At 45.1% G+C, this 103,847-nt stretch overlaps 7 protein-coding genes and 1 pseudogene across 28 annotated transcripts in view; 5 read left to right on the top strand and 3 right to left on the bottom strand.

Annotated features, from left to right (window-relative positions):
• Nucleotides 1-733: 733 nt before the first annotated feature.
• LOC129859824 (lipoyltransferase 1, mitochondrial-like) lies at nt 734-2,054 on the bottom strand. The gene has a single exon (XM_055929972.1). The coding sequence runs from the start codon at nt 1,892-1,894 to the stop codon at nt 755-757; it is 1,140 nt and encodes a 379-aa protein (XP_055785947.1). The 5' UTR covers nt 1,895-2,054; the 3' UTR covers nt 734-754.
• Nucleotides 2,055-2,089: 35 nt separating this feature from the next.
• LOC129859822 (testis-specific gene 10 protein-like) lies at nt 2,090-12,468 on the top strand. 3 transcript variants are annotated; one of them, XM_055929969.1, is made up of 19 exons: nt 2,090-2,887; nt 3,368-3,569; nt 3,682-4,025; nt 4,116-4,324; nt 5,392-5,547; nt 5,670-5,855; nt 5,988-6,065; nt 6,195-6,346; nt 6,509-6,624; nt 6,743-6,897; nt 7,041-7,096; nt 7,254-7,422; nt 7,821-7,931; nt 8,399-8,584; nt 8,806-8,973; nt 10,600-10,781; nt 10,996-11,100; nt 11,243-11,395; nt 11,592-12,468. In XM_055929969.1, the coding sequence occupies exons 3-19, from the start codon at nt 3,860-3,862 to the stop codon at nt 11,620-11,622; spliced, it is 2,379 nt and encodes a 792-aa protein (XP_055785944.1). In that variant the 5' UTR covers nt 2,090-2,887; nt 3,368-3,569; nt 3,682-3,859; the 3' UTR covers nt 11,623-12,468. The 3 variants fall into 3 exon arrangements, with proteins under 3 accessions (XP_055785944.1, XP_055785946.1, XP_055785945.1); XM_055929970.1 differs by lacking the exon at nt 2,090-2,887 and having other exon boundaries at nt 3,435-3,569; nt 3,682-3,747; nt 3,869-4,025; XM_055929971.1 differs by lacking the exons at nt 10,600-10,781; nt 10,996-11,100; nt 11,243-11,395; nt 11,592-12,468 and adding an exon at nt 10,091-10,308 and having other exon boundaries at nt 3,368-4,025.
• A 2,986-nt stretch (nt 12,469-15,454) lies between these two features.
• LOC129859817 (capping protein-inhibiting regulator of actin dynamics-like) lies at nt 15,455-32,023 on the top strand. Of its 3 annotated transcripts, XM_055929944.1 has the most exons (11): nt 15,455-15,722; nt 23,534-23,611; nt 23,824-23,980; nt 24,118-24,253; nt 24,351-24,512; nt 24,771-24,839; nt 24,970-25,164; nt 25,306-26,749; nt 27,036-27,080; nt 28,890-29,509; nt 29,673-32,023. In XM_055929944.1, the coding sequence occupies exons 2-11, from the start codon at nt 23,563-23,565 to the stop codon at nt 29,832-29,834; spliced, it is 3,039 nt and encodes a 1,012-aa protein (XP_055785919.1). In that variant the 5' UTR covers nt 15,455-15,722; nt 23,534-23,562; the 3' UTR covers nt 29,835-32,023. The 3 variants fall into 3 exon arrangements, with proteins under 3 accessions (XP_055785919.1, XP_055785920.1, XP_055785921.1); XM_055929945.1 differs by lacking the exon at nt 27,036-27,080; XM_055929946.1 differs by lacking the exon at nt 24,771-24,839 and having other exon boundaries at nt 29,673-32,022.
• A 1,241-nt stretch (nt 32,024-33,264) lies between these two features.
• Nucleotides 33,265-38,152, top strand: LOC129859821 (protein unc-50 homolog). The gene is made up of 6 exons (XM_055929968.1): nt 33,265-33,398; nt 34,403-34,671; nt 36,403-36,523; nt 36,731-36,870; nt 36,956-37,063; nt 37,691-38,152. The coding sequence occupies exons 1-6, from the start codon at nt 33,280-33,282 to the stop codon at nt 37,825-37,827; spliced, it is 894 nt and encodes a 297-aa protein (XP_055785943.1). The 5' UTR covers nt 33,265-33,279; the 3' UTR covers nt 37,828-38,152.
• Nucleotides 38,153-38,240: 88 nt separating this feature from the next.
• On the bottom strand, nt 38,241-43,372 carry LOC129859820 (inosine-uridine preferring nucleoside hydrolase-like). Of its 6 annotated transcripts, XM_055929962.1 has the most exons (8): nt 42,878-43,260; nt 42,500-42,608; nt 42,054-42,342; nt 41,144-41,343; nt 40,830-41,009; nt 39,578-39,689; nt 39,097-39,233; nt 38,241-38,796 (listed from the first exon to the last, which is right to left on the bottom strand). In XM_055929962.1, exons 1-8 carry the CDS (start codon nt 43,123-43,125, stop codon nt 38,446-38,448), a joined length of 1,626 nt encoding a protein of 541 aa, XP_055785937.1. In that variant the 5' UTR covers nt 43,126-43,260; the 3' UTR covers nt 38,241-38,445. The 6 variants fall into 6 exon arrangements, with proteins under 6 accessions (XP_055785937.1, XP_055785938.1, XP_055785941.1 ...); XM_055929963.1 differs by having other exon boundaries at nt 42,500-43,262; XM_055929966.1 differs by lacking the exons at nt 42,500-42,608; nt 42,878-43,260 and adding an exon at nt 41,438-41,529 and having other exon boundaries at nt 42,054-42,136.
• A 670-nt stretch (nt 43,373-44,042) lies between these two features.
• LOC129859819 (inositol polyphosphate-4-phosphatase type I A-like) lies at nt 44,043-83,838 on the bottom strand. 13 transcript variants are annotated; one of them, XM_055929954.1, is made up of 24 exons: nt 83,686-83,837; nt 64,801-65,013; nt 64,517-64,561; nt 64,311-64,429; nt 63,699-63,815; nt 63,373-63,452; nt 60,530-60,644; nt 60,304-60,394; nt 59,583-59,730; nt 57,626-57,756; nt 57,365-57,469; nt 57,185-57,293; nt 56,475-56,492; nt 55,481-55,667; nt 54,754-54,972; nt 54,185-54,485; nt 53,774-53,806; nt 53,308-53,480; nt 52,470-52,593; nt 52,127-52,394; nt 51,949-52,046; nt 51,714-51,826; nt 51,385-51,539; nt 44,043-46,245 (listed from the first exon to the last, which is right to left on the bottom strand). In XM_055929954.1, the coding sequence occupies exons 2-24, from the start codon at nt 64,904-64,906 to the stop codon at nt 46,113-46,115; spliced, it is 2,988 nt and encodes a 995-aa protein (XP_055785929.1). In that variant the 5' UTR covers nt 64,907-65,013; nt 83,686-83,837; the 3' UTR covers nt 44,043-46,112. The 13 variants fall into 13 exon arrangements, with proteins under 13 accessions (XP_055785929.1, XP_055785936.1, XP_055785934.1 ...); XM_055929961.1 differs by having other exon boundaries at nt 55,481-55,664; XM_055929947.1 differs by lacking the exon at nt 44,043-46,245 and adding an exon at nt 46,678-50,252 and having other exon boundaries at nt 83,686-83,838.
• Nucleotides 71,202-87,330, top strand: LOC129860099 (sodium/hydrogen exchanger 2-like; annotated as a pseudogene).
• A 14,843-nt stretch (nt 87,331-102,173) lies between these two features.
• The window catches only part of LOC129858859 (transmembrane protein 182-like), a 3,002-nt gene continuing 1,328 nt past the window's right edge, over nt 102,174-103,847 (top strand). Inside the window, exons 1-2 of the mRNA XM_055928094.1 lie at nt 102,174-102,989; nt 103,128-103,361. Coding sequence (XP_055784069.1) covers nt 102,704-102,989; nt 103,128-103,361 — 520 coding nt within the window. The 5' untranslated portion in view covers nt 102,174-102,703. The remainder of the gene's footprint in view (nt 102,990-103,127; nt 103,362-103,847) is intronic.

Below are 103,847 nucleotides of genomic sequence, written 5' to 3'. Positions count from 1 at the left end.
TGTGCGTGTGAAATAAGTCAATTTGCATTTCGCCCTTACACTCCTTCTAAACAAAGCTATTTTTTAACATATTTGACAAAGGGTAAAGTCTATAAAACTTAATCCACTCAGTTCGTAACAGATTTTAATTTTGGGAACAGAAAACTGTATTGGGGTCAAATGTTTCATCGATGACAAAATTTGCAGAATGTCAGCCAAAATCCATATCGCTCCATCTTCCCCCACTGCCCGCCACTGGGCTTCTTCTCATCACTTGTTTTTCAAAGCAGAAGATCACTGGTTGAAGGATGTGGGGGAAGCTAAGTTGTTAGCAGCACACTGACCCCCATTACAGAGGCAGCATTTATTGCACTCCGGAAAAGGATGTAACCTATTTTCGAAAGGGTATATTTAAGAAATAAGGCCAGAGGGGGTATGGTATATGGCCAATATACCACAGCTAAGGGCTGTTCTTAAGCACAACGCAATGCTGAGTGCCTAGATACAGTCCTTAGTCGTGGTATATTGGCCATATATCCCAAACCCCCGAGGTGTATTATTGCTATTATAAACTGGTTACCAGTGTAATTAGATGTTTATGCAGAAGTTGTGCTATGGAAATACTTTGTGTGCATATAAAGTCAGGGTCTACAGATAACTTTCTAGAACGGCTATACAGAGAGCACCCCTTCCTTTGGTCCAGAGAAATTGGTGATTAAACTATCCCAATAACAAAACACTGGACAACTCAGTATATCATGCAGCAGTGCTTTATTCACATCATGAAGACAACTCTTTGGCACAGATTATACATCTTTCTTTCAAGTTCTTTATTTTGTGGGATTGTCCTCAGAAATTCTGCTGCGATTACTGATGTCTTGTAGGGACATAATTTCCCACCTATCAGGTGTAAGGAGAACTCTCGAGACAATTCCACAGGTAGCCAGTCCGAGGGAACCTCAATGTCACAAGTTTCTATAATGCCATTTTTGATGTCCATGTTTAGAGTTGCATTGCAGATAGACGTGTCATTTTTCAACTCAAAAGTCGTACAGATACTGAACTTAGGAGTCCTTCCAAATGTCCACTCCCATGCCAACAGTTCGCGGGCCATTCTTTGGATACCAGGCAAGGACAGCTCATCACTTGGGTCCACAAGTGTTACAGGGCTGCTGAAACCAAACTCTGTGTTGTACTGGGATGCCACTGAATCCATGATAGTGTCACAGTCCAACGTCGGGTCCTCATCCAGCAGGTTTTTCACAGGGGATGGCACGCTTTGCGTTGCATTGCTCTTGATACCCTGGCAGGTCGGTTTCAGCACCTCGGACAGAAGTGCCCTGTCAGCCGAACACAGCAGAGTGCAGTGATGGTAAGCTGCTGTCCTTCCCAATTTAGCAGCGGTTCCTGAAATCTTGTGGTGGCCATTTAGCAAGATGTCAAACCTCTCTGTTGCACGTACATCCATGTCTGGCCTGAGTCCTTTCAGAGCACTTGTCACGACTTGGAGATTCCTGTGACGGTCATAGTTTTTCTTGGACGTGAAGAAAGTCAAATTGACATTTCCTAAATCGTGGAATACAGTCCCGCCCCCACTGCGTCGCCTGGCGAGCGGTATCCCTTTCTGTCTCATGGCCTGAAGGTTGCACTCTTGCCACGGGTTCTGATGTCTCCCTATCACCACCGCTGGGGCATTACTCCATAAGAAGAGCATACTCCGGTTTTGGAGGTCAACATGATCGTGTATCCAGTCCTCCAATGCTAAGTTTTCAAATATGTCTGTTGACAAAGATTTGAGGATAAGTCCTGATTTACCAGTCTCGTCAATGACAGCTGACAATGTGCTCTTGGCTCGAGCCGATCGAAAACAGGCTTCGGATTGTGCGAACAAATTCGAGAATGTTCTTAAAATCATCGCGCCTCTATCTGTCGTTTCTTCTGTGCATCTGAAAATAGTTTATCACTTTTGTTGAATGAAACTTTTCCAAATACATGAATGGAAACGTTCAGAGTGAATACGTTTTCAGATCCAATTCGTTTTTACACACATACTTCCGTTGTTCTTCTTCTCATTTTCTTAAAGGCACGGTTTATTTACCCTTGTTGTAACACTGCCATCTGCTGTGCTGGAGCAATATCGACTCCGTGTTGCTCAAGTGATTTTCGATGCTGGTTTTACAACGCCACCCAGCGGTATAAATCGTAAATTGAGTCAAAAAGGATTTACTAGTTCGTGATGGGCTGGGTTGGATTTAAAATATTATTTTTGGCTTATTTTTCTAAATCAACAAACTAACAGGTTAACACTTGCCCCTCTGCAAAAGCAGCCACAAAAGGCTCACTATATGGACGTATCATGTACCGCAGAGGGACAACAACTAGGCTCCCACAAAACAGATTGACAGTGCAATTTATTATAGTAGCCTACTTTTTAATCCTGACGAAGGCAAAATAACTTTGATTTATTTGAAGCCTGGGTTGCATTCATTTTGTTTTAAAATGGTAGCAGAAATTGCATAGAACACTGCAAAGCATTTAGCAATGCAGTCAAATCAGTCATTCTGATGCATAATACTTTTGCATTTAGACTTGGAATTACACTAAACTAACATTATCTTCTGCTAACATTATCAGCACGTTTTGTCAGTGTGTGGTGGAGGACCGGGTCACTACGTTGTCAAGGTAATGGACGCACACTGTGAAGAAAGGGCCTTTGCTGATTGGCTTGCAAGCTTGCGACATCTCGAATTTCGATCGAATCCTGACATCTGATTGGTCAGATCGTTTATCCCGTATGAAAAGCGGTTTAGGAGCCATTCAAGGTTTACAACAGCAAACCCCAGTGATTTATCCAGATAACCTCACGTAACTATTTGCTAGCTACAGCTATAACTATTTCATCCATAAAGTAAGTTGAAGATCTCTCTCTCAACCATGATTTGTTTTTGTTTACATCTAATGTTTTACTTAGACAAGCAGTAGCTTTAGCCTAATTCTAATTAAGTGTTTAGCGAGCAATCTTGCCATAATAAAATCAGTATCGCTTTCGACAATTCAAGGCTAGCGTCGTTAGCAAGATTGCTGTGATTTGGAAGACTACTTTGCAAACTAGCAAGCTTTTGAAATCCAATACAGTGCTGTTTATAATACATTCATAATCAGTAGCTCGATTAAAAACACCTGTTCGCCAAATAAGGAACTTTAATGTAATGTTTTGGATAGCAAGGTCAAGTTTGAATATGCTTGGTTACCATGACAACGTAAATTGTTTAGAACAGTGTGTCATAAATCAGGCACTCTTGTTAGTTTTTTATCTATCAGCTTGATACAGATACATTTTCTTATTTTATTTATTTTCACCTAATCCCCATTGCCCTTCCTGTGTCAGGCTGCAGAGGTTAGTGTGGCTGGTGTGCAGGCTGAGGAGGTGTAGCTTCAGCAGGGGGTGAGGGGAGGAGGAGGTGGAGGAGCTGTCTTTGGGGAACCAGCAGGAGCCAGGCCATATCAGTACACCAGCTCAGCTGCAGGAAGAGCAGTACCAGCAGGGCCCCACACTGGAGACAACAGAGGACCACACACAGCATGCAGAGGTAGACTTACTGTGTGCCTAAGAGGGGATGCGATGATGTGAATACTGAACACAATGGATGAGGGAATGTCTGATTGAATCAATGCAAGATTTCTTGGGGTCTGGTTTTGTAGAGCATCATCGAAAACCTGCAGAGGAAGATCACGTCACTAGAGGGCGCTATCACCAAAGTGACACCTGTAAGACCACGACTGGTACCACTATATTGCATTCTAATTGAACAGGCATAAAGAAAATAGTATAATCAATAGCCTACATTTACCATCCACCCTGGCTTCTGGGTTCTGGGCTATGTCTCAGGATAGCGAGTCGGCAGACACTGAACCAATAGAACTTGAGACCCAGCTGAACCCCACAGTAGAGCAGAATCAGGAGCAGGACCTGCAGGCCTTACTGGACCAGTTGCACCAGGAGAGAGACAGTCTGAACAGACTGGTGCAGAAGCTCAGCCTCACAGGTGAGTTACTCTGGGGCTGGACTGAGAGGAGAGAGGGTAGTGGAGAACGAGATGCCAGAATGTGATGTAACATTGTTGGCTATCCTACAGAGAGAGAGCAGGTCCTGTTCACAGAGCCAGGCGGCAGGGGCAAACGTGGCTCTCGTCTGGACAGCTTCTTGCGGAGCGTGGAGGAGGAGAGGGACTACTACAGACAGGAAGCAGACAGCCTGAGGAGGATGCTGAGGGGCAGGTGCTCCTGTAGCCCCTGTCGGGGGCACCTCCAGAGCCGCAGCCCGACCCGCCAGTCCCCTGTCAAGGTAAAGGAATGGCAGTCTAATATTAACTAGAAATGTAAATAGGGATTTGTTACACCATCTTCAGTGTTATAAATGTATAAATGACGCTATATATACATTTTCAGAAATGTTGGTAAATTAGCTTTTATTGCTTAAAGAAATGATGAAAAAGATTGGTGTGTTATTTCACTATCTAATCATGGCATGGGGTTGTTCACTGACAGATGTGTATTTGTTTAAAATATATTACTTGATGGTTTCATTTCAGAGAGACAAATAATCATATTTCTTAGCAAAATGTTATATATCCGGCTCACTCTCAGAGAAATAAGTAGTACTGCTAGGTTTTACACAGTCAAATGTAATACATGGTAACATTTTTAATAAAGAACTGTAGAAGTTATACATTTTTGACATCAATATAATAAAACAATTAAATACAATTCATTCAGTAATATAAGACCTGTGAAACATTTACATTTGACATTTTAGTTGTTTAGCAGATGCTCTCATCCATAGCGACTTTAAGTAAGTGCATTTATCGTAAGGTAGCTAGGTGAGACAACCACATATCACAGTCAAATATACAGGATACCAACATTGCATTCCAGCGAAACAATATAGCGTTAAGCAAAATAAATACATTTTCATACACACTAAAATCTATTAATTAAACATCTGAGAACAGTAATATTTTACACACGCATGAAGGAACCCGTAAGCAATCATTTCTGATGGAGTAGAAATGTGAAAAATTGGTGGACATAGCATTTTGTAAATAAACTCTTCAAATATTACTTTTTCCATTTTAATCAGAAAAAATAGAATTTCTGACCAATGTCTCCTGGACTACGAGCACTTTGTCATAATACTAATGTAACAGCTGATGTACTCTTTTGAAATGTGACATCATGTCTCGTTCCCCTGTTTTGGGCAGGGGGGCAGCTATGATTCTGACATCATGTCTCGTTCCCCTGTTTTGGGCAGGGGGGCAGCTTTGATTCTGACATCATGTCTCGTTCCCCTGTTTTGGCCAGGGGGGGCAGCTATGATTCTGACATCATGTCTCGTTCCCCTGTTTTGGGCAGGGGGGCAGCTATGATTCTGAGCTGATCAGGGTCTTGAGAGAGCGGGACGAGATGCAGAACATGCTGGATAAGTATGAGCGCCACCTGTCAGAGATCCAGGCCAACGTGAAAGTTCTGACTGCCGACAGAGACAAGACCAGCATGCACTACCAGCAGGCCAGTACCATTCTTAAAGGAATAGTTAACTCCAACAAAACACGTTTTGTCCAACTTTTTCTTCGCTCAGTTCCAAATGAATGGGAAATCATTTTGCTGGTAACAATCCCATTCTTCATCAGGCCCAGCAGGAGATAGCGTCGCTGCGTCGCGAGGTACTGAAATCCAAGTCGTCGCGCGCAGATAAGAGCAGTGTTACTGTGTCAGCTCAGAGCATCCTGAAGCGCGTGGAGGCGGAGAGAGACGAGGCCAAGGTCGACCTCCACCGTATGAGCACAGAGAGGGACAGTCTGAGGGAGAGACTCAAGGTCAATATATTAACCAGATTGGACAATAATCTACTTCTGAGTGTTCCAGCATGGCCATCTATTGACTACCAATGAAAGTGTGTGTGTATCCTGCTGAGAGAAAGTGTCTATGTGTGTGTTGCGTGTTGTCAGACCTCTCAGGAGACAGCCATCAGTGAGAGGGCTCATCTGGAGCAGAGGGTGGAGGACCTGCAGACAGCCATTCTCACTGTGAGTGAGGAGGAGAAAACCTCCATAGAAACACAATGACTAGAACAGACACACTCTTTAAATGTCCTTAGTTTGGAATGGAATGTTCGTTCTGCTAATTGCATTTCATGGTGATTCTCCTTGCTGTAGCTGGAGCATGAGCGGGGGGACCAGAAGAGCCGTCTTGCCCTGATGAGGGAGTCCATGATGGGGCTAGAGGAGGAGGTCCACACCCTGGGCAGGAAGCTGGCCGCTGCTGAGGACGAACACAGCAGGACCAGGAACGAGTGTGTCATGCTGAGGTAAGCAAGGAACCAGCACTGATGTATGAAGTCATGTGGTTGGGGATTCACTTCCTGCATCAGCCACATACTGGACATGTGTGGGAACTGTTACTTCTATAGCGTCCATCTAATCCCTTTTATAGCATCCTATTAAGTGTGTGCTCGCACGTGTGTGTTCAGACTGTCCAACAGTGAGACACAGAACGCCCTGAGTGACAGCCAGCGCAGACTGACCTCCCGCATCGGAGAACTACAGACCTCCCAGGAGAGGAACAAACTGCTGGACGAGAAGAACGGTGAGGAGACAAGGTCTGTGTGTGTGTGTGTGTGTGTGTGTGTGTGTGTGTGTGTGTGTGTGTGTAATAACGCTATTTCAGATAACCTTACCAAACTGAGCCTTCTCTGTTGTGTCAGACTCTCTACTGAGGCAGATGTCTGGTCTAAGAGAGGAGGTGAGCAGTTTACAGTCCACCATCACTGACCTGGACCAGAGGAGAGACTCCCTGCAGGAGCAGCTGGAGAACAAGACTGACCTCCTTAACTCAGCCCACAACCAGCTGGACGACAACGTAATCAACTGAACACTAACTACACACACAGCCAATTGTACCTGCCAGCCACTATGTTTAGGACGTTGACACGTCTACTTGGATATCACCTCATGAGATGTGAAAAGAGATGGTCTCTTTGGTTTCTATGTGTTTTTCTTCAGGAGAAAACCATCAGGAATCTCAGGTTGTCCATTGAGGAGCTGGAGACATCAGCAGAGTGAGTCTGAGTTGTCCAGTACCACAAAGCTTCACACAGCAGCATCAGATGCCAAGTCACCATACTAAGGTTCACTCAGAGACGCATACGGATTGCACCACCTGTATAAGTTAACCTCGAAACTCTGACCCCTGGCTGTGACCTTTCTGTTCCCCAGGAGCGTTCGTGAGGATCTGGCAGGGCGGGAGAGGGAGCTGGAGGCTTTGAGGAGGAGGGTGGGGGATGCGGAGGAGGAGCTGGGGGCTTTGGCCAAGGTGAAGGATTCCACCCTGAGGGAGAATGCTCAACTCCGAGAGGAACTGGACAGGAGCCGCCTCAACAACCAGGTCAGATACAGCACTTTCTGACCAAACCAGGAGCACAAATATTATTTTTTTACTTTGAAACGATCAACCTTTTAGGGTTCATATTATTTAGGGAGGATGGTATGTAGCCTGGTATCTGTCTCTGTTCAGCTATTACATTCCACTCCTTGTACTCTGTGTCATTTGCCAAGTGACAGGAGTGGAAAGGATTGGAATGTTAGCTAAAAAGACTGGAACCCAGACTAGATGCCATGGGCTCATGGTCCAGAATAGTTTTTCATCCCAGGTGATTGGTTAGGGCAAACAGTAGTAGAAAACACTAGGACACCATATTATACATGATATACCAAACCTCATGGCCATTATCTCTTTAGAATCTCACAAACACTTTGTAAGGTCTAGTTTGTTTTGCTGTCCAGGCCCTGGAGCTGAATTCTGAGGACTCTGCCCAGGAGGTGCATGAGCTGCAGAGGAAGGTACAGGACTATGTGGCTGACATCTCCCGCATCGAGAACCTGCTGTCCACCAAGGTACCCTCTGCTGTAACTGTGAATGGATGATATTTCAATTTGTGATCTGTTAATTATGTCTTGTCGAACTAATTATCACTCATCCAGAGTAGCTATGGCTGCGTTTACACAGGCAGCCCAATTCTGATATTTAGCCCAAACATTGTCAAAAGAGCTGATCTGATTGGTCAAAATACCTATTAGTGGAAAAATAATCAGAATTGGGGTTCTGTGTAGCCTTTTGAGTTCCAGATCAATTCCTTTTTGAAAATGTGTTTTTTTCCTTTCCTCCTGGTGCTTACTGTAAGCGGCAATCAACGTTTTCAGACTGGAGTTGGGTAGGGACTGATAGCCAAGACCTTTTCACTTGCACTGATTCCTTGTGGAGCTAAACAAATAATCCAAATGTGTGTGTGTGTGTGTGTGTGTGTGTGTGTGTGTGTGTGTGTGTGTGTGTGTGTGTGTGTGTGTGTGTGTGTGTCCACCAGGAGCGGGAGTGCAGGGAGCACCAGGAGGCTCGGCGGCGTGCGTCGGCCCAGGCCGAGAGCTGGGAGGGACAGGCGCGGCAGGCGGAGGGGAGCATCAGCGAGCTGAGGCTGGAGCTGATGTCCTCAGACATGGAGAGACGCAGACTCAAGGAGAAGGTGGAGGCTCTGGAGGCCAGTCTGCAGGAGGTCTGTCTAACCCTACTGTCTCTATCATTAGGGATTATCACTGGTTACACACTGGGTCATATTCATTAGACACCAAACGGACTGAAACAGGGTGGGACTACCTGAAGTTGTCCAATAACAAAAGCTCAGTTTAGTTTTCTGTTGTTAAAGGTTTTGCGACGTTTTACCATGTTGTGCGTAATGAAGATGACCCTGGACTCCTATAGTTGTGTGTATCCTAGGCGTTGTCTGCAGAGCGGAGCTGCAGCAGCCAGGTGTCTCAGCTCAACAGGAGTCTGCTGCACACTGAGGAGCAGTTGAGACAGGCCCAGGGGGAACACACCGCCACTCAGACTGACCTGGAGAAGACCAGGGAGCTCTGTGTCAAACTGGACGCCAGCAAGGAGGCTGTGAGTCATGGAGTGGATGGTGTGTGTGTGTGTGTGTGTGTGTGTGTGTGTGTGTGTGTGTGTGTGTGTGTGTGTGTGTGTGTGTGTGTGTGTGTGTGTGTGTGTGTGTGTGTGTGTGTGTGTGTGTGTGTGTGTGTGTGTGTGTGTGTGTGTGTGTGTGTGTGTGTGTGTGTGTGTGTGTGTGCGCATACAGTACCGGTCAAATTTTTTGAACACCTACTCATTCAAGGGTTTTTCTTTATTTTCTACATTGTAGAATAATAGTGCAGACATCAAAACTATGAAATAACACATATGCGATTATGTAGTAACCAAAACAGTGTTAAACAAATCTAAATATATTTTATATTTGAGATTCTTCAAATAGCCACCCAGTGCCTTGATGACAGCTTTGCACACTCTTGGCATTCTCTCAACCAGCTTCATGAGGTAGTCACCTGGAATGCATTTCAATTAACAGGTGTGCCTTGTTAAAGGTTAATTTGTGGAATTTATTTCCTCCTTAATGCGTTTTAGCCAATCAGTTGTGTTGTGACAAGGTAGGGGTGGTATACAGAAGATAGCCCTATTTGGTAAAATATAAAGTCCATATTATGGCAAGAACGGTTCAAATAAACAAAGAGAAACGACAGTCCATCATTACTTTAAGACATGAAGGTGAGTCAATACGGAAAATGTCAAGAACTTTGAAAGTTACTTCAAGTGCAGTTGCAAAAACCATAAAGTGCTTTGATGAAACTGGCTCTCATGAGGACCGCCACAGGAATGGAAGACCCTGAGTTACCTCCGCTGCAGAGGATAAGTTCATTAGAGTTACCAGCCTCAGAAATTGCAGCCCAAGTAAATGCTTCACAGAGTTCAAGTAACAGACACATCTCAACATCAACTGTTAAGAAGAGACTGTGTGAATCAGGCCTTCATGGTGTAATGTGTATTTCCCACCATAAAGCATGGAGTAGAAGGTGTTATGGTGTGGGGGTGCTTTTCTGGTGACACTGTCTGTGATTTATTTAGAATTCAAGGCACACTTAACCAGCATGGCTACCACAGCATTCTACAGCGATTCGCCATCCCATCTGGTTTGAGCTTAGTGGGACTATCATTTGTTTTTCAACAGGACAATGACCCAACACACCTCCAGGCTGTGTAAGAGCTATTTTACCAAGAAGGAGAGTGATGGAGTGCTGCATCAGATGACCTGACCTCCACAATCCCCCGACCTCAACCAAATTGAGATGGTTTGGAATGAGTCAGACTGCAGAGTGAAGGAAAAGCAGCCAACAAGTGCTCAGCATATGTGGGAACTCCTTCAAGACTGTTGGAAAAGCATTCCAGGTGAAGCTGGTTGAGAGAATGCCAAGAGTGTGCAAAGCTGTCATCAAGGCAATGGGTGGCTATTTGAAGAATCTAAAATATATTTGGATTTGTTTAACACTGTTTTGGTCACTACATTATTCCATATGTGTTATTTCATAGTTTTGATGTCTTCACTATTCTACAATGTAGAACATAGTAAAAATAAAGAAAAACCCTTGAATGAGTAGGTGTTCTAAAACTTTTCTTCAGTAGTGTATGTCAACATGTTTGTGTGTGTGTGTTAACAGTACACTGTGTGTGTGCTTGTAGGTGCAGTGTGAGCTGGAGCTGCTCATGAAGCAGCTTTCCAGTGAGCGTCTGAGCATGAAGAGCCTGGAATCCATGCTGGTGTCCACCAGGGAGAAGGAGCTACACCGACAGCTCAGCTCCCAGGAGAGACACACGGAGATCCAGCTGCTCAGGGACAAACTCACCGCGGCCGACAGCAAGGCGTGAGCAGACACTTGGTCGCTGTTGGAAGGGTTTCTGATTTGTTCGGTTGCCTGTTTTGACAGCTTCCCTCTTTGTTTCTCTCCCTCTTTCTCTTTTCATCTATCCACCTCCAACTCAATTCTCTCTCTCTACATTTCGTTCTGTCTATCTCTCTCTCTCTCTCTCTCTCTCTCTCTCTCTCTCTCTCTCTCTCTCTCTCTCTCTCTCTCTCAGGAGCTCTCAGCGTAGAGAGGTGACTACATTGAGTACTCGTTCGGCACAGCTAGAGGCTGACCTGGACATGACCAAAAGACAGCTATCTACTGAGCGGTTTGAGAGGTCTGTCTGTCTGTCTCTCCTTGCTTGTCGTAAAGGCTTTGCTTGTGCTTTGCTTTACTCTCTCTCTCTCTCTCTCTCTCTTTCTCTCTCTCTTTCTCTCTCTCTCTTTGTCTCTCTCTCTTTCTCTCTCTCTCTCTCGTAGGGAGAGGGCAGTGCAGGAGCTGCGTCGTCAGGGTCTGTCGTCATCGTCCTCTGGCCTGCATCCCTCCTCCCCTCACCTGCGTCGCTCCCTCAGCCCCAGCAGGCCCCTGTGGTCCACCCCAGACCACCTGGCCAGAGAGAGATCCCCAGAGAGGTGGGCCCCCTCCCTGAACACCTCACATTGAATACAGCACACATATATTTCTACATCTCAGTGTGTGTTTGTGTGTGTGTGTGTGTGTGTGTGTGTGTGTGTGTGTGTGTGTGTGTGTGTGTGTGTGTGTGTGTGTGTGTGTGTGTGTGTGTGTGTGTGTGTGTGTGTGTGTGTGTGTGTGTGTGTGTGGTGACAGGAGCCTGGGGTTCAAGGACCTCTACGACTGAACAGATCTCTCTCTGGAGGAAAGACAACCCAACCTTCTCTCTAGTCCTACTGTGCTATGATGTCGTTCTTCAACTCAAACCCTGTGATGTCATGATCAGGACCTCAGGTTCAGAACAACCCTCCTAGACCGGAAATAGTTTCAACAAGTGTCATCTCAAATGTATTTTTTATAAAATTTTACAAATGAACTGGCATCACTGTGTTTGGTTGTGTGCATTGATCTGTAAAATGAGTGACCATTCAGTATATTTTTGATGAAGATTTGATTTATTGTTGCTGTTGCCTCAACTTACTGTTGAGAGTTAGAATAGTAGACGGTGCAATTGTGCATCAGTAGTTTTTCTCTTGTAATGTCAGTCACTGATGGTCACTTAATTAGACCGTCAGCAAATTTGAGTTATGATTGGTAAGTTAGTCGAGCCATCTAAACTTATAGTAATCATGGTCAGATTACCGACTGGCGGCCACCATTGATATTGTAATTCACTCTCACTCAGATATATTAAAAACTGCAATTATTTCTCTCCAACCTATGGCAAAATTCATAGAATTGCAGGAAATTAGCTGTAACACTGCTAATTTTTCTCTGCCCCATTGCATAATGAGCAGAATTGCATGAAATTAGCCTAGTGGTTAGAGCGTTGGGCCAGTAACCGAAAGGTTGCTGGATCGAATCCCTGAGCTGACGAGGTAAAAATCTGTCGTTCTGCCCGTGAACACGGCAGTTAACACACTGTTCCCCGGTAGGACTTCATTGTAAATAAGAATTTGTTCTTAACTGACTTGCCTAGTTAACTAAAGGTTAAATACATTTTTTTAAATAAAATATACAATTTCTAAGTCTTCTCTCAGCCCAATGGCAAAATGTTTATAATTGCCTCAATCTTGCTTTAAAACTGCAACATTTTCTCTTCGCCCCATGGCAAAATGTGGAAAACTGCAGGAAATTAACTAAAACATAAATGTTTTCTCTCTGCTGCCACTAAAATGTTTTGCTCGCAAGGGCCCCCAAAGTGCTATGACTGCATGTGTTCGGTATGCAGACCTGCTAGCTACATGATGAGTTCAGTTTTTTCCCGGCCCCCACCCCAATCAAAGTTGCCCATCCCTACTCTAACTCAACAGAAGGCAGGTACAGTAGGTTATATCCAAGTGCAATGACCGAGTGCTATCACCCCTAAAAAAAAAAAAAGGTGCTATGACCGATCACCAAGTTGATTGTATGACTTGACAGAAACATGATAATCCTGCAATAAACAAAACAGATAGCACAGGCACAGTACACCCAACATGAGAAACAGCATTTACAATCATTAGCAAAGATAATATCACAGGGGTTTGTGAAACACAAGCGGCAATCTATTTGAATATACAGTATCTATGGCATAAACCGATACTCTCACATCACACATCAATCAACTTGCACTGTTTCTATCCAGCATTATTTTATGGCATTGTGTAATATTATGGTTGATTGGGCGTGGAAAGATGTGCTCTGAGAGATGAAATAAGACCAATAATAAGCCCTGAAGAGGGAAGGAGAACGGAACGAGAGAGAGACAGAGAGGAAGAGAGAGAGCAGTGAAGACATAGTGGGGGGTACCAGCTAGTTATACTTGTGGAGGGTGTTCTGTAGAAATTAGTATTTGTGTGTGTGTGTGTGTGTGTGTGTGTGTGTGTGTGTGTGTGTGTGTGTGTGTGTGTGTGTGGTTTCATGGTGTGACTAGCAGTGTGCCAGGTGTGTCATAATACCCTTGTTCTGTCTCAGAAGTAGATTGGGTAGGCTGAATGTCTGCGTCCTGCCCAAGGTAATGACTATCCAAAGGTTGCTGCCAGGCTGCTGCCAGGTTGCTGCCAGGCTCCTGCCAGGTTGCTGCCAGGTTGCTGCCAGGCTGCTGCCTGACTACAGGATGCAGGAGAGCAGAGTTTCTAGTCCCCCCAAGTTTTCTGAGCAATTTTTTAAATGTATTTCATTTTATTGTTAATTTGGAAATCTGTTACAAAAAAATCCTATGCATGATAGAGATACGTGATAGAGATACACAGTGTATGTGATCCTACAGACACGTAAACAAGGGTTGAAATGATGATGTTTTAGTGAAATATTAGATCTGTTTCGGCTTCTTGCGGTCAATCTGCAGTCTACAAATTATTTGTAATTATGTTCTGGCCCCCTGACCATCCGCTCAAGAAACAATCGTCCCGAGGCCGAATCTGGTTGATGATGTCTGTTCTAGCGGGTCTCTAGAGTGGCAGAAATCATCTACATAGAAATAGAAAGAGTAGAATGGATATCAATGGGATTTTTTCCCACTACAAGACCATGGAACTGGCCTACCGAGCAGTAAGAGGAAATGCCCCTCCCTACCGTCAGGATATGCTCAAACCCTGCACCCCAACCGGAGCACTCCGTTCTGCCATTTCTGGTCTCATGGCCCTCCCACCCCTACAGGAGGGCAGCTCCCACTCAGTCCAGTCCAAGCTCTTCTCTGTCCTGGCACAGCAATGGTGGAACCAGCTTCCCCCTGAAGCCAAGGCAGCAGAGTCCCTTACCATCTTCCAAAAACATCTAAAACTACACCTCTTCAAGGAGTATCTTACATAATCACACCCCATCGTGAACTTTACTTTTTCCCTCTTACTAGCTCTGACTCTGCTGATAGCTACTTTATAGAGGAGAAATGTACTTACTATGTCTGATATGTGGTTGTCCCACCTAGCTGTCTTAAGATGAATGCACTAACTGTAAGTCACTCTGGATAAGAGCATCTGCTAAATTATTCAAATGTAAATGTAAAAATGACAGTGGTGTTCCCATTATAGTGGATCAACAGAAGTTGCCATCCATTGTTCCATGTATGTGAAGAACACTGAGAAATGCACTGAACTCTGAGAGATGAATGTGAAAAGCTTTGAAATGGAAGATACTGTACCTTGCAATACCTGAATTTGGAATTCACCCCATATTCTTCATAACTATGAAAGAAGTGGGTCTCAGTAAGGATAGTTAATAATCGAACAGATGCTAGCTAGTCTCTCCCTTGCCACACCATTCATCTGGAAACCATGACAGCGAGGTTAATGTTTACACACGCCTTCTTTGTTGGGGAGCAACACTCAAGACATTGGACATTTCTAACTCTGGTAGTCAATGTTTTCTGGGCTGAGGTGTGCAGGTTCCTCCTTTGCCTGTACAGGCAACATAAGGCCACACTCTTAGAGGTGGTATTATTACATGTTTGTATTTCACAATGATTTTCAGAAGGCCAGTCCTGAAAGCACACTTTGTCCGGGGAGGGAGGGAGTGGAGGGAGTGGTGTCAGAAAGGTGAGCTGTCTGACTCCTGACCATTGATTGGGTGGGTGGGAGTGCCTGAGCTGCTTTTGTAAGGACCGGGGCTAATGTTTCACTCAGGTAACAGTGTACTTGAATTGGAGTAGTCAGAATAATGTTAGATAACACACAGGACACCGGATTAAACAGTAAAGTACACAGAGGGGGGAAAACATCAATGTTTGTAGGGTCTCGTCTTTCAAGCCTGTAGAAACCTGGTAAGCCCAGGAGGCTATAAGGTAGACCCAATGCCTACAACGGGTCACTAATTACCACTTATGAGAAAAGTGACTCATTCACTCTAATTATTAACTCTTTATGAACACATACTGAGATACGTAACTGCATTCAGACATTTAAATACTTTTGAATGGGAGTACTTAGGAAATGTCTTTAAATGTAGACATTTGCCAAAGACCCTAAAAGGTATAGAGGGGATAAATGATGCAGGACAACACAACACATTTGTTCTCTGTACACAGTTCATTTAAGACAGCTTTCCACTCCTGTCACTGATCCTATGAACACTACCCTTGTAGTGCCACTCTCTCTCACTCTACACTCCCTCTCTCCCTTTCTGTCCTGTCACCTCTCTCCTATCACCTCTCCTTCTCTTGTTCCCTTCATTTGCCGATGGCGGTGGAGTGAGGTGGCTGAGGACTAGTATGTGTGTGAGTGAGTGGAAGGACACATCCTCCCCTCGGAGAGAAAGAGAAAACAGAGAAAGAGAGAGACGAAGAAGAAGCAGCTGCTCTCCAGTAACAGGGTAAGACAATTCCACCCGACTGAACTTGACTCTTACTGTAAATGAACTAGAAACCACCCACAAACAGTTGTATCTGTTGATAAAAATGATAATTGATAAGATAATTTGCAGCATATGATCTTCCATGCTGTTGTACAGTATTTCAACTGTTTCTTGTTCCATAACCTTTGAACTTTTAACTACAGTGTGTTGAGCACGAGTTCTGCATTCCTAAATGGGATTAACTGATAAGAATCAAATCGTGTCCGACGACCTAAACAATAACAACTGTTCTGATCTCGAGTTTTTTTTTCCAGGTATAAAAAATGACGTGCTAGGGTTTTGAAAAGTCCAGATTCTGTGTGATTATTCCACTGCCTACAGAGAGGCTTCAACCTGTTTCTGTCAAAACAACACTATGCCCTCATCCAGCAAGAAGGATGATTGCCATTACAGTGTTTGTCTTTCCTAAGTTATCCTTCATTGTCATCTAATAAAACTGCCTTTGGTAAACAACACTGCTCTGTATATAAAGCATCATGCTGGTTGTGAACAGGACCAGAGTAATCGCTGATCATTCACTGGACAATCAGATTTCATAACGGCTGTTTGGTTAAAATACCTTTATTAAAGGGAGAGCACAAAACCATTGAGTTCCGGTTCATATTGCTTTAGTCTAGTACCCAGAGATCGATTATAGGTGGTAGCTCTCTACCTTAGTCCCTCCATTATCAACAGGTAATACTCCATGTGTTCACTGCACTGCCGTGGTGTGTGGAGACTTGCTGAAAGTGTCAGGTCCCCTGGGCTTGTGTTGTTTGGCTCACTGAGGAGTCCCTTGGCTCTCATTGTGCAGTGCTGTTACGTAGGACTTATCAGTCACACTTCCTTTTTAGAGGCTTTTTCCAGGGAGGGACCATGTTGGTACCTGGTTTCTATTTACTTACATGGTAAGTAAGCAGCAGTGGGGGCTGCTGAGGGGAGGACGGCTCATAATAATGGCTGGAACGGAGCGAATGGAATGGTTTCAAACACATAGAAACCATGTGTTTGGTGTATTTGATACCATTCCACCCATTCCACTCCAGCCATTACTACAATCTCGTCCTCCCCAGGTAAGGTGCCACCAGTCTCCTGTGGTAAGCAGGTCATACGATGTTAAGATCTTCTATACTTTGAACATTTTAAATAATTTACATCAATTTATTTCTTTGTTTATTGTTCTTTAGACATTCAGGTGTATTTTCACAGCCATTTCCAGTTAATAATTCACTCATTGTCTACAGCTGAAATCTATTTCCATTCAAATGGCCCGTTTCATTTACATTCCGGAAGCATTTAATCTGATTATTTTATTGTATGCGTGGCGCTGTAAAAAGTAGATGGTTTCCTCTTATCTATACAGTAGCTCAGCTGTGGGGTTCCATTATAGCCTTGGGGGAACAGCTGGCCATGCTGACGTCACTACAGGCACTCGAGGACCTGAGGTGTCCCAGCCGCAGGTGTGTGTGTGTGTGAGTTCTAAAAGGTTACACAAGTTCATCATCTCATTAAACAGTAATACACAGGCTTATCCTCGCCAGATCCACAGATAGACAGAGCCATGGATAGCCAGCCATCATATACAGTCTCTTGGCTTGATTTAGAATCTCAATAGACACCGTGTTGACACTTAAAGTTACACCTGAGACATTGACACTTCTAGTTACAACGCCAATTAGAATGTTTTAATCATGGAACGTTTGGTGCCAACAAGGAGGATAGTTATCTGAACTCTATAGCTCTTAAAGGCTCTTCTACCACAGAGTGCATACGTAGTATACAGATGCCGTATCTTCATTTGAGCCAGTTAAAACAGCATGAATATAATCCTGCAGCAACAGGAAATGTGAATTGTTATGTGGATTATAATTAATTAACATGTTTTGTAGGGGTTGATACATTTATCATTAAGGCAAATCGAGTCTGACATTTTAAAGTGGAAATTACAATTCCTTCAACAATAGGATGATCTGTGCTGTACTGTGCTGTTTGTAGCCAGCTGGATCAGGACTGGCTAGCCAGCTTCAGTAATATCCTGTAGCTGCAGGATAGGATTTCACCAGAGACAGTACCCCTGCTGTTCCCTATTGTTGGGCTTGTTCTATGCAGGTATCCATTCTGCTGGGCACCAGGGTTCAAGGCCTGGTTGCTGTGTGTGGTAGTTGGGTTGCTCAGTGAGCTGCACCGACCTTTAGTGTTCTACTCTGCTGGGAGATTATGTTCCAGTTGACAGCTAGATGCAGAGCAGGGTTGCTGTATTAGACTGGGTTGCTGTATTAGACAGGGTTGCTGTATTAGACTGGGTTGCTGTATTAGACAGGGTTGCTGTATTAGACAGGGTTGCTGTATTAGACATGGTTGTTGTATTAGACAGGGTTGTTGTATTATACTGTATTAGACTGGGTTGTTGTATTAGACAGGGTTGTTGTATTAGACAGGGTTGTTGTATTAGACAGGGTTGTTGTATTAGACAGGGTTGTTGTATTAGACAGGGTTGCTGTAATAGACAGGGTTGCTGTATTAGACAGGGTTGTTGTATTAGACAGGGTTGTTGTATTAGACAGGGTTGCTGCATTAGACAGGGTTGTTGTATTAGACAGGGTTGTTGTATTAGACAGGGTTGTTGTATTAGACAGGGTTGTTGTATTAGACAGGGTTGCTGTATTAGACAGGGTTGTTGTATTAGACAGGGTTGCTGTATTAGACAGGGTTGCTGTATTAGACAGGGTTGTTGTATTAGACAGGGTTGTTGTATTAGACAGGGTTGTTGTATTAGACAGGGTTGCTGTAATAGACAGGGTTGCTGTATTAGACAGGGTTGTTGTATTAGACAGGGTTGTTGTATTAGACAGGGTTGTTGTATTAGACAGGGTTGCTGTATTAGACAGGGTTGTTGTATTAGACAGGGTTGTTGTATTAGACAGGGTTGCTGTATTAGACAGGGTTGTTGTATTAGACAGGGTTGCTGTATTAGACAGGGTTGTTGTATTAGACAGGGTTGCTGTATTAGACAGGGTTGCTGTATTAGACAGGGTTTCTGTATTAGACAGGGTTGCTGTATTAGACAGGGTTTCTGTATTAGACAGGGTTGCTGTATTAGACAGGGTTGTTGTATTAGACAGGGTTGTTGTATTAGACTGTATTAGACAGGGTTGCTGTAATAGACAGGGTTGTTGTATTAGACAGGGTTGTTGTATTAGACAGGGTTGTTGTATTAGACTGTATTAGACAGGGTTGCTGTAATAGACAGGGTTGCTGTATTAGACAGGGTTGTTGTATTATACTGTATTAGACAGGGTTGTTGTATTAGACAGGGTTGCTGTATTAGACAGGGTTGTTGTATTAGACAGGGTTGCTGTATTAGACAGGGTTGCTGTATTAGACAGGGTTGTTGTATTAGACAGGGTTGTTGTATTAGACAGGGTTGTTGTATTAGCCAGGGTTGCTGTATTAGACAGGGTTGCTGTAATAGACAGGGTTGCTGTATTAGACAGGGTTGTTGTATTAGACTGTATTAGACAGGGTTGCTGTAATAGACAGGGTTGCTGTATTAGACAGGGTTGTTGTATTAGACAGGGTTGTTGTATTAGACAGGGTTGCTGTATTAGACAGGGTTGCTGTATTAGACAGGGTTGTTGTATTAGACAGGGTTGTTGTATTAGACAGGGTTGTTGTATTAGACAGGGTTGCTGTATTAGCCAGGGTTGCTGTATTAGACAGGGTTGTTGTATTAGACAGGGTTGTTGTATTAGACAGGGTTGTTGTATTAGACAGGGTTGCTGTATTAGACAGGGTTGCTGTATTAGACAGGGTTGCTGTATTAGACAGGGTTGTTGTATTAGACTGGTTTGTTGTATTAGACAGGGTTGCTGTATTAGACAGGGTTGTTGTATTAGACAGGGTTGCTGTATTAGACAGGGTTGCTGCATTAGACAGGGTTGTTGTATTAGACTGGGTTGCTGTATTAGACAGGGTTGCTGTATTAGACAGGGTTGTTGTATTAGACAGGGTTGCTGCATTAGACAGGGTTGTTGTATTAGACTGTATTAGACAGGGTTGTTGTATTAGACAGGGTTGCTGTATTAGACAGGGTTGTTGTATTAGACAGGGTTGCTGTATTAGACAGGGTTGCTGTATTAGACAGGGTTTCTGTATTAGACAGGGTTGCTGTATTAGACAGGGTTGTTGTATTAGACTGGGTTGCTGTATTAGACAGGGTTGCTGTATTAGACAGGGTTGCTGTATTAGACAGGGTTGCTGTATTAGACAGGGTTGCTGCATTAGACAGGGTTGTTGTATTAGACTGTATTAGACTGGGTTGTTGTATTAGACAGGGTTGTTGTATTAGACTGTATTAGACTGGGTTGTTGTATTAGACAGGGTTGCTGCATTAGACTGTATTAGACAGGGTTGTTGTATTAGACAGGGTTGCTGCATTAGACAGGGTTGTTGTATTAGACTGTATTAGACTGGGTTGTTGTATTAGACAGGGTTGCTGTATTAGACAGGGTTGCTGTATTAGACAGGGTTGCTGTATTAGACAGGGTTGTTGTATTAGACTGGGTTGTTGTATTAGACAGGGTTGCTGTATTAGACAGGGTTGTTGTATTAGACAGGGTTGTTGTATTAGACAGGGTTGTTGTATTAGACAGGGTTGCTGCATTAGACAGGGTTGTTGTATTAGACAGGGTTGCTGTATTAGACAGGGTTGCTGTATTAGACAGGGTTGTTGTATTAGACAGGGTTGCTGTATTAGACAGGGTTGCTGTATTAGACAGGGTTGTTGTATTAGACAGGGTTGCTGTATTAGACTGTATTAGACAGGGTTGTTGTATTAGACAGGGTTGTTGTATTAGACAGGGTTGCTGCATTAGACAGGGTTGTTGTATTAGACAGGGTTGCTGTATTAGACAGGGTTGCTGTATTAGACTGTATTAGACAGGGTTGTTGTATTAGACAGGGTTGTTGTATTAGACTGTATTAGACAGGGTTGCTGTAATAGACAGGGTTGTTGTATTAGACAGGGTTGTTGTATTAGACTGGGTTGTTGTATTAGACTGTATTAGACAGGGTTGTTGTATTAGACAGGGTTGCTGTATTAGACTGGGTTGTTGTATTAGACTGTATTAGACAGGGTTGTTGTATTAGACAGGGTTGTTGTATTAGACAGGGTTGTTGTATTAGACAGGGTTGCTGTATTAGACTGGGTTGTTGTGTTAGACTGTATTAGACTGGGTTGCTTTATTAGACAGGGTTGTTGTATTAGACAGGGTTGTTGTATTAGACAGGGTTGTTGTATTAGACAGGGTTGCTGTATTAGACTGGGTTGCTGTATTAGACAGGGTTGTTGTATTAGACAGGGTTGCTGTATTAGACTGGGTTGCTGTATTAGACAGGGTTGTTGTATTAGACAGTGTTGTTGTATTAGACAGGGTTGCTGTATTAGACTGGGTTGCTGTATTAGACAGGGTTGTTGTATTAGACAGGGTTGCTGTATTAGACAGGGTTGCTGTATTAGACAGGGTTGCTGTATTAGACAGGGTTGTTGTATTAGACTGGGTTGTTGTATTAGACAGGGTTGCTTTATTAGCCAGGGTTGTTGTATTAGCCAGGGTTGCTGTATTAGACTGGGTTGCTGTATTAGACAGGGTTGTTGTATTAGCCAGGGTTGCTGTATTAGACTGGGTTGCTGTATTAGACAGGGTTGTTGTATTAGCCAGGGTTGCTGTATTAGACTGGGTTGCTGTATTAGACTGGGTTGTTGTATTAGCCAGGGTTGCTGTATTAGACTGGGTTGCTGTATTAGACAGGGTTGTTGTATTAGCCAGGGTTGCTGTATTAGACTGGGTTGCTGTATTAGACAGGGTTGTTGTATTAGCCAGGGTTGCTGTATTAGACTGGGTTGCTGTATTAGACAGGGTTGTTGTATTAGCCAGGGTTGCTGTATTAGACTGGGTTGCTGTATTAGACTGGGTTGCTGTATTAGACTGGGTTGTTGTATTAGCCAGGGTTGCTGTATTAGACTGGGTTGCTGTATTAGACTGGGTTGTTGTATTAGCCAGGGTTGCTGTATTAGACTGGGTTGCTGTATTAGACAGGGTTGTTGTATTAGCCAGGGTTGCTGTATTAGACTGGGTTGCTGTATTAGACAGGGTTGTTGTATTAGCCAGGGTTGCTGTATTAGACTGGGTTGCTGTATTAGACTGGGTTGCTGTATTAGACAGGGTTGTTGTATTAGCCAGGGTTGCTGTATTAGACTGGGTTGCTGCATGTGGTTTGGTGGCTGGGTTCAGTACACTAACCCAGTCTTCTCCCTGAGTTCTCCCTGCTTGTAGACGTGTTGGAGAAAGATGGATTGGGGGAGTTTGGGCGTGCTTAGAACTCTGGTGAACCTCTGGTTTTTGTTGTCTTCCTTCAGACATTGTGTGAAAGAGCTGTGCGTGTGTGTCTGTGCATGTGTGTCTGTTTATGTGTGTCTGTTTATGTGTGTCTGTTTATGTGTGTCTGTTTATGTGTGTCTGTTTATGTGTGTCTGTGCATGTGTGTGCGTGTGTGCGTGTGTCCGTGTGTGCGTGTGTGTAAGCATGATGAGTCTGGGAAAGGTTGAACTCAGGCCGTGTTTAAATTGTCTCCTTGTTATTTAATGTCACGTCACGTCATCAGTGGACTGCTAGGCAACTCCTATTCAGGTCCAGGAACAAAGTCAACACAGGAGCTGAAAGCCTCTTGTCTGGTCCGCTTGTTCTAATCAAACGCTCCATGATATCTGCTGAAAGAGAAATACTGCTGAAACTAATTGGAACTGCTGACACAATAATCACTCAACTGGCAAACTTGACTTGAGAAGATGTTACTTCAAATGAAAACGCTTATTTATTAACTATAAATAGCTAGAACAATGACAATAGCAAAGCTAATATCTAACGCCTGACAAAAAGCAGACAATTCTTCAGGTTTGTTAGGTTTCTTAAATGTTGTTATCAGCTTGTTCAAGGAAAAGAGTGTGTGAAACTATTTATCATCAATGAAGGGTCTTTGTCTCTGGAAAGACAAAGTCATTTACTGGTATGTTGGCTGGATAATCAAATGTACTATAATTAAATAATAAATAAATACATGTTATTAAAATACGACAACTCCAAAAGCTGTTGAATACATATATATATATATATATATTTTTGGATGTTTTTTTTGTATTTTTGACAGTAGTGCAGGAAATGTAGAGGGAGACAGCTAATAAGAGCATAGACAGGGAGTGGCTGAGACAGGGCTCCAACCCACATCGCCAGGGGGGCATAGACAGAGATTGGCTGAGACAGGGCTCCAACCCACATCGCCAGGGGGGCATAGACAGAGATTGGCTGAGACAGGGCTCTAACCCACATCGCCAGGGGGGCATAGACAGAGATTGGCTGAGACAGGGCTCCAACCCACATCGCCAGGGGGGCATAGACAGAGATTAGCTGAGACAGGGCTCCAACCCACATCCCCAGGGGGGCATAGACAGAGATTGGCTGAGACAGGGCTCCAACCCACATCGCCAAGGGGGTATAGAGAGGTATGTTTGGCAGTGTGTGTACAGTACCGATACTCAGGCAGTAAGTCTGAGGCCAGTCTTGAAAGCACACTTTGTCCAGGGAGGGAGTGGTGTGATAGAGGTGAGCTGCAACCTGCAGTCTACTGGCTCCTGAATGGCTCACAGGAATAGCCATTGTTGAAACACAACCCTCTGGCGTTGCTAAATACGATGTCGTTGAATGGTTTTTGTCTTGCCCTGTCTCTCTTCCTAGGTAAGAGCAGCTAACTCCAGTCTCCTGTCATGGATACTAACACTGGGGAAGTGGAGGACTCAGGAGAAGAGCTTACAGGTAGAACACCTGTCTTCTTTCTAATTAAATGATTGACATGCCTAAACCAATGTAAACAGACATACGTAGCTGGCAAATCATTCATTCCCAATACATCATTCATATACAGTGTATTATGCAATGCAAACAGGAATGAACTACACAGCAAAAGTCTCATGTCTGACTCTGCAAACAAAACCAAATGTAGGACAGTAACTTCCTGGTGGTTTCAGGGAGGAAGAAGTCTCGGTTCAAGCTGCTGAAGAGTCGTCTGTTTGGCCGTCTGAAGAGGAAGGAGACTGAAGGACTGATGAAGCAGAGCCAGTCCGCCAGTGATGTCACTGCTGATGTCATAGCTCTGGGGGACAACGACTCAGAGGATGACTGTTTGTAAGCATCTGACCTCTTTCACTCACTGGAAATAGTAGCATATCAAGTTGATCAAATTATCAAGTTTAAGTAGCATGTCCACTGGGAAATACTGTATGTATGTAGTAAACATATTTTTTGACATGTGTCACTTACAGGGGCGGCCCAAATACACTGGGGTCCAGAGCTCTGTCACATGACAGCATTTTCCTGGCTGACCAATCACAGAGCTCCTCTGAGCCGACGAGGGTTCTGTCTCAGGAGAACGTACACAGCAGGATAAGAGAACTGCAGGTGAATCTGTAGGTGGGAGGGTCCTTATAGTCTAATCTACTGTTGTGATTGGTCCCGGAGTGTGCTCATCACACATGCACTGTTTCTGATTGGGCAGCTGAAACTGCAGCGGCAGAACATGTGTCTGGGCCCTCCCCCCTTGCTGATCCCTGGAAAGAGAATGGAAGATTCCGGAGCCACCTCTGAGGATGATGGTTTACCCCAGAGCCCTCCAGAGATCTTGTTCCATGACCGAACAGCACAGGGGCCTTCCTACAAGGTGAATGGGGCTGATCACATATACTGCACACACATAGATACAATTGATCTAACTTGTATTTATCCAGGATAGTCTCATTGAGATAATATCTATTTTTAGAGAACAAACCTTGCTGTAGTCAGTAGAATCTGTTGGTACACTTGCAAACAAAACACAATGTAATCATCACCATTATCATTATCATCATCATGCTGCATTACTCTTCCACCACCTTGTGTGACTGACTGATTGACACCTCTCCCTCCATTCCATCCCTAGTTCCCTAACACTCACAGGCACCATAGCTCTCTGAGTTTAGCAGGGACAGGAAGTGAGGAGGAGGAGCAGGTGATGCAACTTCCTGTCTGCATTACACCACATCCCACATTCACATACTGATCATCCTAACAACATTCACCGAAAACCTGTTTGTTGGGTCCATTTCAGTTGTTAATCTGCTTTTCTACTTTCTCCTCAGTGCCTGTCCCAGCCCTCCTCCCGTCCTCTCTCCCCGAATCCTGCTTCCCCCTGTGATCCAGAGCCCTCCCCTGCAGTGGACTTCACCAGCCCAGCCCAGTACACTCCTAGCCTGGACAGCTCTGCCGCCCGTCACCGCATGTCTGTTAAACCCAGGAACCAGAGGGCCAGCGCCAAGGGACGGAAAGGTCCCCTGGTAAGATCTCACTGTATAGTGTAACATCAAAACACCACATAGTGGGTACTGGGCAGCATTTCAATCTCTAATACCTTGATTACAGTGTAAATATAAGATCATGGTTTAACGGGCTGTTTATCTTGTCTGTGTCATTACTAGAGAGCAAGCAGACTTGGCTCAGAGAGCCTGAGTGACCTGGACCCTGACCAGCCCCTGTCTGAGAGGGAGGAAGAGCAGGATGGAACAGAGGATGAGGACAGAGAGGAAGAGGAGGAGAGGGAGCGACCGTTCTCTTCATCTCCAAAAGACTCTGAGGAGAAGCCCTGGGAGTCAGTACCCCCTGGTGGTCAGAAAGAGGTATTACAGAGACAAGAGTCCTCCGAGACAGAGGGACGCATCACCACCAACCCTCTCTACCTCCAGGCTATGACCTCTCCTCTACCAGAACCCATGACCAAAACCTCCATCCTGGAGACCCCGAGCCTGCCCACTCCCCCTTCAGCAGCAGTGGAGGAGCCACAGAAGCCCCCGGAACCTATCCGGGTCAAACGCCCAAGAACTCTCATCCAGGATAATTCAGACCAGGGAAGTCGGCCTGGGTCTACATCTGAAAAGACCCTCTCCAGGCCTCTCAGTCCTGTCTATGGATCAAATAATGTCACTTCCACCACAAATCAACTGCCATCAAAAGAGAAGCCAGAAGAGAATATGACCCCAGCCACCTCTAACAAGGGAGACAGGTTGAGCAGAAACACACAGGGTGTGAGCCTAGCAGACACCAGCAGCTCTACACACCACTCTGCTCTACCTACCCCTGCCCCTCGCGTTATAAGACAAACACAGAGACCTGCTTCTGAGAGAGAGTCTGTCAGAGAGACTACAGCAGTCCCACTGTCGGGCGTTAATGAAGAAACCTCCAAATTGGACATGGTACAGAGGACGACAGGGCAACCTACTGGCCACGAAGACACACTGCCTAGAGCAAACAGTTTCTCCACTTCCTCCTCAAGACAGCGTTCCAAGAGCGCCACTGGCAGTGCCCACACAGGGACGAGAAACGAGGAGATGAATGCAGAAGGGAAAGGAGGGGAGGGTTTGGTGGCCAAAAACCCTCATCAGGAGTCTGTCAGAAGGCAAGAGGTAAAACCAGAGCAGGCCACTTTTAAAGGCCTGAAGGAAAACCAACCACAACCCTCGCCTCAGGAGAGAAAAGTACAAACAGAAGTAGAAGTAGTGGAGGAGACAGGACTGAAGGGAGGAGAGAAAAGGGATGGGCAGAGTGAGGGAAATGAGGAGCAGGAGCAGGAGCAGGAGCAGGAGCAGGAGAAGGAGCAGGAGCAGGAGCAGGAGAGGAGGAGTGCTTTCGGAGTGAAGCTGCGCACCACTTCTCAGTCTCTGAAGTATCGCTTGCAAAGGGACCAAGAATTCAGGGTTAAGTGTCATATTGTCTCAACAACTGCAGAACCAGTCAAAGGCGAAATTGGCACAAGTTCAAAGGTCAGGGGTGACTTGGCAAATAAGGCTTCGAGGAAGGGCCCGTCACAAGTGTCTGACTGCCCCCCCTCATACACCCCTGATAGAAACAGACTCAACGAGAACCAAGGTACGTATGTTCTCTAAAACGTTGTCGATGGTTTAGCGGAGAAGTTGAGCCTCGCGTTCAACGCTCAGAGTTGTTGCGGAAATTGACCCACTACGCTGTTTACTTTCTGAATCTACGTCATATCGCTGAGTCTATATTGAACAACAATTAACTTGGACTATGCACTAACTAACTTTGCACTAACAAGGTGTTCTAGCTCACACGGTTGCAGCTATGTCAGTCTACTGAGGGCCCTGTTTCAATAGCATGTACTCACCTCTAGGCACTGTCTTGGTTCTATCCTTAGACGATGATGATACTGACCTGGTAGTAGATGCCTTTTTAGACCCAGGTAACATATATCTACTGAACCACTGAACACTTCTCTAATAATCATACAATAGTAGTTACAGTATAATGAGCACTTCTGAATCAGAGTGGGCAATTTCCCCTCCAATCAAAACTGGATCCAGATCTGTATAATAATATGTGCCCTCTGTAATTATTGGGACAGTGAAGCATTTTTTCGCCCTTTGGTTCTATACTCCAAAAGTTTGGATTTGAAATGATACAATGACTATGAGGTTAAAGTGCAGACTTTCAGCTTTAATTTCGGGGTATTTTCACCCATTACAGGTGAACCATTTAGAAATTACAACACTTTTTGTACATAGTCCTCCCATTTTAGGTGAGCAAAAGTATTGGGACAAATTCACGTATACAGTGGGGCAAAAAAGTATTTAGTCAGCCACCAATTGTGCAAGTTCTCCCACTTAAAAAGATGAGAGAGGCCTGTAATTTTCATCATAGGTACACTTCAACTATGACAGACAAAATGAGAAAAAAAATCCTGAAAATCACATTGTAGGATTTTTAATTAATTTATTTGCAAATTATGGTGGAAAATAAGTATTTGATCACCTACAAACAAGCAGGATTTCTGGCTCTCACAGACCTGTAAGAGGCTCCTCTGTCCTCCACTCGTTACCTGTATTAATTGCACCTGTTTGAACTTGTTATCAGTATAAAAGTTTTAAGTGGGAGAACTTGCACAATTGGTGCCCCACTGTATGTTTATTAAAGTAGTAAAATGTTTTGTATTGGGTCCCATATTCCTAGCATTCAACGACTACATAAATCTTGTGACTCTACAAATTTGCTGGATGCATACATTTGCTGCTTATTTTGGTTGTGTTTCAGATTATTTTGTGCCCAATAGAAATGAATGGTAAAAAATGAATTGTGTCATTCTTGAGTCACTTTTATTGTAAATAAGAATAGAATATGTTTCTAAACACTTCTACATTAATGTGGATGATACCATGATTACGGATAATCCTGAATGAATCGTGAATAAGTAAGAAAGTTACAGATGCACTAATATCATACCCCCAAGACATGCTAACCTCTCACCATTACATTTTTGGGGGGTATGATATTTGAGCATCTGTAACTTTCTCACTCATCATTATTGATGAATCATTCAGCATTATCCATATATCATGGTAGCATCCACATTCATGTAGAAGTGTTTAGAAACATATTCTATTCTTATTTTCAATAATAGTGAATCAATACATTTTTTACCATTCATTTCTATTGGGCACAAAATAATCTGAAACACAACCAAAACAAACAAAAAATGTACAAATGTGCAGTCACACGCTTGATGTAGTCATTGCGTGCTATGAATATGGGACCAAATACTTAACTTTTTACTACTTTAATACACATAAGTCAATTTGTCCCAATACTTTCGCTCACCTTAAATGGGGGGACTATGTACAAAAACTGCTGTAATATCTAAACGGTTCACCCGATATGGATGAACATACCCTCAAATTAAAGCTCACAGTCTGTACTTAAACCTCATAGTCATTGTTTCATTTCAAATCCAAAATTTGGACTATAGAGCCAAAAGAAGAAAACATGCTTCACTGTCCAAATAATTACAGGGGCACTGTTTGTAATATGATCTCTGTTTGACCTCAATCATAATATTGCCAACATCGAACCAAACCAAATTAACCACAGAATAAATTAAGATGATCTGATTAAATAATGGATTCACAACTCCAGTCCTCAAACACCACAGTATCTTTTAAATACACTTTAAATAAAGTTTGATTTGATTTCAATAATGTCACCCATTGTTCCTCAGACAAAGGCCCATCCTCCAGACCTGCTCTGGGGCTCCCAAGAGGGGCTGAGACCCCTGGGTCTAATGGGTCAGCTGGATCGGAGCCTGTCTGGATGTCCATGGCCCGGGAAAAGACCAGGAGTCTCCAACAGCATCTCAGTCCAGAGACAGAGCCTGGGACAGGGGGGACAGGGGGGACAACAACGCCCCAGTACACCCCATCACCACGGCCAGCTCCAACCCCAGCCCCACAGCCTAGATTACAACCAACAGCTCAGCCATCAACACAACCTCCATCACAATCACAGCCAAGCACAAAAACAGCCTCGCAAAAACAAACATCAGCCCCAGTGGTACAACCACCATCTCAACCAATACCAAGCGGTAGACCAATCCTATGGGGAATGCAATTGACAGCTACACTCAAAGCATTGCCTTCAGATCAGCCTAACACACAAACAGCATCACAACCGACACCACAAGGAACTGCTCAACAGCTGACACAACCGTCCTCCCAACCTCACATGCCAACCAGACCAACTCTACGAGGAGCGTCTGAGAGATCCTACAGGTCTCTGAAGAGAGCTGAGAAGATGCCTGTGGAGAAATGGACAGAAAGAGCGCTCCCGACTGGGACTATGGTAAATATTTGACTGTGCCCCCACTAGGCTCAGACGTTTTTCCCGGTCAGTTCACGTGGTGAGGAAAAACAACTGACTCAATCAGATTAAGTCTTCATTTTGTAACTAAGATGTAATGTGGTCAGTTTAGTTAGTAATGTGTCATCTCTGTATTTTATCTTAGGAGGAATCTAGCAATGGTCAAATTGAGATTCACATCGCAAAGCCTGAGATACCTTCTTCTTCATCATCATCATCATCATCATTGTCACACCGGGGTCAGCCAACCTGGATGGAACTTGCCAAGAGGAAATCTCTGGCCTGGAGTGACAAGACTATGGACTGAGAAGTGCACGTGGGTGTCTGTCTGTCTGTCTGTCTGTCTGTCTGTCTGTCTCTGTGTGTGTGTGTGTGTGTGTGTGTGTGTGTGTGTGTGTGTGCGTGTGTGTGTGCGTGTGCGTGTGCGTGTGCGTGTGCGTGTGCGTGTGCGTGTGCACGTGTGTGCGTGGTAAAGGGGTTCCTAAAGAGAGTAAGAAGAAGACTGAAATAAAATCATGATTTGTTGCTGACTGTGTTACTTGAACCTACTGGATACAGAGTATGAGTTTAAAACCCATTTCCCATTACTGTGCCTTACTCTTCTAACCATTAAATTTTAAAAAATACTTATATTTCACATCAGCCAGACTGATGCTAAACTTCTGCGTATAACAACACTAAACCAAGAGGTCTGGACTTTTATGGCACAAGAGGGCCATAAAAGTTGCTGGTTCAAACTCCGCTTCAATTTTTTCACTGCTTTTGACATATCACTCCATGCTAGATCCATTTACATTTACATTTAAGTCATTTAGCAGACGCTCTTATCCAGAGCGACTTACAAATTGCTGATGTCTGGAATAAATATACTGTCAATTGTATTCTGACTAGTTTGAATTGTGTGGGCTCAATCAACCATCAATAAGCTATTATCAACCACAATGGGGCTGCCTCATCAATGGGGCCACCGTGGAAATGGTCAATAACTGCAAATTCCTTGGCGTACATATCTCAGAGAATCTGAAATGGTCTAACCACACGAACACCATAGTGAAGAAGGCACGACAGAGATTCTTCAACTTCAGAATGCTGAAGAAATTTGGCCTGTCCCCGAGGGCCCTCACAGTGTTCTACAGGAGCACCATTGAGAGCATTCTGTCGGGCTGCATCACAGCCTGGTACGGCAACTCCACCGCCGCGGACCGCAAGACTCTTCATAGGTTGATATGTGCAGCCGAACTCACCATTGCGTGCACACTGCATGCTCTACAGAGCACCTAAACTCAGCAAAAAAAGAAACGTCCTCTCACTGTCAACTGTGTTTATTTTCAGCAAACTTAACATGTGTAAATATTTGTATGAACATAAGATTCAACAACTGAGACATAAACTGAACAGGTTCCACAGACATGTGACTAACAGAAATGGAATAATGTGTCCCTGAACAAAGGGGGGGTCAAAATCAAAAGTAACAGTCAGTATCTGGTGTGGCCACCAGCTGCATTAAGTACTGCAATGTATCTCCTCCTCATGGACTGCACCAGACTTGCCAGTTCTTGCTGTGAGATGTTACCCCACTCTTCCGCCAATGCACCTGCAATTGACTGACATTTCTGGGGGGAATGACCCTAGCCCTCACCCTCCGATCCAACAGGTCCCAGACGTGCTCAATGGGACTGAGATCCACGCTCTTCGCTGGCCATGTCAGAACACTGACATTCCTGTCTTGCAGGAAATCACGCTCAGAACGAGCAGTATGGCTGGTGGCATTGTCATGCTGGAGGGTCATGTCAGGATGAGCCTGCAGGAAGGGTACCACATGAGGGAGGAGGATGTCTTCCCTGTAACGCACAGCGTTGAGATTGCCTGCAATGACAACAAGCTCAGACCGATGATGCTGTGACACACCGCCCCAGACCATGACGGACCCTCCACCGCCAAATCGATCCCGCTCCAGAGTACAGGCCTCGGTGTAATGCTCATTCCTTCGACGATAAACGCAAATCCGACCATCACCCCTGGTGAGCCAAAACCGCGACTCGTCAGTGAAGAGCACTTTTTGCCAGTCCTGTCTCGTCCAGCGACGGTGGGTTTGTGCCCATAGGCGATGTTGTTGCCGGTGATGTCTGGTGAGGACCTGGCTTACAACAGACCTACAAGCCCTCAGTCCAGCCTCTCTCAGCCTATTGCGGACAGTTTGGGCACTGATGGAGGGATTGTGCGTTCCTGGTGTAACTCGGGCAGTGGTTGTTGCCATCCTGTACCTGTCCCGCAGGTGTGATGTTCGGATGTACCGATCCTGTGCAGGTGTTGTTACACGTGGTCTGCCACTGCGAGGACGATCTGCTGTCCGCCCTATCTCCCTGTAGTGCTGTCTTAGGCGTCTCACAGTACGGACATTGCAATTTATTGCCCTGGCCACATTTGCAGTCCTCATGCCTCCTTGCAGCATGTCTAAGGCACGTTCACGCAGATGAGCAGGGACCCTGGACATCTTTCTTTTGGTGTTTTTCAGAGTCAGTAGAAAGGCCTCTTTAGTGTCCTAAACTTTCAAACTGTGACCTTAATTGCCTACTGTCTGTAAGCTGTTAGTGTCTTAACAACCGTTCCACAGGTGCATGTTCATTAATTGTTTATGGTTCATTGAACAAGCATGGGAAACAGTGTTTAAACCCTTTACAATGAAGATCTGTGAAGTTATTTGGATTTTAACGAATTATCTTTGAAAGACAGGGTCCTGTTTCTTTTTTTGCTGAGTTTACAAGACCAGGTGTCGCAGGAATTTTTTATTTTATTTTTCCGTTATTTTACCAGGTAAGTTGACTGAGAACACATTCTCATTTACAGCAACGACCTGGGGAATAGTTACAGGGGAGAGGAGGGGGATGAATGAGCCAATTGTAAACTGGGGATTATTATTTATTTATTTAGCCAGGACACCGGGGTTAACACCCCTACTCTTACGATAAGTGCCATGGGATCTTTAATGACCTCAGAGAGTCAGGACACCCGTTTAACGTCCCATCCGAAAGACGGCACCCTACACAGGGCAGTGTCCCCAATCACTGCCCTGGGGCATTGGGATATTTTTTAGACCAGAGGAAAGAGTGCCTCCTACTGGCCCTCCAACACCACTTCCAGCAGCATCTGGTCTCCCATCCAAGAACTGACCAGGACCAACCCTGCTTAGCTTCAGAAGCAAGCCAGCAGTGGTATGCAGGGTGGTATGCTGCTGGCAATGCCAAGAAGATCATCAGGGACCCCAGCCACCCAAGCCATGCCCTGTTCTACCTGCTTCAATCACTCAGAAGTGGGCAGTACAGGAGCATCATGGCAAAAACTAAAAGACTGACCAATAGTTTCTACCCTCAGACCATCAGACTGCTGAATAGCCACCACTAGTCAGGTACCTGCAACCCGCTCCCCCCTCCCCCCTGCTACTCCACCTATGGACATTCGCACCGCCCCCCAGTACTCCACCCATCGACATTTCCTGCATGTTGGAGCTCAAAGCCTAAGATTTTCACTCACACCTGCAACCCTGTACATGTGACTAATAAACATTCTGAATCACCTATGCTATACTGCTTTCACACGCATATTCATTATACTGTCTGTTTAATTTTAAAACACATGCAAAAATCCATATTCATACTTTTATTTTGGCTACGTCAGAGGGGAGTGGTGATATGTTATGATAGATTGTACTACAACAAAGCTTGTTTAATTTCTTTCTGACTACAATTCCCAAGATGCAATGTCGAAGCACCTCTTGGTCCCTTACCGGAAGTTTCTACGTGTTCAGTTGTCCGGAAGAGATATTTTTTACTGAGGAAAAGGAACTTTCTTCTAAAAATAGGAGGTTCAGTAGGTACGTTTATTCCAACATTCTTATCTCAGTTTGCAACTAAACCATACATTCAGTTGTAGTCTTGTCTAACGTGCTACTAAGGCCAGCCAATTACATGTACATCAAAGGGTCTATGCCACCGACCTAACGTCAGCTAGCTACTTTGTTTAGTGTAACGTTTGTCTTTTGATACTCGCTGGCACAAATTACTTTAGTTTAAACAATATTGTTGGCACGGAAAACCACAATTTGCCAGCTGACGTTAGCTTTCAAGAGCCATCTAGTTAGCTACTACTAGTCTGTTAGCCTGGCATGTCAACAAAGATCTGAGCACAGTATATCGGGTGGGTATAATTTGTGGAACTTTCCAACAGGAATCTGTTCCAAAAACGTCGTAAATAACAAGGTTTCCAATAAACAACGCATACAAAGTTGTATACCGGCCGAATAAGATACCGGGTAGGGAGTGGGCTATTTCATTGTTTTTCACTCACCACGTTTATTCCGAAAAATGTCCTATGGACAAACATTAAGAATAAGCTACGTGGTGAGTTGACACCTATTCGTCAGCTAGTTAGCAAGGTTAGTTGATCGTGCTACATTGTATGCGTTATTTGTTGGCAACCTTGTACTTTACGAAGTTTTTGGAACAGATTCCTGTTGGAACGTTCCACAAATTATACCCGCCCCAGTATATCACACTATCTGTCGTGACTGCTGGAGAGTCTGTTACAGACATATCAGATAGCTAGTAAGATGTCCACACTAAACTACCGCAGACAGACTGACAGGATGGACACGGTCATTTAGGAGCTAATCAATGTGTCTGTTGCAATGACTTAATGTAATTGCATGGTAAAAGTCAATATTGTACAGGTTCTTGGATGTTGACATAAGCTGACAGTATTGTGTCACCAGGTGAGGCCTATGCAGGGAGAAAGGGAAGACTGCACCTCCACTGTAAATCAAATTCTGTATATCTATGGCTCTGATTTGGTCATCGTGATGCTTTCTGTGTTTCCAAGCACTATGTTGCCGACCACCTCGCCGCAGAACGGAAGCCTGAGTGCTCGCGATGCGGCACGCCACACAGCGGGCGCCAAGCGCTACAAATACCTGAGGAGGCTGCTGCACTTCAAAGCCATGGACTTTGAGTTTGCTGTGTGGCAGATGCTCTACCTGTTCACCTCCCCACAGAGAGTGTATCGTAACTTCCACTACAGGAAGCAGACCAAGGACCAGTGGGCCAGAGACGACCCTGCCTTCCTGGTGTTACTCAGCATCTGGCTCTGTGGTCAGTATCTTGGGTGTTTTTCACAGCAGTCCATCTATAACAATCACTGCCCTTTCTGAACAAGTGTGCTTTATAAAAACAAGAAGTGGGAACTGTGTAGCAATAGTTTGACCACTAAAATAACTTTGCAATTTAGAGAAAGTATAAAAATGCACAACCCAACAAAAAGCAAAGCACCTTTAAAGCATCATATTAAAGCTTTGATTAGAAATGAAGCAGCAACAGAAATCATTAACCAACTCAAAATAGGATGCAATAAGGCTTTCTGTATCAGATGTAACCAGCAATCAAACAGGAATGAATGTATCATTTGGAGTATTAATGCCTGGTTATGGGACCCTCTTTCCATTGACTTGGTCTCATCTCACATGTGATGAAAACAGATCAGAGACATAACAAGGTTGTGATGAGACTGTGCAGTCTCAAGGAAATGTTTTGATGATCAGTTACTCCACATGCTCGGCAGGTAGCCTAGTGGTTAGAGCGTTGGACTAGTAACCGGAAGGTTGCAAGATCGAATCCCCGAGCTGACGAGGTAAAAATCGGTCGTTCTGCCCCTGAACAAGGCAGTTGGCAGTTAACCCACTGTTCCTAGGCCGTCATTGAAAATAAGAGTTTGTCTTTAACTGACTTGCCTAGTAAAATAAATAAAAAACTGACGAATGACTGAAAGAAATTAATAGTAAGAAGATTGTGGGAGCTGTTTTTGTTAGACTTATACAGTAAAATAAATAACAGACACAACACAGAGCTCCAGCCAGTTTTACAACGGCTAACTAGCAATAGGCTGGTGCTAAATATCTCAAACGAAAAGCACCATTTTTGGGACAAATCACTCGCTCAATGCTAAACCTCGTTTAGATCTATTATTGAATAATGTGGCTATTGAGCAAGCGGAGGAGACTAAATTGCTGGGTGTAACCCTAGATAGCAAGCTGTCATGGTCAAAACATGTAGACTAAATGGTTGCTTAAATGGGAAGAGGTTTGTCCGTGATGGGGGTTTGCTCAGCCTTTTGACATCTGTCGTCCAGACAGGTCCTACAGTCCCTAGTTTTGCCGCACCTGGACTTCTGCCCAGTCGTGTGGTCATGTGCGGCAAAGAAGGACATGGGTAAATTGCAGTTGGTCCAGAACAAAGCAGCCCGTATCTCACTTAGATATACATGGAGGGAAAGTGTCAGTAACGTGCATGTCAGTCTCTCCTGGCTCAAAGTTGAGGAAAGATTGACTGCATCACTATTGGTCTTTGTACGAGATATTGATGTTGAAGGTACCAAACTGTCTGTTCAACCAGTTCGGACACTAACCGGTACAACACTAGACATGCAAACAGAGGTCTCTTCACAGTCCCCAGGTCCAGAACAGAGGCTGGGAAACACACTGTATTAAATAGAGCCATGACTACATGGAACTCTGCCACCCCAGGTAAAAAAACAGATAGGACACCTTACTGCACAAAGGGGACTGAAGAGAGACAGCCATTTTATATAGCTTGTATTGTAACTTGCATTGTACTATGTATTAGACCTAGATATTGTATGTACTGATATGTACGCTGTGTGTCATTTTAAATGCCTGTATTTCAGTCCTTTACTATGCTTTATGTGGACCCCAGGAAGAGTAGCTGATGGTTTTCCAGCAGCTAATTGGGATCCTGATAAATAACAAATATATTACAATTTACAATATTATCATCTTTATGCTTTTGTCCCTCGTCCTCTGTGTGTAGTGTCCACAGTGGGCTTTGGGCTGGTGCTGGACATGGGCTTTGTGGAGACTCTGAAGCTGCTGCTGTGGGTGGTGTTCATAGACTGCATCGGCGTGGGCCTGCTCATCTCCACACTCATGTGGTGAGTAGAGATTTACAGAAAGAGCTAGATGGACGTAAGGTGTATGGGATGGCTGGAAGCCTATGAGGCCAGAAGCATCATTGTGTGTATGTCTATCTGGTCCCTTCAGATACAGGCTAGAGGTTGTCTTCGGGCTGTGCAAATGTTTAAATGCTGGTCCTTCCCCATGCTCTTCTAAAGGCCCTTTCCTGTCTGCTGTATCCCCAGGTTCATCACCAATAAGTACCTGCTGAAGCCGCCCAGTAAGGACTATGATGTAGAGTGGGGCTACGCATTCGATGTGCATCTCAATGCCTTCTACCCCCTGCTTGTCATCCTGCACTTCCTACAGCTCTTCTTTATAAACCGTGAGTGCAGACTTGTTATTACACATTTCTAACATGTTAAGGTGTTATTTGTTTAACGGTGTCTGATCTCTGCTGTTTGTTTCAGATATCGTAGTTATAAACTCAGACTGGTTCCTGGGGTACTTTGTAGGGAACAGTCTGTGGCTGACAGCCATCAGCTACTATCTATACATCACATTCCTGGGATACAACGGTGAGGCCCCCTATAACAGTTTTCTCTATAGCCAAGCACGAGCTAGATGGATCCTATTGGCCCGTTCTAGCATGCATCTGCATATTTCCTTTAAGTGCCCATGCGCTGTAACTCAATTTGCCTTTGCACTCCTTCTAAACAATGTGGTTTTTTACAACTTTGGCAAAGGGTAAAGTCTATAAGACTTAGTCCACTCTGTTCATAACAGATTCTAGTTTTGGGAACAGAAAACTGTATTGAGATCAAATGTTTCAAAACTTGAAGAATGTCAGTCATCCTTCCTCTGCTGGCCACTGGGCTTCATTTTACATTTCAGTCATTTAGCAGATGCTATTATCCAGAGTAATCAGGGTTAAGTGCCTTGCTCAAGGGCATAGACATATTTCCCCCACCTAATCGGCGCAGGGATTCAAACCAGGACCCTTTCGGTTACTGTCCCAATGCTCTTAACCACTAGGCTACCTGCCACTTCCTCTCACTGCCATATTTGGTAGTGAGTGGAAACGACAAGCGGATGCTTCACCTTTAAAGGGATAGTTCACTGGGGGTGAAACCATCAGACCCTCTAACAATGGTTACGTCTAGCAACTGTATATTTACTCCAGTTCCTCTCTCACTGTCCCTCAGCATTGCCCCAACTGCAGAACACAGTGGTTCTGCTCTACCCCTTCGCCCTGCTAGTTCTCCTCTACATCATCTCTCTCTCCCTGGGATGGAACTTCACCAAGGGCCTCTGCTGGTTCTACAAGTACCGCGTCCAGTAGACACTCTGGAGTCAGGACCAGAGCCCACAGACAGGCGGGGGACTCATGGACAATGCTTTCATTCTGGAATGTGATTGGATGGGGTGATGCCGTTTTGTATACTTTGTAAATAATACTTTGGCTGTAAGATACACAAATCGTGGATTGTTTTTAAGATTATATCTCGGTTTGTTTTCTTTTCTTATTTTTTTTTTTAAATATGACGTACTGAAAATCTTGTTTATTGAAGAGAAATAGAAGTAATGAATTTGTATTTCAATTGGATTAAGGGGCGTTTCTCTGAGTGTACATTCCTGAGCACTTTCAATAAAAAGGTTTTACTTTATCCCCCTTTTCATTAACAGGAAAGAAATGCAATCTAAAACAAGTAACTGATAACATTTGCTGTAATATAGTAAGACAATATCAAAAAATTAACATTGTAGAACATTTATTTCCTGATAATGTAAAATGATTGTATTACCATCAGACATATCCACCACCTCAAACTGTCCCCCTTATCAAGATCTATTTGTACAAAACTCATTACGAAGAGTGGAATTTGAGCCCTCCCCAAAAATAAACAATTGAAAGCAATATGGGACAGCGGTATAGGTGTAGTTCCCAGCCCAGCGCTTATTACTTCAGGGAGTCCATCAACATCCCCTTGAAGCTCTCCAGGTCCACCGTCCTCATGATGAGAACTTGGTGCTCCTTCTCCAGGACTCCCAGCTTGTCCAGGACCATCATGCCCCGTGTGTAGGTCCCCTGAAGCTCCACGGTAACGGCCACCGGCTCAGACACCCACACGAAACTGTCATCAATGGCCGCTGCCATGGCGTACGAGTCGCACGACACGAAACCCGGGCCAGCCGCCATCTCCCGTTGGTAGCGAGCACAAGTGGCTACGGTGTCCATGGTGTGTTTGAAGATGCTCTTCATGAAGCGGGCCTTGTCTGAGTCCTGGGCCAGCCAGTTGTCACAGAACGACTGCAGGGGGCAGATTAGAGACGGATGGGACAAGTGGGTTTGGAGAAAAGACAAATCAATTTGCTCAAACGAAATGTATGTAAAATCTTTGTAAAAAGGCTGCAAGAGATATTTCGATAGTAATGAATTGTCTGAGTAAGCCAGTGGATGCATCTCAATAATTGAAAGTGGCCACCTCTCCTTGTCTCATTTCCTCCCATCTGCTCTGATGAGAGCTGGACCAGTGCTTACAAATAGCCTGGTAGTGTGTGAGCCTTTATTTAGTCTGTATAGGTAGATGACCAGAACCTGTGGTCTTACCCATGGTAGCTTGTTCTCACAGCAGAACTCCCAGGTAGCGATGTAGGTTGGACAGAAGAAGCGGTTCAGGACGATGTAAGCAGCCTCCGGGTCGGCAGCAAAGTTGAACTCTCCACACACTGTGGTGTTCCCCCTCGCTGCAAACACAAATAACAATATCCAAGAAACAAATACATTATTAGGTCATTATTATTTATATCATTTCATAACATCCTACCAGGTCATTTACATTTAAGTCATTTAGCAGACGCTCTTATCCAGAGCGACTTACAAATTAGAAAGTTTATACATATTCATCCTGGTACCCCCGTGGGAATTGAACCCTGGTCCCCCCGTGGGAAATGAACCCACAACCCTGGCGTTGCAAGCGCCATGCTCTACCAACTGAGCCACACGGGACCACAATTGACTGTATGACAAAGTATGTTGATAACAAGTCACTAGGCCTATGCAAATTGCATTATAGACATAAACCCCTTACAGTCAGTGTTGCCTCCCATGATGAAGAGACCTTTGAGTTTCTGAGGGAGGGTGGGGTCAATCTTCACTGCAATGGCCAGGTTGGTCAACGGGGCCATAGCTACCAGGCACACCTAGACAGAGAAACAACACTGAGTCAATCCATCTACAATGAAGGGACAACGAAGCACTAGACTTTCTTGTTATAAACTGGTCCTGAGCATCTCAAACTAAGAGCATTGTATTTGGTACAAATCATTCATTAAATGCTAGACCTCAGCTGAATCTGGTAATGAATGGTGTGGCTGTTAAACAAGTTGAGGAGATGGAGTTACCTTAGGTTGTAAACTGTCATGGTCAAAATGATAGATTCAATGATTGCAAAGATGGGGAGAGGTCTAGCCGTAATAAAGAGATGCTCTGCTTTTTTGACACCACACTCCAAAAAGCATTTTTTTTGCAGGCTATAGTTTTGTCTAATCTTGATTATTGTCCAGTCGTGTGGTCCAGTGCTGCAAGGAAAGACCTAGTTATGCTGCAGATGGCCCAGAACAGAGCGGCACGTTTTGCTCTTCATTGTAATCAGAGGGCTGATATAAATACTATGCATGCCAGTCTCTCTTGGCTAAGAGTTGAGTGACTGCATCACTTCTTTTTAAGAAAAAATGTGTTGAAAATCCCAAATTGTTTCCATAGTCAACTTACACACAGCTCTGACACACACACACACACACACACACACACACACACACACACACACACACACACACACACTTATCCCACCAGACATGCCACCACGGGTCTTCTCATAGTCCCCAAATCCAGAAGAAATTCAAGAAAATGTACAGTATTATATTGAGCCCTTATTGCATGGAACTTCCTTCCATCTCATATTGCTCAAATAAACAGCAAACCTGGATTGAAAAAATAAAGCGACACCTCGTGGCACAACGCCTCTCCCCTATTTGACCTAGATAGTTTGTGTGTATGCATTGATATGTAGGCTAAGTGTGCCATTTTTAAATGTATGTAGTTCTGTCCTTGAGCTGTTCTTGACTAATGATGGTCTGTATTATGTCATTCTGTATTATGTTTCATGTTTTGTGTGGACCCCAGGAAGAGTAGCTGCTGCTTTTGCAACAGTTAATGGGGATCCTAGTAAAATACCAAAATACCTTGTTTGGATTCCAAGCCCCAATGCAAAGACATTTCTTATAGATCTAGGGGTGCTGGGGTTTGGTTTTAGCCTAGGAACCTAACCTTTTGGTACCGACCTCTCCAGGGTTCTCATTGACCAGCCTGATGATGGCTTCCACAGCCCCTTCTGTCTGCAGCAGCTCCAGGCCCGGGGCATCTGGGTCAGGGGCGTCCCCCAGCCCATCCTGCCCGTGGAAGGAGCCTGCCGACAGGGGGTGGCCCATCAGAGGCTCTGCAGCTCCACTGAACACTGGGATCTAACGCAACACAGCAGATATAATACACACTGATATTAGTCTATAATAGAGCATAAGCTTACCACCAAAATTTTATGATCATTAAACAACGATTTGATTCGTAACGAAGTGAGCAGTCTTTCCACCAGGCCTACCTCAAGTCTCTGGCAGACCTTGAGGACGCGCAGTGTGTTCCTGCAGGAGTTTTCCAGGGAGGTGTTGCCGCTTACGCAGGTGATCCCCAGGACCTCCACGTTGGGGGCTGCGAGAGCCATCATGATGGCCTGAGCGTCATCCACCCCCGTGTCCACGTCAAGCACCAGTTTCTTCTCGGACCTCCTCGGATCCTTGAACGCTTAGATGTGCATTCAATGACATAGTCAAAACAGCAGTAACATTAAAATGGGACATTACACTCCAAAATCTAAGTTTGTCAACAATTTCTTTACCCGCAAGATTGTGCTTGACGATAGTTTGACTGTCGCTGCGGACGTGTCTTCTTTGAAAAACTAAAGCATGTCTGCTACACCTTGTCATGCACCTTGATATCGGAATGAATGGAGAAGACACACAGTACAGTATAGGAATTGAATCATAAGTTATCAGGCTGAGTCGAGCAGCCGTAAAGAATATCTGATATTGCCTATATGGAAACCCCATGTGTAACCCTGCCAGCTATACATTTTGCTGTTGGAACTGGCTTCTCAATGCATTTTTGGAATTGACCGGGCTAACGTTCTGTGCATAGAAATAACTATATTTCTCATGGTTCTGTGCTACACGAAACCCATGGACCAATGTCCTGCGCATGTAGGTGGATACACAGGTCAAAAGGTTGGTCAACTGTAGCCTGTTATTACCAAGCGGATTACCACTGGAGTCCACCTAGCGAACCGGAGTGTAAGCTCACCAGACTTTCGGGTGGTTGTTCGAGGTCAGGTAAAAAAATAAACCACCACCACTACGCCGCTGTATGTGAGGGTGTAACATCCCCAACGTTGTGGCAACGTAATGGCAATGCTCCGTCCTTAACATAATAGCCCGTATTATGTCAGAAATACTAACCAGATCCAGGCCGCCTTTTTCTTGCCTGTTCTCTTAGCTTTGTGTCGGTGTCCATCACCATTCGAATCCCTTTGGTCACCTCTTGTTTCTTTCGCTCACATTTTGGAGGACAGTTCATTGTCGCTGCAATGTTGTGAATGTCCTTCGGTAGGATGACTTTTCCAGTTACTTTGGTGAGCTCTTCGATCACCAAACTTTTGTTGCCATCGTACTTTGTCAGCAATTCTGAACACTTGGCGCGTTCAGCCGGACATAGTTGTCTCCTCTTGGGGTAGTGCTTGAATGCAGCCTGTACAAGAACATTCCTTTATATAGATGTGTGAACAACCATCAACCAGTAATTGTTATTATGTGATAGTCCTACTGTATTTTATCATAACAGGAAGACTATAAAATGCATCATGGTATTGCCAACTGGAATTGAACCCATTATGTTGACCACTCACCTCACTGACTTCATGGTTGTGTATTTTGACCATTTCCTTTACAACTAATCTCTCTCCATCCTCTGTAGTTTTGACTTTGATTAAAGCTGGGCATCCAACCCTGCAGGTACTGTAGAGACAACGAGCCTACTTTAACATTGTTCGAACAATGTAAAACGAAATACATTTCTAATTAAAAAACAGTTTTTTTTATACTGTCCCCACTACAACAACAAAAAATATGTTCTCTTGTCCTGGAAAACATTACATTGAAATACTCTTATTATGACGGACGGTGGCTGCAAAACAGTGGCCCCTGTCAGCAGATCTAGCAGATATGTAGGCTACATGACCATGGATACAAGCAAAAAAAGTCATCTAGAAATGGAAGTTAGCTACCTCGTTTTCGGACGCACTCCTTTAGAATGTGATAAGAAATTTCTGCCACCGTGTATACAAGTCAGATGTATGTTCACATACTTCAACTCAGGATTGTAATGGTGCCTTGGATTTAATCGTTTGACTTTTTCAATTGTTCTTGCGTCGCGGCGGTAAAACTGGACAAAATTCTCATTTTCGAATGCGGTGACCGCATTATTAAAGTCTGTATAATTTGAGTATGTCGACCCAACATTAAGAGAAGCCATTCCTCTGCGCGAAACAAAGACGTCCTTTCACGGAACCGCAGCCACTGCTACCGAGTTCTTCTTATTACCCCCTTTTTGTTCGTTCCGAAGTGTGCAAACCAGATGTTGAGTGTATTACTGCCACCGTCTGGACTGGAGTGTGATTGAGCGTGATAGTGGACAATGAATGTGGACTGCTTATGTCTGCCAAGGTTGTGTTCTTAGCAGACTGTGTAGTTCCCCAAAACCTTTTCCTAACGCAGTCAAACGTATTAAAAATACAAATGGACGTATCCTGAACAGTGGAAGAATATGTGATCTATATATTCCAGAGATGTTTTAGTCAAAATAAAATGTGTCCAATATTAACGATCAAATAGAAAGAATACAGTGTTACAAATGGGGCTAAAGGCTGAGTAGATGTGCATTCACTGTGCGTGACCACTACGGGCCTGACAGTTGTCCAAGGATTTCAACCCGGCACTCCTTTGTAAGAGACGTGAAAAATAAACCCAATTACCGCCACCTCTGGAAATGAGACGCTGATCTCCATAGTGTGCCGTATGCCAATGGCGCTGCCATTGTCTTCAAGTAGCACTGTATTTTAGGAATCAAAATGTGTTGAACCTGGTTTCTTTCTAGTTGTGACTATGAGTACGTCTTTGGATCACGCCACAGACATTATAACGGGCTTCATATCTCTACAGCTTTGCTACTGTATAACAAGTGGCATCTTGCAGAGAACAAAAAAAAAATCCTAGTAGCCAGACACAAGGTCTTTTGTTTTACTGTGGCTGTGACCTAGCTGGATGACATTTCACTCTAGCTAGAGTCACCCAGATAAGATTCTGGAATAGAATGAATTGCAATGAGAAGAACGGAACATTCCAACAGCTTGATGTAAACTTTCAAGTCTTCCATTACAAAGACAATACAAAGACGTTGAACATTATTTTATTAGCGTCAGATATTGATGAAAGCTTCATCTAAAGCAACAGTCAGGCCTATACAGTTATCCTCTTTGTGCAGGATACAAGATATGCGCTCATTACAATAGAAAGAAATACAAATCCAATCCCAACACTTATTGAAATATACCCTATAGTATAGTACATAAATGCAAAATAAAGTCTGCAGATAGCAGAATATGTTTCCAATAATACTAAAACTATTTATGAGCATGAAAAGACACGACAGTAAACGTACACAAACTGCATCTCACAGTTGAGTTTATGGGTGCCTGTTGAAAAGCAAACATTATATGTGAAGCTTTGATACATACACACACACACATGACTCATTTGTAGGGTCAAGTCTCCTCTGGCTCAATTGTGTATCAAATTGCAATCTCATTAAATGTTGCAAAACAGAAAGTCGGCATTGCCGCTTGGTGGTGAAAATAGACATGACTAATATTTAGTTGTTGAGCAGCACAGTTTCCAGATTAACGTACAATGTAACTCCCATACCGATAACATTCTACTGACTATTTATTTTTAACCTGGTCAACAACGCCTGCCAACAAGACAATCCTAAAATAACAGTGCAACAAATGCAGAAAATGATCTTAAAGAAAAGTGCTTCTTGTGTGTTTAAATGGTTTACTACTGACCTTTACTTGGTTCAACATTAGAACAGAAAATAATGTACTCAATTTCCTTTACAAGTCAATGTTATATAATGTATTATGTTTCCTTTGTTACCCTCAAACCCAACTTTTTCCAAAAATAAACTTGGAAAAAGAGGGAAGTGGATCTTTCTAGAACATTCATAGCTTTTTCATATTACTCTTTAAGTCTTAAAGGAATAGTTCAGGATTTTGGCATTGAGGCCATCTTTGTGCTAAGCTAGTTAGCATTGGCTCGCGAAACTACCGCTAACTTCACCCGAACTCGTGCCAAAATCCCAAACTATCCCTTTAAGACAGTGCTAAGTCTTCACAGTGAGCTGCCAGATAATGCCACACAGCTAAATCCATTCACAATCACAACCCTTCATTTGGCAAAGAAGTTAAACGCAGGCTTTACAGATATGAAAAGGGAAACAGTACATAGGTGAGGTACGCATCAGACACAAAGCTCTGGTTGGTCTTGGGTTGCCATTGCAGTCTGTGGGACGTTTCTTAAACTATGGGTCGGGTTCCAAAGTGGGCCCTGGGCATGCAAGAGGTGGGTCGTGAGTTATGAGAATACATCTCTAATCACGCACTATTTCGTCTTCATTTGGGTCGCCGGTGAACCATTTGGGTCACAGGAGGATGGTCAATTTCTTATTTAGTTCTGGAGCTGAAACCGTTGAAAGATCCCCTGCTCTACAGGATTAGAGTACTGCTAAATCCACGTGGGGAAGGAACCCTTCATCAAGTCCATCAGACTGGCTTGACTTCCACAATGTTTAGTCCATACGTAAAACACTCCCTAAATAAGGACTCTGAAATGCATAGGCTCTGGCCAATGACGCCAACCAAATGTACGAATCCCAGTTCACATGTTAACTATGGGTTGAGAGACAACTTTCAACATAGTCAGCATGAAGTAGCATCGTCCCAGTATGAACGTTTGGCGACCTATAGATTGCCTGAGGCTCTGAAAAGAACTAAAAGTCATCACTGTGTATAGTGGTAAAGAATCAGTGACCGTCTTTTCAGGAAAACGACCTCCTTGCTGTATCTTGACTACCCTAAAAACGTGATGTAACCAGACAGTGTTGTTACTAGTCCCACCTGACTTATCTACAACTTCAGAACAATCTAGAAAGGTATGCATGTGAGGTCTGAATAAATTCTATATATCGTTTCTCAACTAGTAGTGGTTTGGCATTTTCCCAATTCTATAGTTTTTGATATTTGTCTTCGAAATGGAAAATATGCATCGATTCAGTGCACAGGTATTTACCACAGGACTTCTGCAGCTACAGTAGGTTGAAGACCATCTAACCATTGATTCATTTTTTTTATGCTGCCATTGTTGTAGCTGTCCCTATTACAATAGAATAGATTATGATCCAAATCAAGTCTCAACCTTCCCAAACGTTCCGTCGGGGGGCCTGTAATGTTTGGGGAAGGCCTTGAGCTGCAGACAGTTAAAAGCATACTTGCGACATCCCACGTTCTTCATGGTATTCTCCCGTCTGCAGCCCTCACTGGGAAAAAGGAGGAGGGAGGGAGGGCAAGCACAGAGAGAGAGGATGACAGCAAAGTGAAGAAAACAAAACAAAAAAGGGCTTGTGTTAAAAGACAATGAGAAACCCAAAAACCAACCAACACATTGACGCCACTGTCAGAGAAACATGGGGGCAACAGCTAAAGCGAACGGTCGGACGGATGGTTCCGGGACATGGGGAATATCGGAATGTTGGAGGGAGGGGTACAGAACACTAATACTGTGTACAGAAGACGTGCTTTCTACATAGAGTTACGAGCACCACAGATAAAGTGAAACAAGAGCAATAGCAAAACGCACGGACTTAAATGTTCTACATTCTAATTTCAATTCAACAGTTCCATTCCAGGGAAAACAAACAGAACTGCACTATTCAAATACTCTATAGTGAAGTATACACCTTCTCCTCTGATACATTTGGCATGACGTTTATTATATAACAACATTAAAGCTGATTCTTTGGGCTGCTGACTAATTGACTGCTATTGCACTTTCCAGAGAGAAGCATTAGAGAGAAAGGGAGAAAAGTCTACTATTTCAGAGAGAAAGGGAGAAATGCATACCATTTCAGAGAGAAGCAGAAAGGGAGAAAAGTCTATTTCAGAGAGAAGCATTAGAGAGAAAGGGAGAAACGTATAGTATTTCAGAGCATATTCATAAATGGTTATCCAAGCAATCCTGATATTGGGTTGGAACTGGGCAAAGTACCAGACAAGGGTTAATACAAAGATATCTGGAACAGCAACTAGAATTTCTCCCTCTCATTATAAAGTGAAACCTGCATGAAGATGATGTAATCACATCAAACTCTCCATAAGAATACATATATTTAGCAAACGTGAGCATTTAGACATACAAGCATGAAAATATAATGCAACGCAATATAAATATATTCTCCATAGTCAAAAGCGCTAAGGAATTCAAGAGAAACAGAAAAATAAAACTTGAGAATTGAGTCATGAACTTGATTTTAGTTGGAATATTCCTGGATTTAGCATCACTATGGTTACAACATATTTAACGCAGTGGGTTTCTTCATCGGAATTAAATACACCGGCAGAACAAACTGTCACCAGCACATTCTGCAATTCTCTACAACTGAAGAATGGTCTCCTAATTGCATGTATCCCCAGAACGGAGCAATCCAACTTTTCATAGGACCTACTGGGTGACAAGCTTCTGTAGTATCATTACCAACCAGCAGGACGAGCTATTTCACATTTGGTTGAAGCAAACGCCATCCTAATATTGTACATACTGGGGTTGCGTCTTAAACAGTGCCCTATTCCCTATTAAACAGTGCCCTATTCCCTATATAGTACACTACTTTGACCATGGCCTATAGGGCGCTACGTAGGGAATAGTGTGCCATTTGGGACAGACCTTGGGTGCTGCTCTCATGGAGCACATTTTCCCCTGGCTGTCCCTCAGCTCTCCTCCCCTGGCTGTCCCTCAGCTCTCCTCCCCTGGCTGTCCCTCAGCTCTCCTCCCCTGGCTGTCCCTCAGCTCTCCTCCCCTGGCTGTCCCTCAGCTCTCCTCCCCTGGCTGTCCCTCAGCTCTCCTCCCCTGGCTGTCCCTCAGCTCTCCTCCCCTGGCTGTCCCTCAGCTCTCCTCCCCTGGCTGTCCCTCAGCTCTCCTCCCCTGGCTGTCCCTCAGCTCTCCTCCCCTGGCTGTCCCTCAGCTCTCCTCCCCTGGCTGACAGTCAAATGGTGTTTTATGGGACAATAGAGGTAGTTCTACACCAGCATACTTATCAATAGATGATCTGACTTTATACATTTCTATTATTTACAATATGGATTTACAAGATTGAAAAAGTAAATACTGTAGAATACTGAGAAATAAATACTGCATGTACCTACGTATTTGTCGATAATGTAAAACAGTAACATTGCACAAAATCAGTAAAAAAAAAAGAACTCTGAATATTCAAAACCAAACCAATGAACTAACCTAAATACACCACTAAACCCAGCCTCTCTCCCATACCAGTCACACAGGTGAGAGGCCTATAAGAAGCTTGCATATAGCTCAACCAACAAGGACAAAAGAATCACTCCAGTTTTCCATTGTGGGGGGTCTAGAAGTTGGAAATGGGGGGTGGAGGGGATGTAATACAAGCGTGACAATCTCACAGAGGCTATTTTGGGACGGATGGTCCATTTCTTTAGTAGGTCACTTTAGATTGGATTGAGTGTGGCCGTCTTGGGACGTAACACAGCACTGAAGACAGGTATTATACTGATTAAAATGGAGAGAGGCTATGGGGCTGGAAAACGATAATACCACTAGTCTACATATTAATGAGTGCATATACCATTAGATAGCTAATCATGTTTTTATGGGACTAGATAGCAACTACTGTATATGATAATGGTGTATGGACTCTCAGCAGAGACCAGGAAGTCCAGAGTGCAAGGCTTGGAAGTAACCCAAAGAGTCTCTGTGGAAGCAGGATGGATTTGGGCTGCTGGGAGATCTGGAAGTAACACTTTGACCTGGAATAAAGATCCAAGACCTGTATCTAGCATCTGAGACCTGGCTAAATCATTTGGCACAACAAGCATGGGCTGTGTCTCAAATCATCCCCTATATTTAGTGCACTACTGGTCAGAGGTAGTGCATCATTTGGTGGTAGGGAGCCATTTGAGGTTTGCCCATGTACATTCTCTTCATCTTCTCTGTCATTTCCCTAGAACTGCAACACTTATAGGTTCTCTAACAAAGAACCAATTCATATATACAAACTCCATAGTAAATAGGAAACTTAGTACAGACATGAAATCTGATATCAACTAAAAAATAAACACCCGTCGGAAACACTACACTGCATAATCAAACAAGCCAACAAAGCTCCCCTGAAATATCATACATTCCCAGATTTAGCCAATTCAAATTGCTCCGACCATGATGAAACTGTGTCAATTGGCAAGACAAGCGAATAACCTTCATTAAGATGACAACGTTGATTAAAAAAAGTGCATTGGTTTAAAGTGAAAGCGGACACAAGTCTCTCCTGCTGTAAGAGTAGGAAGGCCTGAGGAACAACAACAAAATGGCCACCAGATCAAAACATCAGCTTGATATTGCATGGCCAAGCCATCCCTTGGCTTATGCTGTATGCAAACCTTATGGAAGACGTAAACGTCAAGCAAGCCAGAACATTTGCATGACTGAAAATAAGCTCTGTGCAAAACCAAAGGATCCATGACATCACATTATCATAATAGCATGGTTATAATCATGTCATGAGTTGGGAAGCTGCATTATAAATACTCAAGGACAACTGGGACAAAACTTCCATTAAATTCAGCTAAAACTTCTTACCGTCTTTATTTCAAAGTTTCTCCCCATACTCTGTTTGTATTTGATTGTTGTAAAACAATGGGTGTTAAACTGAGAAATATGTCAGAACACTGACAGTAACAGTCTCATACAGTACTGCACATAGACCTTTAGACCAGCCTCCTGCTCTGACTGGATTGGTTAGGACAGAGAGCAGGGCGGGAGGAGTGCTGGCTGCCCATTAGGTGGAACAGCTGGCAGTTTAGCCCGAGTGACGCACATAAAGTCCAGTCAGGTACACACGGTCTGCCCTCGACCAATCAGAGGGTTCTCCCGGCTGAGCTCCAGACAGACTGACAGAGCGACTGACTGACTCCCTGACTGCCTGTCTTCCTCCTTGACTGACAAACTAACTTTTTGCCTTTCTTCCTGACTGACGGACACACTGGGGGGAACGGGCAGAGAGAAGAGGTGAGTAGAGGTCGAGAGTAGGTGGGGCTGGGTGGCAGAGGGCTGTGCCTTCAGCTGCAGCGGAGCTTGGCCAGGAAGTAGGCGACGCTGAGGAACAGCCAGACGACCAGCAGGTTGGGGCTGAGGGCCAGCAGGGGCAGGGAGTACAGCAGGCTGGGGTCCAGCCTGAAATCACGCACAGGCAACAGGCCACTCAGGTTCTTCTGGGTGACCCCCTCCCTGGTCCCAATGCTGCGGAGAGGGGGAGGGAGGGAGAAGAAGCCGGGGCCAAAAAGTACAGGTGGCATGGATGGATGGATGGATAGAACAGGGATGAAGTGGCCAATAAGAGTGGAGGAGACGGTAATAAACAATATGAATGATATGTGGTGGCCATGATCAGCCATGGATAACAAAGAGAGATACCAGTGATGGTGCGGGTGGGGGGTGATAACATTAAGGTTAGGGACAAAGCCAGTGGAATGGAACGTGAAAAGACCAATTCAGCCAGAAACAAATCCCAAACAAGGATAAGAAACACACCAAATTAAAAACGGATAACGGAAATCATTCCAACCAAAACATGAGAAATGATAGACATTGTCATAAAAGAGGAAGAGAAAGAGAGAAAGGAGAAAATTAAGAGAAATGTTCTGCATCTTTAGGAAAGAAAAGATCAAGAGGTAAAAAGAGAAGACAGTGATGATTCTCCATGTTCATACCACAGACAACAGATATGGGGGGGGGGGGGGTTGTACTCCAATCCATTTAATTTCAGTCAAGTCATTGAATTTGGATTCACTTCCTGAATAGCAGGTGGGGTGGGGGGGTATGCCAGCCTCAAGCCATGCACTTAAAATTCCCCATACCAAATAGGAACAGGAAGTGGGCAGGTGAAGAGAGGAGCGAGAGACCATGCACGGAGCTGCAGGACAGCATTGCATTACTACCCAACATCTTTCACTTAACCTACTGTACTCTACAGGGCTTCTGTTCTGGGAGTCGTCACATCCTTACACAAGGTTTCTGTTCCTTCTACCCTCTTTCACATCGTCTAGCCCTTCTTATCTTCTCAGCAAGCAGTGTCAGAACAGGGGGATGGGGTTGGAGGAGAGCTGGATAGGGGGATGATGTGGGGGTATGGAAAGCGAGCTCTGTCATCATGGGGGAGCATTCTCCACAAACTGGCTGGACAAACTGACAAGCAGATGCTGCGTGAGAAAACAATGCTAATTACAGAGAATTAAAATATAACTTTTATATATTATGATTATTTTTTTTTAAATGGGGGAGAGGGGACCCTGTAGTTGGCACTGTCCCAGCATATGGAGCGAGCAATATGTATGTGTTTCATTTTAGTTCAGGCAGTAGGCTGGACACCTACCTGCGCATGCAGTCGAGGGCCTGGGAGAAGACCTGTGGGGCCATGCCATGTTCGTGCTGTAGGATCAGACACTGCTCCAGGGTGACAGACATGGCCGTGCGGTCCTTAGCACTCTTACAGCTGGTGAAACGCACACCGTTCAGACGACGACAGATCTGGGGAAGACAGATACCAGGAAATAATAAACAGCAGGCTGCTCACTACAAAATCATTCTTCAGGCCTGCTCTGGATCCTCATTAGTAACATCCATACGGAATGAAATGGACTGGACTCGAAAGGATAATCTCCAATAATTCATTCATGGCCCTGCAGCGAAAAATGGGCCTACCTCTGCTGCCTGCCACAGGATGTCTACATTCTTGTTCTTCCTGGCGTGGACGTTCTGTCCCAGGAACCTCAGCAGCTCTGGTAGACACGTTTGGGAACGGGACCTGGGCAGGCCTGAGACCAGGAGGGGGGGAGGGGGGGGGGGTGTTATAAGCTACATCTTAACAATATTCTCCATATAGGGCCATTTACTTCAGGTAGGACCATATAGGGCCATTTACTTTATGGTGACTTACAGTCCTCAGGTAAGACCTCCTTGAACTGTTGATAGTAGGAGTTGAGTCTGGCCAGACTCTCTAGGTTAATGATCTCCTGCAGAGACGTGTCTCCAAACCTGTCACAAACAGGACACATGTCAACAATACAGGGACATCACCACTCTTCATCCCTCTATCATTCCTCCCCCCCGCTCACTTCTCTGCCAGCGTCTGCTGTTCGTTGATTCCCACGTTGAAGAGCACCGGCTGGACGCGCAGCAGCATGCCGTTCTGGATCTCCCGCGGCAACGCGTCAAACATGGTCTCCGGCAACGGGATGCGGACGTTGAAGCCGTCCCGGTTGCCAGTGATGACCGGCAGCATGTCGGGGGAGGAGCTGGAGGTTGCCTGGGTCACCTTGAAGGTAACGTTCCGTAGGTCCATGATGCCTACCGACATGTCCTCCAACATGGACAGCTCCTCGCCTGGGAGGTGGGAGGCATGTGAGAAAGTGAACAATTATTAAACAGAGAGAGAGAATGAGAGAGTGTGTACTTTACCGTAGGTGCTGAGCAGAGACTCAAACTGGGCCAGCAGGCCGATGGTGTAGAGCTGCCTGAGGAAGCCATCGTCACGGAGACAGTTCCTCAGCTTGATGATGAAGCCACAGATGAGGGCAGTGAGCTGGAAACCGATATTAACATTAACACTGAGTATACAAAATATTAGGAACACCTGCTCTTTCCATGACAGACTGACCTGGTGAATCTAGGTGAAAGCTATGATCCCTTATTGATGTCACTTGTTAAATCCCCCTCAATCAGTGTAGATGAAGGTGAGGAGACAGTTTAAAGAAGGATTTTTAAGCATTGAGACATGGATTGTGTATGTGTGCCATTCAGAGGGTGGATGGGCAAGACAAAACACTTAAGTGCCTTTGAACGGGGGACGGTAGTAGGTGTCAGGCACATCGGTTTGAGTGTGTCAAGAACTGCAATGCTGCTGGGCTTTTCACACACAACAGTTTCCTGTGTGTATCAAGAAGGGTCCACCACCCAAAGGACATCCAGCCAACAAGACAACTGTCGGGAAGCATTGGAGTCAACATGGGCCAGCATCCCTGTGGAACGCTTTCGACACCTTGTAGTCCATGCCCCGACGGATTGAGACATATGAGGGCAAAAGGGGGGGTGCAACTCAATATTAGGAATTGTTCCTAATTTTGGTATCCTCAGTGTATATTAACAATCAGCATTCACTTCAACGTCACATACATTTTTATTTATTTACACACATTCTACTTCCCTGCTTGTGTGTCTGTATGTACGCGCACATGTGTGTTTGCTAATGGGTGTCCGTGCACACGTGTGTATGCATCTGCATGTGTCCTGTGCTGACCGTCTGGCAGAAGACCACGTCTCGTCTGTACTGCAGGGAGAGGTCCATGGCGATGGTAGGAGCACTGTCCTGCATCAACAGGAACACCATGGAGCTCTTCGCCTTGTCACTCATCATAGCCACACACTCTGTCAGCGTGGTGAGGAGAGGGTACAGCGCCTCGCTCCACTCCCCTGGGCCACACACAAACAACAACAGTAACACACGCACACACTATGTACTCTTCTGCACTGAAAGCATCCCGAGAGTCCCTTGAACTGCTGCTGCAACTCCTTCATATAATGTGAGACAATACCATGTGACAACACATTGGACTTTAAGTCCTTCATTTCTGATAAGGTACTAGAAACAGAGGTATCATACAGACGGTGATATATATAGAGCTAGACGAAGTAGTAGCACTGAGCTGGGCTGCAGCTAGAAGCAGTCAGAGAGACAGAAGCTGGGGAGAGGACAGAGCACTTACCTGGGAAATCCTCCTCGCCACTGGGGCTGCCATCTGGAAGGGGTGGAGGTGCCACATGCATGGTTAGGGAGCGCCATCAGCAACATGGCAGACAGCACACACAGTACAGTACAGTAAGCACATAATAAGCTAGCTGGCTACAGTACATAGGCTGAGCTGACACATAGGAGGCCACAGCAACGGGACTTTGGCTGGCCTCCAGGATACAACAAGCTCTGACAGACCTACCTAACACATCGAAATTAACCATTCACAAATAGGAAATGTACATCTTTGGAATGTTTAAGAAAAAATACTGCACAAAAACAAGGTAGACCAATTCTAATAGGTTGAGATATGATGAATATGATAGCAGTATGATGATAGGACAAATGTGCATGACTAAGCAAAAAAGTGAAGAAAGAAACCTACATGGGTTTTTGTCAGGGCTGGGTGGGCATGCATGAGTCAGATTCAGGGTGAGAGCAGGCAGGAGGGAGGATGATGAGGAAGGTAGTGATGATGACGAAGGCTCCTCCTGGGTCATGCAGTCAGGGTTGATCCAGAACGCCCTGGTACTCTGGTTACCTTTTTTACTACTGCCGCCCTGCTGGTGGTCTGGGGTAGTGTCCCCCTGGCTGCTGTCGCCAGGCAGACGGTCCTTCTGAAGGAGTTTGTCCACCCGCTGGATGATACACTCCAGACTCTTGTCTACATTTACCCACACCTTCTCCTGGGGGGAGGGAATGAAGAGGAGGAATACAAAAGAGAAGAATAGTGTAGGGGTAGAAGGAAGGAGAGACGAGAGAGGAGAATAAACAAAAGCCAATAAAATCTAGAGTTCCAGTCTGATGGACCAACAAACCAAACAAAAACACAACAAATCCCTTACACTGCTTTCTTCCTTACATACTGGAACTGTATTTAAGTGCTCCTAAACCACAAAGGCTAAACTGGAGTTGACCTGTGAACCCCTGAGCCCTGGTGACCCCTTGCCTTACCCACTCCTCCTCGTGCCAGTCGACGTGCAGCGAGGAGCGGCTGTTGCATCCGCTCCACTTGGCCAGCAGCGTGTCCCGGTCGTTGCGCAGGACTACTTGATCGGTGGCGTCGGCGGAGGGTGACGCCTTGGAGGCGATAAACTCGGGGCGTGCCGCGTTCAGTGCCTGGATGGCCGAGGCCAGCAGTTTGCAGTCGCACTCCGTCACCAGCTGGCGAGTCTGAGGGTGAAGGTCATACGAACCACACAGCGGGAATTGAGCCAAGCGAGAGGCCGTTCTGTATTCTCTTCTGTCCACATGATGACAAATTAAATTGGTCAAATCATTTATGAATCTCTTTGGGTTTATGACTGAAGACAAAATACACACCCCATAAAGGTCAGTAAAACAGCACAAACAGACCTGGTACCAGGCTAGAGGCTCTCCTTCCCCAACAGACCTGGTACAAGGCTAGAGGCTCCCCTTCCCCAACAGACCTGGTACCAGGCTAGGGGCTCTCCTTCCCCAACAGACTTGGTACCAGGCTAGAGGCTCTCCTTCCCCAACAGACCTGGTACCAGGCTAGAGGCTCTCCTTCCCCAACAGACCTGGTACCAGGCTAGAGGCTCTCCTTCCCCAACAGACCTGGTACCAGGCCAGGGGCTCTCCTTCCCCAACAGACCTGGTACCAGGCTAGGGGCTCTCCTTCCCCAACAGACCTGGTACCAGGCTAGAGGCTCTCCCTCACCTTATCAGCCAGGATGGCGAGGGTCCTCTCCAGACCGTTGGCAGAGCGGTCCTTGGCGGCGCGGGACAGTCTCTCAGCATAGTAGCTGACCTGGGTCTTCAGGGTGTTGATGTGGGAGATGATCTCCTTGGCCCGGACAATGTCCTGGGGGATGTACACTATAGACTGACAGCTGGACAGGGCACTGCTGCAGGGACGGACAGGGTGGGGTGTTAAGAGAACACAGCATTTACCATGAGTCACTCATACAGTAGTCATAGACACGTAGACACAGAGACAGTATTCAGACAGACAGTAGTCACAGACAGTAATCAGACAGTAGACGCAGACAGAGACAGTAGACACGTACAGAGACAGACAAGAGACAATAGACGCAGATGTGTAGACAAAGATGGTAAGAGCACACACAGGATCGTGAGACTGAATGTGCACTGCATTCTGGGAACTGAAGGAGATTGTATTTCTGCAACATTCTCTCACACTGCTTGACAGATTACACACCTGGCTGCATACAATTCATATCTGAATAATTCAACTCTGTTGGAATATTCTACTCTGCAGGTCTGGGACTGAGGTGAGCATCCACATGTGCATGCACAAGCCTGTTCCTCACCTGGAACACAGACAACACTATCTAGACATAGAACCACAGATGTTCAGAGTGAGGCAGACTCTATTTAAGATGTAGAATGTGCAATGCTATTGTTATGGATCTGTTGGTCTCTGTAGTTCTATGCCTCAAACCCCATAGCAAGCGCTCTACTGTAGATCACCCTCTGTCCATACACAGTAGCTTACGATGGTACTCACAGGCGGCCATTGTGGATTCACACAGTGGTGAAACAGAGGTAGGTGACTGAGTGACTCAGCCTTACAGCTAAACGACAAACTCAGTGACGGCGAACAAACAATCATTTCCGTGCAGAAAGAACCAAACAAACAGTGGGCAGAATAAAATGACTAAAGAACAGAATCAGAGTACATAGGAACTCACCATTCTTCCTCATAAACGCTGATTAGAAAATAAAGATGCAATTGGAAAAAATTAAAAAGCCAGAAAGCTGAAAATCGTCTTTGAAATATAATTAACGGGAAATGCCCAGGCTAAAAGCAGCATAGCATGTAGTGTACAATGAGAAAACGGCAAAACAGACAGGAAGTCGGCCGTCAAAATACGGACCATGCAGTAGCACAGGAACAAGGGAAAACAGACGTACACGGATTTGATAAATGAAGCATTGCATTTGACAGCATGTTGTGGGGTATCATTCATTAACCACATAATTAATATCATTCTCGGGACGTGATTCTCAACTGAATAATGACGTTAATGTTTCGACGAAAGCAGTGGATTGTGTTTAATGGAAGTATTCATTCTGCCTAATGGTTAAAACCTGTTAAAACACCGTAAACGTGTTTCGATGTAGTCCAACGTTACAATACCATTTTAAAAGGGGACGGGGAGAGGTACAAGGGTGTTTCTCTAACAAAAGCAGACTTACGATTCACTTGATTAGAAATGTGTCCGTTAAAAACAAGACTTAAAAAGCCAAGCCAGTACACAGCCAGATAGTCAGTAGGGTTGTTAGCTGAGTAGATTAGTGAGCATTGGCAGCAAGAAGGATACACCTAATACAAAGGTCTAACCAAGGTTCTACCACAGTTCCACCTGGGTTCCACCTCTTTGTGAGGTTCTGTACTCACTGTTTTTTGGCCTCCTCGAACTTGGTGATTTGCTTGCGCAGGCCGCTGTTCTTGAAGCCCTGGCAGTGGGCGGCGGGAGCCCCGATAGTCACCACGTCATACGTGTGGTCTGGGGGAACAGAACTATTAAGGCCAAAGTGGAGAGATGCATGAACATCCAGGGAATGGGGCTCAGCTCACCAAAGCCAGACTCATCCTGCACCCTCATCCTCTGGACATGAAGGTTGGTGGGTATGAACTCCAGCTTCCTCTCTGCCTTCAGGTTACTGGCCTTGAACGACGGACCTGGAGGAAAGACCAGAGAAAAGAGAGGGGTGGAATAGACAGAGTAGGATTCTCATGTTAAACCACAACAAACCAAGCACCTTAGACATAGTTATCTGAGGCTGAAATAAGTTAGTGAGTGTGTTACTTGTAGTTGTGTGTGTGTACAGTACTAACCCTTGTAGTTGGTGAGGTCAGAGAGAGTCTCCTGGTAGGCGAGGATGATGGTCTGGTACTGAGTGACTATCTGTCGTCGTAGGTTCTCCCAGCATGGTGACAACTCCCCCAGCTCCTCCAGCTCACAAACCCTGAACACACATCAAACACACACACTTTGGCAATTTAGCATTAAGTGACATTTTATTAATGTACACTCCATAAAAAAAATCCCTGGACATGGTCATAAATGTGCATGTCTGGGTGTCTGTGTGTGTGTATATGTCTGTGTGTGTGTGTGTATAACGCGATACATGGCCCCACCCATCCTCCCCTCAATACGGTGCAGTCGTCCTGTCCCCTTTGCAGAAAAGCATCCCCAAAGAATGATGTTTCCACCTCCATGCTTCACGGTTGGGATGGTGTTCTTGGGGTTGTACTCATCCTTCTTCCTCCAAACACGGGGAGAGGAGTTTGGACCAAAAAGCTCTATTTTTGTCTCATCAGACCACATGACCTTCTCCCATTCCTCCTCTGGATCATCCAGATGGTCATTGGCAAACTTCAGACGGGCCTGGACATGCGCTGGCTTGAGCAGGGAGACCTTGCGTGCGCTGCAGGATTTTAATCCATGATGGCGTAGTGTGTTACTAATGGTTCTCTTTGAGACTGTGGTCCAAACTCTCTTCAGGTCATTGAACAGGTCCTGCCGTGTAGTTCTGGGCTGATCCCTCACCTTCCTCATGATCATTGATGCCCCACAAGGTGAGATCTTGCATGGAGCCCCAGACCGAGGGTGATTGACCGTCATCTTGAACTTCTTCCATTTTCTAATAATTGTACCAACAGTTGTTGCCTTCTCACCAAGCTGCTTGCCTATTGTCCTGTAGCCCATCCAAGCCTTGTGCAGGTCTACAATTTTATCCCTGATGTCCTTACACAGCTCTCTGGTCTTGGCCATTGTGGAGAGGTTGGAGTCTGTTTGAGTGTGTGGACACGTGTCTTTTATACAGGTAACAATTCAAACAGGTGCAGTTAATACAGATAATGAGTGGAGAACAGGAGGGCTTCTTAAAGAAAAACTAACAGGTCTGTGCGAACCGGAATTCTTACTGGTTGGTAGGTTTTCAAATACTTATGTCATGCAATAAAATGCAAATTAATTCCTTAAAAATCATACAATGTGATTTTCTGGATTTTTTTTTTAGATTCCGTCTCTCATAGTTGAAGTGTACTACCTATGATAAAAATTACAGACCTCTACATGCTTTGTAAGTAGGAAAACCTGCAAAATCGGCAGTATCAAATACTTGTTCTCCCCACTGTATGTCTGTCTGTGTGTCTGTGTGTGTCTGTGTGTGTGTCTGTCTGTGTGTCTGTCTGTCTGTGTGTCTGTCTGTCTGTGTGTCTGTCTGTCTGTGTGTCTGTCTGTCTGTGTGTCTGTCTGTCTGTGTGTCTGTCTGTCTGTGTGTCTGTCTGTCTGTGTGTCTGTCTGTCTGTGTGTCTGTCTGTGTGTGTGTGTCTGTGTGTGTGTGTCTGTGTGTGTGTGTCTGTGTGTGTGTCTGTGTGTGTGTCTGTGTGTGTGTCTGTGTGTCTGTGTGTGTCTGTGTGTCTGTGTGTGTCTGTGTGTGTCTGTGTGTCTGTGTGTCTGTGTGTCTGTGTGTCTGTGTGTCTGTGTGTCTGTGTGTCTGTGTAATATATATATATATATATGTCTGTGTGTGTGTATATATATGTATATGTCTGTGTGTGTGTATATGTCTGTGTGTGTGTGTGCATGTATATGTCTGTGTGTGTGTGTGCATGTATATGTCTGTGTGTGTGTGTGCATGTATATGTCTGTGTGTGTGTGTGTGTGTGTGTGTGAATATGTGTGTGTGTGTGTGTGTGTGTGTGAGAATATGTGTGTGTGTGTGTGTGTGAGAATATGTGTGTGTGTGTGTGTGTGTGTGTGTGTGTGTGTGTGTGTGTAGTGTACCTGACAGCGTCCTCCTCCAGCAGTAGTTTGACATACTGTCTGGGGATGTTGAGAGACAACACACTTTCAGCCATCTGTTCTAGCACCCGCAGATGGTGACCGTCCGTGGTGGGGAAACGGTACATTCTGGACATGGTGCCTCCAAACACTGAGAGACACACACGGAAAATACTCATCATCTAACACGATCTCTGAATCATTTATTTTGCTCTACAGTCGAGTAATAAATGATAAAGGACCTGCATATTTCGAAGGTGATATTTTGTCTCGGTGATGATTTAAAGTGTAAGAGGAGTGTGTGAAAAAGTATTTCCTTCCCAGAGGACAATAAGCCATTCCACTGTATACAGATGTCTGTCCAGACACACACACACTCACATCTGAGAGTGGTGACTAAGAAAAGCAACAATCTCTCACTGAGCGTACGGGTAATGACATTTCTCAGTGAAACCTGCTAACATCCCGCCATGAGGGACGGATCGGATGGATGTCCAATCAAATCATTTAGAGCAGCAGAAATTATTTTTTAGAACAGCCAATGACATTAGGTGAAATGTTACGGAGGATGATACCGAACTGCATTCGTCTCAGGTGACACTTATGAAATATTGGCGCCTGCTTACAAAGCGCCTCAGTGGGGATACAGACTCTTCTAGTGGGCTTTGGTAGAGGTGGTGCCAGTGGGCTGAGATAATGGGACAGACCCAGATGTCCCTCCTACCTGATGTCAGCAGGGTGTCTTTGCATAAAGATGCATATTTGGCTCTGACGCCCATGGATTCTGTCAGGCTCTCATCCACCGGAAGCACGGTCTGTGGCACACAGGGATAGAAGAGTCACACAATCAGGATGCACACACACGCGACCCTGGCCACGGTCTCACAGGTCACGGGTGTCTGACATTTGGTGTCAGCGATAGGGATCCGGCGAGAGTCTCGGAAGCTCACCCTGCCGTTGATGGTGTCTGGTAACCTGGCAACAGGCAGAGTCCTCTGGTCTCTCTTCTCCTCTATCTGCCAGGCAATGATGGTGATGTTCCCCACGTGCTTGTTCTCTGCAGATCTGTTCATCAATAACACACATCAATAGGGCTGTCAACGGCATCCCCCAGGATCACACAGTCTACAGTCAAGCAGCAACGATCAAACAGCAAAAAACTATGACAGACCCAAAACAATCTAGCTGAAAAATGTATAGGCTTCATATTCACATTACTATGGAGCCATACATTTAAGCATCCTCGTCTGTTATAAGACAATAATTTGGGTGCTTACACTTGTCCTATTTCACAAATGTACAAGAATATATTATACATGTTTGAATTAGATTTTTTTTCCTTCTCCCATATCCCAACTCCTCCTGAGACCCCCTCACAGAGTGGGGTCACGGCCAGGGTCAGCCATTGATAACTAAAGAATGAAACAGGATTAGTGAGCGTTGGCAGCAAGCAGGACACACCTGATACAACAGCAACCCTGGAACAATTAGGGTTAAGTGCCTTGCTCAAGGGCACATAGATTTTGTTTTACCTTGCCGGCTCGGGTTACTGGCACAGCGCTCCAACCGCTAGGCTACCTGCCGCCTTACCAAAGGCATGGCATGTTTAATTTTTATTTAACTAGGCAAGTCAGTTAAGAACAAATTCTTATTTTACAATGACGGCCTACCCCGGCAACGCTGGGTCAATTGTGCACCACCCTATGTGACTCCCAATCACGGCCTATTGTGATAGGATTCGAACCAGGGTGTCTGTAGTGACACCCCTAGCACTGAGATGCAGTGCCTTAGTTCACTGCGCCACTCGGGAGCAATATGAAGATTATTATAATCACAGGTAGACACAGGGGTAACCTGTCTCTCTCCTACCTCGGGGTTCAGGTGTAACCTGTCTCTCTCCTACCTCGGGGTTCAGGTGTAACCTGTCTCTCTCCTACCTCGGGGTTCAGGTGTAACCTGTTTCTCTCCTACCTCGGGGTTCAGGTGTAACCTGTGTCGCTCCTACCTCGGGGTTCAGGTGTAACCTGTGTCTCTCCTACCTCGGGGTTCAGGTGTAACCTGTGTCTCTCCTACCTCGGGGTTCAGGTGTAACCTGTGTCTCTCCTACCTCGGGGTTCAGGTGTAACCTGTGTCTCTCCTACCTCGGGGTTCAGGTGTAACCTGTGTCTCTCCTACCTCGGGGTTCAGGTGTAACCTGTGTCTCTCCTACCTCGGGGTTCAGGTGTAACCTGTGTCTCTCCTACCTCGGGGTCAGGTGTAACCTGTGTCCCTCCTACCTCGGGGTTCAGGTGTAACCTGTCTCTCCTACCTCGGGGTCAGGTGTAACCTGTGTCTCTCCTACCTCGGGGTCAGGTGTAACCTGTGTCTCTCCTACCTCGGGGTCAGGTGTAACCTGTGTCTCTCCTACCTCGGGGTCAGGTGTAACCTGTGTCTCTCCTACCTCGGGGTCAGGTGTAACCTGTGTCTCTCCTACCTCGGGGTCAGGTGTAACCTGTGTCTCTCCTACCTCGGGGTCAGGTGTAACCTGTGTCTCTCCTACCTCGGGGTCAGGTGTAACCTGTGTCTCTCCTACCTCGGGGTCAGGTGTAACCTGTGTCTCTCCTACCTCGGGGTCAGGTGTAACCTGTGTCTCTCCTACCTCGGGGTCAGGTGTAACCTGTGCCTCTCCTACCTCGGGGTCAGGTGTAACCTGTGCCTCTCCTACCTCGGGGTCAGGTGTAACCTGTGCCTCTCATACCTCAGGGTCAGGTGTAACCTGTGTCTCTCATACCTCAGGGTCAGGTGTAACCTGTGACTCTCATACCTCAGGGTCAGGTGTAACCTGTGTCTCTCATACCTCAGGGTCAGGTGTAACCTGTGTCTCTCATACCTCAGGGTCAGGTGTAACCTGTGTCTCTCATACCTCAGGGTCAGGTGTAACCTGTGTCTCTCATACCTCAGGGTCAGGTGTAACCTGTGTCTCTCATACCTCAGGGTCAGGTGTAACCTGTGTCTCTCATACCTCAGGGTCAGGTGTAACCTGTGTCTCTCATACCTCAGGGTCAGGTGTAACCTGTGTCTCTCATACCTCAGGGTCAGGTGTAACCTGTGTCTCTCATACCTCAGGGTCAGGTGTAACCTGTGTCTCTCATACCTCAGGGTCAGGTGTAACCTGTGTCTCTCATACCTCAGGGTCAGGTGTAACCTGTGTCTCTCATACCTCAGGGTCAGGTGTAACCTGTGTCTCTCATACCTCAGGGTCAGGTGTAACCTGTGTCTCTCATACCTCAGGGTCAGGTGTAACCTGTGTCTCTCATACCTCAGGGTCAGGTGTAACCTGTGTCTCTCATACCTCAGGGTCAGGTGTAACCTGTTTCTCTCATACCTCAGGGTCAGGTGTAACCTGTGTCTCTCATACCTCAGGGTCAGGTGTAACCTGTGTCTCTCATACCTCAGGGTCAGGTGTAACCTGTGTCTCTCATACCTCAGGGTCAGGTGTAACCTGTGTCTCTCATACCTCAGGGTCAGGTGTAACCTGTGTCTCTCATACCTCAGGGTCAGGTGTAACCTGTGTCTCTCATACCTCAGGGTCAGGTGTAACCTGTGTCTCTCATACCTCAGGGTCAGGTGTAACCTGTGTCTCTCATACCTCAGGGTCAGGTGTAACCTGTGTCTCTCATACCTCAGGGTCAGGTGTAACCTGTGTCTCTCATACCTCAGGGTCAGGTGTAACCTGTGTCTCTCATACCTCAGGGTCAGGTGTAACCTATGTCTCTCATACCTCAGGGTCAGGTGTAACCTGTGTCTCTCATACCTCAGGGTCAGGTGTAACCTGTGGTTCTTCTCCTGCAGCAACTCCTTCACAGGAAACAGAGCTGAGCCCAATAAATACATCTAGGTCAGGAGAAAGAGAGAAAACGAGAGAATAAAAAGAGAGAAAGCGAGGGAGAGAACGAGGGAGTGAGCGAGAGAGAAAGGATACAGAGACAGACGTCAAAGAAAACAACACTCCCAAGGTGGCTGGTGAGGGAAGGGAGGTGATGTGAGGAATGGGACTGACCTACTGGTTTATTATCTGATGTGAGCAGGACATATTACTTGGTGTTTTAATGTCATCTTATCCAATACCATTTTACTCACCGTGCCCTGAGAGCGGTCCTTGACGTCGTACACAGACAGCTTGACCTGCGTCTGCTGGTTGATCAGAGAGTCCTGGAAGAAGGCTATGCTGCTCAGGAATATAGGGTTATTGGTGCCCTGTAGGGGGAAGCAATCAATCCATGAAGCTCTCATTGTTGCTTCATCTAAACTGTACACATACAGAAAGATATTAGTTAACAACATTCTAAAATCATGTTTTATTGTCACATACACCAGATAGGTGCAGTAGATTGTGTTGTTTTACAGGCTCAGCCATAGTAGTACGGCACCCCTGGAGCAAATTGGGGTTAAGTGCCTTGCTCAAAGGCACATCGACAGATTCTTCACCTTGTCGTCTCGGGTATTCAAACTAGCGACCTTTCAGTTCCTGGTTCAAACTTTGAACTGCTAGGCTACCTGCCGGATAACAACATTCTACAATCATATAGGAACACAACAGTGCAGCGCAATGGACGGCTCCTCAGGGGCAGAGGGACGACGGGCCCTCGGGGGCAGAGGGACGACGGGCCCTCGGGGGCAGAGGGACGACGGGCCCTCGGGGGCAGAGGGACGACGGGCCCTCGGGGGCAGAGGGACGATGGTCTGTCTCACCTCGATGATCTCAGTCTGAGTGTGTTTGGTCCAGAAGGCCTGGGGAGGGGTGGTGCAGCTCACTGCCACAAAGCTGTTGGGTTTCCGCTCCAGAGCTGGGGTCACCAACTCATTACAGGCTGGGGAGGGAGGGACACAGCACGTTGGAACGCACGGAACAAGAAATGAAAGACAAATTCCTATAGAAGTTAATTTACTGTACTCACCCACACTGAACTCTAGAACAGGCTCATCTGGATCCTGGCTGTTCCCTACAAAACAGCAAAACAGCATTAACTCATACAAGTCATTTTCCACTAATTCAGTTGGCAGAAATGAAAGGACAACAGTGATAAAAACATGTGGGGTACCTTGATATACAGACTGGATAAACAGGATGTGTACAAGGCAGGAAGTAATTCCATTACCAATTGTTCATCACATGGTCTCTCATATGGTTTGTTTCCTTGATATTGTCTGTGTCCAACACACAAGCCTTTCTCATTCTCACCTGCGAGCGCCAGGCCGATCATCTCAGAGGAGAGGTCAAAGGTGTTGGCCCGGTACACTGACCAGGGTCTCTGGTGGCGGGGGCTACGCTCTCTAGCCTCCGACATCCTGCTGGTCTTCTCCAGGGGGGAGGAGAGGCGCGGGTGGTGGAGGTGAGAACACACACCCTTGTACTGAGCCACTCCAGGGCCCCGCCTGGGCCTTTCTCAACGAGCTGAGAGAGAGAGACAATGATAAACATAAGGGACCACACCAATTATACGTCCATTCACATCTCCACTCTGACCATTGTTTCTCTCTCTCTCTCTTTTCCATCTCTGTACCTCCCCTTCACCTTCTCCGCTCACATTTCGCTTTTGGTGCAGGAGCACTGCAGGCTGTGGAGGTGGCTGGACTCCCAGAGGAGAGGCTAGTCCACATACAGAGAGAGAGAGGGATGGACGGAAAGATAGAGAGAGACAGGGATGGAGGGACATCGACAGAGAGAGCAGCACGTGTCTACGAACACGCAGTTAGATATCATTACTCTGCTTCAGCAGCATCCCGAGGGCACTGCATCTATCTCTCTGCTGCACAATCTGCTCTCAACCACATCTGACAAATTCGCTTATTTGTGTGTGTGCACACGCGTCCGTCTGTCCCTCAGTGTGTGTCTATATGTGTACTCGAGTCTGACTGTCTAGCAAGGCTTTCGTCCATGGAGTCCTAAATTATTCATAGATAGAGTTTTGATAAAGTGGATGCGCTGTCTTTGTTTGGGCACAAAGTATACAACATGCAGTAAACACAGACTGTCCTTTAGCCTGCCAGCAGACAGGGACAAGCTCTGAATACGACAATGTTATTCGTCCTGTTTACACAATGGTCTCCCGTCATTTCAAAACTGTCGCTTACAATTTCACACTATTATTTCAAGGGGCACTTTATCACATTAATTCAGAGAGAAGCCGCGATGGAGTAGGTGTCAAATCGCACATATTTCAACCCTTGTGTCATCAGTTAATTGATAGCATAGGAGGAACTGAGAGTTATAAAACACATCATCTTAAATAATGGCAGCATAGTGCCTTCAGAAAGTATTCAGACCCCTTGACGTTTTCCACATTGTTACGCAACAGCCTTATTCTAAAATGTATACAATATTTTAGTCCCCTTAATCTACACACAACAATGACAAAGTGAAACGGTTGAGATTTTTCTAAAATATATATATTTGGAAAGGCACACACCTGTCTATATAAGGTCCCACAGTTGACAATGCATGTCAGAGCAAAAACCAAGCCAAGAGGTTGAAGGGATTGTCCGTAGAGCTCCGAGACAGGATTGTGTTGAGACATAGATCTTGGGAAGGGTACCAAAACATTTCTGTAGCATTGAAGGTCCAAGAACACAGTGGCCTCCATCATTCTTAAATGGAAGAAGTTTGGAACCGCCAATACTCTTCCTAGAGCTGGCCACCGTGCCAAACGGAGCACTCAGGGAAAACGGGCCTTGGTCAGGGAGGAGATGGGAGAACCTTCCAGGACAACCATCTCTGCAGCACTCCTCCAAATCAGGCCTTTATGGTAGAGTGGCCAGACGGAAACCAATCCTCAGTAAAAGAATGCCAAGCATCACGTCTGGAAGAAACCTGGCACCATCCCTACGGTGAAGCATGGTGGTGGCAGCATCATGCTGTGGGGATGTTCTTTAGCGGCAGGGACTGGGAGACTAGTCAGGATCGAAGGAAAGATGAACGGAGCAAAGTACTGAGATATCCTTGATGAAAACCTGCTCCAGCACGCTCAGGACCTCAGACTGGGGCAAAGGTTCACCTTCCAACAGGACAACGACCCTAAGCACACAGTCAAGACAACGCAAGAGTGGCTTTGAGACAAGTCTCTGAAAGTTCTTCAGGACTTGAACCTGATCGAACATCTCTGGAAAGACCTGAGAATAGCTGTGCAGCAAATGCACTGTATAAGCTGGCATCAACTGAAGAAGGGTCTGAATAGGCATAAATGGAGGAACATGTGCCCTTCAAGCAAAATAACAATGAGTGGTGACAGATGTTTTTCTCAATGTTGAACTGACACTTGCGTATTCCAAATATAGAGCTCATTTCTGCTCTCACTCCTCATCACAAAACCATCCAATGTCCCTCCCACTCCTCATCCTCTCCCCACACCTCCCTTTCAGGGGACATAGTTCGTCCAGGGAAGGCCCTCAGCCATTGGCCAGTTAGCCCAGGAACCTGGCCTCTCCTCAAACAGGAACAATTAGCCCATTTACACTGAGGCTCGAGGCTGTGGGTAATAGACCAGCCCTGGTCTACTTACAGCTTCAATAGAGATCCACACTCTATTTCTGTCACTGCTAACAGCTGGAGTATAGTAGCTAGCAACAGCCCACAGCACCAAGGCTAGAACACCTCAGAGAGACTAGGTCAGGCAAGGAGGAACAAGTCAGAGCTGCTTGCTTTCACATATGTCTATTGACAATACCCAGCTTAGTCAAGATGATCAACACTGCCTGGCTGTATAAACAAAACCACTTATCAAGGTTCCGTTGAACACTTTGTTGCTCTGTGATACCACAGGTCCACTGCTGGGTTAAATGACAAGTGTTGGGCTGATATGTAGGGCATCCTTTATGCAGAGAGCCTTTCAAGGGTTCATGTGGACTATCCCAGAGATTCAGCTGTGGCGAGATAATACAAACAGCAGGATCTTTTTCTAGGGATTCTGATGGAACCACTCCTTCATCTGCCCCCGGTCATCTCCATGGTAACAACAGTGCGCTCTTCAAAGTATCACTCTGGGCCTTGCTCAATGAAACACACTGAGCAGGTTTCCTGAAGAAAACGGTTGACTTATTTAGTTGGACTGTAAGGACATAGACATCAGCTTGACTGGAAGGCACATTCCTGTGTGTTATGATGATGAGTAGGAGCAGAAGGATAAGGACATCCAGCTAGCTTAATGATGTCTGCTCTAATCAAGTAGGTAAACTTCCCCTGCAGGTCAGTGTTTCTCCTAGGTTACATCAAGGACATCCTGCTAGCTTAATGATGTCTGCTCTGATCATGTAGGTAAACTTCCCCTGCAGGCCAGTGTTTCTCCTAGGTTACATCAAGGACATCCTGCTAGCTTAATGATGTCTGCTCTGATCATGTAGGTAAACTTCCCCTGCAGGCCAGTGTTTCTCCTAGGTTACATCAAGGACATCCTGCTAGCTTAATGATGTCTGCTCTGATCATGTAGGTAAACTTCCCCTGCAGGTCAGTGTTTCTCCTAGGTTACATCAAGGACATCCAGCTAGCTTAATGATGTCTGCTCTGATCATGTAGGTAAACTTCCCCTGCAGGTCAGTGTTTCTCCTAGGTTACATCAAGGACATCCTGCTAGCTTAATGATGTCTGCTCTGATCATGTAGGTAAACTTCCCCTGCAGGTCAGTGTTTCTCCTAGGTTACATCAAGGACATCCAGCTAGCTTAATGATGTCTGCTCTGATCATGTAGGTAAACTTCCCCTGCAGGTCAGTGTTTCTCCTAGGTTACATCAAGGACATCCTGCTAGCTTAATGATGTCTGCTCTGATCAAGTAGGTAAACTTCCCCTGCAGGCCAGTGTTTCTCCTAGGTTGCATCAAAAGAAAGGAAGGGAACTAAATACCCGGACTGCATAGCCTCAAATATTTTGGTCTATGTTTAAGCAGGGGTGTGCAACAGAGCTAGGGAAGGGGGGGGTGGTCGTCCCGCCTAAGAATTCATAGGGGAAACCCTGTCGTAGAGACACACATCCTCAGAGTGCCGTCAGTTGGGCATCCTTCCAGAGGCTGGGCTGGGGGCTTTCCTGGCAGGAGTACAAGGTGCTGGAGGCCTGTCTTGTCTAATCAGGCAGAAATGCTGGAGGAGAGCCCATCGATAGCTAGCGTATGCTGCTGGTGGTGAAAAGCTCAGCAGATACAGGTCTGGTTAGCACACTCATCACAGATCATCTTCTGCCCTGCCAGAGCACATGTGGCTCTGGTCAAATAAAGTGCACTATATAGGCAATAGGGTGCACTTCAGGGAATGAATCCAAATGTCTTTTATGTGCTCTCTGTACAATGGACCAACATTGATTGAATTCATTGTCAGGTTCTTTGGCTACTATCTACAACTGTTCTGTAATTGCATGGGAATATGGGCCACATTGGTAAGAGCCAAATGGTAGCAGACGGTGGTAGGCCTGATCACCGACGACAATGGTGCCAGGATCGTGGACTACAGGAAAGGGAGGGCCAAGCACACCCCCATCCACATCGACAGGGCTGTAATGGAGCGGGTTGAGAGTCAAGTTCCTCTGTGTCCACATCACTAAGGAAGTAACCTGGTCCTCACACACTAACACAGTCAAAAAGGCACGACAACACCTCTTCCCCCGCAGAAGGCTGAAAAGATTTGACATGGGCCCTCAGATCCTCAAAAAGTTCTACAGCTGCACCATTGAGAGCATCTTGACTGGCTGCATCACCGCCTGGAATGGCAACTGCTTGGCATCTGACCGTAAGGCGCTACAGAGGGTCGTGCGTACGGCCCAGTACATCACTGGGGCCAAGCTTCCTGCCATCCAGGACCTCTTTTCCAGGCTGTGTAAGAGGAAGGCCCTAGAAATTGTCAAAGACTCCAGCCAACCAAGTCATAGACTGTTCTCTCTGCTACCACACAGCAAGCGGTACCGATGCACCAAGTCTGGAACCAACAGGACCTTGAACACCTTCTATCCCCAAGCCAGAAGACTGCTAAATAGTTAGTCACGGTAGCTATTTGGTTATCTGCATTGACGCCACTGCACAAAATCTTTTGACACATCACATACGCTTCTGCTACTGTTTATTATCTATACTGTTGCCTAGTTACTTTACCCCTACCTATATGTACATATGTACCTCAATTACATCGTACCCCTGCACATCGACTCGGTACTGGTACCCCGTGTATTTAGCCATGTAATTGTTACTCATTGTGTATTCCTTGTTTTACACATTTTTCTATATTTTTCTCTGCATTGTTGGGAAGGGCCGGTAAGTAAGCATTTCACTGTTAGTCTACACCTGTTGTTTATGAAGCATGTGACAAATAATATTTGATTTATAACACCAGAGTGAGGAGACCCTGATGATTAGTAAAATCACATGAACTGGGACACATGGGCTTTTGGAGCTTCCACGGCTAGGTTAACAAATCCTTGCTGGGTTTCTGACGTAGTTTCTCACACCCAGTAACAACTGGAGAATACCGCACAGACTGGTCGGGACCAGACTCGGTTCAAACCGGTTTCTAGGGTTTTGCGAATACGGGTTTGATGAATTCTCAGTGTCTTCGTTTTACCCTGGGCACCTGGTACTGTAGGTTAACCAGATATGAGTAAACAGAGACATTGACACTTCTGACATTGTCCTCACCAGAGAAGCTAAGGACTTACAATGCGAAGCATATGTTTCTACCTGATTTAACTTTTAAAAAAAAGGGGGGGGGGGTGACACCAACGGCAACAGCTGGTCTTACTGGGGTCCGATCTGACTGGCAGGGTTTAGTGGATTTCACTTCTGATGTTATGTTAAGTCTAATGCTACACGCAACCAGAAAGCTCTCTATGAAGGAACCGGGTGAGTGGGCGCATTTGTGACATTGAGGACCCTGTGAGGCGTCCACGGTACTGCCTGAAATCAGATTTCTCCTTTCTCTCCCTGTTTACTCCCTCTCCTTCCCAGCAGACGACACTCCTGCTAATTCCACCGTTAATGAGTCTAATTCAGCCGTGTGACTCAGTGACTCCATCAGGATTACCAGCCAAGCGACAAGATCATTCTTTAATTTGTCTTGAACCTAAAAACCTCAGCTTGCCTTGGTTGTGAAAGCACTTCAAGGCTCCGTGTTTCTTCCCACTCTGTGCTGGTTTCAGGACCCTCCCTCCGGAGCTCCTCTGAGTGTGATTGACACTATCACACAGAGGGGTCTTGTCCAACCACACCTGGAAATGAGGATGTGTTTGAATCAAGGGTTTCTCTGCTCTCAGTCTCCAAGCCTAAGAAGGGCAGTGTGGAGGAGAGCTCAGTCCTGTTGCCCTTAAAAGGCAAAAAACTGTTTCTGTGTTGACTGAGTGCCAAGGTGCTGACTGTCCAGGCCAGGCATCACACACGCACACAAACGACGACGAGCTAAAGACATACGGTCTCAGTTTCCTCAGATCTTGACTTCCCATCTCTGCCTTATCAAACACACCTATACAGAAGACAGGATATCAGCTCTCCCTCCATGTCACTAGTTTCCATCTTACTGTCGTCCTCCTGCACTCCCAGCCCACATTAGTTCTTTTTATAGCCCCAGCCTTGTCTAAACAGACTTCGACTCTGCACCACACCAGTATCTGTGTCACAATGACTATGGAGAAGGTAAACACTGCTGGAGAGCAAACAGAGTACATTCATTAAAAAAATAAAAATCTCTTTTGACACTAACAGTGCTTATTTTATCTGTCTAAATGAGGTGATGTGAGTAAGCCCTGTATCACGGTCAAATAGCACTGGATTCATCATATAATTTAATAGCCAATCTCTATCAAAATATTATCTCTAAAATCTTAGACTTCCCTGCCATTTATTTCCTGAATAAATATCCAGATGAATTTGTAGGTGCAAAAAGTCTTACATATTCTTCACCTTCACCATTTGTATGATGTAGAGTAGTTAGAGCTGCCCTCCTGACTAGACTGGCTACCTAGTTCCTATAGTAGTTAGTGTTGCCCTCCAGACTAGAGGTCGACCGATTAAATCGGAATGGCTGATTAATTAGGGCCGATTTCAAGTTTTCATAACAAATCGGTAATCGGCATTTTTGGACGTTGATTATGGCCGATTACATTGCACTCCACGAGGAGACTGTGTGGCAGGCTGACTACCTGTTACGCGAGTGCAGCAAGGAGCCAAGGTAAGTTGCTAGCTAGCATTAAACTTATCTTATAAAAAAAACAATCAATCTTAACATAAACACTAGTTAACCTAGTAATATCATCAACCATGTGTAGTTAACTAGCTTGTGCTGCGTTGAATATAATTGATGCGGTGCCTGTTCATTTATCATCGAATCACTGCCTACTTCAACAAATGGGTGATGATTTAACAAGCGCATTCACGAAAAAAAGTACTTTCGTGGCACCATTGTGTACCTAACTATAAACATCAATGCCTTTCTTAAAATCAATACACAAGTATATATTTTTAAACCTGCATATTTAGTTAATATTGCCTGCTAACATGAATTTCTTTTAACTAGGGAAATTGTGTCACTTCTCTTGCGTTCTGTGCAAGCAGAGTCATGGTATATGCAGCAGTTTGGGCCACCTGGCTCGTTGCGAACTGTGTGAAGACCATTTCTTCCTAACAAAGACCGTAATTAATTTGCCAGAATTGTACATAATTATGACATAACATTGAAGGTTGTGCAATGTAACAGCAATATTTAGACTTAGGGATACCACCCGTTAGATAAAATACGGAACGGTTCCATATTTCACTGAAACCGAAATGATAGGTCATTAACATGGTCAAATCCGGAAACTAAGGCTCATATTTCTGTGTGTTTATTATAATTAAGTCTGATTTGATAGAGCGGTCTGACTGAGCGGTGGTAGGCAGCAGCAGGCTCGTAAGCATTCATTCAAACAGCACTTTCCTGCATTTGCCAGCAGCTCTTCGCTGTGCTTCAAGCATTGCGCTGTTTATGACTTCAAGTCTATCAACTCACGAGATTGGCTGGCAATACTATAGTACCTATAAGAACATCCAATAGTCAAAGGTACATGGAAAACAACAATGGTATTGAGAGAAATAGTCCTATAATTCCTATAATAACTACAACCTAAAACGTCTTACCTGGGAATATTGAGACTCATGTTAAAAAGGAACCACCAGCTTTCATATATTCTCATGTTCTGAGCAAGGAAGTTAAATGCTAGCTTTTTTTTTTTTACATGGCACATATTGCACTTTTACTTTCTTCTCCAACACTGTTTTTGCATTATTTAAACCAAATTGAACACTATTATTTATTTGAGACTAAATTGGTTTTATGTATTATATTAAGTGAAAATAAGTGTTCATTCAGTAGTTGTAATGGTCATTATTACAAATATATATTATTTAAAAAAAATTATATACATTTATTTATTTTTATATATATATATATATATATATATATATATATATATATATATATATATAAAAAATAGTCCGATTAATCTTTTTTTGGTTCTCCAAGAATCGGTATCGGAGTTGAAAAATCATGATCGGTCGACCTCTACTCCAGACTAAACTGGCTGCCTAGTTCCTACAGTAGTGAGAGCAGCCATCCAGACTAGCTGCCTAGTTCCTACAGTAGTGAGAGTAGCCCTCCAGACTAGCTGCCTAGTTCCTACAGTAGTGAGAGTAGCCCTCCAGACTAGCTGCCTAGTTCCTACAGTAGTGAGTAGCCCTCCAGACTAGCTGCCTAGTTCCTACAGTAGTGAGATCAGCCCTCCAGACTAGCTGCCTAGTTCCTACAGTAGTGAGAGTAGCCCTCCAGACTAGCTGCCTAGTTCCTACAGTAGTGAGAGTAGCCCTCCAGACTAGCTGCCTAGTTCCTACAGTAGTGAGAGTAGCCCTCCAGACTAGCTGCCTAGTTCCTACAGTAGTGAGAGTAGCCCTCCAGACTAGCTGCCTAGTTCCTACAGTAGTGAGAGCAGCCCTCCAGACTAGCTGCCTAGTTCCTACAGTAGTGAGAGCAGCCCTCCAGACTAGCTGCCTAGTTTCTACAGTAGTGAGAGTAGCCCTCCAGACTAGCTGCCTAGTTCCTACAGTAGTGAGATCAGCCCTCCAGACTATCTGCCTAGTTCCTACAGTAGTGAGAGTAGCCCTCCAGACTAGCTGCCTAGTTCCTACAGTAGTGAGAGCAGCCCTCCAGACTAGCTGCCTAGTTCCTACAGTAGTGAGATCAGCCCTCCAGACTAGCTGCCTAGTTCCTACAGTAGTGAGAGTAGCCCTCCAGACTAGCTGCCTAGTTCCTACAGTAGTGAGAGTAGCCCTCCAGACTAGCTGCCTAGTTCCTACAGTAGTGAGAGTAGCCCTCCAGACTAGCTGCCTAGTTCCTACAGTAGTGAGAGTAGCCCTCCAGACTAGCTGCCTAGTTCCTACAGTAGTGAGAGCAGCCCTCCAGACTAGCTGCCTAGTTCCTACAGTAGTGAGAGCAGCCCTCCAGACTAGCTGCCTAGTTTCTACAGTAGTGAGAGTAGCCCTCCAGACTAGCTGCCTAGTTCCTACAGTAGTGAGAGCAGCCCTCCAGACTAGCTGCCTAGTTCCTACAGTAGTGAGATCAGCCCTCCAGTCTAGCTGCCTAGTTCCTACAGTAGTGAGAGCAGCCCTCCAGACTAGCTGCCTAGTTCCTACAGTAGTGAGAGTAGCCCTCCAGACTAGCTGCCTAGTTCCTACAGTAGGCTCTGTAAGCCTTACTTACAAATCAAGGCCTTGTTCATGTCAGGGAGAGGTAGGGACTGACGTGAGGGGACTGTTCAACAGCTCAGGGTGTACTTGCCCCCCCTTTCCATTTCTCTCGCTCTCCAGTCACCAGCCTTCTCTCAGGGTCATGTTAGGATGCCACATCCCAACAGCATCCTCATATACACAATAACAAAGTGCCTGAGATGTGTGCAGGTGTACTTACTGTCAGTGTTGAAGGCAGAGAGTGGCAGGTAGCCTTGTGGTTAAGAGCGTTGGGCCAGTAACTGAAAGGTTGCTGGTTCGAGTCCCTGAGCTGGCAAAGTGGAAACATTTTCTGTTCTGCCCTCGAGCAAGGCAGTTAAACAACAACTGCTCCCCGGGCAACTCGATTAAGGGCAACAGTTGTGCAACTGACTATGTATCCCCTTTCCTTTCCCAGAGGGAGGGGAAGCCAACTGGTCCAGTCAGAGAGGAGCAACAGACTGGATCTGACCAGAGCAGGAGATAACATGTCAGAAAAACTAAAAGGAAGAATATTTCAGTATTTGCTCCACTTCCCCTAGCTGTATATAGCGGAGTATACAGCAGAGTAGCTATGATCTGTATCTGTGCATTGAGTTTGACAGTGACCGAGGCTACAGGACTGCCAAGTCACAGTCAGAGGTAGTGAGGCATGCAACAACACATGATGGCAACCAGAAGAGGAGACATTTTCACAATTTAACCTTCACATCTGATATTCTGTCTCTGCCATGGCCTGGCCCCACATAACACTCTTCAAAGTGAGAACTCGCTTTTTGAAGGTATGTGTGTGCCTGCCAAGTGTGCACGTAGGTGTGTGTGTGTGTGCTAGTTTGAAGCTCTACTGAGGCAGTGCTGTGTCTGCTTCCTTCTATTTCAGAAGCAGTCCTGCATATCTCAGTCCAGATGGTCCCTGCATCATCAGTCAGAGACACTGATCAATGGACTGGAGCCGCCGGACCACCCTCTCCACACACAATAGGAGTGTGTGTGTGTGTTTTTGTCACGGTGTGTGTTAGGGCTGTCCTCGGGAGAAAAATATATATATTGTCGACCGAAAGTAGTCTTTTCTTTCAACCAATTGAATAACGTCTTCATATCTCAAAATCATTGTCATGTGATTAATCAAGATTCTATTCAAATCTAAATGAAACGCCTATAAATTTACTGCCATTGCAACTATGTAAAAATAGCCTACATAAAGCCAACAAATAAAAACATTGCAGCCTGCAGGTAGAAAATATCCTGATAAAAATATATATCCTATAAATCACAGTGGCTACAACGTCTGCAACGAACTTGAAACATTGTATCAACTATTAACTTGAGTCTGACCCAAAGCTTGCGCTGCTAGCAACATTGAATGTAATATTCTGGGCTGTCAGAGTTTCCCCAACCAGTGAGCTCGGGACAGACACAGCTGTAGGCGACTTGTGCAAGGGATAAGAAGCAGGACTTGGGCAAAAGCTCACTGAAGCTGAGTACCGACACCTCAAATGTTCTACTGCTTGAGCTCCTGTTCCTCTTACAGAATATTAGCTCAAAAGTATTGTGGAGCTCTTGCACCTAAATATGAACAGTACCAGAACCCAAAATGAGTTACTGAACGCATTTCAGTCCAAGTCACGCACTGATAAGAAGTAATCAGGAGGTCTATTTCATGAAGTTTCCACTGGATCAGAACATGACATTTTTCCCTTTCACACTGAGCGGTTACTGAAAGGGAGAGATGGAAAAGATTTTTCAAATACATTGAGGAACGATTAGAATTCTCAATGGATGTAAAAACAGACTTTGTTTGCTTTCTGTTTGTTGTGAAATAAACATTACGCTGAGAAGCTCCACAGTTCATTAGTTGTGGTGCATTAAGCCAATCAGATCCGCAAATGGACACATTTATATGCCTACATTTGGGCGCAGGCCAGGTAGGGACCCCAATTTTTCACTTTAAAAATGTATGCCAAACAAAAAACATTGACTTCAAAGTTTAACAAATCATACAAATCTATGCACAATGACTACTTTGAACAATTTACACAGTAAATAAATGAATATAATGATTTAAAACAGCAGCTGCAAGGTTTGGTAACAGAATTAGGGTAAACTCTCCCTCAGTTTTATTCTGTTACCAAGTTTTGTACCTGCACAGTTCATCCTGTAAATGTGTTGTAAAATTTTCTGTGTTAAATTGTTAAAAAGTAGTCTTTGTGCATACAATTCTAACATTTGTTAAATGTTGAAATCAATGGTTTTTGTTTGGTATACATTTTTTCCAGCGTAAATCCATTACTATGGAAATGCTCTGAACTATTATGATTAAACGTCTGTCTCTTTTGATTTTATCCTAAATGCCTAACTCAATGGGGTGAGCTGGACGTGACAAACTTTTACAAACTGAAACAAGAATGACCGTTATTGTATACGGATGGGAGCTCAGTGAATGTTACAGCGCATTCGGAAAGTATTCAGGACCTCGACTTTTTCCACATTGTTACGTTATAGCCTTGTTCTAAAATGGATAAAATTATTTTTTCCACCTCAATCTACACGCAATACCCTATAATGACAGTCAAAACAGGTTTTTAGAATAAAATAAAAATACCTTATTTACATAAGTATTCAGACCCTTTGCTATGAGACTGGAAATTGAGCTCTGGTGCATCCTTGCTATGAGACTGGAAATTGAGCTCTGGTGCATCCTTGCTATGAGACTGGAAATTGAACTCTGGTGCATCCTGTTTCCATTGATCATCCTTGAGATGTTTCTACAACTTGGAGTCCACCTGCAGTAAATTCAAATGATTGGACATGATTTGGAAAGACACATCTGTCTATATAAAAAAAGGTCCCACAGTTGACAGTGCAGGTCAGAGCAAAAACCAAACCAGGTCGAAAGGAATTATTGGTAAAGCTCCGAGACAGGATTGTGTCCAGGCACAGATCTGGGGAAGGGTACCAAAAAATGTCTGCAGCATTTAAGGGCCCCAAGAACAGTGGAGCTGATCGGGGACTACAGGAAAAGGCGGGCCGAACAGGCCGCATTAACATCAACGGGGCTGAAGTGGAGCGGGTCGAGAGTTTCAAGTTCCTTGGTGTCCACATCACCAAGGAACTATTATGGTCCAAACACACCAAGACAGTTGTGAAGAGGGCACGACAAAACCTTTTCCCCCTCAGGAGACTGAAAATATTTGGCATGGGTCCCCAGATCCTCAAAGTTCTACAGCTGCACCATCGAAATCATCCTGACCGGTTGCATCAGCGCCTGGTATGGCAACTGCTCGGCATCTGATCGTTCGTATGGCGCTACAGAGCCCAGTACAAAAAAACATTTCATCCATTTTAGAATAAGGCTGCAACGTTTCAAAATGGCAAGAAAAAGTATGTGAACCCTTTGGAATTACCTGGATTTCTGCATAAATTGGTCATAAATTTTTGATCTGATCTTCCATCTAAGTCACAACAATAGACAAACACAGTCTGCTTAATCTAATAACACAAACAATTATACATTTTCATGTCTTTATTGAACACACCGTGTAAACATTTACAGTGCAGGGTGGGAAAAGTATGTAGGAGTATCTAGGATTTAATAACTGGTTGATCCTCCTTTAGCAGCAATAACCAAACGTTTTCTGTAGTTGCGGATCAGACCTGCACGACGGTCAGGAGGAATTTTGGACTTCGTTGTCCTGCTGCATCTCCCAACTTCTGTTGAGCTTTAATTGGCAGACAGCCTTACATTCTACTGCAAAATGGGAATTCATTTTTCCGTCGATGATAGCAAGCTGTCCAGGCCCTGAGGCAGAAAAGCAGCCCAAACCATAATGCTCCCGCCACCATACTTTACAGTTGGGATGAGGTTTTGATGTTGGTTTACTGTGCCTTTTTTCTACACACATGGTGTTGCGTGTTCCTTCCAAACAACTCAACTTCATTTTAATCTATCCACCGAATAGCTGTGGAACATCCAGGTGCTATTTTGTGGACTTCAGACATGCAGCAATGTATTTTTGGACAGCAGTGGCTTCTTCCGTGGTGTCCTCCCATGAACACCATTCTTGTTTAGTGTTTTACCTATTGTAGACTCTTCAATAGAGATGTTAGCATGTTCCAGAGATATCTAAGTTTTTAGTTGACATTAGGATTCTTCTTAACCTCATTGAGCATTCTGTGCTGTGCTCTTGCGGTCATCTTTGCAGGACGGCCACTTCTAGGGAGAGTAGCAACAGTTCTGAACTTTCTCCATTTATAGACAATTTGTCTTACTGTGGACTGATGAACATCAAGGCTTTTAGAGATACTTTTGTAACCCTTTCCAGCTTTACGCAAGTCAACAATTGGTTCACGTCAGGCAATGCTTCATGTGAGTAGCAAACTCACATTATGTGAGCAGAAATCCAGGTAATTGCACAGGGTTCACATACTTCTCCACTGTTTTGGGTTCCCTGGCTACCACACTGTTCACAGCGTGAAGCAAACTCGTGCACATTCGAAGATACAGTGTGAGACAGCGAAGTGTTACATCTCACCCATCTCAATATCTCCCGTTCTGCTTGCGGCAACGTCATTTCGCTGAGTCTACTTTAAGGAAGAAACACATCCCCAATTTAACTGACAGTCTAAAAATATCTTCAGATCACTGGCATTAGTCACGTTATTGAATGTTGGCATTGACCAGTGTTCTTCAAGCCTGGTCGTGGGGACCCAGTGAGTGTAGGCTTTTGTTACTGTTCAGCGCTAACCCGTCCGATTCAACCCAATGTTGGCGTAGCCGAGAAGCTAGGCCCATAATCTCACCAGTGGGAGTTAACAGACAAACACTGAACACGGCAACAAAGACTAGATAAACATTGCCACAGAGCAGCAAGGAGCTGTTTTCCTATTTAATCAATAGATAAACCCACACTATGATAAATGCATGTTTCTGCCATTAGATTCCTCCTTCATAGGCAGTCTGAAGAGGACTCACTCATTACAGCCGACGAAGGCGGCCGTTTAGAACAGCATGCAGAGGACTCTGGGTATTATTTATTCCCTGTCAACGGCCCATCTGAGCGCCTCACCCCAGCCAAAACCACCATAGGGGGTTAGAGTAGTGCCTAATTCTACAGAGCATAAGAAGGGATGCTAAGTAGTAATCTTTGCAAAAAGGCTCAAGTCCAGTCAGCACATAAATCAGATACAATACATAGACTATATTTAAAATCTCCTCAAAAATCCCTACCTTTATCCAGTGAATGCTACAGGCAGCCTGTAGATAGTAGCATTAGCATAGCAGCTAGTAAATGAAGCAGCATGGTGGCGAGTGACACAGCACAGTGCAGGCCTGTAGAAGGGCTAATCCATATCCGGCTGCATGTCACAGCTGTACAGACAGACTAGTACATCTCTGCTCCTAACAGCTGAGCTTGGTTCCTCGTCTATAGGGCCTGGCTGTGGATGCGGTCTCCTCACAGCAGAGCAGCATGTAAACAAACCCACACGCAGCAGCGTCATCATCCCTGCTTACACTCTCCCCCATCTCTCTCCCTCCCACTTTCTTCATCCCTTCCTCGCTTGCTCTCGTACTTTTTGCCTCCTTCGCCCTCCCTCTCCCTCTCTATTTCACTCCCTCCTTACTCCTGCAGTAGCTAAGAGAAGCAGACTGATAAGGTCCTGTCTTCTCTCTGGCTGACACTGTTCACCAGCAGAAATACACAGGGAGAGGGACAGGAAGGGACAGAGTGGGACAGGGAGAGATGGGACTGTGGATGCTTCGTGACAAACTGGGCTGACAGGACCCAGACGGGCTTTGTCCAGACGAGGAAGGGAATGAAGGGGAGAGGTGTCACTGTTCCCATCCTAAACCCTGCTCCAGAACCTCCTCAGTGATTTGGGAGAGCATTATGGGCACTGGTCAAAAGTAGTGCACATCTTAGGGTACAGGGTGTCATTTGAGACACAGCCAGAGACAGTGGACTCGGGATAGCACCCGCCACTACTTGACTACATACCTGTCAGCGCAGATCCCCAAAACAACAACTTTGGTTCAGGTCTAATGGATTTCAGTGTAAAACAGCATAGACAGGCAAGGCAATGCAGCGAGGCAGATTAGCTATTGCTGTCTGAGGCACCGGCTAGCCACCAAGTAGCAGGATTTACAATGTCGCTCATAAGTAAATTAATGAAAGAGAAAGGAGAGTTTTACTAGCAGACTTTTATGACAAAGGCTCCGGAGAAAAAAAATACATGATTATTATAGCAGAGTAATTAGTAAGATAGCAACCATATAAAGTGTGTCAATGTGTGTGTTGGAGAAGAGTGTATGACGACATGAGAGTGCAGAGGAGTTGAGTGTAGTGTGTTGCAGGATTGAGCGTGTGTTTATGTGGGAAGCTATTATTGGCTTATAAGAGCAACAGAGTAGGCAGAGCATTCAACTGGCTGTGTGCGTGTCAGATTCACTGTGTTTAATACTGATATGAATCTTAAGTGTCTTCTCTGAGCTTGTTTACACAGTGAGTGTTGTTTGTTGAGAGAGAGCGAGCGAGCGAGCGAGAGAGCGAGAGCGAGAGCGAGAGCGAGAGCGAGAGCGAGAGCGAGAGCGAGAGCGAGAGCGAGAGCGAGAGCGAGAGCGAGAGCGAGAGCGAGAGCGAGAGCGAGAGCGAGAGCGAGAGCGAGAGCGAGAGCGAGAGAGAGAGAGAGAGAGAGAGAGAGAGAGAGAGAGAGAGAGAGAGAGAGTGTGTGTGTGTGTGTGTGTGTAGGATGAATCAACAGGCTCCTGGTTGCCCTCTGAGCCCAGTGGGAGAAAAATCCCATCGCTGAGTCACAGCACTCCCCCATACATGGTTACATACAGTACATACACAGTGGTCTCAGGGTCTGTATGCGCGCGCGAGAGGTAGCTAGCTACTATAGTGAATCGCAAAACTACAGTGCCCAACTTAGTACTGTAGTTGTTTACAAATCACTGTAGAATCATGTGAGCAATAGCCTAGTCAAGCCAACTGGGAGTAGTCTCACAAACGGTTCCTGGTCTTTCAGGATGCCTGGTCGTAATTCTTAAGCTTCCTCTCAATCAATAAGCATGTCCCCTCCCATTGACCTTGGCTCTGATGGCTCCTACCAGGAAACCACTGACTGAGTCTGCCTTTACGACCTCACTCCACTCTAGTCTTCACTACAAATCAGATAGTGATCATTAATTCAGATAACCACTCAAGCCATGGACTTTCCCAACCCTCTAATAACTGTCCATCTCATGACTGGTGTCTTTTTTTTCTTTCTTTAAAGCTCTTTGAGAATCATTATGGAATAAATAGGACTACAAAAGTTGAATGAATTATTAGTAAAACATGCTAATGGGATTATGCACGCAAACTAGCACACAGCAAAGGCAGCTAAGGGCAGTCGCCTCTGGCCATGCACTTGTAACAGTTTAACTTTAGTACGTCCCCTCGCCCCGACCCGGGCGCGAACCAGGGACCCTCTGCACACATCAACAACAGTCACCCACAAAGCATCGTTACCCATCACTCCACAAAAGCCGCGGCCCTTGCAGAGCAAGGGGAACCACTACATCAAGATTTCAGAGCAAGTGACGTCACCGACTGAAAGGCTGCTAGCGCGCACCACCACTACCTAGCTAGCCATTTCACATCGGTTACACACTGAAGTATGCCTCTCAAACTGATGCCATTTTTCACTTGGTCAAGTTCTTGTTCATCAGTTGTTCTTATCATATCACCACTAACACATTATCTCCACTTTGGTCCATGTGAGACAGAGCTAATCCAGCAGTACAAAGACTGTGTCCGAAACGACAACCTATTCCCTAGTGAACTGAAATGCACCCTATTCCCTATATAGTGTACTATGGGCTGAGGTCAAGAGTTGTGCAAAATATACTAGGGTATACGGTGGGTATACGGTGCCAACAAACAGTTGAGTGATGTGATGGGACAGAGACACTGGGTTCTCAGCACAGGAGGCTACTGAGGGGAGGACAGCTCATTATAATGGCTGGAATGGAGTAAATGGACTGGTATCAAACACATGGCAACCATGCATTTGATGAATTTGATACCCTTCCATTGATCATGTTCCAGCCAGTACTATGAGCCCATCCTCCCCAATTAAGGTGCCACCAGCCTCCTGGTATTCTCAGGGATTTCAACAAGCTGTTGTGATAGGCGCCTGTGTAGATAGGCCTGTTGCTGAGTCCCATTGAGACCAAGGTCTATTTTACAAGGGAGCCATGCATATACACAATTTACACTCTCAGTTCCAGGTCAGAGATAACACTGCCTAGGATGAATGGTGATAAATCACATTGATGAGGTTTCACCGGTTCATAACGAACTCTTCTGGACGCTCACTGTCCACTTCAGCCTGTGTCACAACGGGATGACTTACAATACAATTACAGTGGCTGTGTTGATACTGATAACACACACATAAATGTATAAAATAAATTCAATAGTAATCTTACAAGAAAACAGAGTTCCAGTTAAAGCGTTGGTAGAAGACTGCACAGGAGGAGGTGAGGATGATGATGCTGAGAGTGTTCAATAATGCACCCATCTGTATAGCTGACACATGGCACCGTTTGTTTTCATTTTAGCCATGTGGAACGAACTGAGGCTCGTAGGAAAGGGCTGTCAACCGCACCACCACTCTGCCAACAGGCTTATATAACCCACCACTTCCACTTTCAGTAACTAGAACCCCCTTAACTCCACCATTCAAGATCAGCCAACACAAAACACAGTCGTCATAGATTTGACTGTACAATGCTGCTCTGGTAACGCCAAGAACCCGTCATGTTGATAATGAATGTTAGCTGAGAGAATTTCATGGTAATAGATTATTTAATAAAATACTAGAATATGGTTTATCATGGACCAAGAGTGTTTAAGTGGATGAACAATGAGACAGGGACTCAGTGGGCTACGGATATAACTTCACAGCCTGACTGCAGATACAGTCATAAAAAATAATACATAGGATGCCTAGGAAAGAATACAATGTCCATCGACATTAAAAGACCCGTATGTCTTGGTCATTGGATGCAGTGCGCATCCTCTGCTCGCTCCTCTCTTCCCATATGAAAACATTACGTGAAAATAAGACGACTAGCCTAAATTGCAGGTGGTGTTCATACCTAAACGTATCACAGGCAATAACTAGCTTTAGACCGCAATAAATAAAAAGCATATGGGTGATAACTGACTATACAGAGAAGACTACAACTTTGAAGTTGAAGCTTTTTTGCAAGGAGGTGTAAAGAATTAATGAGCAAATTAGCTATTATGCTAACCTTCTCATGGCGACTTTTCCTGCCTCTTTAACTAACCAGATAACTGCATTTCAAGATGAAGACACAAACCTTTCTACGACGTTTGATGACAATTCATTTGGTGGGAAAGAGACAGCCGTTGGTGTTGACGCTCGCTTGTTACATTTGTTTCCAGCCTGTCTGTGCAGTCCGCAGTGTGATCTCGCCTCGCCTCTCTGCTACATTGTATCATGTGACGTTGCAACTTCATCAAAGGAACCTCCCCTTACTTGAGTCTGAGGCACATTCAGAAGGACACAACTTTATTGAAGACAAATCTATTTTCAGTAAATCATGATAGTGTCCTGGGAATCTTTGTACAGTGTCCTGGGAAAAATCGAATTAGATTTTGGAATGACCAATAAAAGGCATGATGAAGAACTATATTTAGATTCAAAACAGAAGTCAATGACATTGGGAAAATCAGGCTACAGAATATAATCAAGATATGAGTCTATGCTATGATTGAACTGATACAAATACACTTACATGGATAAAAGCGTCCGTTAAATGGCATACATTATTATTAGAATTATCATTATTATTATAAAAGTTATCTGTCTCAAATAAAAATGGTGTCACTCTCTTGTGTTTGAGAGATGCTGTGTCAATAAAGCTCAGTCAGGCCTGTGATGAATCCTGGCTAAATCCTGTAGGAAGGCTAAATCCTTGTTTTAAGACTATCTTTGCAACATTTTGGCTCCAGTAAGGCATGGTCCAGCATTATGTTCCTGCCCTGCATAGACAGTCATTATTATAGTACTTTCAAATGTTATCATTTGTCATTATCTAAGCATATCACTGGTTATTACTATTACAAGCTGGGTGGTTTGAGCCCTGAATGCTGATTGGCTGAAAGCATTGGTATATCACGGTGTGACAAAACATGTATTTTCACTTCTCTAATTACATTGCTAATCAGTTTATAATAGCAATAAGGAACCTTGGGGGTTTGTGATATATGGCCGATATACCAGTATACTCCACGTTGCGTCGTGCGTAAGAACAGCCCTTCGCTGTGGTATATTGGACATATATCACACCCCCTTGGGCCTTATTGATTAAGTATGCGTTCTTCTTCTTCAGTTCACAGTTAGATTAAGCTGTACTACCATCATGTGGCCACAATTTGCAGTCGCAGCTTTCACATTTGTGTGGTCTCTATTCTCTTAAAAGAAAATGTACTATCTAGAGCAGTGTTTCCCAACCCTGGTACTCGAGTACACCCAACAGTACACATTTTTATTGAACCCTGGACCAGCACACCTCATTCAACTCAATGAGGGCTTGATGATTAGTTGACCTGCTTCAACCTGTTAACTAATCATCAAGCCCTCAATGAGTTGAATGAGGTGTGTTGGTCCAGGGTTACAATAAAAATGTGTACTGTTGGGTGTACAAGGCTTGGTGAACACTGATTTAGAATCTAAAAGGGCTCTTCGGCTGTCCCCATAGAAGCCCCCTTTGAAGAACCATTTTTGGTTCAAGGTAGAACCATTTTGGGTTCCATGTAGTACGCTTTCCAAAAGGGTTTGACCTGGAACCAAAAAGGGTTCTACTAGGAACAGCCGAAGAACCCTTTTGGAAGCCTTCTGTGATTTATCATTGAAACATCAATAATGTATTATGGTGTAATTATTTTCCTTTAAACCTGACAAACAATATGATTTGAATAGTACAAACATCTTCTTCAGTAAAATGAACTCAATGAATTAGTGTTTTTGTATTCAGCCAAGCTCCTGTGCTTTCTGAGCTAGCCTACATCACTAGAAAGCTAATAAACTTAGGTGGGGAGCACCTTCTAAAGTAACCTTGTAGTCTTTCATATGTTAATACAGAGTGACAGACATGGAAGCAATAATGTTAGAAAGGCAACTTTATTGTGCATAATTATGTCATGCAATTTTTGTTTGTTCAAATTGACATTAAATTGGATGGACAAAAGTTATATCAACATTTGATAGGTCAGCGATAATGTTAGAACGGCAACTTTATTGTGCATAATTATGTGATGCCATTTCTTTTTCATTTTGACATTCCATTGGATGGACATACCTTTTGACTGGTACTGTAAGTTTGGACAAACCTACTCATTCAAGGGTTTTTCTTTATTTGTACTATTTTCTACATTGTAGAATAATAGTGAAGACATCAAAACTATGAAATAACACATATGGAATCATGTGGTAACCAAAAAAGTGATAAACAAATCAAAATAGATATTAGAGTTTAGATTCTTCAAAGTAGCCAACCTTTGCCTTGATGACAGCTTAGCACACTCTTGGCGTGCACTCATTCAAGGAGGAGCCCCCTGCGGTCCTCAGCCCCATCGTCTTTTTCCTCTACATGCTGCCCCTCATCGTCCTCAACGACAGCTACTTCCTGCCCACCCGGACCTTCTTAGCTCAGCCCCATCGTCTTTTTCCTCTACATGCTGCCCCTCATCGTCCTCAACGACAGCTACTTCCTGCCCACCCGGACCTTCTTAGCTCAGCCCCATCATCTTTTTCCTCTACATGCTGCCCCTCATCGTCCTCAACGACAGCTACTTCCTGCCCACCCGGACCTTCTTAGAGAACGTGGGAACGGTGTTGTGCTATGCCGTGGTGTGCACCCTGTGAACAGCATTGGCATTGGCCTGTCTCTCTATGTCATCTGCAGGCATTCTGGTTGAAGGACACCGATCTGCAGGAGAACCTGTTGTTTGCCTCCATCATCTCTGTGATGGACCCGTTAGCTATGTTTGCGGTGTCTAAAGATATTAGGGTCGGGCCTCCCGAGTGGCGCAGTGGTCTAAGCTTGTAGCTTCAGTAGTCTCAGGCGTACAGTTACAAAGCGTGTATTTCCATGGATGGTTGTCATGCTGTTCCCTGTTCCCCAGAGTGAATGGCTGTGGGTATCTCGCTGTCTTTGTTGCGCTGCAGTTTCAGCATGACAAGGAGTTTCACTATAAACTGGAGAGACCCTGGCAGTGTCTCAATGCTCCTTAAATTCTTCCTTTCCTCCACGCCCCCTTGCCTCCTTTCCTTTGCTTCGTGATCACTAAAAACTGAAACAATTGGATATATTTCCACCATATTGCCTTCACATTTCATGTTCGTTCAGATCGATGGTAAGGAAGATAGGAGAGGCGGAAAGGAGAGGAGGTAAGGAGAGGAGGTAAAGAAACCATTCAACACTTAAGACATAGCCCCTGAGTGGAATTGTTCAGCAGCTTTACCCTTCTTCCACAGTGATACATCTATTACTTTTACTACGGTTTGACCTGAACACTGGAGGAACAGTAAACCAAAAGGAGCGACGGCTTTGGTTACACTGTACCTTTCTGAGACAGATCCCTCAGATGCTTCAGATGCCTTTAGTCAGTGAAAGTGTCGTTTTTTTTTGCAGTGGGTGGTATTTGATTCCTGACTATAAAGTGTCATATTTCTCAACCGATAGAATTTTGTACCCGATAGAATAAAGGTCAATAATTGATGATGACGCTCTCTTCCTCCATCTCTCTCTCTCTCTCTCTCTGGCCAGCTGCTGTACAACATGTTCACCTTTTTGGCTGACATGCCAGATGACATGCCAGATGACATGCCAGATGACATGCCAGATGACATGCCAGATGACATGCCAGATGACATGCCAGATGACATGCCAGATGACATGCCAGATGGAGTCTGTGGATGTGTTTATGGGCGTAGCTAGGGTCTTCGTGGTGAGCATTGGCGGACTGGCCGTCGGCTTTCTGTTTTGCTTTGTGGCTGCGTTCACTATGCGCTTTACGGCTAACGTCCTCAAGATCAAACCGCTCTATGTCTTCATGTACACTTACCCGGCCTATCTGGTGGCTGAGCTGTTCTCCATCTCCAGCATCATGGTGGGAGTGTGTTAACACACACATATACACTGAGTGTACAAAACATTATGAACACCTGGCTCTTTCTATGACATAGACTGACCAGGTCAATCCAGGTGAAAGCTATGATCCCTTGTTGATGTCACTTAATGGGTGTGTGTGTGTGTTTGTGTGTGTGTGTGTGTTCGCTCATATACTCTACACACAGCTCCACTCCTTCTTCTGTGTTCTCGCTCTCTTCCTGGTGTGCGAGTCTTGACTAAAATCGTTAACCCTTTCTGTACCGTTCCCTTCAACATGGCCTGCGAGGGGCCATCTGCTTTGCCATTGTCTTTACCTTGTCAGACAACATCCAGCAAAATAATTGATTTGTTACTGCATCCATCCCCGCCATCATTTTAACTGTCTTCGTCCAGGTATGGAATCTGATCATGGCAGCCCGTGGATATATACTGCTAGTCCATTCAGAACACGGCGGTGCACAAAAACAAGTTGATGCAAATATGATATGAAGAGGATTTCAGTTGTGTGACTTCTGACCTTTCACACAGGGTATCGGCAATTGGCCCTTGATGGAATTAGTGCACATTCTAATGACCAATCGCAACATAAACACCTTTAATGTCAAGGTTCACATCAGGGAAGGTAGAGTGCTAGCTAGCTGGATAACCAATTTATTATCAATCATTTTGTTTAGACAGTCAATCCAAGGCGTTGTTATCTTCTACCCTTCCATGCCCATTTAGACTGGGATCGCTGAGGTCTAGAATATTATGTTTCTCTGAGTTCTAGTTCTAGTATCTTCTGTCTCTCTGAGTTCAAGTTCTAGTATCTTATGTCTCTCTGAGTTCTAGTTCTAGTATCTTATGTCTCTCTGAGTTCTAGTTCTAGTATATTATGTTTCTCTGAGTTCTAGTTCTAGTATCTTAAGTCTCTCTGAGTTCTAGTTCTAGTATCTTATGTCTCTCTGAGTTCTAGTTCTAGTATCTTATGTCTCTCTGAGTTCTAGTTCTAGTATCTTATGTCTCTCTGAGTTCTAGTTCTAGTATCGTATGTCTCTCTGAGTTCTAGTTCTAGTATCTTATGTCTCTCTGAGTTCTAGTTCTAGTATCTTATGTCTCTCTGAGTTCTAGTTCTAGTTCTAGTATATTATGTTTCTCTGAGTTCTAGTTCTAGTATCTTATGTCTCTCTGAGTTCTAGTTCTAGTATCTTATGTCTCTCTGAGTTCTAGTTCTAGTATCTTATGTCTCTCTGAGTTCTAGTTCTAGTATCTTATGTCTCTCTGAGTTCTAGTTCTAGTATCTTATGTCTCTCTGAGTTCTAGTTCTAGTATCTTATGTCTCTCTGAGTTCTAGTTCTAGTATCTTATGTCTCTCTGAGTTCTAGTTCTAGTATCTCATGTTTCTCTGAGTTCTAGTTCTAGTATCTTATGTCTCTCTGAGTTCTAGTTCTAGTATCTTATGTTTCTCTGAGTTCTAGTTCTAGTATCTTATGTCTCTCTGAGTTCTAGTTCTAGTATCTTATGTCTCTCTGAGTTCTAGTTCTAGTATCTTATGTCTCTCTGAGTTCTAGTTCTAGTATCTTATGTTTCTCTGAGTTCTAGTTCTAGTATCTTATGTCTCTCTGAGTTCTAGTTCTAGTATCTTATGTCTCTCTGAGTTCTAGTTCTAGTATCTTATGTCTCTCTGAGTTCTAGTTCTAGTATCTTATGTTTCTCTGAGTTCTAGTTCTAGTATCTTATGTCTCTCTGAGTTCTAGTTCTAGTTCTAGTATATTATGTTTCTCTGAGTTCTAGTTCTAGTATCTTATGTCTCTCTGAGTTCTAGTTCTAGTATATTATGTCTCTCTGAGGTCTAGTTCTAGTATCTTATGTCTCTCTGAGTTCTAGTTTTAGTATCTTATGTCTATCTGAGTTCTAGTTCTAGTATCTTATGTCTTTCTGAGTTCTAGTTCTAGTATCTTATGTCTCTCTGAGTTCTAGTTCTAGTATCTTATGTCTCTCTGAGTTCTAGTTCTAGTATATTATGTCTCTCTGAGGTCTAGTTCTAGTATCTTATGTCTCTCTGAGTTCTAGTTTTAGTATCTTATGTCTCTCTGAGTTCTAGTTCTAGTATCTTATGTCTCTCTGAGTTCTAGTTCTAGTATCTTATGTTTCTCTGAGTTCTAGTTCTAGTATCTTATGTCTCTCTGAGTTCTAGTTCTAGTATCTTATGTCTCTCTGAGTTCTAGTTCTAGTATCTTATGTCTCTCTGAGTTCTAGTTCTAGTATCTTATGTTTCTCTGAGTTCTAGTTCTAGTATCTTATGTCTCTCTGAGTTCTAGTTCTAGTTCTAGTATATTATGTTTCTCTGAGTTCTAGTTCTAGTATCTTATGTCTCTCTGAGTTCTAGTTCTAGTATATTATGTCTCTCTGAGGTCTAGTTCTAGTATCTTATGTCTCTCTGAGTTCTAGTTTTAGTATCTTATGTCTATCTGAGTTCTAGTTCTAGTATCTTATGTCTTTCTGAGTTCTAGTTCTAGTATCTTATGTCTCTCTGAGTTCTAGTTCTAGTATCTTATGTCTCTCTGAGTTCTAGTTCTAGTATCTTATGTCTCTCTGAGTTCTAGTTCTAGTATATTATGTCTCTCTGAGTTCTAGTTCTAGTATCTTATGTCTCTCTGAGTTCTAGTTCTAGTATCTTATGTCTCTCTGAGTTCTAGTTCTAGTATCTTATGTCTCTCTGAGTTCTAGTTCTAGTATATTATGTCTCTCTGAGTTCTAGTTCTAGTATCTTATGTCTTTCTGAGTTCTAGTTCTAGTATCTTATTTCTTTCTGAGTTCTAGTTCTAGTATCTTATGTTTCTCTGAGTTCTAGTTCTAGTATCTTATGTCTCTGAGTTCTAGAATCTTTTTTCTCTCTGAGTTCTAGTTTGTTATGTGGATCATAACATAAAAAAATGTTTTTGATAATTTGTCTCCCTCCCTAATGACTGTGTCCTGAGGAGGATTCTGATAAATGACAAAAGAGCATTGTAGCTTTGTATAAGAGGCTGGAGATGCAGATTGCCATTGAGCTGCTGGACACCCAAGCTATGGTTGTCACGTTCCTGACCTGTTTTTCCTTTTTCTTGTATTTATTTGGTTGGTCAGGGCGTGAGTTGGGGTGAGTTGTCCATGTGTTATTTTTCTATGTCGGGTTGTTTGTGTTCGGCCGGGTATGATTCTCAATCAGAGCCAGCTGTAAATCGTTGTCCCTGATTGAGAATCATACTTAGGCAGCTGGGGTTCACGTGTGTGGTTGTGGGTGGTTGTATCTCGTGTCTATATTCGTGCCACACGGGACTGTTTGTCGGGTCGTTTCTCTTTTGTCATTTTGTTTCGTTAGTGTTCCGTTTATTTGGTTAATAAATAATCATGAACACAAACCCCTCCGCATATTGGTCTGATCCTTCTCGCCTCTCCTCCTCGTCCGAGGAGGAGGATTACGACGACCGTTACAGAACCACCCACCAATCTAGGAACAAGCGGAGTGTAAACGGGCAGCGACAGCAGCAACAGAGGACACAGGACTCGTGGACATGGGAAGAGATCCTGGACGGAAAAGAACCCTGGGTTCAGCCAGGAGAATATCGCCGTCCCAAGGCGGAGTTGGAGGCAGCGAAGGCAGAGAGGCGCTGGTATGAAGAGGCAGCGCGGCGACGCGGTTGGGAGCCCGAGTGTCAGACCCAAACATTTCTTGGGGGGGGCACACGCGGAGTGTGGCAAAGCCGGGTAGGAAACCTGAGCCAACTCCCCGTGCTTACCGTGGAGTGAGAGAGCGTTGTACTGGTCAGACACCGCGTTATGCGGTAAAGCGCACGGTGTCCCCAGTACGCGTGCTTAGACCAGTGCGGGCTATTCCACCTTGCCGCACTGGCCGGGCTAGGTTGGGCATCGAGCTGGGTGTCATGAAGCCGGCCCAACGCATCTGGCCTCCAGTGCGTCTCCTCGGGCCGACGTACATGGCACCAGCCTTACAGATGGTGTCCCCGGTTCGCCAGCATAGCCCAGTGCGGGCTATTCCACCTCGCCACACTGGCAGGGCTACGGGGACCATTCAACCTGGTAGGGTTGGGGAGGCTCGGGAGACATCAGCACAGCCCCCTCACTTGTTTGCTTGCAGAAAGTGCAGATGCCATATTTACATACCATAGGCCTCTTGCCTGTCTATTGCTATACCAAAGGTATTTATTATCATTGTTTTGTTTACCTCAGGTCTTTCCATTAGGTGAGCAATGCATAAAAATATTACACATTGATTTGTTTATTACTTTTTGGGACTTTGAAAAGTGTTGCGCTACTGATCATTTTGCGCTGGTAGTTATGGAAAATGTGGTAAAATCCATAACATCTGATCAATAAACATAATAATAATAATTATGAAATAGATAATACAGATCCTAATCTAACATTTTCAGGTAGTGAGAGTGACCCGTCTGGACACTTCTATAACATGCCATTTGCATCCAAAATACAGATTTGTTAAAAAAAGTGCACTTTTTCCTTTAAGATTAACAATTTATAGAAGGAATGAGGATGTTTATTGATAAATAAATATTTCTCTCTCTGTCAGAATGTGGCCAAGTCCTCTACTCTCCAGAGAACAGTCCCCCTTCCCTTGGGTGGACTATATTGATGAGCAGGGTGGGCCTGGAGGTCGGCGTCTGGGGTCGGGTCGTCAGTTCACCAGAGCCAGGAAAGCTCCAGACTCTGCCCCACTTCATAGGCTCTCTGAGAAGGATGCCCTGGTCTCAGGGACCAGGAGCCTGGTTAAGAGGTTGTGGATACTCCTCCTCTGCTTCCACCTCCCAGGCTGGGTCCCAGAGCATCAGGACACCACGAGGGTAGCGACACAAAACCCCATCCTAAGGCAGGTTTCCAGGGGCTCTCGCAGTCCACCCACCCTGTGAGAACCAAAGAACCGGAGGAGGAAGACTGGGGCAATGTAGGCCAGGAGAAGGAAGAGCAGGCCAGCTGACCAGGCAGGGTGTTACAGTCTGGACATATCATGTTATAGTGCAGGATGAACATGCTCTCTGAACAGATCAGGGACCGTAGTGAGTCAGAAACTATGAACCTCTATGATAGTCTAACATCCTCTCATTTATAAAACCACATTAAAACATCTCTAAATATCTTTGTATTAATATTTGTTTTTGTCACGTTCCTGACCTGTTTTCCTTTGTTTTGTATTCATTTTAGTTGGTCAGGGCGTGAGTTGGGTGGGTTTGTCTATGTTTTGTATTTCTATGTGGGGTTTTGTGTTCGGCCTGGTATGATTCTCAATTAGAGACAGGTGTGTATTGTTTGTCTCTAATTGAGAGTCATACAAAGGCAGCCAGGGTTTCACTGGTGTTTTGTGGGTGTTTGTTCCTGTGTCCTCACAGGACAGTTGAAGGTTAGTCACGTTTGTTGTTTTGTAGTTTGTAGTGTCTTGTTTGCTGTTTGTTCATTAAAAGATGGCTTATTTCCCTCAATCCGCATCTTGGTCCTATCCATGCTCCTCCTCGTTAAAGGGGGAGAACAACATTGACTGCCTTTACAGAAACACCCACCACAACAGGACCAAGCGGATTGAGGAGAGAGAACAAGAACTAAAGCAATGGAGAGAAGAGGAATGGAGTTGGGAGCAAATTTTCAATGGAGAAGGACCCTGGGCTAAGGTTGGTGTGAATCGCCGCTCTCGGGAGGAGAGGAAGGCAGCCACAGCCCAGGAGCGCAGGTATGAGGGTACGCGGCTAGCACGGAAGCCCGAGAGGCTCACCCAAAAATTTCTTGGGGGGGGGCTAAAGGGGAGTGTGGCGAAGCCGGGTTGGATACCTGAGCCAACTCCCCGGGCTTGCCGTGGAGTAAGAGGGCGTCGTACTGGTCAGACACCGTGTTATGCGGTGAAGCGCACGGTGTCCCCAGTACGCGTGCTTAGCCCAGTGCGGGCTATTCCACCTTGCCGCACTGGGAGGGCTAGGTTGGGCATCGAGCCGGATGCCATGAAGCCGGCCCAACGTATCTGGCCTCCAGTACGTCTCCTCGGGCCGGCGTACATGGCACCAGCCTTACAGGTGGTGTCCCCGGTTCGCCTGCATAGCTCAGTGCGGGCTATTCCACCTCGCCGCACTGGCAGGGCTACGGGGTCCATTCAACCTGGTAAGGTTGGGGAGGCTCGGTGCTCAAGAGCACGTGTCCTCCTTCACGGTCCGGTATATCCGGCGCCACCTTCCCACCCCAGCTCAGTACCACCAGTGCCTACACCACGCACCAGGCTTCCAGTGCATCTCCAGAGCCCTGTTCCTCTTCCACGTACTCTCCCTATGGTGCGTGTCTCCAGCCCGGTGCCTCCAGTTCCGGCACCACGCACCAAGCCTCCTGTGCATCTCCAGAGCCCTGGACGCACTGTTCCTTCTCCCCGCACTCGCCCTGAGGTGCGTGCCCTCAGCCCGGTACCTCCAGTTCCGGTACCACGCACCAGGCCTAGAGTGCGCCACGAGAGTCCAGTGTGCCCTGTTCCTGTTCCCCGCACTCGCCCTGAGGTGCGTGCCCTCAGCCCGGTACCTCCAGTTCCGGTACCACGCACCAGGCCTATAGTGCGTCTCAGCCGGCCAGAGTCTGCCGTCTGCCCAGCGGTGCCTGAACGGCCCGTCTGCCCAGCTCCGTCTGAGCCATCTGTCTGCCCAGCGCCGTCTGAGCCATCTGTCTGCCCAGCGCCGTCTGAGCCATCTGTCTGCCCAGCGCCGTCTGAGCCATCTGTCTGCCCAGCGCCGTCTGAGCCATCTGTCTGCCCAGCGCCGTCTGAGCCATCTGTCTGCCCAGCGCCGTCTGAGCCATCTGTCTGCCCAGCGCCGTCTGAGCCATCTGTCTGCCCAGCGCCGTCTGAGCCATCTGTCTGCCACGAGCCATTAGAGCCGCCCGTCTGTCCCGAGCCAGTAGAGCCGTCCGTCAGTCAGGAGCCGCTAGAGCCGTCCGTCAGTCAGGAGCCGCCAGAGACGCCCGCCAGTCAGGAGCTGCCAGAGACGCCCGCCAGTCAGGAGCTGCCAGAGACGCCCGCCAGTCAGGAGCTGCCAGAGACGCCCGCCAGTCAGGAGCTGCCAGAGACGCCCGCCAGTCAGGAGCTGCCAGAGACGCCCGCCAGTCAGGAGCTGCCAGAGACGCCCGCCAGTCAGGAGCTGCCAGAGACGCCCGCCAGTCAGGAGCTGCCAGAGACGCCCGTCAGTCAGGAGCTGCCCGACAGTCCGGAGCTGCCGTACAGTCCGGAGCTGCCCTACAGTCCGGAGCTGCCCTACAGTCCGGAGCTGCCGTACAGTCCGGAGCTGCCCTACAGTCCGGAGCTGCCCTACAGTCCGGAGCTGCCACTCAGCCCGGACCTGCCGGAGTCCCTCAGCCAGGACCTGCTGGAGTCCCTCAGCCAGGACCTGCTGCCCCTTATCCCGGTGTTGCCCCTTATCCCGGTGTTGCCCCTTGTCCCGGTGCTGCCCCTTGTCCCGGTGCTGCCCCTTGTCCCGGTGCTGCCCCTTGTCCCGGTGCTGCCCCTTGTCCCGGTGCTGCCCCTTGTCCCGGTGCTGCCCCTTGTCCCGGTGCTGCCCCTTGTCCCGGTGCTGCCCCTTGTCCCGGTGCTGCCCCTTGTCCCGGTGCTGCCCCTTATCCCGGTGCTGCCCCTTATCCCGGTGCTGCCCCTTCATTTAGGTGGGGTTAGTGGGAGGGTGGTCATTGGGAGGGGGATAAAGAAGCGGGGATTGATTATGGTGGGGTGGGGACCTCGTCCACCGCCAGAGCCGCCACCGTGGACAGACGCCCACCCAGACCCTCCCCTAGACTTTGTGCTGGTGCGCCCGGAGTTCGCACCTTAAGGGGGGGGTTCTGTCACGTTCCTGACCTGTTTTCCTTTGTTTTGTATTCATTTTAGTTGGTCAGGGCGTGAGTTGGGTGGGTTTGTCTATGTTTTGTATTTCTATGTGGGGTTTTGTGTTCGGCCTGGTATGATTCTCAATTAGAGACAGGTGTGTATTGTTTGTCTCTAATTGAGAGTCATACAAAGGCAGCCAGGGTTTCACTGGTGTTTTGTGGGTGTTTGTTCCTGTGTCCTCACAGGACAGTTGAAGGTTAGTCACGTTTGTTGTTTTGTAGTTTGTAGTGTCTTGTTTGCTGTTTGTTCATTAAAAGATGGCTTATTTCCCTCAATCCGCATCTTGGTCCTATCCATGCTCCTCCTCGTTAAAGGGGGAGAACAACATTGACTGCCTTTACAGTTTTTTTGTCTAATGGGTATGATAATATGAACAAATATTGAATATTTTAGATATACAATGCCTTCAGAAAGTATTTACACCCCTTGACTTTTTCCACATTTTGTTGTGTTACAGCCTGAATTTAAAATTGATTATATTGAGATTTTGTGTCACTGTAATAACCAATATTGTCAAAGTGGAATTAGGGTTTTAGAAATGTTTTAATTGTCTTGAGTCAATAAGTTTTCAACCCATGTTGTTATGTCAAGCCTAATTAAGTTATTGAGTAAATATATGCTTAACAAGTCACATAATAAGTTGCATGGACTCACTCTGTGTGCAATAATAGTGTTTAACATGAATGACTACCTCATCTCTGTACCCCACACATACAATTATCTGTAAGGTCCCTCAGTTGAGCAGTGAATTTCAAACACAGACACCTCGCAAAGAAGGGCACCTTTTGGTAGACGGGTAAAAAAACAAAAAACAGACATTGAATATCAAATCAAATCAAATTTTATTTGTCACTTGCACTGAATACAACAGGTGTAGAACTTACCGTGAAATGGTTACTTACAAGCCCCTGGTGAAGTTATTAATTACACTTTGAATGGTATACCAATACACCCAGTCATTGCAAAGATCCAGGAGTCCTTCCTAACTCAGTTGCCGGAGAGGAAGGAAATCGCTCAATCAATCAAGTTTATTTTATATAGCCCTTCGTACATCAGCTAATATCTCGAAGTGCTGTACAGAAACCCAGCCTAAAACCCCAAACAGCAAGCAATGCAGGTGTAGAAGCACGGTGGCTAGGAAAAACTCCCTAGAAAGGCCAAAACCTAGGAAGAAACCTAGAGAGGAACCAGGCTATGAGGGGCGGCCAGTCCTCTTCTGGCTGTGCCGGGTGTAGATTATAACAGAACATGGCAAAGATGTTCAAAATGTTCATAAATGACAAGCATGGTCAAATAATAATCAGGAATAAATGTCAGTTGGCTTTTCATAGCCGATCATTAAGAGTTGAAAACAGCAGGTCTGGGACAGGTAGGGGTTCCATAACCGCAGGCAGAACAGTTGAAACTGGAACAGCAGCAAGGCCAGGTGGACTGGGGACAGCAAGGAGTCATCATGCCCGGTAGTCCTGACGTATGGTCCAAGGGCTCAGGTCCTCCGAGAGAGAGAAAGAAAGAGAGAAGGAGAGAATTAGAGAGAGCATACTTAAATTCACACAGGACACTGGATAAGACAGGAGAGGTACTCCAGATATAACCAACTGACCCTAGCCCCCGACACAAACTACTGCAGCATAAATACTGGAGGCTGAGACAGGAGGGGTCAGGAGACACTGTGGCCCCATCCGATGATACCCCCGGACTGGGCCAAACAGGAAGGATATAACCCCACCCACTTTGCCAAAGCACAGCCCCCGCACCACTAGAGGGATATCTTCAACCACCAACTTACAATCCTGAGACAAGGCCGAGTATAGCCCACAAAGATCTCCACCACAGCACAAACCAAGGGGGGGTGGCAACCCAGACAGGAAGATCACGTCAGTAACTCAACCCACTCAAGTGACGCACCCCTCCTAGGGACGGCATGAAAGAGCACCAGTAAGCCAGTGACTCAGCCCCTGTAATAGGGTTAGAGGTAGAGAATCCCAGTGGAGAGAGGGGAACCGGCCAGGCAGAGACAGCAAGGGCGGTTTGTTGCTCCAGAGCCTTTCCGTTCACCTTCACACTCCTGGGCCAGACCACTCAATCATATGACCTACTGAAGAGATGAGTCTTCAGTAAAGACTTAAAGGTTGAGACCGAGTCTGCATCTCTCACATGGGTAGGCAGACCATTCCATAAAAATTGAGATTTATAGGAGAAAGTGTAACGTTCGTCTGGTGGTGTATGAACGGACCAAGGCGCAGCGGGTGTTGAATACATACTGAATTTAATGAACAGACGAAAACATTGACAAAACACTAGAACAAACTACAAGACAATAAACGAAGGCAACAGACCTGAAACAAACAAACTTACATATAGACGAAGGACGCAAGAACAGGAACAGACTACCTTAAACAAACGAACAAACGAAACAGTCCCATGTGGATTACACAGACACAGGAACAAACAGTGAGAACAACCTACCTTAATATGACTCTCAATCAGAGGAAACGCCAAACACCTGCCTCTAATTGAGAGCCATACCAGGCAACCCATTAACCCAACATAGAAAACACATAACATAGACTACCCACCCCAACTCACGCCCTGACCAATAAAACACATACTAAACAACAGAAAACAGGTCAGGAACGTGACAGAAAGCCCTGCCTCCAGCTGTTTGCTTAGAAATTCTAGGGACAATTAGGAGGCCTGCGTCTTGTGACCGTAGCGTACGTGTAGCTATGTACGGCAGGACCAACTCGGAAAGATAGGTAGGAGCAAGCCCATGTAACGCTTTATAGGTTAACAGTAAAACCTTGAAATCAGCCCTTGCCTTAACAGGAAGCCAGTGTAGGGAAGCTAGCACTGGAGTAATATGATCAAATTTCTTGGTTCTAGTCAGGATTCTAGCAGCCGTATTTAGCACTAACTGAAGTTTATTTAGTGCTTTATCCGGGTAGCCGGAAAGTAGAGCATTGCAGTAGTCTAACCTAGAAGTAACAAATGCATGGATACATTTTTCTGCATAATTTTTGGACAGAAAATTTCTGATTTTTGCAATGTTACGTAGAGGGAAAAAAGCTGTCCTTGAAACAGTCTTGATATGTTAGTCAAAAGAGAGATCAGGGTCAAGAGTAACGCCGAGGTCCTTCACAGTTTTATTGGAGACGACTTTACAACCATCAAGATTAATTGTCAGATTTAACAGAAGATCTCTTTGTTTCTTGGGACCTAGAACAAGCATCTCTGTTTTGTCCGAGTTTAAAAGTAGAAAGTTTTCAGCCATCCACTTCCTTATGTCTGAAACACAGGCTTCTAGCGAGGGCAATTTTGGGGCTTTTGTCACGACTTCGACCAAGGCAGGCTCTCCTTCCCGTTCGGGTGGCGTTCGGCGGTCGTCGTCACCGGCCTATTAGCTGCCACTGATCCTTTTCTCCTCCTCCCTATGTGTTTATTGGGCGCACCTGTTTTGTATGAGGGGTAAATAGTTGGGCTTATTTAATCAGCCGGCATTCATGTTTCTTTGTGCGGGATTGTTTGCTTGTAAGTAGTGGTGTTGATTGTGTGCTACATGTTTCTGGACTGAGTTCTTTTACCCCGTGTCTGGGGTTGGTTATAGTGTACACCCAGTGTGTTAATAGGGTGGACTAGATGGTCCGTGTTCATTAAAGAACATTTTGGATTTGGCACCTGCTGTTTCCTGCGTGTTGACTCCACACTCTGACACCCAGGCCTTACAGCTTTACCATGTTTCATTGAAATGTACAGCTGTGTGTCATCCGCATAGCTGTGAAAGTTAACATTGTGTTTTCGAATAACATCCCCAAGAGGTAAAATAGAAAGTGAAAACAATAGTGGTCCTAAAACGGAACCTTGAGGAACACCGAAATGTACAGTTGATTTGTCAGAGGACAAACCATTCACAGAGACAAACTGATATCTTTCCGACAGATAAGATCTAAACCAGGCCAGAACTTGTCTGTGTAGACCAATTTGGGCTTCCAGTCTCTCCAAAAGAATGTGGTGATCGATGGTGTCAAAGGCAGCACTAAGGTCTAGTAGCACGAGGACAGATGCAGAGCCTCGGTCTGACGCCATTAAAAGGTCATTTACCACCTTCACAAGTGCAGTCTCAGTGCTATGATGGGGTCTAAAACCAGACTGAAGCATTTCGTATACATTGTTTGTCTTCAGGAAGGCAGTGAGTTGCTGCGCAACAGCTTTTTCTAAAATCTTTGAGAGGAATGGAAGATTCGATATAGGCCGATAGTTTTTTATATTTTCCGGGTCAAGGTTTGGCTTTTTCAAGAGAGGCTTTATTACTGCCACTTTTAGTGAGTTTGGTACACATCCGGTGGATAGAGAGCCGTTTATTATGTTCAACATAGGAGGGCCAAGTACATGAAGTATCTCTTTCAGTAGTTTAGTTGGAATAGGATCCAGTATGCAGCTTGAAGGTTTAGAGGCCATGATTATTTTCATCATTGTGTCAAGAGATATAGTACTAAAACACTTAAGTGTCTCTCCCGATCCCAGGCCCTGGCAGAGCTGTGCAGATCCAGGACAGTTAAGCCCTGGAGGAATACGCAGATTTAAAGAGGAGTCCGTAATTTGCTTTCTAATGATCATGATCTTTTCCTCAAAGAAGTTCATGAATTTATTACTGCTGAAGTGAAAGCCATCCTCTCTTGGGGAATGCTGCTTTTTAGTTAGCTTTGCAACAGTATCAAAAATACATTTTGGATTGTTCTTATTTTCCTCAATTAAGTTGGAAAAGTAGGATGATCGAGCAGCAGTGAGGGCTCTTCGATACTGCACGGTACTGTCTTTCCAAGCTAGTCGGAAGACTTCCAGTTTGGTGTGGCGCCATTTCTGTTCCAATTTTCTGGAAGCTTGCTTCAGAGCTCGGGTATTTTCTGTATACCAGGGAGCTAGTTTCTTATGACAAATGTTTTTCGTTTTTAGGGGTGCAACTGCGTCTAGGGTATTGCGCAAGGTTAAATTGAGTTCCTCAGTTAGGTGGTTAACTGATTTTTGTCCTCTGACGTCCTTGGGTAGGCAGAAGGAGTCTGGAAGGGCATCAAAGAATCTTTGTGTTGTCTCAGAATTTATAGCACGACTTTTGATGCTCCTTGGTTGGGGTCTGAGCAGATTAATTGTTGCGATTGCAAACGTAATAAAATGGTGGTCCGATAGTCCAGGATTATGAGGAAAAACATTAAGATCTACAACATTTATTCCATGGGACAAAACTAGGCCCAGAGTATGACTGTGGCAGTGAGTAGGTCCAGAGACATGTTGGACAAAACCCACTGAGTCGATGATGGCTCCGAAAGCCTTTTGGAGTGGGTCTGTGGACTTTTCCATATGAATATTAAAATCACCAAAAATTTGAATATTATCTGCTATGACTACAAGGTCCGATAGGAATTCAGGGAACTCAGAGAGGAACGCTGTATATGGCCCAGGAGGCCTGTAAACAGTAGCTATAAAAAGTGATTGAGTAGGCTGCATAGATTTCATGACTAGAAGCTCAAAAGACGAAAACGTTATTTTTTTTTTTTGTAAATTGAAATTTGCTATCGTAAATGTTAGCAACACCTCTGTCTTTGCGGGATGCACGGGGGATATGGTCACTAGTGTAACCAGGAGGTGAGGCCTCATTTAACACAGTAAATTCATCAGGCTTAAGCCATGTTTCAGTCAGGCCAATCATATCAAGATTATGAGGCCAATGGTGACTTTAAAACAGTTACAGAGTTTAATGGCTGTCACTACAAAGATCCAGGAGTCCTTCCTAACTCCGTTGCCATAGACGAAGGAAACCGCTCAGAGGCCAATGGTGACTTTAAAACAGTTACAGAGTTTAATGGCTGTGATAGGAGAAAACTGAGGATCGATCAACAACATTGTAGTTACTCTAATTGACAAAGTGAAAAGAAGGAAGCCTGTGTGTGCTGCTTTCCAACAGACACTGGGAGACAAATTCACCTTTCATCAGGACAATAACCTTAAACACAAAGCCAAATATACACTGGAGTTGCTTACCAAGATGACATTGAATGTTCCTGAGTGGCCTATATACAGTTTTGACTTAAATCGTCTTGAAAATCTATGACAGGACTTGCAAATGAATCTGTAGCAATAATCAACAACCAACTTGACAGAGCTTGAATACTTTTAAAAGACAAAATATTGTACAATCCAGGTTTGCAAAGCTCTTAGATTCTTAACCAGAAAGACAGCTGTAATAACTGCCAAAGGTGATTCTATCATGTATTGACTCAGGAGTGTGAATACTTATGGAAATTAGATACAGTATGTCTGTAATACATTTTCAATACATTTCAATAATTTATAAAAACATGTTACTTATGGGGTATTGTGTGTGAGAAAAAATATCTATATAATACATTTTGAATTCAGGCTGCAACACAACAAAATGTGGAATAAATCAAGGGCTGTGAATACTTCCTGAAGGCAGTGTATACAGTATGTACTGTAAATGTATTCTGTTTTTCCTGTTTCGAAAAATAAACGTTTTATTAGACATCTGTTCATTTTGTTGAATTTTGGGGACAAAAGCAGTTGCTGCGACACTCAGATAGAGGGTTCCATCAGAGGTCTGAGTGCCAGACGGTACACTACAACACACACACTTCTATTTTTGTGTGTGTAAAAACAGTGCAACAGTATCCCTGGAAGTGTCACACGCATGACAACAGTGATTATTTTTACACCATCGCACGCACGCACGCACGCACGCACGCACGCACGCACGCACGCACACACACACACACACACACACACACACACACACACACACACACACACACACACACACACACACACACACACACACACACACACACACACACAGGTCTCTCCACAACATCTGATTGGTGAGTGGGAGTTGCTGGGAATAGATGAAGCATAAATAACCAGCTCCTGTTTAGAAGCCTCCATGTCAAACACGATACTTCTGATTGGATGGTCATCGGACAGTTATATTTGCTCTGCCCCTGGACACACCCCTATGACAAAGTATTTGAGGATTTACTAATGGAAATCAAGGCGGATAGGTCTGCTACAGTACGTAGGATAGTATCTGGCTCCTTCTCTGTCCTGCTATTCGTGGGGACGAAGCCGATCAACGAATCGACTGACTGGAGGACAGACAAACATCCGAACAGAGAAACAGTGACGCAGAAAGACAGACGCACAGACGGCCAGACCGAACGAACACCCGACACACTGATAGACTGACAAACCTTCACAATTGACTGACCGACTGAAGACAGATAGGCCAGATAGGTCATGTCTCCTGCTGAGAGGCTGAGTGTGCTCCTCTTCCTAGCTGGGTTCTTCGGGGGCTTGGGGGCCCTGTCCCTGATGCTCTCCTTTGGGACAGACTACTGGTTGCTGGCCTTGGAGACCTGTGGCCCTGGGGGGGCATCAGAGACCTGGGAGGCTGGGGCCCTCAGACCTGGGGAGGGGGAGATGGAGGATCAGGACACTGTGACATTCTTCCACCAGGGCTTCTTCTGGAGGTGCTCCTTCAGTGGGAGGAGAGAGGAGGACATGATGTGGCACTTCTGGATCAGTAAGTATGAGACTTCTTTTCACCTGTTTATCAAATAGAAATACTGTAGCAGACAATACATTCATTGATGAATGACAAGAATGACCTGAACTGTAATATAATGAACTAAAAAAATACAACGTACATTTTTTTTCAAAGCCAATCAACCACACCAAAAGGTCTGTGTGCCTGCCTACCTCTTCCCATTTTATGCTTCTGGGCAAAGCACGGGTTACCAGGCACTCGACACTGCAGTCTACAGGGCCTTCTGGAGCATCTTCCTTCTAGTGGGCGTGGTCACTGTTATGATTGGTGGGTTTGTCATCATCTGTGCCTCTCCATTGGCCAGCCACAGGCTCTACAAAGTAGGCGGGGCACTCTTGCTCACTGGAGGTGAGTTATCGGTTGTGTTCCTCTGCTCAGACTTTGCTGACGCATGCCAAATCTTACAATGCCTGGATAGGTATTGTTACATATCAGCTAACCACATCATATGTTATAGAAATCTGGTGCCAGAAGGCATAGTCGATGATGTAGCACGCAACCATTGGTTGATGCATGCATCGTCTGATCAGAGCAGGGGAACACGATCATCAGTTACTACCTATGGTTGGGTCCACTCAACTTTACATGAAGCTCAAAGTTCAATTTAGAGCAGTGGCGATTTTAGCATCTGTTTTACATTAATTACACTAGAACGGTGACAAACGGTGCCCACACAGGGTGCCTACATAAAGCTGTCCCAACAGCAGAGTCCCAACAGCAGTCCCAATACCTTACCACTGCTACACCTGGCTATCAGCGGAGCCTTGTCTGGCAGTGAAACAGTTCATTCAGCCTCATTTACTTTCTTAAAAAAAACATAGCTGATATGGCTGA

This window comes from Salvelinus fontinalis, chromosome 7 (genome assembly GCF_029448725.1).
Source record: "Salvelinus fontinalis isolate EN_2023a chromosome 7, ASM2944872v1, whole genome shotgun sequence".
Lineage (NCBI taxonomy): Eukaryota > Metazoa > Chordata > Actinopteri > Salmoniformes > Salmonidae > Salvelinus > Salvelinus fontinalis.
The sequence above is the reverse complement of the archived record's forward strand: the minus strand, read 5'-3'. Positions and strand labels throughout refer to the sequence as shown.

Bases quoted from the DNA above. Each gene is read 5' to 3' on its own strand.
- LOC129859819 (XM_055929947.1), bottom strand. From the start codon at position 64,906: ATGTCGGAGGCTAGAGAGCGTAGCCCCCGCCACCAGAGACCCTGGTCA. The intron at 64,430-64,516 runs GTGAGTACAGTA...CTCCCTCCCCAG, and splicing joins TGTTCTAGAGTTCAGTGTGG to CCTGTAATGAGTTGGTGACC. The intron at 57,757-59,582 runs GTACACTACACA...ATGTGTGTTCAG, and splicing joins CTGGAGGAGGACGCTGTCAG to GGTTTGTGAGCTGGAGGAGC.
- LOC129859821 (XM_055929968.1), top strand. From the start codon at position 33,280: ATGCAATGTCGAAGCACCTCTTGGTCCCTTACCGGAAGTTTCTACGTG. The intron at 34,672-36,402 runs GTCAGTATCTTG...CTCTGTGTGTAG, and splicing joins ACTCAGCATCTGGCTCTGTG to TGTCCACAGTGGGCTTTGGG. The intron at 36,871-36,955 runs GTGAGTGCAGAC...TGTTTGTTTCAG, and splicing joins ACAGCTCTTCTTTATAAACC to ATATCGTAGTTATAAACTCA.
- LOC129859820 (XM_055929962.1), bottom strand. From the start codon at position 43,125: ATGGCTTCTCTTAATGTTGGGTCGACATACTCAAATTATACAGACTTT. The intron at 41,010-41,143 runs GTAGGCCTGGTG...GTGTTGCGTTAG, and splicing joins AGGTCTGCCAGAGACTTGAG to ATCCCAGTGTTCAGTGGAGC. The intron at 39,690-40,829 runs GTCGGTACCAAA...TTCTCTGTCTAG, and splicing joins TCAATGAGAACCCTGGAGAG to GTGTGCCTGGTAGCTATGGC.
- LOC129859824 (XM_055929972.1), bottom strand. From the start codon at position 1,894: ATGATTTTAAGAACATTCTCGAATTTGTTCGCACAATCCGAAGCCTGT.
- LOC129859817 (XM_055929944.1), top strand. From the start codon at position 23,563: ATGGATACTAACACTGGGGAAGTGGAGGACTCAGGAGAAGAGCTTACA. The intron at 24,254-24,350 runs GTGAATCTGTAG...CTGATTGGGCAG, and splicing joins GCAGGATAAGAGAACTGCAG to CTGAAACTGCAGCGGCAGAA. The intron at 24,513-24,770 runs GTGAATGGGGCT...TTCCATCCCTAG, and splicing joins CACAGGGGCCTTCCTACAAG to TTCCCTAACACTCACAGGCA.
- LOC129859822 (XM_055929969.1), top strand. From the start codon at position 3,860: ATGTCTCAGGATAGCGAGTCGGCAGACACTGAACCAATAGAACTTGAG. The intron at 4,325-5,391 runs GTAAAGGAATGG...TGTTTTGGGCAG, and splicing joins CCCGCCAGTCCCCTGTCAAG to GGGGGCAGCTATGATTCTGA. The intron at 6,347-6,508 runs GTAAGCAAGGAA...GTGTGTGTTCAG, and splicing joins AACGAGTGTGTCATGCTGAG to ACTGTCCAACAGTGAGACAC.